This window comes from Microchirus variegatus (assembly GCF_963457635.1).
Source record: "Microchirus variegatus genome assembly, chromosome: 9".
NCBI lineage: Eukaryota > Metazoa > Chordata > Actinopteri > Pleuronectiformes > Soleidae > Microchirus > Microchirus variegatus.
The window spans coordinates 29777947-29906176 of record NC_139810.1 but is presented as its reverse complement, the minus strand read 5'-3'; the positions used below and the strand labels follow the sequence as shown (position 1 = coordinate 29906176).

The 128230-nt window shown below is 39.3% G+C and overlaps 8 protein-coding genes across 9 annotated transcripts in view; 6 read left to right on the top strand and 2 right to left on the bottom strand.

Annotated features, from left to right (window-relative positions):
- The first annotated feature begins 1814 nt into the window (after positions 1-1814).
- Positions 1815-7491, top strand: rnf41 (ring finger protein 41). The gene is made up of 7 exons (XM_083894518.1): positions 1815-1909; positions 2729-2830; positions 4026-4141; positions 4229-4500; positions 4644-4779; positions 5285-5388; positions 6029-7491. The coding sequence occupies exons 3-7, from the start codon at positions 4052-4054 to the stop codon at positions 6381-6383; spliced, it is 957 nt and encodes a 318-aa protein (XP_083750644.1). The 5' UTR covers positions 1815-1909; positions 2729-2830; positions 4026-4051; the 3' UTR covers positions 6384-7491.
- Positions 7492-21199: 13708 nt separating this feature from the next.
- Positions 21200-38466, top strand: dgkaa (diacylglycerol kinase, alpha a; the record flags this gene model as incomplete). Its single annotated transcript, XM_083895761.1, has 23 exons — positions 21200-21275; positions 22215-22291; positions 23732-23861; positions 24051-24125; positions 24248-24297; positions 24387-24461; positions 26144-26260; positions 28858-28975; positions 29897-29985; positions 30114-30233; positions 31393-31491; positions 31789-31875; positions 32767-32840; positions 32919-32993; positions 33169-33254; positions 33344-33433; positions 33518-33678; positions 33766-33830; positions 34601-34691; positions 34812-34998; positions 36490-36607; positions 36759-36819; positions 38181-38466. The coding sequence occupies 23 exons, from the start codon at positions 21200-21202 to the stop codon at positions 38259-38261; spliced, it is 2202 nt and encodes a 733-aa protein (XP_083751887.1). The 3' UTR covers positions 38262-38466.
- A 2382-nt stretch (positions 38467-40848) lies between these two features.
- Positions 40849-54943, top strand: tamalin (trafficking regulator and scaffold protein tamalin; the record flags this gene model as incomplete). Its single annotated transcript, XM_083895393.1, has 8 exons — positions 40849-41061; positions 44569-44621; positions 45070-45124; positions 47981-48083; positions 50954-51047; positions 52258-52324; positions 53050-53116; positions 54187-54943. The coding sequence occupies 8 exons, from the start codon at positions 40849-40851 to the stop codon at positions 54702-54704; spliced, it is 1170 nt and encodes a 389-aa protein (XP_083751519.1). The 3' UTR covers positions 54705-54943.
- Positions 54944-79188: 24245 nt separating this feature from the next.
- Positions 79189-84665, top strand: nr4a1 (nuclear receptor subfamily 4, group A, member 1). Its single transcript, XM_083895210.1, has 7 exons — positions 79189-79237; positions 80829-81597; positions 82163-82292; positions 82379-82542; positions 82630-82832; positions 82947-83125; positions 84073-84665. Exons 2-7 carry the CDS (start codon positions 80839-80841, stop codon positions 84327-84329), a joined length of 1692 nt encoding a protein of 563 aa, XP_083751336.1. The 5' UTR covers positions 79189-79237; positions 80829-80838; the 3' UTR covers positions 84330-84665.
- Positions 84666-96449: 11784 nt separating this feature from the next.
- letmd1 (LETM1 domain containing 1) lies at positions 96450-102849 on the top strand (the record flags this gene model as incomplete). The annotated part of the gene is made up of 9 exons (XM_083894694.1): positions 96450-96571; positions 98146-98300; positions 98488-98603; positions 98916-98998; positions 99140-99326; positions 100439-100540; positions 100641-100793; positions 100904-101000; positions 101880-102849. The coding sequence occupies 9 exons, from the start codon at positions 96450-96452 to the stop codon at positions 101960-101962; spliced, it is 1098 nt and encodes a 365-aa protein (XP_083750820.1). The 3' UTR covers positions 101963-102849.
- Positions 102850-102987: 138 nt separating this feature from the next.
- cd63 (CD63 molecule) lies at positions 102988-114163 on the bottom strand. The gene is made up of 8 exons (XM_083894695.1): positions 114024-114163; positions 112385-112470; positions 106861-107049; positions 106662-106736; positions 106472-106570; positions 106124-106267; positions 105043-105126; positions 102988-103509 (listed from the first exon to the last, which is right to left on the bottom strand). Exons 2-8 carry the CDS (start codon positions 112448-112450, stop codon positions 103444-103446), a joined length of 723 nt encoding a protein of 240 aa, XP_083750821.1. The 5' UTR covers positions 112451-112470; positions 114024-114163; the 3' UTR covers positions 102988-103443.
- A 5353-nt stretch (positions 114164-119516) lies between these two features.
- nemp1 (nuclear envelope integral membrane protein 1) lies at positions 119517-124104 on the top strand (the record flags this gene model as incomplete). Its single annotated transcript, XM_083895570.1, has 9 exons — positions 119517-119748; positions 120662-120783; positions 120906-121122; positions 121210-121282; positions 121362-121455; positions 121544-121658; positions 122055-122280; positions 122525-122701; positions 123942-124104. 9 exons carry the CDS (start codon positions 119517-119519, stop codon positions 124102-124104), a joined length of 1419 nt encoding a protein of 472 aa, XP_083751696.1.
- Positions 124105-126369: 2265 nt separating this feature from the next.
- Positions 126370-128230, bottom strand: part of ormdl2 (ORMDL sphingolipid biosynthesis regulator 2) — a 3344-nt gene continuing 1483 nt past the window's right edge. Inside the window, exons 2-5 of one of the 2 annotated variants that reach the window (XR_014592914.1) lie at positions 128023-128196; positions 126995-127146; positions 126606-126831; positions 126370-126401 (exon numbers count right to left, since the gene is read on the bottom strand). Coding sequence is in view for 1 of the 2 variants with exons in the window: in XM_083894457.1 (XP_083750583.1) it covers positions 126696-126831; positions 126995-127146; positions 128023-128196 (462 nt within the window). In the remaining variant the exon portion in view is untranslated. Of the gene's footprint in view, positions 126832-126994; positions 127147-128022; positions 128197-128230 lie in introns of both variants that reach the window. The other variant, XM_083894457.1, reaches the window with a different exon arrangement.

Below are 128230 nucleotides of genomic sequence, written 5' to 3'. Positions count from 1 at the left end.
TTCTTCTCATTTATAGAGAGCTGGATCCCTTTATTTGTCCACATACTGAACTTTAAAGAGAGCATGACCTGATCAGGGAACTTCAGACCAGTTTGTTTACCAGTACTTCCTGAGTTTCAAAGGGCTACAAAATGGAAAGACGAGTATGTGGATGTGCTGTTCGACCACCGAGGCTGTGGTGTTCTCTGGTCAGGCGATTTATTTTTTAAGAACTGTCTAAGAGAACATTGTTAAATGAAGGTAATTGGACAGTAATGCACTGAGAATGATGAGCCCGTTCTGATTTCAGTACCCACTCTATACATCTGTACTCTCAGTAATCCAGTTTGGGGAAAATGAGCAAAAACTACGTAGATTATCTTGTATTGACGGAGGTTATTTTTCAAAAAAATAAGCACATATCTTACAGAGGATTTGTTTAACGTATGGTGTACTAGTTATTTAGACACTGTGAGGCTAAGATTCTTCGATTGCGATGAATTATGTGGCATATTTTTCTGTTGGAAATAAACTGTAGAATGAATAAAAAAAAAGGGGGAATGCCACTTGGTTTTTGGGGATGCATGTTTCTTTCCCTGGATATTATGTGTAAAACAAATTACCTCAACCTCTATTCTTCTTGTTGTTATTTGATCTCGGAGCAGAAACTTAGTGTACGGCGAACATCTCTCTGTGATCCCAAAGCCATTTCTGTTTCTCCTTTCCTGTGCACAGTTGTTTTTATTGTTTTATAACTTAAAAATAAAAAAGGGTCAGCAAAACACTTTCACATTCGGTCCACTTTTAGTGTGTGGTGAGAGCAGTATAGTTCATTATTTAGGCACACGTAGATTGTTATAGGACCACACTTAGCACACATGCAGTGGTGAAACGTGTGTTAATGCATTTATAAGCACTATATAAAATGCTGCTTTCTCATGCTCATATTAGTCTGGGACAGTGTTTCAAAGTGAAGAAAAACTAAATGGCATTTATTATGGAAAACAGTTGCAGCAGCGATGGCACCTTTACTTTGTTTTCTAACATGCAGTAACCAGTGGCTTCCATTGGCCCTAAACCGGTACTGAAAGTATAAATGAAAGTATAAATTTGAAATAGAACAGAATCCACATTAAAATCTAAAACAGTTCAGCAGTGGTTTGGACTGAAGCATAGTGTATTTAAAGGACAATGCCACCATATGTCCCCTCCACTGTTCAATAATAATAATAACACCATTATTAATGCCATCTTCACTCTGGTGCATCTTGCACCAGAATTGGAATTAGTACGTTTTTGCACACACACACACACACACACACCAATTAGTGATAGTGAATTTGTTTATCTACATTTAACTTCCATTCTTATTACACACGAGTGAGTGGTGGGCAGCACCTTCCCTTCCCGAGGGACAATGGAGGGGATCGGGTGCCTTGCTCAGGGGCACCCCAGCCCTATGGCACCATCCCAGGATTGAGCGAGCGACCTTCAGGTTACAAGTTAAATTCCTTTACTCTTTGCCACCACCAGTGACTTTAATTGCACAGTTATTAGAGGAAAATGCACTTATATACATGCATACTGTTTAATACAAGGGAAATGTGTACATTTTTTCACAACAGGGAAATATTATCCAACATATATGTATGTATTTGTTATTCCTAACAAAATGAGTATGTTCATCCCACCGAATTAAACAAAACATATGTGATTTATGTTAGAACTGACGAACAAACAACGTCATACCTGTGCACGTTCACCAGAAACTCCTTCTTTTTTTACGTTGTGACGTCAGAATATGTCGACGTAGGGACGACGCAAAAGCGTAGGATGTAGCACAGTCCGTGGCTAGCGAGCTGCTAGTAACGGTAGGACGTCCGAAAATATACCGACGCCGTGATTAATATCTGTTTCACTACATGTCTGAGTAAGTATGAGACTCATTGGTGATATTTCATTCTCGCGTGGCTAATTTCAAACTGACACGTCTGTGTTTAATTGACCCAGACTGAGCTATGTCTGGTTAGCTCGGTGGCTAAACATCCAGAGGAAACCAACGGCACCCTGGACGCTAACAGGGCTACCTAGTTAGCAATAGTTAGCCACAATTAATTAATAATGAGCAAGCTGTGTTGACTCAAGCGCTGGGTTATTTATTGCGAGTCAACAGACGTGAGTTTATTACAAACCCAGCGACACATCGGTGATTTTACGTCACTAGCAAAATAAGATGATAAGCATAGCAACAGCTATGGAGAGTTAGCTTGTGTGAAGACACGCTGAGTACGATGTGGAGCATCTGTAAATCTCCCTCAGACCAGAACGTGCTGCTTCTTCTGGAACTAGGTCAGTCTCATGTCAGCTGGAACAACAGAATATTCTATTCCTGTGTCAATATTAGCTGATTTACCGTCTCGTGTCGAGAAGAACGTGTTAAAAACCACAAAATGTTTGGTGCCAAGGACATCGGTCTTTGGGAGAATGGATGTAGGGTTAGATTTGTGAGCCGACATCGTCGTGTCATTACACTGATTGTTAAAATGTTAATGTAATCAAGATAAAACACAGGCGCTTGTTTGTTTTTGTTTTGTTGCACCGTTATAAAGAGTATAGTTTGATCATGAAGTTTTAAAAATCACAGTCCATTCAAACGCGTCTTAAGATGAGCTGCATGCATCCATGTTGTATTTATTCAACATTGCATAATATGATAATGAATAATAATAATAATCATTGTGTTTTGCAGGTTGTGCCTCTTTTTACCCGACAGGTTGTTTTTCACCAGATGTGATGCATCTGCAAGACATCAGCAGCTGAATGGAAGCATTCAAAGCCTTTCATGAGTGAGGTAGGTTCAAAAGAGTGTGTGGGTGTGTGTGTGCGCATGTGTACAACATGAATAAATGAATGAATGAATGAATGAACAGGTATTACATACAGTACAAGTCTGACATGCATCCTTAGAGCTGATCATAAAAAGCATATTCTGAGGTTGTTTTTGGACACAGATTTGGTCAAAATCGTTTCCCTCCATAAAAGCTCCGCCCTCAGGACACATTAGAGACCTCCACAGCTGACACCTGCTGTTGTGTTCCACTACTTTTCCCATATATTATGTCGTCATTTTGTTTTTGTAGCCACCACCAAAGAATGAACTCTAATCATCCTATTATTTTTTTCTGGAATGGCTAAACTCTTATTTCCTGTTACATCAGTGTAAGTAGAGCTTTGATTCCCCTCTTTTTTCCCTCTAGACAGTCAGACTCTCAGTCAATGTTATCGTTTTTATTGTTGTAGAGTAGAAATTGCATCCATGTGTATTTGCATACTGCCTGCAGTTGCGATGTTTTAATGCCAGATGTCAACAGCCATACTTGACACTACTACTCACTTGTGATTAGACGGATGTTAGTAACAAGCAAATGAAGCTTCTGTGAAGCATTGATCCACTTGAGCCAATTGTTTTGAAAATGGGTTCATTACTCGAAGCTTCAGATGGAGTGACCTCTCCTGGCAAAGTGCACGCTTTTAATTACACACACACACACCCACACCTCACACACACACCTCAATGAAGCAGTGTTGGAGAAGATATTTTACTTTTTGACCGTTTGTTCTGAAGCATCTTTGCGTTCTTCACCCTTGGATTTATTGAATATATCTTATGTTCCATTTTACAAATAAAGATGTATTATTGAGGAGAGGGTGATTATGTGGGATTGTTTTTTTTTAAATTGAGCTGGTTTTTCTTTTTGCTCCACGTTTTGAAAACACTCCCTCACAAGCAACAGTGCCAGTGAATCACCCAAATGGACCGCAGACCAGTCAGGTGATTCATTCAGGCAGTGAGGCAGCAGTTGCTGCTTGCCATATCATATATCATGAGATTTTTTTTTCTTCCTCACACCAAAGCAAGCTTTGAAGCGGTGGTTCTGTGTAAATGTAGTTAACCGTTTGAAGCGACGTATCAAAGCTTCAGTGTCACGCTGTCATTGCAGTTCACTTTTATGAGACCCCATTATGCTTGGCTGTGTTTTTATCAGGAGGTTGTGCGTCCGAGTGATGTACTATGGGGTATGACGTTACGAGGTTTCAAGGGGAGGTGGATGAGGACCTGCTGTGCCCCATATGTAGTGGAGTGTTAGAAGAGCCAGTGCAGGTAAGAACCATGACTCATTCTTAAAAAGTGATGTCAGATTTTCAGGTTGTTTTTTTGTTTTTCACGTTTCCCTCTTTTCTTCTCCAGGCTCCACACTGCGAGCATGCCTTCTGCAACGCCTGTATAACACAATGGTTTGCCCAGCAGCAGATTTGTCCCGTTGACCGCACAGTGGTGACGTTAGCGCACCTCCGGCCTGTGCCTCGCATCATGCGCAACATGCTGTCCAAGCTCCAGATCAGCTGTGACAATGCAACCTTTGGCTGTACGGCCACGCTGAGGCTGGACCAGCTGCAGTCACACCTCAAGGACTGTGAGCACAACCCCAAAAGGCCGGTCAACTGTGAGGAGGGTTGCGGGTGAGTGGCTTCCGTTTGGCAGGACGCGTAAAATTCAGAGTAATCGATTATGAATTCCTCATCACAATCAATAAAACATCTGTCAAACAACATCGTGGCCTGTTCTCTGTGAAGTCGTCCGCTCACTTTACCACTTCTTTCAGGCTGGAGATGCCCAAAGACGAACAACCCAACCACAACTGCATCAAACATCTGCGGAGCGTTGTTCAGCAGCAACAGACCAAGATTTCAGATCTGGAGAAAACGGTGGCGGAGCATAAACACCAGTTAGGGGAACAAGTAAGGACACTTGTTCACTGATGTGTCATTAACCAGAACAAGCATCTGTTGGTCAAATAACCCACTACTCACTGTCGTTCAGACGGATACTTCATCATCATTTAACGTCTAAAAAGCAAGCGGAGCAGTTATTTTTCTCATCTGCTGAAGCGACATGGCCTTTATTTTTGGACATTTTTGTGTAACTGTGTCTTTGTGTAAATTTGTGCGTTTGGAATTCTCATAATTGAATGTGGAGCTGATGTTTGAACTGCACTCCATCTGTTCTGCGATCTGTGTCCTCCATGGGTCAGACTGCTCTACTCACACAGACATGATGATTCCCTTCATTAACACATCATCTTTGTCAGAATCTGCACAAGCTAAAGGAACTGTAGCATTTGTTAGAAATCCATTAAGAGTGAAACTACCTGTGACACCATGATAAATATACTTTTTTATTTTTTTCCATGTTCTTGCTCAGTAATATACTCCTGTTTTAACGTCGGTCCTTTTTCTTTTCCAGAAACGAGACATTCAGCTGCTCAAAGCCTACATGAGAGCGATCCGCAGTGCTAACCCCAACCTGCAGAACCTGGAGGAGAGCATCGAGTACAACGAGATTTTAGAGTAAGTGATGCTTTTATTTGTTTTCTCTCACTTGTTATTCCAAGATCAAATTTGTAGTAGTAGAGCAGATTAGCAACTGGAAAGAAGCACCAAAATTTGACTTAATGTACCTCTTGGGTCAAAATGGTGCAATTTCCAACTATGTTTTACATCAGAATTTAATTTCCTCAGCAGATTTCAGTGATTTTAATGTCAAATTATGAGTAAAAATTTAAATGAATCAATCAGAAATCCTTTTTATATCTATTTCTGCCATTTACTAAAATAATGAACAAAATTTTTATTCGCATTACAGATGTGAATGTGAAAAATAAATTGTCTATTTTTGAACATTTGTAGTAAATGTTTTGCTGGAATAATGTTGTGTTTGTATATATTTTCTACATTATTTTAGAAAATAATCAATAGTGTAAATGGCAGAAAAAGGATTTATAATTTAGAATGTTTACCTATCATTTTACACCAAAATTCAGATGTAAAAAAACGGTTTGAAAGTGACATTTTGAAAATGACGTGGCTAATTCCAAAGAATTTTAGTGCGTCTTTGAAAGATTTTCCTGTAAAAAAAAAATGCAATGATCTGCTCTACTGTGGAGACTGCTGCAGCTTTGGTTTTCACCTTTGTGAACGTTCCCATCAGGTGGGTGAACTCCATGCAGCCCGCCCGCGTGACGCGCTGGGGCGGCATGATCTCCACCCCCGACGCCGTGCTCCAGGCCGTCATCAAGCGCTCCCTCATCGACAGCGGCTGCCCTTTGTCCGTCGTCAACGACCTGATAGAAAACGCCCACGAGCGCAACTGGCCGCAGGGGCTGGCGACCCTGGAGGTGCGGCAGATGAACAGGCGTTACTACGAGAACTACGTCGCCAAGCGTATTCCGGGCAAGCAGGCGGTGGTGGTGATGGCCTGTGAGAATCAGCATATGGGGGAGGACATGATCCTGGAGCCAGGTCTGGTCATGATCTTTGCTCACGGCGTGGAGGAGATCTTATAACTGTACGGGCGAAGCTGAGCCGATCCAGAGACAAGTGGGATTGTTTTTGCTCGGCGGAGTTCTGCTGTGACCGAGTAGGTTTCTCCTCGTCTGAATAAATCTGGCTTATTTAAAAAAAACAAATCTAAGAGCTCCTCAGCTTCATACCTATGCCTTAAAGTAAGGACAAATATGTCATAAACCTGACAAAATAGAAACTTAATCTGACTGATATCTAAGATAGAAGGTAAGATGTGATGTTTACAAGGTTTATATTTAGTGCATTATATGATCTGATTGTTCTGCTCCATGTCCTCATGTAATAAGTTGAGCCCCCAATGAAATCAGTTGTATAAATGCTTGTAAATACAAATACTATATTGAAATATAAATGTCATTCTCTTATTCCCTTTACTGTAATTAGGTTTCGTCTGCTTCTGTTACCGTTTGCTTGGACGTCGTCGGCTCTGAAATTTTCTTGTCGCTTATTTTTTTTTAGGTTCCTGTGAATATTTTATAAGACGTTGTGCTTCTCAGTTTAGATTGTCCAAAACCTTCTGTGCCATTCATTTTTATTTATTGTGTTGCCTTTTACACGGACGTGCTTGAAGGTGTTAATCATTTTGATGTGTGGAAATCTGCCTTTTTTGGTGCATTTTGAAGTTCACTGCAAGAAGAAGAAGAAGAAGAATTGATTTTGTGTTTTCATTGTTGCCTCAGTTGTATGTATATACATACGTTCTCTGTATGTTGGGTCCAGTTGAATTGTTAAATTGAAAGTTTAACATTTAGGGTTTTACCTATGTATAATGACTTTTATCTGACAAATCGTAAATCAGGTGATCCTGAATCTTTAGACACTGATGTCATCACTCTTCACACTTAGCATTAATACATTTATTCACTGAGAACCACAGCTTGGAGATTGTAAAAAAGCAAAAAAAAAACTCTTACGGCTTTTGAGAGATTCACTATTAGTCACTTATTGCTGTAATAAGACAAGACTCCAGACGTGCGGTAGAAAAGCTCATTAAAGTGCAGTAAACAGATCCGTATCCGAATTGTGCTCTTCATTCTGATCCCTGTTAATGTTTTTTTTTGTTGTTGTTTTGTTTGTGTGTCTGTTATGTGCCGTGTTGTACAGACAAGGAAGTAATAAAAAAAATGTCACATTTCATCCTGAAAGGTGCAGTTCCCGTCATTGCCACAGCATGTCCTCGGCGATTCATTTCTCTCTAGAGTGACAGCAGCCGATGATGGATTAGCTGATCAAAGACTAATAATTAAATAATTGGTACGTTTTGAGAACCTGGGGGTGAGGGACGGTGAGCAGGACCTTTGGGCTGTGAAAATGCTGTTGAATCATAAAAAACTCTTTGGTAGGAGCCTCTGACTGATCTGACTCTTTTTCACTGTCTAACCCGACACCCACATGATTTCCATGTCTGTTTCCTCGTCTGTAGCCGACTCGCTCCTCATTGTGTGGACTAATCCTTCACCATTGTGGTTCATGGAATGTGAAAATCATGTGCTCAACCAAACGCTGTGGCTCCGCTTTTGTCTGCACACAGTCGTCATATGTGATGTGGTCGGTCGGTATGAGACACAACAACAGTCTCTATGTTGGTCAGACATGTTTAGGAGCAGATTTGAGGTTAATAATGCAGAATGTGTAGCACAGATACTGAAGTACTGGCGTCCGTGGGTGAAGGCTGCGAGAAATAAAGGTGGAAATCCTGCAATAAAAGTGTTGAAAATGTGATTAATACAGAAAATATGAAAGTAAAAACTACACGTGCAATATTTTTTTATATTTCATACATTTACAGTTATGTATGTATTCATGTTCTCATGTTGAAGCTAACTAGCGCTTTTTTTTCCGTAATCGGTTAGTCTGTCGATTATTTTCTCAGTTAATCGTTTGGTCCATAAAATGTCAGAAAATGTTTGTCAAACACGGAAATGACGATGTTCTTGAATGTCTTGTTTTGTCCACAAACCAAAATGATTCCGTTTTAATGATTTCTTTCTTACGTGGAGCAAAGAAACGAAGAAAATATTCACATTTGCGAAGCTAAAACAATCCGAAATCTTGTTTTAATCATGAAAAATCTTCAAACTAGTCAAAATAGTTGACGATTAATTTAGTAATAATCGATTTATCGGTTAATTGATTCAGCTCTACATGTGTGGTGCTTTTATTGGGCTCTTGTTCAGTCCCGACAGTCACAAGACAGCTAGCTACGCTAATGCTAATTGAAAATTTATAAAAATGGCATTGTGCCTAATGAGGTTGCGCAGTGTATGTATTGTGTTAGCTCTGCGCTAATGCTAATCGTTTGGTCGACCACACTTTAAGTCACTATATCTCATTGAAAAATGCATCAAGGTAAACTCAACCTGAATGAACCATCTCTACTGTTTGGTGCAGCTCCACTGTTGTTACGGCCCTGACCAACATCAGTACTGCAGTAACACAACAGGTCAAAAACATATTTGCTGTTTCACAATCATCAACAATATTTGGTCAAGAAATTGTACTTAACGTGATTTGTTCTGAATGTTGTACTTTATGAATTATGCAAACCAGGTTTATTATGAACAGACGTCTCAACCGTTTGGTAGAGGTCTGTATCTGAAATACTGTAGGGTCTAATTAAAAAATATATATATATATATTGATTGTTGTTATTGTTATCGTAAGTGAATAAAAATGCAAATAAATAATATTTCCTTTGCTTTTTTCTTGGTGCGTACCTTAAAGGGTTAAAGCTGCTCTGGGTTCAACATTGTCTGCCTTTATTTTCTCACACTCTGAAACGTAAGAACATGTCCTGGTTCATATGTATGGAAGAAGTAATTAAGCCTTTTAATTCATACATATACCTCATATACCTAATGTCATACATATACCTCATATACCTAATGTCATACATATACCTCATATACCTAATGTCATACATATACCTCATATACCTAATGTCATACATATACCTCATATACCTAATGTCATACATATACCTCTTATTATGCAGTGGGATAAACGTGAGCTGAGGTGATCGTCTCTAATCTGAGTAAAGATGATGGTATAACGTGATGCGTCCTCGTCATATTATAATATTTCTAACCTGTTTTCCATAGAGTTGTTTTTAAACAACATCTATGTTGTTAGACTCATCGTCGCCTGTGTTCATCATCATCCACGTCCTCAGTTCTTCATACACTCTAACGTATACATTTATGATGCAGTAGTTTTGTTTCTAACAGTTTGTAGACGATCAGTCAACATATGTGTTCACTTCTCACTTATATGTTACATAATATAAATGTATAATAATATAATGTCTCTCTGACCACTGTATGAAGGGAGAATGGTTTGTGTCAATGTTTAGTTAGGGTGTGTGTGTGTGTGTGTGTGTGTGTGTGTGTGTGTGTGTGTGTGTGTGTGTGTGTGTGTGTGTGTGTGTGTGTGTGTGTGTGTGTGTGGAGGTGCATAATGGCTGGTGTGGCGGCATCGCAGACTGTAAACACAAATCGACACGGTGGACTGATGTGAAACGCAAAGCCCAGTACACGTACAGCCACCACCACCAGGGGGCGCCTCTATTGGTTGCAAAAATAACAACAATCTTCCTCTCATTTGATTTAAAATGTCCGTAAACATTACCTCAGTCTCTGGATCCAGGACTTCTTCGATGAAACGAGATCCTTATTTTTCTTAAATCGTGTTCCAATATAGAGGAAAATAAACAATAACAAATACTATTATTTTCTTGATTGGTCCATAAAATGTCAGAAAACGTAAAAAACAAATGTTGATCGGAGTCTGTCAAACCTGGAAATGATGATGTTCTTGAGTGTCACGACCCTGTGGCCGTATTTCAGATTAGAAATTAGAAATGACATTAGAAATTAGTGTTCCACTAATCTATAGAGGAATATATATATATATATATATATTATTACTATTTTTTTTTTTAATAAAACATTTTTTGACACCAACCGGCCGAGGCAGATGGCCGGCACATTTATGAGTCTGCACCTTGCGTGTCGAATTATCACGGACCCTGGTATGCTAGCGGTGTCAGGGTCCTGTAGTATCCCACTTCACCATCGGGTGGCGGTACAAGCCTGGACGCAGGGAGCAGGACGCATTCGTACCAAAGAAGAAGAAGACGAGAACGACACTACAGCTCCCTCAGTCGGGCGACTATCCTTAGCCACTACTTCTTCTAGTTGTTGGAATGTTTTTTTTTTTCTGCTTTGTGAGCCCAGGGGCTTATACTCCGCCTACTGGTGGTGGTGGGGGGCGGATATTTGACATGGACGTATATATCAGCGGTTTCTGTGTACACTGCCTTGAGATAGAGAGTGTACAGTTACTACATTCAAATTCAAAATACAGAGGTCTTTTTGGGGATTTTTTTCTGACGTAACTGGCAACCCGTGGTTGCTCGGCAGCTGAGACTCTACTGACTGCACCTTTGAAAAAAAAAAAAAAAAAATTGCAAAGGGCCCCCCCACCCCACAACAACACTAGAAACGGCCCTGAACAGTTCACACAGCTGTGCGTACTTTGAATGAGAGCAACTCTGCAGATAGATGCACGCTGGTGTGTGTGTTTGTGTGTGTGTGTGTGTGTGCGTGCGTGTGTGTGTGTGTGTGTGTGTGTGTGTGTGTGGTTTACAGAGAGGATATTCCTGTGAAGCACCGCCTCATCTCTCTCTCTCTCTCTCTCTCTCTCTCTCTCTCTCTCTCTCTCTCTCTCTCTCTCTCTCTCTCTCTCTCTCTGTGCGCGGACCTCCTGCCTCCATTTAAAGTTAACGGCCACTTCGCCTCGCGCCGGAACGCAGGAGGATTTCTTCTTCTTCTTCTTCTTCTTCTTCTCCGTTTGTTGACGAGTCACGTGAAGAGGTGTCGACACAGAGGTAAACATAAACAACAACAGCAGCATAAAGGTGCAGGTTTGACGCATTGATTGAAGTTTGCAGCTCTTCTTCAGCTGCACAATCATCACAATCATCACAATCATCGCTGATTCTGCTGATTCTGCTGATTCTGCTGCTGATGTCAACAACTGCATTAACGTGTAAGGAGCTGCATGTGTGTGTGTGTGTGTGTGTGTGTGTGTGTGTGTGTGTGTGTGACAGAGTCAGTATTAGAGGAGCTGCAGTCCACGGGGCAGAGGGTGTGTGTGTGTGTGTGTGTGTGTGTGTGTGTGTGTGTGTGTGTGTGTGTGTGTGTGTGTGTGTGTGTGTTGAATCGTAATGCACGGAGCTCTCTTTGCCTTCTTCCTTTTTAATCCTCTAATGTGTGATGGTTGTTAATGTTGTCACTCTGCTGCTGCTTCACAGCTTCAGCTTCTTCTTCTTCTTCTTCTTCTTCTTCTTCTTCTTCTTCTTCTTCTTCTTCTTCTTCTTCTCTGTGTCCATCTGTCACATCAGAACTATGCAGGAGCTCCTAAAATAGTTTGTTGTAAAGGTCTTCACTATATGTTTTACTTCAAGTGACCAACAGATGGTACAACTGTGTGAGTGTCATGTGTTTTCAACATAGACGTTTGTTTTCATTGTTAAATATAATATAATGACTTCACAAAAGAATCAGTGGATTTTGATAATTCTGGGGATAAAATGTCAGATAAATAGAGTCTAACAGTCTTTGCTTAAGTCATTTAATAACATGTGCTGTGTTTTCACAGCTCATAACTATGACATCAATACATATTAAACACATGTTATACTGATATTAAAGGTGCCATATGTAAGATTGTGGCCAAAAACAGTTACTACATTCAAATTCAAAATACTGAGGTCTTTTAGGTTTAGTTTTCTGACATAACTGGCAACCCGTGGTTGCTCGGCAGCTGAGGCTCTACTGACTGCAATGGTTGGTAGACGGCTGTAGGTGGCGCCACATGCCGAAACATGATTTCACAACATAAACATGATTTTCAGTCTGCAAAAGATTTTTTTTAATGCAAATATTTTGTCTGTACTGTTGTTGTTGGTGAGTTCAGTTTGTTATATGAACATTATTCCTGAGTCTCTGTGACATATTAGGAGGATTTGATCATTTATTACATAATGCACCTTTAAATACAATTATATGTAGATCATTTTGAATCAGGGAGAAAAAAAAAGTCCAATATTTGCCAGTATACAGTCCTAGTGCCACGCGGCCATTCCAGGTCCTCACAGTTTATCTTAAATAAGATTTGTGTTTCACTTTAAGAATATTTATCCTAAGTAACGTGTTTTTGTAACATTAGATCACATGTTTCCTCTGAATTGTCTAAATGTGTATGAATTAAATGAAGATAGAGCGTCGTAAATACAATGTGATGTACTTTTACTGTCCTTATGGGGACATTCATTTGTACATAACATTTAATGCCTTCACAAAAACAAAACAAAACACTCTAAATAAACACCATATACACTTTATACACATTGGCCACACCTGATACTCATAATAAATACTTAGATAGATAGTAGAGGATGGTGAACATGTCTCTCATGTGTTTCACGTGATCATTAATTGTTGACTTAACTGTTAATTTGAGGAAAATGATGAGTGTGTGAACAGGAAAAACAAGTCTCGTGTTTATTTTCGGGGTTTGTTTGTTGCTGTTTTTCTGCTCAGCTTCATTTCCAGTGTTGACGCGTCTGCAAGTGTCAAATCATCAATCCTGAGCCTACGGTTAAAGTTCAGTTGTAAACAGACCGTGGACGTTAGCTCCTGCTGTGCGACCGTGATCTATATAACAGTTCACTTCTCCAAATACACAACAGTGGTTGTGTTTTTATTTTGCTGTTAACTTGAGCGATTATGGTTTGAAAGATGTGACGTTTAATGGCTTTAATATCTGACTCTGTCTCTGTGTCTCATATGAGACGTGAAAACACACCATCAACGTCTCTGTTGTTACGACTGCAAGTCTGGGCAAGTTTGAGGTTGTTCTTTTTCTTCTTCTTCTTCTTTTTTTGAACGCAGCATGGTGTGCTACCACACTGCCTACACACACACACACACACAAACACACGCACACACACACACACACACACACACACACACACCCAAAAACCCTATTATATAAGTCACATTCAAGTCTGAACTCTGGGTGAAAGACAGTTCTCAGTTCTACACATTTCAAAGAAATCCATGATTCATACTCTGGGGAATGTCTTTGTCTAAATAATGATGGTTTGTGTTATTCACAGTTATTTACAGTTATTTACCTACTGTAACCGGGACCTTCTCTTCTTTGCATGCCACTCAAATCGTAGAATATTAGCATACAGTGAAGCACGAACCCTTTTTAAAAATAGCCTCAAAAAGGACTTTGTCATGACTTTAGTCATTAAGTTTATCTGCGTAATCTGTAGCGTAAAACAATGTGGACAGTGATGTGAAGCATTGTTTAAAAAAAGATAAGATTTACTGAACTAAGGTGAAGATAAAACCAACAAGAGGGACGTGTGAACAACACAGTGGAACATTTGGTGCTTTTTTTGGGCTCTATTGAAATGATTAGAGTCAACGCCCCCACAAGTCAAGTCATGGTCAGAAAAAAGTCATTGAATCTGGACAAAACTTGGTTAATTTTTCAGGCTTATTCCAAAGTTTCTTGACGACTTTTTGGGAGAATTTTTGACGCAAGAGAAAGTGGCCAAAATTGTGTTAAATGCTACATTTTTCATTTTTCGTGTCTAAGTCGCACATAGTTGTTCCGATTTTAACCAAACTTGGTACACTGGTTACTCTCATGATTCCAAACAAATTTCCCATGTACTTCCATTAGCTCCGCCCACCCAGAAGGCAGCCATTTTGGAAAACCTAAAATGGCTAGTCTATGCATTTGAATAAACTCGTACTAGCATGTTTGAGCTAACTGTGCCAACTCCGTACATATGTTCTAGACAAGTTAATGATTCAAAGTTATGAAAGTATTTTCTCTACGTCAAAAGGCCTCAGCGCTCCGACAAAGTTGACGTTAAAATGGCAGGAAAACGACTTTAAAATTCCACGTTTTGAAAAAGCTTTAACGAAAACAGAACTACATGAAATATCTCACAGTGATCAGATATGAAGAGTTATTAATCTTATTATTTTCCCCGGAAATTAATTGTGTTTTTGAGACCTTTGCTATGATCTAAAACTCCCACGTTTTTTAAGACAATTGGAAGTGGGAGGGGCTCAACTTTATTTATAGAGCGCTTTAGGCAGCTATAGCTGGGACAAAGTGCTTAACAGTACAATAAATAAAACATAACAAATATTGAAATAAAAGCTTTTATTAGGTGATTTTCTTTTTTAATTAAAAAAAAAAGTTTCACGTACATGAACGGAAAAAAGTCAATGACGATTTTGCCATAAGTCCTAGAGGAAGACCGCCATCTTGGACTGAACAGCTATTTTTCTTTTTTTTGCCATTTTCAGCAAACTTGAGCTTTGGTCTGCTTTGAACAGAAACGATGTCACGTTATTCGTATATACTGTAAAACTTTGGCTTTGTCAAGCAATACTATCAGCGTTTGTGTGTATACAGAGGCAGTGCAGGAGCTCAAACTGCTGAATTATGTGTCCGCTTCTTTGGTGTTTTCAGTCAAACTCAAACCTGTTTGCAACAAGTTTGCCATCCGATTTATTAGCATCATGTTGTGTCATCATGTTGTGTGTGTGTGTGTGTGTGTATTTGAACAAACTTGTCAATCGAACAAACGATGTCACATTATTTGTATCTACTGCATCCTTCATACATGTTATACCATAAAGTGAGGCACGAACCCTAAAGTAGCCTCAAATGTCATGACTTTAGTCTTTAGTCGTTCCATTTGTCTGCGTTATCTATATCACAAAACAGTGAAGCATCATTTAAAGGTGCATTATGTAATAAATGATAAAATCCTCCTAATATGTCACAGAGATTCAGGAATAATGTTCATATAACAAACTGAACTCACCAACAACAACAGTACAGACAAAATATTTTGCAGACTGCAAATCATGTTTATGTTTTGAAATCATGTTTTGGCATGTGGCGCCACCTACCGCCGTCTACCAATCATTGCAGTCAGTAGAGTCTCCGCTGCTGAGCAACCATGGGTTGCCAGTTACGTCAGAAAACCAAACCTAAAAGACCTCTGTATTTTGAATTTGAATGTAGTAACTGTTTTTGGCCACATTCTTACATATGGCAAAAAAGATAAGACTTTACTAACGTGAAGATAAATACAAACAAGAGGGTGAAGTCGTGGTTATCATCACGTTACGTCTCCACTGGCTGAAAAAAACAAGAACATTTTCGTCTCTTGTTTTTCACACAAAGTGGGCGAGTTTTCTTCATGTGCTGCTAAGTGACCTCTGAGCAAACAGTTCATTTATAGTAAGGGAGTTTTCCCTGTTCACGCAGTGACTCACAGTAGCATCTGCATGTAGAATGCAATTTAGAGTTTGGCCTCTGGTTTTTGAAGGCCAGTGCTCACGGCGTGGGAGGAGGAGGAGGAGGAGGAGGAGGAGGAGGAGGAGGAGGCGGAGGAGGAGGAGGAGGCGGAGGAGGAGGAGGAGGCGGAGGAGGAGGAGGAGGAGGAGGAGGCGGAGGAGGAGGAGGAGGCGGAGGAGGAGGAGGAGGCGGAGCTGCAGGGGAAGACTCGCCGGCGTGCTCGCTGTGACTGACTGGGCTCCCCCTTCTCTCAGCTGCCCTCTCTCTCTCTCTCTCTCTCTCTCTCTCTCTCTCTCTCTCTCTCTCTCTCTCTCTCTCTCTCTCCTCCTCCCTTGTTACTCACCCATGGCAGTGTTCTGACGGAGAGAGCAGCTGATGGAGGGAAACACTTTCCACAGCGGTTAAACATGTCCGCTCTCCACCCTGTTGTTAACCCTGTGTGCAGTCTACACATCCACTGTCTTCTGTCAAGGGAGTTTGTGTAGTTTCAGGAGGGAGGGGGGGGGGGGAGAGGGGGGGAGGGGGGGAGAGGGGGGGACAACAGAAGTCGTCTACGCAGTGTTTTCCAACCACAAAATGACACGAGTCGAAGGTTTTGCGCTCTGCAAGTGTTGCAAAACAGCAGATTTCCTTGACACGAGGCGTGGGTGTGATGACAGCTTGCACAAACATTAGCCCTCACGGAAAAAGGTCGTCCCCGAGTCTACACTCAAATGATTCTTGTACCATAAAGAGAGCGTTTTATGGCTGTTGACATTTGTACACTGAGGCATTAAGGGCTTCTTCATTAAAAACATGGCATGTGTAAATGCCAACCCAACTAATCCACTTATTCCACAGTGTGTGTGTGTGTGTGTGTGTGTGTGTGTGTGTGTGTGTGTGTGTGTGTGTGTGTGTGTGTGTGTGTGTGTGTGTGTGTGTGTGTGTGTGTGTGTGTTTTTTTTACTTTCTGCAAAGCAGGTGATTTGTTGTCTTGCAGTCGAGCGGTCAGGAGTAAAAGCAGACAGATGGTTAAGTCAGATGTTTGTGGGGGAGAATATAGATCTATATAGATGTTGCTCTCTCAATTTGTTGCTCCTCAAAGAACCACTTTGACGTTGTTGTCCTTTTTTGAAGAATCGTCAGTGAGTCAGAAAGCTTCGGCTTTTGTTCTTTTCCGCTCAAACGTGGCATTTTCTGTGTCGATTACACGCAGCAAGTCAGTACATCACACTGAATGATCGAGCGGTGACTCACACTTACAGCTGCAGTGCGTATAGGGTTTGGTGATTTTTTTGTTGTTGTTGTGGAAAAATCCAGAGGTTTCAGACATTCCAGGTCTATAACGTAATATTCTAGTGCACAGAGAGAGAGTGAAGCCAGTACTTTACTCAAATTTGTCGTTCGTTCTGTGACGATTGCGATGCCAAACACTCTGTGCAGGAGATTATTTCCATATTCTAATATAAGCTAGTATTGAAGTTTAAAAGAGAGCTGCATAGAACGGTGTAGTCTGTGTGGAGATAGCTCTCGCAGTAGCGTAAGTACATTTTTCATCGACTGTCAAACCACTGTCGAGTGAGTTTACACGATCGCTAATTCAGCCTTTCAGCTGCACACGACTTTCTCAGTTACGTTTCCCACGCTGCACACAGGAAGTCGCTTCATTTTCACGTCAAGACCGATGGAGGCGACGTGGAAGCACAGCAGCAGCAGAAGTGTTTGTGGGAGCGAAGGCGAGACAGCTGTGACAGATTTGAGTATGTGTGAAAATGCCACAAATTTCTCTGGGATAATGTCATAAGTGTCTTCTGCTGCTGCTAAAAAAAGAACCCAGACGTTCACAGTGACGGTCATGAAGCATCTTTGCTTTAACCTACAGGCTTCTGCACAAGGTCACGGACAGTTAGTCACACAGTCTGTATTAAGTCTTCAGCCTCAGACATTCCTGAAACCTGCTGAAATATTCATACAGAACGCTCATTTAGAGGATGCCGTTGTTGTTGTTGTTGTTGTTGTTGTTGTTTTTTCCTCAGAAACTCATCTTCCATTACATGATTCCTCTCTTTTTCCACTAAGTGCAGGGAATACCTCGCCCATGTTTTTCCACCAGTGCCGGTTCTAACTCAACGCATGCAAATCATTATCTAATCAGGAAGCAAAGAATCAGATTACTCAGAATCAGATGGTTCCCTTTCAGTTAGAGCCCCCCCCCCCCCCACACACACACACACACACACACACATCAGACATTCAAAATGTGTGTGTTTTATGTGTAAATATAGAGTTTATTTGTGTAGTGTTTGAAGATCGGAGTCGTGAGTGTATTTTTAGAACACACTCTCTTTTAGGCCGTGGTCAGGTGATCAGTGACAGATGGATGTTCGTGAGCGTTGGTTTTTCGTCACTTTGCCGTCGATACAGAGACGCGACCTGAACATCAGCAGAGACACAACTGCTCGGCAACACTGCTGACCTTTTCAGGGAATTAAGTGAGGACAGCGTGAACCTTTCAGACTCTAAAGAGAGTAAATGGATCATAATCACATGTGAGGAGTGGGTGTTTTTCTTTTTTCGAGATCATTTCATTTCTGTGTGTGTTTTTCTTTGTCCTTTGATATTTTTTTGGCTGCACTTAAATGTGTGACGAGACCTGCAGACAACAGTGTGAGCAACACATTTACACTGAGGTTCTTTTCATCCAACAGGGTCGAGAACCGTCTCACTGTCTTTAATCCACTTTAGATTTGTGTTTGCGATGTTGATGATAGAACCAGAGCTTTTTAAAGCCACAGTGTGTAACATTTGGTGATTTTTTTAGGGCCCTATTGAAATGTGTCATTAGAGTTCGAGCACCGAGGTGCATAGAAGTAAATCACGTTTTTCAAGGACTGAACGTATCCCAAAACTCACGGATTTCTGCGATCGCATCAGAACTGGTGCAAATCTGATAGTGGTGACGTGAATGGCCCTCACAAATTGAAAGTGGGAGGGGCTACAAACTGACCCCTAACGTACATAAAAAAAAAAATATTTATCTCATCAAAGTGCGCTAATTTGGTGTTTTCAGTCAAACTCAAACCCGTTTGCAACCATCTGCCTGATTAGCATCATGTTGCTGTTGCCACCGTGTGTCTTGACATGAAACAAATTGCTTCACGTGTGCAGCGTGAGGAATGTTAGCATGCTAGTTACTGAGAAACATAAAGGGACGGTGGCGCTTTTGACAATGATTTGAATCTAATGAACTTTTGAGTGTTCGGACAGATTTAATAGTTGAAATATTTTCCATTTAAACCTTTTTTAAATCTTCAATGACAATCTCATTGTTTTGATTCTGAGTCAGCAGACTTTCTTTAAAGAGCTCTTGTTTGTGACAGACAGTGAGTGGATTGTGACATTTAGACATTTAGTCCATCTACTCTGTCCCATTGTTGTGAACATGATCGCTCAACGATGCCTGGAGGGATTGTTGTCAAGTTTGGTAGAAGTATTCAGTTCAACTCAAGGACACATTGGTTGGATTTTGGTGGCTGAAGGTCAAAGGTCATGGTTATGGTGACATCAGTAAAAACAGATGACATGAAATCTCCGGAACCCCAGCAGGGAATTCTTTCAAATTTGGCACAAATGTTGGCTTACATTTCTTGATTATGATGGCTGATGTTCAAGGTCATGGTCACATCCTTTAAAACCATTTTTGGCCCCATCTTCTTTTTGGAAATTTGGAGTTTCTGCAACTTTCCATCTTTCCGTTCCTGCCATTCATATCCATACGGTGTTTAATAATTTAGCGTCAGGCTGTTTTGTCGTCTTGCTGAACAGAGAAGTGCAAAAGCATATTCATCATATTCACGGCTCCATCAGTGCTTCATGGTAATGTGGGTGAAGTGCAGATTGATGGAGAAAACCTCCACAGCATCGCCTTATTAGACAAAAGCTAATAAGTCGACTGTGATTGATTACACACGTCGACAAGCTGTGCTTTTGTTTTTCTACTGTAAATCAAGCAGAATCACCAAAATGAAGGCTTTTGCTTTTCTAAAATCTTCTAAAAAATATATTGTTTTCTCACTCTCATATACACTACACTCTTATAAATAAAGGTGCTAAGTAGAGCCATATATGGTTATTCTGCTTGTCCTCTGTATGGATTAGAGCTCATCCCAGTGTATTAACCACACTAACAGTATCTGGTAAATGCTTTGCTGACTGTGAAAGGAATGCATTAGCAGAAGTGAGGGGAGAAAAAGTGTGTGCGCTGTTTTTCAGGCCTCTTCGTATATGAGATCATATTTCTGACAAAATGCATCGATTGTCATCTTCCACAGTCCGCTCTATAAATCCTGTATCTGCGAATGCGTGCGTGTTCCTTATCACACTGTTTTACTGGCCCTGTACGTAACAGACACATCAAACATGATGCCAGGATATGTACTTTCTCCCCTCCATTATCTGGCCTCACCTATTTCTTCAATGATTAATGAGCTATGCATTGATATCTTGAGTTCTCTCATCATTAGCGGATATATCCTGTAGCACTTAGAGCTTTCTTTTCAAACCATTGTCTTCTGTGTCTGAACATCAGGTGAAATGCTTCCTATTTTCCCTGTCATGCTTTTTTTTACGTGCAGCACACATTGTGTTTTTTTTTGCTTCTGAAGAACATGCTTTCATAAGGAATTCATGCATTTTACTTTAAACAAAAGCAGCAGCAGCTTCTCATTGCAACAACAAGTTCCCTATCTGTGTCACGTTTAACTTTCATCTTCACTTTTAGCCTCATGTGACATTTATGTCTCTTCCTTTTGTTTGAAGGGGACGTCCCTCGAGGCCACGCTGGTATTTTGGTCTCCCCACAAAATATTTGGCATCTTCATTTAAAGTGTTCATTCTAAACTGAACAAATCTAAACCGTCTCATGTGGGCCACTGGAAAATAAGATTGTGGGTGCAGAGATTCCCCCGAGTCGACGAAACACGGGTTACTTTTAGCCTGACATCTTTTTCTCGACCAGAAATGTCCCAGTTTTAAGCAGCGAGTCTCGTGTTCTGGTGATGAGCGAGTGAGGTGTAAAACGAGTGTGAAGCCGTGTTTCAGAGCAAGATCTGGTTTGAGAAAAGACTGTGGATTAATGAGCCACGGCCTAAGATTTAAAATGATTCATTCGTGTTTCTTTCTGCTAAAGTTTACATGTCGATCGTGAGCTCTCCATGTCTACAAAAAAGTGGGGGAATGTAAAGATGCTATCATATCATCAACAGTTTTTTTTTTTTTTTGCTTGCAGCCACGCTTTTCACGTTTTACAAAGGAAACAAGGCTCCTGTTCAACCACCTTCTCTGTTCTCCACGTCTATGTCTCACTGCGTCTCTTTGCTTGTGTGCACAGACAGACAGTTGGTGCAGAAGCATCATGTCCACCCACACAAACACAGAGGTGAAGGAACTGAGCCCTGTCGACTTCATCCAGCTGCAGCAATACATCGAGTGTGAGTACAGACAAGCAGGCGGGCGAGCAGCTTTCTCAGCACTTAACTCCACACCACCTTCACCACCACCACCCACACACACTCATTTACACTTGCTTATGTTTTTTATATATATATATATATGTATCTTGAAGAGGCGGCAGTCTGTCACTTTCTGTCGTTTTGGAAATAAAGCATTCACATGTTTTATTCTCAAGAAGAATGTATGGTATATTTATTGTGTGCATACAGTTAAAGGACTCATATTATACTCTATTTCTCTAAGTGAACCTAATTCCCTGGTGTCTTAGTGAACATGTCTGTGACATGATTTGGTCAAAATAGCTTTAAGGATGAAGCACCACAGCAGTTCAATCACTCTGACAAAACAGCCCTGTTCAGAACGCTCGCTTTTGAGTGTCTGTCTCTTTAAATGCAAATGAGACACAGGAAACTGCAGCTAACAGCAGTTAGCATTTGGAAAAGCCATCATTTGCCGACTCTAGCCATCATATATAAAATGTATCCACTGGACACGTAAATCCTCCGAGGCTGTAAGTTTGTGTAGAACTCTGTGCTGCACTACTGTGCAGACAACAATAGAACACTTCACAGACTTTTCCGGATACTATTGTCCTCGTCTGCACTCTCGCGATTTTTTTAGGGACAAAGTGGAGCTCAGTGAGACAACAATTCCAGGAATGTCTCATTGTGACGTAGCAATGAGTGCAGAAGTCAACATTGTGTGTTTTATCTCCTGTATTTAGACTGAGGAAAACCACAAAAACAGTCATCTTTTTTCACACTGCCAACTCATAGGGCCTCCAGAGTCCCACTTATAAGTATTAAAATGATTAAAAAGTTGATTTTGCATAATATGTTCCCCTTTAAGTAATAATGTGAAAGGAAATGTGTCCCAGACGTTTGTCCTGTGTGACTCGTTGGTGTCTTTGCCTCCAGACTGCAGCGTGAAGGTGAAAGATGTGCTGAGGGAATTTGATGCAGATGGAAGGTTGGCCCGACACAGACATGGAGAGGTGAGTGTGTTCGCCTGCATCAGCATCACATTCACTCCTCCACAAAACTCAGTCACAGTTTTGTCCACCACCATATTGGAGCAGTTAAAGGGCCACTTCACCCAAGAAAATACACTTTTTTTTTTACTAATTTTCACAGCTAAATGTGTTATTCGATCATCCAGAATGTCTGCGGGGTCTTAAAAAGTATTAAAATATCTTCAAAGAGGAATGAATATGTGTGACATTGTTTTGTGTGTTCAGTTTATTATTTAAGGTAAAATTAAAGGGACAGCTCTAGAAAGAGACTTTTTTTATTTAGATGAAGGAATGCAAAGTTTTGAACCCATATTATTTTTTTATGTGTATATATAAAGTTGATCAAATGTGAAAGAGCTAACAAATATCCCAATGAGTTCTTTTGTATGGTTGTGCTCGGTAGATTTAATTGCAAACTAAAACTGTTTTGTTGCTGATTACAGCTTGAAGTGGCGATAAGGTCTTAATATTTTGATAAGGTCTTGGAAAAGTCGTCAAAATGTATTGATTACTGTCATCAGACAGTAGATCTGAGATACATCTGAGGAAAAAAATTAATAAATTGACTTCAAAGTCACTTCCTTAAAAGAAAATAAAAGCCCCACACTGCCATTCACCCACTTACTGTGTTTCGGTCAAGAGTAAAAAATCTGAAAAAAATCACATTTAAAAAATGAAAAAAATAGTCACATTTAATCTGACTCTGTAACAGAATGTGAAAAATACAGAAGAAAAAAATTGTGAAACCGCCCTTTAATTGAGAAATGAGCACTGGGGCTTATGTGTGTCTCGATTATTAATTACCCTGCGTTGATGAATTGGATTCGAGTGAATCGATCATGTTGATTAACCTGTCGAGAAATATCTTGGGCACATTTCAGAGCTCCTTCACTGAACAGTTCAGTTCACAGTGTTAATCAGTGTCTAACTCATCTGTGCAGACGCAGCAATAACTGACGGATAATTTGGCTGCGTTCAGTTTAATTGGATAATTGTGAGGAAACATTGTTTTTTATAGTGGATAAAAATGCAAATGCTTTCCTGAAGTTAATATCTCGCACAATCTCACTGTGCAGATTAAAGACGCCGCGTCACTGGTTCCTTTCCACCCTCATTCTTTTATTTTCTTGCAATCTGCCTCACAGTCACATTATTTATTACTAGGGCAGCCCTGTGGGCTTATATCAACCACGGAAATAGATTATGTCAACGCGCAATGGGTTCGTGTTTCACTATTATCGAGCCCCCCCCCCCCCCCCCCCCCGGACAGATGGCCCACGAAGTTTGTATCATGTAATATGTGATTGTCCTGCAGCCAAAGACGCCATCGTCCTTCACTTGTTTTCTCCAGAGATGATTTCCCTGAAAAATGCCCACGTTAACGTCCACACACGTCTCTCACATTCATTCTTCATTCACCAGTGCATCAATGAAGAAGGTTTCCGTCTCTTCCTGAAGACGTATTTAGAAGTGGAGGACTTCCCTCTGGATCTCTGCCAGAGACTCTTCCGCTCCTTCCAAAACTCTGAAGCCGCCCAGGAAAACACCACCAGTGAGATTATACACCATTGACAGCACATACTTATCTATTTACACCATGGCCCATTTGGCAAACATTCATTCATTCATTGATTCATTCATTCATTGATTCATTGATTCATCACTGCATGCCCGTGAGACACTGGTGATGCAGATTTGGTGACAGGAGTGTTCACAGCTCTGTGTCTGTTCTCTCCTGTAGAGGAAGTTTTCCTGAAGGATGTTTCCTGTTACTTCTCTCTGCTGGAGGACGGTCAACCCCGAGACAAACTGGAGTGTGAGTCGCTTGTTTCTTTCTTGTGTCCACGTTAATGTGAGCGATGAATCCACGTCCACAACTTCCACTTTCATTTCCCCCTCGCTCTCTCTTTCTCGCTCTCTCTTTCTCTCTCTCTTTAGTTGCTTTCAAGCTCTATGACAGAGACGGCAACGGAGTCCTTGACAGCTCTGTAAGTTGTGTTTTCTCTCATCAAGAAGCTGGAAAATAACATGTCCCATAAAAGTAAATGTGATTTTTATTGTTCCTTTTTTCTATCAGGAAGTGGAGCGGATTATAGCTCAGATGATGCACGCTGCAGATTACCTGGGCTGGGACGTGTCAGAGTTGAGGCCAGTAAGTCCTACGATGCTAAACATCACAGAAACACATGAATACGAGCCTGAACACAGTCACGTTACAGGTCATACACACTCGCTGTTTGCATGAAACGACCTTTATGAAGTTTTGTATATATGGCACCACCTAATCATTTCCATAAATGTGACACACGTTATAAAACATATTATACGGTGTGTGTAAGAATGAGTCACTATGTTTTTTATGACATTAGAAGAAAGTCTTAGTAGAGCTAAAGCCAGAATTTTAAGAGATGTTTTTTAATAATAGACTTTCTCAAAGTTGGACGAACACAGTTGGACCAGAGTCAGATTAGCTGAACCTGAGCGTTCTGTCATTCCACCACAGCTCATGCTCCATGACTTAAACCCCAGATACTAATCAAATAATCTGGTGCACAGAAGTAGCTAGCTTTAAATGCCAAGGTTTTGTCATGAGCTAGCTATCTAGCTCGCCAGGTATCTAGCTAGCCAGGTATCTAGCTAGCCAGGTATCTAGCTAGCCAGTTATTTAGCTAACCACTCTAGCTAGCGATAGATAGATAGATAGATAGATAGATAGATAGATAGATAGATAGATAGATAGATAGATAGATAGATAGATAGATAGATAGATAGATAGATAGATAGATAGATAGATAGATAAAAGCAATAATTTGAATTTAAGGTCTTAAAATGTCTTAAATTCTCCTAAAATCTCATAAAAGGTCTTAAATACAATGTTAAAAGGTCTTAAAAATCTATTACCGTTACTTCTATTTAAAACATGCATAAACTTCTTCTTAACTACAACACGGAACTAAAGTAGGACACCTGTGCTGCCCGGTGAGAATTTATCAAGGCGGGTACACTAGCTAGTGTCGTGGTGTGCATAGCAGCAGAGAAAACTTAATGAAAGCCCACAGCTAAGCTGAATTGCTTGCATAAGATCAACAATTTATGGCTCCAAGTTTCCTCTGTGTATGTTGTACTTTTTGCCAGTATGGATTTGAAAATGGTCTTAAATTGTATTCATTATGGTCTTAAAAAAGTATTTAAAAGTCTTAAATTTGACTTGTTGAAACCTGCAGAGACCCTGTAGATAGCTGGCAAGCTAGCTAGTTATCAATCTAGATAGCTAGCTTATGACAAAACCCTGGCATTTAAAGGGTTAAAATCTTTAAAGATTAATTAGTATTTGTAGAATATGTAATGTAACAACAGTGGCAAACTCAAGTTTAATTTCTATAACTGATAGGACGGTAGGTAGGAAGCCTTTAAACGCTACCCCAGCGTAGCAGAGGCGAACACACATAGTTCAACAAAAATCCATCAGCTTCTGAAGCTCTGATGTTAGACCAACAGACGACTCCTTCACTCATTATACCAACTGTACCAGGGAACTATGTTGTCGGCCTTTAGAAAATAAATGTGATTCTTCTTCTTTCTTTCGCCGAAATGTGACATGAATTCTCTGGCTGGTTTGTGTGTTTGTGGTGCTGCAGAAACGTGACACTGCAAAATAGAGTTCTCCATAAAGCAAGGCCTTTGCTAAAGTACAAATAAAAAAGGATTACACATTTATACAAACACACTTATGCACGTTATGTTCAATTCTTCTAATTGTTACACACTAGACCTTTAATGAATGGATAATACAGGCACTCATGTGACAATAACAAGCAAATATCATTTTATCAGGTATTGAAGGACATGATGAGAGCAATCGACGCAGACAGCAGCGACACGGTGTCTCTGGACGAGTGGGTGGAAGGAGGCATGAACAACATTCCCCTGCTGGTCTTACTGGGTCTAAAGGTGATTTGTCTTTTTTTTTAGTTTGTCGTCCAAAAATCTAAATAATGTGAACATTTTGTATGTCGTCCAAAAATCTAAATAATGTGAACATTTTGTATGTCGTCCAAAAATCTAAATAATGTCAAAGTTTAGTATGTTGTCCAAATTGTAATAAAAAGTCAGAATTTAGTATGTTGTCCAAAAAGTCACAAAAATGTCAGCTTAGTATGATGTCCAAAAAGTAATAAAAAAAAATCTAAATTTAGTGTCGTCCATAAATCTAAATAATATCAAAATTTAGTATATCGTCCAAAAAGTCAAAAAAGTCAAAAATTTAGTATATCGTCCAAAAAGTAAAAAAAGTCAAAAATTTTGTATATCGTCCAAAAAGTTAAAAAAAATCAAAATTTAGTATATCGTCCAAAAAGTAAAAAAAAAAAGATAAAAATGTAGTATGTTCCAAAGTCCAAAAAGTAACAAAAATATCAACCAAATTTAACGTCGCCCAAAAAGTAAAAAAAAAAAATTTAAATCAAAATTTAGTATATCGTCGAAAAATATAAATATTGTTGAAGTTTAGTATGTCGTCCAAAAAGTAAAAATAATTTCAAAATTTAATGTTGTCCAAAAAGCTTTTTTTTTTTTTTTTTTATCAAAATTTCAATATATCGTCCAAAAAGTAAAAAAAAATCAAAGTTGCTTAAGTAGTAGCTTAAGCCTCGGCGAGGATCTGCTGCTGCATTTCATTCCAAAAGCAGGCGTCTGTCTTGTTGCTAAGCTACTTTCACTGTGTCAGGCGTGTCTCTCTCCACTCTCTGCTCTGCCGCCTGTGTGTGTTTGTGCCGACTCAGTGTTACAGGGTGTGGTGATGTCCTCTCTCATTCCAACGAGACCTCTGCACCATAGTGTTTACTCTTCTCAGGCCAACAGTGTTTGACTAAATGAATGAATCACTCATATAAAATGAATCAAATACGGTCAGTTTTGTGTTATAGCTGCTGTTGTCGTCTGTACAAAGCATTTCACTGTTCGACTGCAGCTCACTGTGGCGGTTTTTAAAACCAGGAGCTGGACTCTGTCACTGGGTTTGGCCTCTACAACAATGCCGGGGACTTCCCCTCAACCTATTTGTAGCCACCAATAGACATTTGAAGGCCAGAGTGCACAGATGCAGCCCCTTCTCAGTTGTTGTTTGTAGCCTCACACGGGGCCGCACACTATGCCTCATACACAAAAATGAGGGTGATTCATCGCGTCCATGGGGGGAAACACACAAAAAAAGGCATTACAGTATGTGATCTGGTTGCTGTGCAAACAGAGTGATCTTGTGCTGAGAGATTATATAGTGTTGATTTTTGAATATCCGTGGGGCTGTATACGTGCAGCGTCTACGCGCCGCATAATCAGCAGTATCTTTAAGGCAAGGGTTAGTCATGAGTGGGTGTGTGCAAAAACTGTGAAATACAAGGTTTCATCACAGAGCATCTACGGAAGCATTTTATGGGTTTTGTGAAGTCCAACTTTGGTTTATGTAGAGAACAAGCTGCGGAAAGCACAAAGATCATGGTCATTTGAGGGGATTTAGAATGTTTAAACAAGGTCATACGCTGATGTGAGAGCATGTACAGTTAACTTAGAAATAAAGAGTGTGTCTGTGTCTATACGTCCACAAAGAGCAGAGAGGCAGTCGCTTACATGTTACTAACTCTGCAGTATATCCTTGTAATAATATTACTTTAACCAGTGAGGTTGAGTAACAATGTTACAAAGTGCTTTTTGACCCTGAGAGGCTATCTTATCATGACAGAAGCAATATGGAGGAACAGTAAAAGCAGATTTATTGCAGCATTGCAGTTCAAGTAAAGTGCATTTAAAGTTCCAAAAGAAACTTGCCGCACATCATTAAATTAAAGTAACATAGTAATATCAACTACCAAGGGAATAAGTAAAGTCATATTATTGCTCTTACTGAGTAACTTGGTCAAAACTGTTCATACAGTACACTCTTAGAAATAAAAGTGCTAAGTAGAAACATATAGGAGAACCTTTTAAAACCCTTTATTCAGGAAAGGGTTTTTAAAGGTGACATAGAGTGGTCCTGTTGCACATATATGTTAGTTATGGAGGTCTACTTACATACATTAACTTGTTTTTATGCCCAAAAACCTCCTAGTTGCTGTAAACGAGCCGATAGAAATCTCTCCTTACTGACGCTGTCCTCAGCCACGGTGTTTCAGACTGAAATCTCACACCCAGAAGACAGAGTGAGTTGTGATTGGCCAGCCAGCGTAGAGCCTTCCCAACTGTCTTGTGATTGGCCAATACCGGAAGTGACATAATCAGCACACCAGCTCTCAGAAGCGCAGCTCCCCCCTCTGGAGCAGTGGATGCACTGCTACTCATTATCAAAACATTGTTTTAACAGTGTTTAAAAATAGCTTCTTCAAAAAAGACTGCAGATTGGGTCGGGTCAATTGCTTCAAGTCGGGAATTTGCACACAACAATAAAAGACAACTGTTTAATATTTAAAAAACAACTAACAGTAGAAATGGGTTTCCACATCATATCTTAACACACGTCTTCTCTCTCGTCGCCATGTTTGACGCTCAACAAGCAGATGACGCAGAAGGACGGGCAGCATCTCTGGAGGATGAAACACTTCAACAAGCCCGTTTACTGCAACGTGTGTCAGAGTTTACTGCTGGGTCTGAGGAAGCAAGGGCTGTGCTGCACCTGTGAGTATGTGATCTCACCAGAGGAGGGCGCCACTGGTGTCCAAACTGAGAAATATTATACATATATATATATATTATATGTACAGGACTGTGCAGAAGTCTTAGGCCACCATTATATTTGTTGTTTTAGCAATGCTCTAACGACAATAGAGGATTTATTTAACTTTACTGGAACACATCCAGAAAATGTTTGCAGTTTTTTGTAAAAAAAATAATTATAAAAAAAATTCAGAAAAATTCAGAAAAAGAAAAAAAGGGCCACATCAGCATCATGGTTACCCTCAAAGGGCCAGATGTTACTGTCATACAGAATAAATGTAATTAAATGTAACCAAATATAATGTAAAATAGAGGTAACTACTCCGTAAAATATTGCTAAGTAACTTTCTGTATTTATTACTTATTCAATCTATCTATCTAACTAGCTAGCTAGCTAGCTTGAGCGGTTGGGTAAATAACTGGCTAGCTAGATAGCTAGCTCATGAAAAGTCCTGGCATTTAAAGGGTTAAAATATTTTTAAATTAATTAGTATTTGTAGAATATATAATGTAATGTATAATATTGTTTATAAAAACATATTTTATTGTACTCAGTGGTACGAGTGTGTCCTACTATTTAATTTAAAGTAATATCTGCTGTAAAAAAAAAAAAAAAAACTCTATTACGCCAGGTTTATTCAAAACATGTTTATGTAATACATACACGTGTGCATGAGTTAAACTCACTGACAGCTCGCTTATAAAAAGAGCAGCTTTAAGTCGCACGTCATTCCAAATGCTAATGATCACAGAATTTGACAGACAGAAAAAACAACAGAGCTGGTGGTGAGTGAAACCTTTGCACAGTACAGTATATATATATATGTATATATATATAACATCATATCTGGATCATGTGACTGTGTGTGGCTTGTGTTACAGGCTGCAAATACACAGTCCACGGACGCTGTGCTAACAAGAACCCGGCCCCTTGCACCAGAACGTATGTGAAGTCAAAGAAAGAAACAGGGGTATGCCAACGTCGCCATGACAACGTTTACACTGACAGTCTAAATTAGAACTCTTTTCATACGAACATGGTCATCTGTGGATTTTTTTTTTTTTAATTTTTTTTTTAAACATTCATCCCACATTTCAGGTTCCAGCTCACGAATGGGTGAGTGGGAATTGTGACTCCAGGAAGTGTGAAAAATGCCAGAAGAAGATCAAGAGCTACCAAGGCTTAACGGGCAAACACTGCGTGTGGTGCCACACCATGGTGAGGACACTGTTCTATTCAGGAGTTATAATGTACTGTGCACTTCCTGGTTCTTTTGTTATGTACACAGGAAACCCTTGTTCATGCTGCTGCAGCCTGTTCCTTCAAGCTCTAACACGTTGTACGTTCAGAGATGATCTTCTGCATACCTTAGGTGTAATGAATATCTGTCATTAACAGATGTTGTTTTGTCTCCTGTCCTTCTGCAGAAATATATATGTTGATAATATTGTTTATATATACATATATATATATATATGTATATATATTACAGTGTGATAGATGATTTTACGTCACGTTATTTGTATTTCAATGAGGTCGGTTATGGTGGAAAGAAACAGGATAATTAGGAGAAAGTAGAGGGAAGAATAAACTACATCATAGTTATACACTCTTAGAAATAAGGGTTTCCAAAAGGGTTCTTCTACAAGGGCTGAGGTTCTACCTGGAACCATTTGATCCAGAGAACCCTTTAAAAAAAAATTTCAGACAAAATCAGACTGCAAATCATGTTTATGTTTTGAAATCATGTTTTGACATGTGGCGCCACCTACCGCCGTCTACCAATCATTGCAGTCAGTAGAGTCTCAGCTGCCGAGCAACCACGGGTTGCCAGTTACGTCAGAAAACGAAACCTAAAAGACCTCTGTATTTTGAATTTCAATGTAGTAACTGTTTTTGGCCACATTCTTACGTATGGCACCTTTAAAGCAACAAATACACTAAACTCAGCATATGTGCAGATTTTTTCATAGTTTATCCTCAGCCTGGTGATCTGAGCAAATAGGTCATCACATAAAGTCTTGTCGGACAAATAATTAAACAAGAAATAAGTAGAAATAAAAACATCCTTTATATAAAGGTTCTACCTGGATCCAAAAAGGGTTCTCCTATGAGGACAAGCCGAAGAACCTTATATGGTGCATGCATGTGGTCGGCATCAGCAGGGCTGATATAGTTTCTTAAAAGTAGCATCATCAGTCCTGCTGATAAAAGCTGATGTTGTTGATTCTTCCCTCTACTTTCTCCGAAACCATCCTGTTTCTTTCCACCGTAACCGACTGACATAATTGAAATGCAAACAGCGTGATGTAAAAGACAAATATAGATCCGTCCACGATGTTTATGTAACTCCACTGTCGCTGTTTGTGTTTCCCAGCGTCATGATGAATGCGCCGACCAGGAGCCATCAGAGTGTTTCTGTGGGCCGCTCAGAGACCATATCCTGCCTCCGTGGGCCATATATCCTATTATAAAGGTACAGAATCATCCTCGGGCGTAACTCAAGCACACACACACACACACACACACACACACACACGCACACATCACAAAACAATGTGCGTTACGCCAACGATGCTCAGAAACATAACATCAGCCCACGGCTGCTTCACGCTGTTTGTAAACTGGTCTCACCTGCTCAACACTTTGACAGTTATACAGTGTTGAGTTTTCTTTGTTGTTGTTGTTGTTGTTCTTGGAGAATAAGAAAGGTGACTACGGCCGATGTTGTTTATTTATTTACTCCATACCTTTTTGTTTTCCTCGCCTGAAGGAAAGACCGAACAATGTGAAGAACGTCTGCTCGAGTTCAACAGATGACAGTGAGCTGAACACGACTCCTGATGGACAAGTGCTCCAGGTATTAATCTGTACATGCAAATGGGATTTTATCTACAGACGCCATGATTTAAAGCAACAAATACACTAAACTCAGTATATGTGCTGAATTGTTCATAGTTTATCTTCAGCCTGAGTGATTTGAGCAAATAGGTCATCACATAAAGTCTCGTCGGACAAATAACTAAACAAGAAATAAGTAGAAATAAAAGCAACACTTAATTGTAGGGACGGTTGTGCGCATTTTATGCCCTTTTCATTCTTCGTCTTTCATCATTTTGGTTGTTTTTTTGTGCCATTGAAACCCATTCAAGAGAATCTAACTTCCATTAAAGCATCATACCAATAATATTAATAAAGTATCTATCTATCTATCTATCTATCTATCTATCTATCTATCTATCTATCTATCTATCTATCTATCTATCTATCTATCTATCTATCTATCTATCTATCTATCTATCTATCTATCTATCTATCTATCTATCTATCTATCTATCTATCTGTCTGTCTGTCTGTCTGTCTGTCTGTCTATCTATCTATCTATCTATCTATCTATCTATCTATCTATCTATCTATCTATCTTAGAGGGTTAAAATATTTTTAAATGAATTAGTATTTGTAGAATATATAATATAATGTTTAATATTGTTTATAGCTTGCTTTTAAAAAGCATATTTTATTGTGCTCGGTGGTACGAGCGCGACTAAGATTAGAACCGTCCTACATGAGCAGACAATAACAAACGTTGAACAGAGACACATTTCACAAATGTGAGGTAATATATTCAAAGTGTCGATATTATATTATATTTCATAGTTATATTTCAATGGAAAGAAAAGGAAAAGGTTGTTTTATCATTATTTAGCTTCGTTTACCTGTTACATCATGTGTTTCACGTGTCCTTCAACAGATCAGTGCTGTGCCGCACACACATCCTCTCCTCGTCTTTGTGAACCCAAAAAGTGGAGGCAAGCAGGGAGAACGGTGAGTCCAGGAAAAGAACATTCATGGAAAAGTACGCGTCTAATACACACACATGATTTATTTTATTCTGTATTTCAGAGTCCTGCGTAAATTCCAGTATTTACTGAATCCACGGCAGGTGTACAACCTTTCAAACGGTGGACCTGGACCTGGGTGAGTAATCCATGCAGATTATATATACACTGATAAAGGTTATTTTCAGGGTGTGTTGTCTTCTCCAGTAAAGAGATTTATGTGATTAGGGGCTTCCTGGTTAAATAAGGGTTTTTATAAATAACCTAAAACATGTCAGCCTTGTATCATATGCAGTTCTTATTTTTCCTTTCAGACTGAGTTTCTTCAGAAATCTGCAGGATTTCAGGATCTTGGTGTGCGGGGGTGACGGCACAGTCGGCTGGATTCTGGACGCAATAGGTGAGATTACTGAGTCAAGCTTGATTAAACGCAAACCTTGTGCAAACCTTTTCTGATGCATTTTTGTTGCTTTTCTCAACAACAAACAGACAAAGCCAATCTGCTGATTCGTCCGCCTGTCGCTGTGCTTCCTCTCGGCACAGGAAATGACCTCGCACGATGTCTGCGATGGGGAGGAGGTGGGAAAGTGTTCGAGTTTAAATAATGATGCATACGCTGATGTGTGAGTGAGTGTTTTTCACGCGTCGTTTCTGGACCGGCAGGATACGACGGCGAGGATTTGACCCGTATTCTTCGGGACATCGAGGGCAGCTCTCAGCTGCTGATGGACCGCTGGAGTGTGCAGGTCATCACGGATGAGAATGAGGAGAAAGGTGATCCGGTGCCGTATGAAATCATCAACAACTACTTCTCTATTGGAGTTGTGAGTATCAGAACAACATCAAACAAAAAAGGGGAAGTGTTTTTTCTAGTTCTGTGTTTGGAAAATTGCCTTGTGTTGTGTTGACAGGATGCGTCCATCGCTCATCGCTTTCACACAATGAGGGAGAGACATCCACAGAAATTTAACAGCAGGTATGTATTTAAAGGACACTCTCTTAAGAGTGTCTGTCTCTTTAAATGCAAATGAGACACAGGAAACTACGTCAGCGTCACTGAGGCAGTTAGCATTTGGAAAAGCCGACTCTACCCGGCACATTGCCGTCATATATAAAATGTATCCACTAGAGGCTCTGAGGCTGGAAGTTTGTGTAGAACTCTGTGCTGCACTGTGCAAGTCGAAGTCAACATCACATGTGTTATCTCCTGTATTAGACTGAGGCAGAAACATGAGTCATCTTTTCTCTAAAATGGTTAAAAAGTTGATTTTGCATAATATGTTCCCTTTAAGTCCAGTGGAAATATTTTGAGTTTCTTGGGCCTGAATTTGTTCTTTGCATCACCTGTTAGTAGAACTCTCAGATTCTACTCTATTCTACTCCTTTATTCCCACTGTATTTCCCCTACAAAACTTCACATAATGCTATAACTTTATAGAATTTCCCTGTTTTTATTGTTGTTGTTGTCTCCTAAACCAACTTCAGCTATTATTTTAAACTTTTAACGACCCAAGATGCAATATTTGAGCATCCTTAGAACATTTCAAGCATTGCACTTATGCTTATGAATTTTATTTTTCAGTTTTCAGTTTCCCTGCTGCTCACAGTGACTGTTATTTAAAAGCAGATAAAGGATGAATGCAGGCAGCAGGTGTTTGTGGCAGCAGATGTTATTACCTGACTCCTCCTCCTCCTGAAATGTGGTGTTTGCAGAATGTAAAATATTTTACTTCTTTATGAGTGCAGGATGAAGAACAAGCTGTGGTATTTTGAATTTGCCACTTCAGAAACAATCTCTGCCTCCTGCAAGAAGCTGAATGAAAGTCTGACAATCGAGGTGAGGACGCAGCAGCAGTCGATCCAGAGTTTTAACTGTGTTTATCTGTGTGTGTGTGTGTGTGTGTGTGTGTGTGTGTGTGTGTGTACTGATGCTTCTGTTGGCTGCTCCTTCCCTCAGTGCTGCAGTACTCCACTGGACCTCAGCAGCCTTTCTCTGGAAGGGGTCGCTGTACTCAACATTCCCAGCATGCACGGCGGCTCCAACCTCTGGGGTGAAACCAAGAGAGGGGACACGAAGGGGGCGGCGAGTCAGGAAGAGCCCGAGGTGATCATCGACCCAGAAATCCTGAAAGTGACCTCACAAGGTAAAGTGCAGTCGTGCAGATTCATCTTAACGCTGCCGTCTTTCACCTCAATGTTTTAGTTTTATCACTCTATACTCAGTTAACTGGATTATTGGTATTTTATTAGCCAAAATAAAGGTGAACAAATAAATTCTGCTGTTGCTCCATGTCTGCTGCTGCCAATCTCATGAAAACTGTTCAACAATCAATCACTGCAGCTTTAAACCTGTCACACACAAGAGGATTTTCAAATTGGACTTGATTTTAAAAACGTGGGAAACCACGGGCACAAAAAACTTTGTCATTTTCAATGTTTTCATCCTGAGAAACGCGAGACCACACACTTGCCGTTTAATCAAACGATTTTAGGGAGGAGATTCCAGGGATTTGGGATCTCACAGAAACCTGCGAGATTTAACGTGACTTCAGAATACAGGCACCGTCAGTTAATAGCTGTTGTGTGCGCAAGACGGAGATGGTTATTGTTATTGTATTCTGTCACACATTAAACATTAAAAATGGCGTCTTACTCCCTCACACTACAGAATAATTTGGTCAGATAATCTGTTCAAATCCAAGTGTGGGACAGGTTTTACTCTCTGAAGGGAGAAGGTAATGCCACATAACCATTTAAAAGTCTATAGTGTAGAATCAGTGACATCTAGTGGTGAGACTGTAGATTGCAACAACTGGAGGATTCCTCCACTCATCACTCTTTTACCCCCAAGTGAACTATGGTGGTCCATGAATACCAGAAAGTGTGAGTTGTCTTAACTGGAAGGTTTTGTGTTCAATTCCTGTTTCTGATAGTTTATATGTGTCCTTGAGCAAAGAAGAAAACTATAACATAAAGCAGTTCATCAAGACTAGAAAATCTCTATTTAAATACAGACCATAATATCATCTCTTCTTGATTTTATTTTGTAGTAACAAGTAATAAAGATAGTTTGAGGAAATGTAGTGGAGTAAAAATAAATAATTAACAAAGTAAAGTACAGATATGTGAATTTTGTATTTAAGTACATTAAAACACATTTGTACTTTGTTCCCCATGTATTCACGTGGCAGACACAGAGCTCCATTATCATTATTTTTGGCTCCATTATCATTATTTTTGGCTCCATTATCATTATTTTTGGCTCCATTTGATTGATACAGGGTCAATATTAGCTCTACTTTTATGTCTGTTTTTAGTCTTTTAACAAACAATCACCAGTGTGTCTCTGTCTTTATCTGCTGTTTGATTCAGAGCAGGTAAACTGGCTGTTTTTGTGGAAGCAACATTTACATACAAGTGTCCCACTGTTGTTGTGAGAATGTTGGTCACTACTCTGTATTTTTCACTTGATTCTAGGGCTGAATCAAAATTGTAATACGACCTACTGCCATTTTCAAAAATCACACAGGAATCATTTAAAATGTATTTTTTTCTAAAAAGCTTCAGCTCTACTTGATTCTCACTGTGACTCAGAACAACCACGACGTCTCTGAACTGAAATGTGTTCTTGTCAGATCTCAGTGACCGTCGTCTAGAAGTGGTCGGCCTTGAAGGAGCCATGGAGATGGGACAGATTTACACAGGTCTCAAGAGCGCGGTGAGACTCGCCAAGACGTCACAGATCACCATCAGGTGAGACGTGTTCAGACTCAAGTCTGTGATAACGGCTGACCCTCAGCTCGGTCGTTACAGGACAATAATGTGTGTGCTGCTGCATCTTCTATTGATATTTTAATGAAATGTGCGAGTCATTGATTTTGTTTACCTCTTGTAAATCCCTCAGGACAAAGAAAGCATTACCAATGCAGATAGATGGAGAGCCGTGGATGCAGCCTCCCTGCACGGTAAATAACAACACCTTACATTGTGTAAATAAACACAATCCAGTCTGACAAGTTTAGGTCCATTTTTAGGAAGAAAAAAGTTGTGATACTGGAAATGTGTCCTATCATCGTGTTGTTAAGACAAAGAAAATTAGATTAGGGAACACATAGTCACCATTAACTAGGTGCTTACTGACATATATAATTAGCATACTAGCCCTTTATTGGTAAATATTAAGCACATATTAACACCTTATGTCAGAAAAATCTTAATTAATGACGTAATAGAGGTAGAATAAGGTTTTAATGCGTGCTTAATGATTACTCATAAAGGGCTAGTATGTAACTTAGCAAGCACCTAGTTAATGGTGGATATGTGCTCCCTAATCTTGGTATTTTACATCATACATTTTATTTCATCGTTTATCATTATACTGATAACTGCAAACCTGTAAACATCAATCAATTCATCTTTATTTATTATATAAAGATGAACCCTAACCCTAACCCATAGCATTTTTGCTAGTTTGCAGCTCCTGTCTCTGGCTGAGCTTTTCATATAGAAAAAAAAGAGTATTATGTAAAGTAAAAATGACAATAATATAAGACAGTTTAGATCATTTTTTAATTTGTCTCATCTAACTAATAAAATGTAAACATATACACATTCATACACTTCATAACAGTCTGACCGATTACAAGTGACTACAATGTTGTTGTTTTTCAGGCACTTCTTGACCTTGACATACAGATATTCTAATAATATTAATATTAATAATTCCCTTATTTGTATAGGAATAACAAAGTGCTTTTACATTACATAACAATACATACACACATATAAATGGTATAAATAAAGCAAATGTTAAATTGCTATACAAAGAAAGAGAAATTAAATAAAACGATAAAAAGACATATTTTGACACAATGTCAAACAGTTTTTCTTTCTCCATATTCTTTTTGTTTTTGTTCTATAAATTCAAATATATACAGTTAATAGTGTTAGCATTCTTGGACCCGGGGTCACGACCCCGTTGGAATAGGTCCTTTCTGCATGGACTTTTGCATGTTCTCCCCGTGTTTATGTCATGCAGATTTGGGAATTAGGCAAATTAGACACTCTAACTTGACTGCAGGTGTTAATGTGAGAGTGAATGGTCCTGTGTTGGACTGGCGATGTGTCCAGACCGTACCCTAACCCACCATACACCACACCACACCACCCCACACCACGTGGTAGAAGATTAATGAAAATGTCCGTATCTGCAAAAATAAACACTTAACCGCTGACGCCGACCGGACATTAAACATTACAAAACATTTAATGACATCTTGATTTGATAATGACCTGCACCACGTTGTCTTTCATATTTCCTCTTCAGATTCACATCACCCACAAGAATCAAGCCTGCATGTTGATGGCCCCTCAGGCCAAAGCCACTGGTTTCTTCAACTACAAGTAAAACAAACTGACTCTGACTGACCGACTACGTGCTCGTGTTCATTGTAAATAAATTTAAAAAAAGGACCGACTCTTTTATAAAAGTGTCATTTTGAATGTGGATGTTGTCAAATAATCACAAAGGTCGCTGCTGCATCTCTGTAACTTATAAACAAAAGCATGTCACTGTGTAGGATTTACAAACCCGTGTGGTGAGACCAAATTTACCCAAGTGTTTTTATTATTAACAATAATAATAATGATAATGATAATGCTTGACACTGTCGCCGCTTCCGTCTCGAGGCTTTAACAGTCGGTGGAAAAGCTGTTCTGTCAGGAACTTTAAAAACAGGGTTAAAAGTCAAGTAAAGTGAATGTCAAGCTCAAAGAGGAGAGAGTTCAGCTTCACGTGCCTTTTTACAGTCTCTTTAGGTAGAAGATTCACAGAGTTCTGTGAACGCATGCACTTTGGGCTTAAGTCCATCTAATATTGTTGTGTTTTTTTATTTAGTTTTTCTTTGCTGTGGCTGTAAAGATGCTGTGATGCTGAGATACGACTGTGTACAGTATGTTTCTGTCCACTGAAGGATTTAGACCAGATTATCATTTCAGATTGTGGCTGAAGTCATTTGAACTTTTATTATGTGTGTGTGTGTGTGTGTGTGTCATTACATTTTCACGAGATACTTGAAAGTGATACAGGAACAGTTTCGTCTGTGTATGTGTGTGTGGTAGTGTATATGTGTATGTGTGTGTGTGTGTGTGAGAGAGAGAGCTTTTGTGAGGACCAGTTTATTATTTTTAAAGATTTTACAGAGTGAGGACTTTTTGTCAGCACAATTTCAAAAGGGCTGTTTGAGGGTTAAGACGTGGTTTTGGATTTAAACTGAGAAATTGTGCGTGTGTGTGTTAACACATTCACTTCTAACTTATAAATTGTGGTCATTTTCATTTCCATAACATATTAAATCCTTATTTAAATGCTTCACCAATCATATCATTTCAGTATATGGAGAGTTTCTGAATGTAATATGAAATAACACTGTATAAAGATTTTAATAAACTATTTGAGCTCCAGACTTCCTGTTAACGCATTCATTTACCTTCACTACTGGTAGGTGTTTGTGTTATGCCACAAGGGGGCGCCAGCCACCTACTTTTTAGTCCCTGAGGTCCAGATGTTTGCAACATGTTGATGTTGTTATTGTCTTCACTGTCTGTCTCTCAGACTTTTATTAGTCACTGTACAACTATATCTAGATCTTGTTTTTCTTTCTGTGTAATAATTTTATAATTTAAACTTCAAGTTCATGGTTGATCTTCCAGTAACACATGCTGAGATCAAGAATCATTTCACTCGATCGCACACGTTAGCAAGGTTTGCCAACAGCTGCTGGTCAGAGTAACTGTTTGCATATGGAGTAAGTCACTGGGTTTAAGTGCTCGGGATCATTAGTGCAACACTGACTTCAGTGAGGACACGTCACCACGTCTTTCAAGACATCTTTCACAATTTAACAAAGCACACAGATCTGTGTTGTCATGTCAAAAATATTGAGTTTACAGAAAAGAAGAAAAGAGGATCTTAAATTGTAATTGTTTGATACATGATGTGTGTGTGTGTGTGTGTGTGTGTGTTTATCAGACAATGTTATACAGCCATCATCATCATCATCATTCTGCTAAATAAATCCATCAAACTTAGTACTGTACTTAGTTGTATGCTTACTAACCCGTACATACAATAAGTTCCTATCTTATCCTGTAGCAGTAGCAGTATATTATTAGGGTTCGAGCACGACTGTGCAAGAACCCTATTGTAATCGGAAGAGTTATTATTATAATTACTTTTATTATTATTATTATTATTATAATTATGGCAGTAATTCATAATAAAATGTAATAATACGTATTTAAAATATGTACTTTTTGACTAGGGCTGTTTGTGTGTGAAATAGTTCATCTGTTTATTCACTACTCTGTGTTTATAAAAACAACTCTTTAAATAAACTTGTAAATATGTCCTGAATGGGATACTTGAGAAAAGTGTCTTACCAAAAAATACTTTTTATAACATTACATTTACAACATTTTCTGATAAAGCTCTATATAAATACAGACCATAATACCAACTCTTCTTCTTCTGGTTTTATTTGGTAGTAACGAGTAACAAAGATAGTTTGAGGAAATATAGTGGAGTAAGTAAAAGTAAGATAATCTAGAAAGCTAGAAATATAAATAACAAAGTAAAGTACAGATACGTGAATGTTGTACTTGAGTAAAGTAACAAAGTATTTGTACTTTGTTACATTACAACACTGAGTTAAAAAAAAAAAAGTCTCTATTCTTGAAACAAAATTTCCTCTTTTTTTTGCTCCATCGACGACGCATAGAAATAACCCGAGGTGCACCTGAACGCAGCACGGAGGATGCGCTTCCGAGGCCCCGCCCCCAGGTTTATTCACAAGAAACAGTGTCGCGTTGTGTGAAAGTGTTTCTTCTCTGAGTCTCAGCTGCTGCTGTTGCTGCTGCTGTTGCTGTGGAGGGAAAACAGCGCCGTTTATCAACTCTGATCCACACAAACTTCTCACATTTACACTCAGCTCAGAATGACTTTCAGGAGGCTGAAGAAAGTCAACTCCAGCGGTCCAGACCCTGGAGCCGCCGCCGCCGCCACAGTCTCAGCATCTCGGGACAACGACGTTTATTTCCCCTCGTCAAAGTCAGACAACAGTAACAGTAACAACACAAACTCCTCTGAGGTTTATAACTACAGGACTCTGGCGTATTCTGGAGGAACTCTGCCCAGGAACTACAAGAAGGTAAATAACAGTCAATTATAACGTGCGATGTGTGTCTTATTCGGTTAAATTTACCTAAACAACAGGTCGGTGTTTTCACGAGCGTGTCCTCGTTCACTGGGTCATGATGATGAGAAAACAAACAAACAAACAAACAAACAAATGCTTCAATTTAAACTTTAAAAGTAGTGTTTTTGACCTGTTAAATGTCACGTTTATCAGTTTAAAAGACATGTATTGTAACCATAACAGTGTCTTATTCACAATATTTAGGGCTGGACGATTTTAGGTAATTCACGATATTCATAGATTCCTGTGAATAAAGTGTATAGCTCAAGATAATAATTCATCTAAAAATGACACTTTGGCTTTAACAAATATAAAAAGCCTCTCCTTCATTGCGATTTCGTTAAAAGTTGTTCATCCCTAATTTACATCATACCCTGTTCCACCCAGTCTCACATCCTCATTTATGCTTTTTGGACTAAAGATGGTTTATAATTAAAGGGACCAGCTCAGCATAAATATTTTTTATAAAATGAATGAATATATTCACATAAATAGCAACTTTAGGATTGTTAGACCATGTAGGTGACAACTTTAAGAATAGAACGTGATTTTAGATCATCATATATTTATATTATAACACCTTTAGATACCAGGATGCACAGTGCTTTATATCATAAAGAATGACATAAATAACATTCAAACTGTTAGTAAACTGTCCAATGCAAAAACAAAATGTGCATTTTTAAAATGTTTTAATTCAGTCAGATGAGCTCAGGTTGTTCCAGACAGAAAAGGACCAGATTGAATAATCCCAGTCCCTCATAGTTTGACCTCAGCCTGGATTGAGTGATGGTCATTGGGTCAGATTTTGAAGGTTTTTAGCCTTGTTAGTTGAAAACGTTGGTCATCTGTTGAGAAGTGTTTCATGGTTCATGTGCAGAGTGTGTGAGATGTTTCCCTCACATGTCAGGTCACTGACCTCTGCTCTGACAGTAGCAAGTGTGGACCACACATCACTGAACCTGCTCGTTTTCAGGCCTTCATACGTGAACGCTTTCCTCAAAACAAATTGAATCAGCATATGAAAGGAAAAAGGAGCCAATACAATATTCAGTATTGGTTAAAGTCACTGTATTAAAGGTGCATTATGTAATAAATGATAAAATCCTCCTAATATGTCACAGAGACTCAGGAATAATGTTCATATAACAAACTGAAGTCACCAACAACAACAGTACAGACAAAATATTTGCATTAAAAAATATATTTTGCAGACTGCAAATCATGTTTATGTTTTGAAACCATGTTTTGACATGTGGCGCCACCTACTGCCGTCTAACAATCATTGCAGTCAGTAGAGTCTCAGCTGCCGAGCAACCACGGGTTGCCAGTTACGTCAGAAAACGAAACCTAAAAGACCTCAGTATTTTGAATTTGAATGTAGTAACTGTTTTTGGCCACATTCTTACATATGGCACCTTTTAAATATAATTAAATGAAAAATGTACAAAATCCAAAATATCATAATATCATAATAAGATCCATCACAGATGTCACGTGAGCAGAATGAGAGGCAGGAATACAGTGATCATCAGTGGATAATTCAAGGCTGTGATATTGATTATAATAACAAAAAGTGGTCAATGATTTGAATCACATGCTTATTTTGTCAAATTTTAACCACAACCGACATTTTAACTGTGTTAAATCTGGATGAGTTAAGTCACAGCTGAATAAATCAGTGGCAGGTCTTCCAGTCTGCTCCTCATATGTTCAGGATCGACACCAGCTTTATTCCATGTTACATAACCCTGGCTGCTGAGAGTGTGTTCTGAGGGCTCATGGGTAAATTGACATAATTTCCTCTTCTTTTCTTTTTTGCTGCCTCGTAAAATCTAAGACTCTCTTATTTTCTTGGAACTTTGTTGGTGAAAGTTTACATGCGAGTTTTAAAGGGTGAGAGACACGTGACTGTGTGAACTGTCAAGAGAAGCACAGTTAGCTGCAGGCTAATGAACTAACTCTGCTAATGAAGCTGGAATAAGGAGCTACAACAGCACATTGTCCACACACACACACACACACACACAGGGATGGAGATCCTACTGGAGCAACCCCCCACTGGACTTTGTGGTTATGTGGGAATAAATGCACCCATTGAGAGCGGCACAGTGCAATTTCTGTAAGTGTTGGGGCATAAAGAAAAGCAACATTTTACTGCGGCACAAAGCCGCCCTTTCACCAGAGCAGCGTTTGAAAACGATTGGGTTGAGAACAGAAGTGTATTGATGATTGTAAGTGATTTAGTGAGGCTTTCAGGACAGATACCTTCCTTATTTACACAGTCAGGTATAGAGCTGAGTCCTGACCTGATGTTGACTTGGGCTTTTCGCTCAATGCCGTTATTGTGGCTGAAGCTGTGAGGCCAGACGGCAAAAACAACACACACACACACACACACACACAAGCAAGTTAAAGCTGCAGAAACAAAAGACTGAACAGGATTACAGTTACTGTGTTACTGAGTTCTGAGTTTAAAACTCAGAATTCTGGCTAAAGTTTAAAAACTCAGAATTCAATACTGAGAATAAAGTCAGCATTCAAAGTCATCAAAGTCAGATTTCTGACTTTGATGACTTTAAAGTCAGTAAAGTTAGAATTCTGACTAATATAATTCAAAGTCCTCAATGTCAGAATTTGTTGAAACTTTAAAGTCAGTAAAGTCAGAATTCTCAGAACAAGGTCAATACCGAGAATAAAGTCAGTAAACTCAGATTTCAAAGTCATCAAAGTCAGAATTCTGACTAAAGAATTGAGTTTTAAAGTCAGAAATTCTTAAAGTCAGAAATTCTGAGTTTAAAGTCATAATACTGAGAATAAAGCCTGAATTCAAAATCATCAGAGTCAGAATTCAGAGTATTCTAGTCATAAAAATAATTCTGAGTTTTTAGTCTGAACATCAGTATTTGTTTCCTTTGTGACATTAATACTCTTCACTAGACTGTTGTTTTATCTCCAGGACGTTAAAATAATCATCTATTCAGAGAATCTGCTCACATGTCCTGCTATTATGGAATTTTAAAATAAATCTATCTTTACTTTGCCAGTGTGAGAAACAGAAAGCACACACACACACACACACACACACACACACACACACACACACACACACACACACACACACACACACACACACACACACACACACACACACACACACACACACATGCCTGAGGGCAGCTGAGGTGGTTTTTGTAGTAGAGCTAAATTTAGTCGCTTCAAGGTTCTTCTCCCTACGCTGTGACGGAGTGAAGTAAACAAACTACAGACGTGTATTTCTAGTTTCTCCCGTCAGTGAAAAAAAAACATAAACACACACACATGTGTGTGTGGCACTGATGTGTACAGTAGGTGTGTCCAGGAAATGTTTTTGGGGGTTTACCCTCGTGAGTAATGGTGCGTTTACCTACCGCAGGTGTTTTTGACACTCGCTCCACTTTTGTTTTCCTTTCATGGCAGAGTGGCGACGTACAGAAGTGGAAACCTCTGACACAAGCACCGGAACCACAGAGGTAAACTCTCTCGTAGTGAATCAAAGGCCCTCATTCAAACTGCGATATTTCACGTTATGTATGATCCTCTTTGAGGTTTTGTCATGAATTTTAATGCATTATGTGACGTCCAAATACAGCAGCACACAGAGGAAGTCCTGTCCAGAATGCCTTCTGTCATTTAGATGAGGGCCTTGGTGCATGGGTCAGGCACCCAGAGTCACATAGGAAGGAATTATTGCTTTCTTCAATATTCATTATGGATATTATGGACAAAAACACTGATTAATCATGATCAAAACATTTTACGTTTCAGTTCCAGACATTGTTTTTAAGACAAATCTCATAGCTCATATCAACTTTAACTATTCCAGGAGCGGATTTGAGGATATAAAATAAAAAACCTGCAGGGTGTACGTCAATAAAAACATTTCATAAACAAGAGAAACTCTTTTTTTCTTTTTTCCAGGAAGGTGGTGGTTTTGGAGAAGAAGGACGAGGAGACATTTGGCTTTGAGATACAGGTAAGAAGATTAGCATGAAGAAATTGGAGGGAAGGGAAAGGGTCTGAACCTTGTGCCGTGCCGTGCCGTGCCGTGCCGTGCCGTGCCGTGCCGTGCCGTGCCGTGCCGTGCCGTGCCGTGCCGTGCCGTGCTGTGCCGTATACAGGGGTTGTTGCTAGAAACACACACACAGAGAAACCTACATATATCCTTTTCAAAATGTTATGACTCAAAGTTTACTTAGTTTGGCGGCAGCGAGACATCGTCATCCTTTATGTGACAAATACACACAAAAGACAACACACTGGATAAATACTGTGACGTCTCATAGAAGCATGTAGCAAGGACGGTAAAGTGCATCGTCATTAACGGGAATAGAAATACAGATATAAAGCATTTTGATGGATTTAAAATGCTGTATCAGTAGAACCTCTTCTATGTTAGCAGGGTCGTCCTAGCACGGCTGATTTGAAGTGGCGTGATGTTGTCTTTTTATACACGACGCAAGCTAGTAACAAGTAATGCAGTTGTTTTCGGTGTAACTGAGTTGTTAAGTTCTTTCTGCGTGATCGGAGAACAGACTGTCTGACACGGTCACTGAAGTGAAACTAAACTAAAATGCGGCAGAACAGGCTGTGATTGGGGCTCGCGGTCGCCGGCTTTCAGCAGTGCTGTCGCTAAATACACTATGGGAATTTAGAAATGTCCTTGCTAAATGTCAGAGATTAACGCATGTTTTCAGGATTTTTCAAGTATTTGTGACCTGCGTCAGACTCTTCCAGTGATGACACACTCTGTCTATGTTGACATCGTGTTTTACTATCAGCTCAGCTAGCTTGGAACCACAAACAGTAGCAGGTATTATCGCTAACTGAGCGAAAACAAGCAAAGTCGAGCCGCGTCGAACCAAAGTCGCTCTAGAACTGAATAATAGTGGAGCGGTATCTGTGTTTTCACTCCTGTGCCGCGTGAAGTACATGACTCAACAACATATATATAAAACATAATATTAGTCGTTTTAATGCAGAAATGTTGCATAGTATATCTTTAACAGTAATCCCCTCCTGACCATTTAAACAGGATTTCACAGATCGACTATCGCCGTCGTCGGAGGAAACTTAAGTGACTGAAGGATGATCATCTTTGTAAATCTCATAATCTGAGCATTTGCTCGCTCCAGGTTGAAAGGTCACGCATCATTCATTGTGGATATTGGTCCCATGACTTGAGCGAGGCGATGTGTATTTTTAAGCCTGTGTGGTTTTTCCCACACGCTTACACACACACACACACACACACACACACACACACACACACACACACACACACACACACACACACACACACACATGTAATACCTGCTTCACTCTGAAGCTTCACACATTTGACCTCAGTATCGCTCTGTGATCTCGGCCCGAGGCGTCGCTCGCTGTCACACGGGCCTCGTTCTAGAAATAGTTTCAAAGTTGGCGATGAAGCGTTTGGATGTGGATGTTGCACGGCTTTTGTATAACACTGTATTGTTGGGAGGAAAATATATCGTTCTATTTATGGTTCTCTCGGAGGCTCCCACCCTTCCTGTGACTTCCTGTGGCCAGGAGGAGGAAGTAGGATCATGACGGCCAGTTTGACGATGAGTTTGGAGTCGTGCGTTTCCTTCTCTCTCTTTGTGTCTGTGATGTTTAAACAGGAAATGTAAATGTGATATTTGCGTTTCAGTGAGATTTGCATGTTTATCTTTGAGGCTGCAGACACTGACACAGCAGCAGCAGCAGAAACACAGACACACTCACACATGGGCAGATGTGAATCATTGCAAATTTCCATAAGACAAATTGATGTTGTGATAGCAGCACGTGTCCAGTGTCATTGGGAAAGTGTTTGCTGAGAGTCGTGCTTCCTTCAGCAAATGACGAGTGGTGGTTGAGACAAGAGGAAGTTTGTCAGTGACGCTCTGAAAACAGGGAAGATCACACACACGAATGTGGAAGTGACACATGCTGTTTCTACAGCGACGGCGTGTTGTGGCGTCACTGTGGTTGAGGAGAGAATCGGATTGTTTACGACGCGTTTTATCAACCAAATCATTATTCAGTGAATTAAGAAACTGATCAGATTATAATCTTTGTTCATGTTTAGCGTGTGTATACGATAATAATCTGGAAAGTAACAAGTCAGTTTTAGCTAAAGATGCACTAAACTGTAGGGATGTGAATCTTTGGGTGGCTCACGATTCGATTCGATTCCAATTCTTAGGGTCACGATTCGATTAAAAATCGATTCTCGATTCAAACGATTCTCGATTCAAAAATGTATACAATGCGTAGTGTGTTAAGGCAAATTAGGGCATCAAAACAATACAGTTTGTATAATATAATGTGATAATGTGATCACACAAAGGCAAACTTAAGACAAAAGTTAACATTTATTCATTCAAAACAAATAAAAACTTACTGTACAAAAAAATAACTTGTTTAAATAAAAAATTAGGCTAGCGAGCCGGTTTGCAGCTGATTTCAGTTTCACGCTTAATTTTTTTTTTTTTATTGAATCAGACGAGATAAACAAACCTCTTGCATGGGCTGCGTCTCGCCATCTTCCCTGATACGATCTGGTTTCCTGCGTTTGCTCAGTTCCGTGGTTTTCTTCAGTGTTTCAGCGGAACAGACGTTTCAAAACGGCTGACATCAGTCGACGTTTTGCAAGATTGTTCCTAATCGTCAAAGAGCTGAGGCAAGAAAGAAAGAAAGAAAGAAAGAAAGAAAGAAAGAAAGAAAGAAAGAAAGAAAGAAAGAAAGAAAGAAAGAAAGAAAGAAAGAAAGAAAGAAAGAAAAGGAAGTGTTTCATTCATTGTGTGTTTGTCTCTCACTCTTGCAGACGTATGGGCTTCACCATCAGGACCAGAACTCAGTGGAGATGTGTACGTTTGTGTGTAAAGTGCATGGAGACAGTCCAGCTCTGCAAGCAGGACTTAAAGTTGGTGAGTTTGGGTGAATTCCAATTCCTTTCTTAACCCTCAATCTCAAAAATGTTCTCCCTCTAGTCCAAGTTCTGTCCTGATTCTCAGATAAATTAAGTTGAGGTCAAGTTTAAGGTCTGTATCGCCCTCAATATTGAGATTTTACGAGACCACCCTTGGGAGCAAGGGCTACCCAGAATGCATTGCGTGTTTTCACATAACAAAGACGGCGCCGAAAGCGGCGAAACGACTACACTACAAATGAAGTATTTTCTTTGTTAATAGAGATATAAAAATGATCTTAGTTTAGGCCCATATTATGGATTACTGACGTCATTGTTGCGTAACATTTATTTTTATTTGACCGTCTTTTGTCAATAGTCGGCCGGTGTGGTTTACTTTTCAATAAGTCGTGGTGTGTGGTAACTGTCAGCTGAATATTTGTATGAGTATCATCTTATAACTAACTGACAACCTAATAACTTGACTGACAAACGGATCAGAATAAATAATCCTGACGTAAATGTGTTCTTCTTCTTCTTCTTCTTTTTTGGAGTTGACAGACTGGACACAGCTTTGGCGTTATTCTGCCCCCTACAGTCTGAAGACGTATCTGCATTTAAGGGGTGTCCCATTTCTAAGTGACAAAATAACCCTCAACACTTGGTTTTGAGGCCAGTTAAGATTAAGGGTTGAGCTTGAGGGTTAAGATAGGAATTGGAACTTTGTGTTTCTTCCTTCTTTTTTAAATTTGAAATAACACTTGAAATAGACATGAGGGGAAGTGAGCGTGACTGGTGGTTTTAGTGCATCTCTTTTTCTATTTGTGTGTGTGTGTGTGTGTGTGTGTGTGTGTGTGTGTGTGTGTGTGTGTGTGTGTGTGTGTGTGTGTGTGTGTGCCAGCTGACACTTACACACCAAAAGTCAACATTGCCCATGAGTTTCAGGTGACTTTTTTTTTAGGGAAGTGCAAACATGAGCGTGCGTCTGCTCATTATATAGTCGACAAACAACTTAGTGAGCGACTGGTTTAGGCTAACACACACACACACACACACACACACTCGCCGGCCTCACACTAGTGTCACATGTGGAGGGAAGCAAAGACAAACACTTTTATTTGTTTATTTAGTCTCTTTTTTTTTTTTAAAGGTCCAGTATGTGAAATGTTATTTACAATCAAACAGTCTTTTAGGTTTTGTTTTCTGACGTAACTGTCAACCCGTGGTTGCTCGGTAGCTGAGACTCTACTGACTGCAATGATTGGTAGATGGCGGTAGGTGGCGCCACATGCCAAAACATGATTTCAAGACATAAACATGATTTGCAGTCTGCAAAATATATTTTTTAATGCAAATATTTTGTCTGTACTGTTGTTGTTGGTGAGTTCAGTTTGTTATATGAACATTATTCCTGAGTCTCTGTGACATATTAGGAGGATTTTATGGACAGTTGATTTAGATTAATTACATAATGCACCTTTAAGAGACTCATTTTAACAATCGGGAGTCACGTAAACATGACGTCACGGTCAGTCGTCATGGAAACGCGGCATGCGTTAACGTGCGTTAACATGCCCAGCACTAATTTTTACTAATTGTGATTATTTTTGACTGAAATTGCGATTGCGATATAATTTGTGATTTCAAAGGGAAATTCTAATTCTTGTATAATTATTCTTATTTTCATTTGTGCAGATCTGTGCAAAAAGATGGGATAAATGGGATGAAAAGATGTTTTCTTCAGTCTTCAAATCACGTGTATAAATCAGAATAAAAAGTAATTTGACACATTTTAGCTTTAAGAAATATTGCCGTATCGTTGAGCCCGAGTTTTTAGAATAGCTCAGAATGGACAAACTAAACAGTTTAAAGAACTATTTTGTTCTCCAACACACTTGGAAAGGAAGTGTGAGGTGAGAGATATTCAGCTGCATAATTCATCTTCCCCTTGTAAATCAAGCTTAACTCAAGTCCAGTTGCCTACATCTTAATCCTAAAGATGACTCTGTCCAGAATGACTGAGAACCTTTACAGACCTGTTCAGACTCAGTCACAAGCTCTCAGACACATGTGCATCAGAAAGAAAGAAAGAAAGAAAGAAAGAAAGAAAGAAAGAAAGAAAGAAAGAAAGAAAGAAAGAAAGAGTGTGGGGGGGGGTGAAAAAACAAAAACATTGATCTTCCTCCTCTGTCCATCCCGCGTATGTCACCTCAGTTTCACTTCCTACATTCCTGACATGCTCGCTCTATTGTTGCGTGGTTTTCTTGCCGCGGACACAATGACTTCATCGCGTTTGGGTTTTTCAAAGAGGGCAAAATAGGCTTTTGTGTTCAAACCTCACAAAGGCTGCTGTCACGCACCAGAGTCTCTGCTGCGTCTGATCAACGAGTAAAAACTCCACGCTTCACTCGGTGAACAAAACACTGTCGCTTTGAATTAAAATGAGATCAGATTGGTTTCCATGTTGTCACATCTGAGGGTTTGATGATTGACCTCGTTTTACAGGACAGTAAATCCAACATTCCTTGTGTTTTTGATCGCTTTCAGTCACATATTGTTTGTTTGTTTTCTAATTATAGATACTACTAATTATAAATAACAGCACTACTGTATTGCGTTAACATGTTGAAATGATCACATGAGATGATTGCAGTGCAGCGATGAGTCCTCGTGCCACGACTGCATCGCGGTCGTCCACATTTGTGTCGCACATGTTGTTTCGCCTGAGATTCATTTAGAGTCAAACGAGCCTCTGTCGTAACTGAAGCCGCAGAATACTGAAGTGCATCCTGACCAGGCGGCTGCTGGTTAACACACATGTTCTGCTTTTTAGATATATATATATATATATATATATAAGTGTGTGTGTGTGTGTGTTCGTTTGTGCAGGAGACACCATCGCAAGTGTGAACGAGACCTTTGTGGAGGGATTCCGGCACAAAGAGATTGTTCAGCTCATCAGGGCCAGTGGCAACACAATCAGGTACACGGATGGAACCAGAGCAACAACATCTGACAAAGATACTACTGTTCAAAAGTTTGGGGTCACCATTTTTTTTGTGTTTTCCATTAAAAGTCACTTTTATTCATCAAAAGAGTTGCAAAATGAAGAGAAAATATAGTCAAGACATTGACAAGATTAGAAATAATGATTTTTATTCAAAATAATTGTTTTGCCCTTTAGTCAAATAACCAGCAAAACTGTTTTCAGCTGTGCTAACATCATTGCACAAGGGTTTTCTAATCATCAATAGTCTTCTAACAAGATTAGCAAACACAATGTACCATTAGAACACTGAAATGTGCCTCTATACACCTATGTACATATTACATTAAAAACCAGACGTTTGCAGCTAGAATAGTCGTTTACCACATTAACAATGTATTGAGTGTGTTTTTGATTCATTTAATGTTATATTCATTGAAAAAAAAGTGATTATCCTTCAGAAATACGGACGTTTCTAAGTGACCCCAAACTTTTGAACGTTTGGAAGTGCAGCTCTTTTAATTAAAACACAACAGTAGTGAAGGGAGATGAAATGGCCATTCAGTGTGTGATGAAATTAAAATGACAAGAGAGAGATCAGAGTCTATTCATATCATCATATTTGTTTTTGAAATCTCTGGATATACAAGCTCCAACAATTTGAATACCATAATTAAGCGAACACATATTTTACAGACTTTTCGTGGATGGATGAAAATGAAATGGCTTGACAACAGGATTTCAAAACAAGTCATTTTTAGGAATATCTTAGGAATCACTTTGCCGAGTAGATGTTTAATTTGAAGCACGATCTCCTCAGCGCTCTCGTTGTCCTGCTTGTTAAATAAAAAAGATGAAAAGGACAGTTGGCGATGGCTCTCGTCTCCGAGAGCTTTGATAACTGCTGCAAGAGAAGTGAGGTGAACCACATCAGAGCGACGTCGTCGTGTTATACTGACAAACTCCAGAGTGTATAAAGTGTAAGAGTGAAAACAAGCTCAATAACTCCACTTCTGCAACTTCACCGCCAGTTTTTACGATTCAACGGATTTACAGTCTGAGTGAAAACGGCCTCCTTCCCATTTGAACACTTTAATGAAAAAAGACTTTCATATGGACCAGATCAGCCGTTCCTCTGCTTGTAGTTTTTTATACAACACGTGCTTTACATTAACTCACATGTGTCGCTTCTGTTTGTCTCGTGAAGGCTGGAGACGCTTTACAGTGACTCCATCAGGAAAGCGGAGCTAGAAGCTCGGCTGCAGTTTCTCAAGGTGAGTTTGTTGTTGTTGTTTGTTTTAAGTTTCACTGTTTTTCACCGTTTGTCGGCAGCAGCCAGTCAGGCTGGTTCTGCACACACACACACACACACACACACTCACATTAGTTATGTTAACATGCCAGATATAGACACCACCCCCCCCTCCTCCCCTCCCTCTCCACCTGTCTCCTCAGCAGCAGTAGCACCTGTTCATCAGCAGCTTCACTTGTCGCTGAACACATTCTTCACTCGTGGCTGTTAAAAAAGCTTTTTTCCTCGGGCCGTGATTGCAGCAGCTGTCTCGCTCTAATCTGCTGTAACGCAGCTGCTCCACGAGACGCTAATCCAACATTTTAAAGATTAACCTGCTGCTGCATTACAGGCGACAAGCATTAGACGTTGGAAAGTGATGTCCTCGCTTAATTTGATATTCCCGAGGATATCTGCTGGCTCGTGTCTCCTTCCTGTTATTGTGAGAATGAACAGTTTTTCCTGTTCCTCACTTCCTGTCATTTGATATCTGAGTAAATTACACCTGCAGCAAAGAGCAAATCCCCTAAGTCACTGTTTTGCATGAGCTGAAAACTGCCGACAGCTGTTTTCACTGAACATGAACCCTTGCTTTACCTTTGTCACGGCTGCTGTTCTTAATTAGTCGTTGTTCTCGTTAAACCTGTTGAACGTTGTGTGTCTGTGTTTTTTTGTTTTAAAAAACGCGTGGGTTTTTTTCTTTTGCAGCAAACTCTTCATGAGAAATGGGACGAGTATCGGTCGCTGGTGGTGCAAGAGCAGAGGCTTGTTCACGGTGAGTAATGAAAACAACACAGTAGAATTAATACAAAAACTATTAAAATGATCTCAGTAGTTTCTACTTTAACAGGGAGGCATTTATCCTTTTATCTGTCCATATTTATCTGTCTTTAAATTCAAATTAGGTCAAATGAGATGAAAAAATACCTGCCAGCTCTTCTTACATTTACATAAATACAAATTGTTAATCCAATCCAAGCCAACTTTATTTATAACTTTATTTAGCACTTTAAAAACAACAACAACAGCTGAAACAATACAAACGTGTGACTTAATAGACCAAAGAACAAACAATAAAATAATAAAATACTGTAGAAAATATAAGAACAACACAAATAAACAGGTCATACAATAAAACTATAAAACAACGTCTCATTCTGGGTCAAAAGCCAAAGAGTAAAAATGTTTTTTAAGATGAGTTTTAAAAGTGGACAATGTTGTTATTCTGACTTTAACAGAACGTTTGAAATAGACGTAAACATGTTGGTGCAGTGTTTACACTAACGTTCAAAAGTTTGGGGTCACCTACACAATTTTTTGTGTTTTCCATTAAAAGTCACACTTTTATTCATCAAAAGAGTTGCAAAATGAATAGAAAATATAGTCAAGACATTGACAAGATTAGAAATAATGATTTTTATTCAAAATAACACTTTTGCACAAGTGTTTTCTAATCATCAATAGTCTTCTAACACCATTAGCAAACACAATGTACCAGTAGGACACTGGAAATGTGCCTCTATACACCTATGTACATATTACATTAAAAACCAGACGTTTGCAGCTAGAATAGTCGTTTACCACATTAACAATGTATAGAGTGTATTTCTGATTCATTTAATGTTATATTCATTGAAAAAAAAGTGCTTTTCCTTCAAAAATAAGGAAGTGACCCCAAACTTATGAACACTAGGGTGCATTCAGTCAGACTCCGGGTCATAAAAGAAGAAGCTGGTACACAGAAGAAAAAGAAAAACATATCACCACCTAGAGGTCCAATTAAATGGTGTTACACAGCTGTACTCGGACTTGATTACTGATACAAACTGCCCTTCTGTCCTTCAGGTATCGTGATCAGTGATGCTGCAGAGTACGAGTCCCTGGAGTCGGCAGGTGTGTACGGCAGCCTGGGAACGCCGAGCCCCGCCGCTCAGAGAGCGCTCCGCGGCACCGGCAGCACCAGCAGCAGCGCCAGCTTCCTCAGCACGGCCACCGAGGACGACCCGCTCTATCAGACCTGCCTGTATCAGGCCGACGGCAGCGTGGACTCGGACGGCGGCGGCAGCGGGAGCAGCGTGGGTAAAAAGAAAGAGCACCTGCAGCTGCCGCCGAGGCTGCAGCGTCTGCGGCCGACCAGCGAGCTCTTCGCCATGGCCAAGACGCAGCTGACGCGCAGCGCCAGCACACGCAGCTACATGAGAGGGTCCGCGTCGCAGTCGCAGTCGTTGCCTGCCTCGGGCGAGAAGCAGGGCGGGTTCAACTCGCTGCAGAGGAAACCCAAACAGAAGAGCTTCCGCAGGCGACTCCTCAAATTCATCCCGGGACTGAACCGACCCCTGGAGGAGGAGGAGAGCAAACTGTGATGAGAACTCTCAGCACAAACTGAACCAAAGAAAAGACTTAACCTTAAAGAGACTGAGACCAAAGTGTTAAAACAAAAGCACTGCAGTTCTTCTTCGTGTTAGAATAGGTAGACGACGTTCTGTAGCTTCACCTTGTTTCACGGCTGTACATACGTTTTCGTTTTTCATTTCTCGTTTAAGTTATTTATTTATTTTTGTTTGGTTTATGTACAGAATTAAGCATTTTTACTGCATGCACGACCCCCTTTTTTGACAGCTCAATAAATGTGCTGTTGTAAACTTCCCCTTGTGCAAAGTCTGATATCTACATCACACCATCGCTCAGATGGATCTTCTTTTTGTTTTTGTTTTTTTATCCCCGTCTGAATCTCAGGGACCTAAAATTAAAACAATGAATCATTACAGTGTTGAACTCGCATGGGAAACTGTCGACAGGCCACAAATAATGTGTCTGTGGGAACCTCAGCTCCTGAACTTAAATTAGCACTCAGACCTCGAGTGAACACACACTTGTTTTGTTACTTCCTCAGAGCAGAGATTAGACCTCGTCTATGTGGTAACGGTTAAAATTAGTAAAACCTTGACAATTAACAATTTTTCTTCTCCTATCCTGAGAATGTTATCACCCAGGTTGCGGTTTCACGTGGTTTGTGGGTTTTTTGGGGGTGAGCGGTTGCCCAGAATGGAGGCCGTTGTGTGGACTCTGACACAGTTTATTGTTGGCAGGATGGTGAGGAATGTGCAGAGAAAGGCATGACCCAGGATTCCAAACACAACCCGCTTTCTTTCAGCTCCTGCGGACGAATGCTGATTCCTCCTCTTCCACGCTGCCATATTCCCATGGCGGCCTCAGTTGTCCAAGAGCTTGCTGGCTGTGTGTGTGTGTGTGTGTGTGTGTGTGTGTGTTGGGCGGGGGTTGCTCAGAGTCTTTTCATTCCTGGCTCCTCGCTGACCCATGAGGTCATGGTGGTCACTTTCTCCGCCGTTGATCCCTTTTGTCCTCTGCCACTCTTTCACAGATGCGCCGAGAGTGTTGATTATGGTGAGTGATGGTATGTGGCCATGTGGTTAAGCCCTCTTCTTCTTCTTCTTCTTCTTCTTCTTCTTCTTCTTCTTCTACATGTCCCTTTTTTTTTTACTATTGTGAGAAAAGAAGCAGCCAAAGAAACAGGAGCTGAAGAAGCAGGAGGAGGAGGAGGAGGAGGAGGAGGAGGAGGAGGAGGGGTTGTGGATTGGCGAGGACGCTGACATAAGGGATTGTTATGCGAGCTCGCTAATGCTTGGAACGTGGGTTTAGCTCGAATGGGCTGAATGTGTAACGAGGGGATAATTAGTGGAGATGATGGTACTAAAGAACAATGTGTGAAGGGGCCATTTAGCCGAGACAGTGGCCCAACAAGGAGGGCACAGTTAGCAGTTAGTGCACAGTGATTAACCCTGCTGGAGGTCAGGATAGGGGGTTGACTGGTCAATAACATGGCAGTGAATGTTTGCGTCTCATCCTGCCGCTAAAATACCACAGTGGATTCAAACGCACACAAAGATCCACCTCTGTTTCTCCGAGACTTAATCATCTCGCAATAAAACAAGCATCATTTTGTGCACTTGTGTCATAAAAAGTAGCTTAAAAGTCTGCTTCATTCCTCTTAAAGTAGACATATTATACCCTACAAGGTAACCTAGTTCCCTGGTGTCCTAATGAACATGTCTGTGACATGCTTTGGTCAATATAACTTAAGGATGAAGCACCATAGCAGTTAAATCTCCCAGAATGCTCGGTTTTGAGTGCCTGTCTCTTTAAATGCAAATAAGACACAGGAAACTACTTCAGCGTCACTGAGGCTAACGGCAGCTAACAGCAGTTAGCATTTGGAAAAGCCATCATTTGACAACTCTAGCCGGCACATTGCCGTCATATATAAAATGTAAATCCTCTGAGGCTGGAAGTTTGTGTAGAACTCTGTGCTGCACTGTGCAGCCAACAATAGAACACTTTGCAGACTTCCGCTTTTCAGGATACTATTGTCCTCGTCTGCACTCTCGCGTTTTTTAGGGACAAAGCGGAGACAACAATTCCAGGAATGTCTCATTGTGACGTAGCAATGAGTGCAGAAGTCAACGAGGACCACAAAAACATGAGTGAGTCGTCTTTTTTCACACTCTGGGACTCATAGGGCCTCCAGAGTCCCAAATATACGAATTTAAATGATTACAATGATGCAAAATCTATATATTCATATGTCCCATTTAAAGGTGCATTATGTGTCACAGAGACTCAGGAATAATGTTCATATAACAAACTGAACTCACCAACAACAACAGTACAGACAAAATATTTGCATTAAAATAAATATTTTGCAGACTGTAAATCATGTTTATGTTTTGAAATCATGTTTTGGCATGTGGCGCCACCTACCGCCGTCTACCAATCATTGCAGTCAGTAGAGTCTCAGCTGCCAAGCAACCACGGGTTGCCAGTTACTTCAGAAAACTAAACCTAAAAGACCTCAGTATTTTGAATTTGAATGTAGAAACTGTTTTTGGCCACATTCTTACATATGGCACCTTTAATAATGCACATACATGCATCATTGTGTTTAATATCATCACCATGAACAGTAAAACAGTCCTCTGTTCAAGCAGTGAGACGTAAAGGAACATTTGTCAGGTGCTTCTGACGTCTAGAAGAACGACATTTGAGGAAGAGAAAGTCTTCACCCCGACACACAGACCATAGATCGACAATATATTTGTGTCTTTGGCGTTGAGGGGGGGATAATGTAGAAAAATCTCAAGTTACTCAAAACCTACTCAATGATCCATTCATACACTCAATTTGCGACACAGTTACGTTCAAGATGTCTACGTGAGTTTGCAGTTACCTTTTGCCCAGAGGACACAATGATGCCTTTATGTTCAGTACAGGGTGTGAGGCGGTGAAAGAGGCAACACAATAAATACACTACTGTTCAAAAGTTTGGGTTCAATTAGAAATGTCCTTATTTTTGAAGGAAAAGAATTTATTTTTAAAATTAATATAACATTTAATAACATCAGAAACACACTCTATACATTGTTAATGTGGTAAACGACTATTCTAGCTGCAAACGTCTGGTTTTTAATGTAATATGTACATAGGTGTATAGAGGCACATTTACACTGTTCTAATGGTACATTGTGTTTGCTAATCATGTTAGAAGACTATTGATGATTAGAAAACCCTTGTACAATGATGTTAGCACAACTGAAAACAGTTTTGCTGGTTCTTTGACCCAGTGTTTCTCAACCCTGGTCCTCAGAGAACACTCCCTGCCATGTTTTAGATGTTGCCCTGTTTTTTCAAATAATTTAATGTTTCAACTTTTGTTTTAAAAAAAATAAAAAAATAAATCTAAATTTAAATTTTAACTTTTAACTTTTGTCATTTAATTTAAAAAAGAAGTTATATTTCAATTTTTAAAAAAGAAAAAATGTTCAATTTTTTTTTTTTTAATGAATGTCTTAACTTTTGTCATTTTTAAAAAAATGTTACATTTCAATTTTTTTCTCCCAAAAATGAATGTTTCAACTTTTGACAATAAAAAAAAATTTAATGTTTCAACTTTTATTGCTTCGTTGAATGTTGTTCAAAAATGTAACATTTCATCTGAATCCGGTGTCTTTGGCAACATCTAAAACATGGCTGAGGACAAGGGTTAGGAAACACTGCTTTGACCAAAGGGCAAAATGTTTTCTCTTCATTTTGCAACTCTTTAGATGAATAAAAGTGTGAATTTTAATGGAAAACTTGGAAAACTTGTGTAGGTGACCCCAAACTATTGAGCGTACAAATAATCTTCACAGAGAACAGTGTCATTTGTTTTAATCTCTGAGTTTTGCAGTGTCTGGACACAGCTGGAGTAAGAAGTGACTGTTTTTCTTCTTTTACAGCCTGTCTGAGATGACTTATGATCACTGAAAAGAGGAAGCCGAGGGTCTTTGTAGGACACAGTTGAGTCTTTGTGGTGAAACTCCACTCAGACCAGAATGATATTTCTTAAGTGTGACGCTGTGTCGTGACGTCTGGTGTCTGGTCAAGCAGCACACGATCGCTGCAGATCTTGCTTTAATTGTTCAGTACTAAAATAAAAATAAAAATTAAACACACATCTTTTTATCCTCACGCAGGAAATGAACCCGTTTGAAGCAAACACACGGGGGAAATTTGGCGTCATAAAGAAGAGTATGTGGCTGCATGTCTGTAGATAAAGGGATAGGAGGTGGGGCTGTCGCGGGGGGGGGGGGGGGGGGGGCACAGGATGTGGGTGACACATGTGCCACAAACCCACCATAAACATAACACCCTATACAAATGAGTGCAGGGTTTAAAATAATAACCACATCATACTCAGTGTGATCGTCTCCATGGAGGACGAGCAGAGGAAGTGAGATCTGATCACACACACACACACACACACACACACACACACACATGGACATGAGGAAGAGTTCAGTGTTAAAGGTCAATGTGATGAAATACATCGTCCTTCACTTCTGCTGAAGAGTCCGCAACTTCTGCTACTGCTCACGTGGCCAAGAAAAGAGGAAGGCGAGGCTGAGTGAATCAGCATCAACTGCAAACAACAACAACAACAACAACAACAACAACAACAACAACAACAACAACAACAATTGCATCTGACTGGTGGAATAAATGCAAAGTGATGGATGATTTTCAGACATTCATACATTTGGTTTCATAGCAGCAGCAGCAGCAGCATCAGCAGCAGCAGCAGCAGCAGCAGCAGGGAGCTGATACATTGTCTCTCTGCAGCTTTAACTGCCTTTTTTACAGAGCTCATCATTTCCACCTGACAGCTTGTTAATATACACTCTTAGAAATAAGGGTTCCAAAAGGGTTCTTCTACAAGGGCTGAGGTTCTACCTGGAACCATTTGCTTCTGAAAAAAACCCTTTCCTGAATAAAGGGTTTTTCAAGGGTTCTTGGTAACACTAATGGTTCCAGTAAGAACCATTTTGATCCAGAGAACCCTTTAAAACCCCTTTCCTGAATAAAGGGTTTTAAAAGGGTTCCAGGTGGAACCTTTATAAAAAAAAAGGTTCTAACTGAAGCCAAAAAGGGTTCTCCTATGAGGACAAGCTTTTATGGTTCAATTTAGCACTTTTGTTTCTAAGAGTGAAGTTTAGTACAAATATTTGAATTGTGGTCAGGTTTAAGGTGTGGACATTAAGTGGTTGAGATAAAGTCCTATAATGTGTGCGTGAGCAAATGATTGGTTATTGATTAAAGGAATCACACACACACACACACACACACACACACACACACACACACACACACACACACACACACACACACACACACACACACACACACACACACACACACACACACACACACACACACGTCACCTTTTATTCTTTTGTTCTTTCAATGGTCTTAAAAACACATTTTGCGTCAGGGTGATGATGATCATCTACACCTGGTGACCTGATGTCCAGGTGTAGATGATTCCAAATCAGTCTCACCTGAGGAAGGAAGATCTGCATCAGATTGAACCGTTGTGTCCTCTGATATTAGAGTGTGAGGTCTCTCTCTCTCTCTCTCTCTCTCTCTCTCTCTCTCTCTCTCTCTCTCTCTCTCTCTCTCTCTCTCTCTCTCTCTCTCTCTCTGCCTCCACTCCTTTGGCTGTGAATAATCACATGAATGGAATCTTTATTGCTCTAAAGGGGGAATTTGTCTTGCACTGAGAGAGAGTGTATGAAAATAGTAAAAGGTTTTCTTTTTCCAGCAGTTACTCAGAGGTGAAAAGACCAGTCACCTCCAGAAGATGAGTGAGGACCTTCACAGACATTGAAAAGGTTAAGGTTTTCCTCCTGGTTCAGGCTTTTCTGTGTAGTTTTTCTACATATTCTCCAGTTTCCTCACTGGTTATCATTCCTTCATTTGTCTTTTAACAAGGAAACATGGAAGTCACAGGCTCTGATTAATGGATTTCTCGTCCACAAAGTACAAACTGAACTGGGCAAGAAAGCATTTAGGTTTTCGGCTCCTAATACATGGAACAAATCACAGTCTGAACTTCAACTTCAAGCCTTTGTCAGACAAATCGTTGCAGCAAGTTGTCTTTGTTTGTAGTTTTTAATGTAGTCGTGCTGCTGTCCTCTTGACCAGGACTTCCTAAATACTAAATATTTAGGAAGTCCTGTACTTGTTCCCTGACTTTTAGAGTATACATTTAGAACAAACTGGACAGATTGGGTCTGTTGTGATCTTGTGAGCTGTATCGAATGTTCACTGCTCTGTCATGACCGAAATATTGCATATATACCAGGTATCTTGCTCACCGCTTTGATTGTGCCCATGTATGTGTCAAAAATGGTGCGTTCCATTTACGAAACTTTGGTTGACTTCACTTTCTAAAGCTTTCAAAAAGTGCAATTTTAAAGTAGTTTTCCTGCTATTTCAACGTCAAATTTGTCGGAGTGCTGAGGCCACGCCTTTTGACGTAGAGAAAATCCTTCACTTGTGTGAAACATATGGACCGAGTTTGACACGGCTAGCTCAAACGTGCTAGGACAAATTTGTTCAAATGCCATTTTAGTTTTTTCCAAAAAGGCTGACTTCGGGTTGAGCGGAGCTAATGGAAGTACATTGAATACTTGTTTGGAATCATGAGAGCAACAACTGTACCAAGTTTGGTTATAATCGGAACAACTATGTGCGACTTAGACACGATAGAAAAAAATCTAAAATTTAGCATTTAACGCAATTTTGACCACTTTATATTGCGTCAAAAATTTGACAAAAAATCCTGAAGAACTTTTGGAGTAAGCCTGACAAACGCACCAAATTTCGTCCCGATCCGCCAACTTTTTTTTTTTTGACCACGACCTGACTTCTGGGGGCGCTATATAGCCCTGGGGCTGGGAACGTGTTTGTGCCCTATGCCATTATCGTGTGTTTCATCGACCTGACCTCTGTGCCAAATTTCAAGGGTTTTTATGCACGTTAACAGCCTTAAAAATGAGTACAATGTCAGAGAAAAATAATCATCTCAACAGGAACAATAAGTTCTCGCACTTCGTGCTCGGGAAACTGGATCTGGATCCTGAGAGCAACAGACGACAGGAAGGAAAAACACAAACTAGGGTTAATGACGTTTAATAACGTCACATTCATATCTAGAGTGTGAGTGTGAGTGTGAGTGTGAGTGTGTGTGTGAGTGTGAGTGTGAGTGTGAGTGTGAGTGTGTGTGTGTGTGAGTGCACCACAGGATTTCCCCACAGCACTCTAGTTTTATAGAAGCTTAACTAAGAAACAAAAGCAAAACTTATCTCGGGCTAGCTGTTAGCAATACCAGCCATAACAACATTCTACAAACAAGTTGTTTGCACATGCACAGAAACAAAACTGGTTGTGTACGACGGATTTAACGTGAAACAAATAAGCCTGAGGTGCAATTAAAGTAGTAACAGAGTGTTTTATCTTTAATCGCAGCCATCTTAGAAAACTAACGCCCACTTTACGTTACGCTTTTCGCGACAGCGGGAAACTCGTGTAAAGAGAATTCCCGATGTCTTCGAATTTTCTCCCGACAACTCAGTGGGAGTCCCCAACAACACAGCAGGAGTCCCCGACAACTTCAAAGTGCGTATAAAGAGAACGCGTCGGGCTCGCGACAGCGGGAGGTCAGGGTTTAGGCGATTAGCATATAGCGCTCGCTAATTAGCATATACCGCGGGACTTTTGTTCCAAAAAAAAGCTGTACGTGGAACACCTCCCAAACCAAATGCCTGATCAGTATCTGGTCGGAGGACGAGATCCAGAAGAAGCTGGAGTCATCCAGGAACAAGATGGCCGACGTAAAAATGCAACAGTGGATGCGGGAGGCCGACTACGATCGTACAGTCGAGCGAGTAAAGAGGAAAGTTGTAAGCGCTGTGGGTGTCCTGACAGATTTCATGTAAAGTGTGTCTTAGAAAACTAAATCTGCTCTGTGACTTTACTCTGGATTTCCAACTCCAGAAATTCTAACACACTGTAAAAAAAGGAAAAAGTTGAGAAAACTCAAAATTTCAAGGCAACTTACTGCAAAGATTATCAGATTATCAGAGTTTACAGCCCAACAAAAGATCTTAGAGTTTTTAAAAAGTTCCATCAACTAATATTATTTTGTTGGACAAACTAAGTTAGAGTTGTGCCAAGTCAAAAGTCAAAATTCAATATGTATTTTTAAATTTTTTTAATTACATAATAATTTAAATTATCTGAACAAGATAAATTAGCCAAACTGTTTGAAAACATACTTTTGAGTTGGCACAACTCTAACTTACAAATTTGTCCAACAAAATAATATTAGTTGATGGAATTTTTTTTAAAACTCAAAAGTTGCCTTGAAATGTTGAGTTTTCTCAACTTTTTCTTTTTACAGTGCAGATCATCATCACATTATACATAAGTTTAGTTTCCTAAAGTGTTGCTGTTGGTGCTTCAGCTGCAGCTGAGCTGAGTTTCTAATCACCAGGACTCGTCTTGCTGCTCCACACCTGAACCTCATGTCTCTGATCAGCAGAAGGGTTTAAATCCCAGGCGTCTCTTTGCTCTCTGGCACAAAGTCGTCCTGTTGAGCGAGATCTCAGAGCAGTTTTTGTTTGCGTTGCTTCACTTTAAATGGGGTTTATTGTGTGTATTTGGGGTCTGAGAGTGTGTGAACGTGACAAACACAGTTACATCCGTCCCTCTGTTGTTGAATGACTCTTTGTTTCTGATGTGACTGTAACGTCTCCACTCACTCATCACTTCATCTGAACTCCTGTGACCTTTAGCTCGTAAAAGCTTTGGACTTCAGAGAAACTGTGTTTTATCAACACCTTTGGTGAATAATCACCATGAGATTATTTTTCAAGAAATGAAACATAGTTGACTGCTGGTTTTGCATATTTGAGTCTTAAGGCTGATAATCAATCAGTCTGACTGTTGTTTTTCTTCAATAATGAATCATTTACCAGCTTCTTAAATGTGAGTTTTCTGGTTTCTTTGCTTCAAATGACAAAGAAATCGTTAAAAACTGAACAACACAAACAAAACTGTTCATAATCTTTGAGTCTTTGTCGTTTGGCCTCTTATGCAAAGTGAGAACAAATATTAAATACAGATGTGCGTCACTTCTGAGTTACTTCAGTTATGGAGGAAACTCAGTGATGAAATGGAATTGTGTAAAACTCTTTTGGGTTCAAAACAAGTTTGAAATGTAGAATAATTACAGCTTACAATGCAAACTAAGTCTAGTACTGCAATTGTAGTATGAGGCAAAAAGTTTTTTTTGTGTTACATGATCTGTCTTTATGTTTACTTATATGAATATAACCTAAATAAAGATAATCATTCACTATTTTGCCATGGTATAAAACGTGCTCCTTTTTAAAGGTTTAGACCAGGGTTCACCAACCTTTTTGAGTCAGAGAGCTACCTTAAGGGTAAAAAATAATATGGAGGGCTACTATATAATATTTTTTTGTTTGTTTACCATTTAAATGATTAATATTATGCATTAAACTGCATACACATTCATTCCAGTGCTTACTCCTAACGATTACCAGTTTTTATAAACAATATCAAAGATATTTTACTGAGCGATCATATGGATACATGCAAGTGAGGTGAAGTGAAGTTAGCCCGCGGGCACCGTATTGGCTGCCCGCGGGCTACCAGGGGTCACCAACGTGAGAAAAGTCAACAAATACGCTGTAAAATCCACCAAACAGGTTTGATAAAGATCAGCGTGTTTGTTTTTACTGGTAACGGATGGTGAAGCCGTTTGCTCTATAAATGTGCTCAGTTACCGCAGCAACACTTCCTTCATCGTGTCTTGTAATTTCTCCAGTTACAAAGACATCTGAGCAGTTCACCCCTGACACACACACACACACACACACACACACACACACACACACACACACACACACACACACACACTACATTACACTATATCTATGTAGTTTCCCCTTTAAAAGTTGTAACTGAATATGCTTTAATTTCCCTTTGTTGCTCATGTGTCAGACGACCATGACCACTTTTAGCTTTAATACCAACACTGGAAACACAGCAGCTGTGTGAAGCTTATCACAAAATACATGTCGTAGTAGTTCTGTGTAGTATTACTTAATATTTTAAGTAAATCTTAAGGATATGTGCAATATAATCGGGTATATGTGAGACGGCTTCCCTCAGGATGTGTGTGTGATCGTTTTTATGTCTTTGTGAGGTCCAAATGAACATATAAACATATCTTTGTGGGGACATTTTGTCCGGGCCATGACTTTTAAAGGACTGTTTCAGGAAATGAGCCATTTGTCCTGATGCACTTTGACAGTGAACTGACTTTCTTCTCAAAAACGAAAAGTATCTCGGAATGACTTGAAATTTACCATCATAACAGTCTTCATCGCCCTGAACAAGGATCTGTTGAAAATATTTGCAAATCTCTTAAGGAATTTTTTCAATGAATTTTTGAAATACAGAAAATGATTAATTTGCTCTCATGCATTTTGACAGTGAGCTGACTTTCTTCTCGAAAACGAAGAACGATCTCAATGATGTGTCCTTATTGAGATATAAAAACAAGTGTGTGTGTGTGTGTGTGTGTGTGTGTGTGTGTCAGAGAGACACAATGAAAGTGTCAGACTATCAGCAGGTGGTTCCTTATCTGACTTCTGATGTTCTCAAACATCATAAAACCATCATGTGAAAGAGGAACTCGTTTAATAACTGAATATTCACCCTGAGGCCTCCCTCTACACACACACACACACACAACTTGTTTTTATATCTTAATGAGGACACTAGGCCCTTACCCTAACCTTAACCCTTATACAAACCTGAACACAATTCTAACCCTGTAAGAAACTCCATATTAAGTTGCGGGACCGAGACAAAATGTCCCCACAAAGACAGGTTTCTGTGTGTTTTTTGGGACCTCACAAAGACAGAAGTACAAGTACAAGCAGACCAGTAATTGTCAATAGTAACCGATTTTAACAAAGTGATAATAATCTAGCAAAGATTAGCGAGATTAGTGTTTAAGGTACAAAAATTTAACATTTTAAATGTTTTTTTTTGACCAAAATTTTGCAGAAAAGGATCATTCAGGTTATTCTTCACACATTTCAGACACGTGTGTGTGTGTGTGCATGTGTGTGTGCATGTGTGTGTGTGTGTGAGTCAGAGAAAGTCCTTGAACACAATGACAGGAAACGTCTTGGTGTAATCACACTGTGGCCACACTTTGATATAAACCTTTCTGATGAACTGTTTCAGTGACATATTTCGGGTTCATTTTACCAAAGTAAAGTCATAAAACTGTGTGTTTTGTGTGGTGTTTGTGTTGCGGTGACCCCACTCACACACACACACACACCCACATCCACGACGTACTGTATCCTCCTGGGCTGAAAAGAAGAAACTGGCAACAGCAAACGTCTTCCTGTCTCCAGTGACAGGAAGTGGCGAGGATCGGCCTGTTCTAACTGAACTTAGGTTTGTGAGCCAAGTGAACGTTACAGGCGGATAAGAGCGTGTTGTCAGGGAAAATGGAATCAACACGGTCGTCCTGAGAGCTCAGGCTGTGCAGCAGGAGTGACCGGACTTCAGGAATGCTGTCGGCTCTGTCCAAGAGGAGAGAGGATGTTGACTCACCAGCATTTTTCTTTTCTTTCTTTTTCAAAGCGTCAGCTCCAGGAAAACCCAGAGGATGGAGCACAGTGATACTGTACTTGTGTTCCCAGAAAACGTTGTGATTACAGTTATCTGTGACGCTTCGTACTCGCTGAGGTTGATCAGGCTCCACATCGATGACGATGACCTTCAGAGGAAAACCTGAAGCTGATTAAAGGTTTTCATCTGAATTGACTCGGTTTCGGTCTTAATAATAAAAACATGATCGACTTTGATATCGTACAAAATGACGCAACAACCTCATGATTTATGAAATAATCGAACATTTCAGGGATTGTTTTGTTTGTTTTATGAAGTGTGTTTGAATGAGGCACTGACTCATCGTCAACAATGACTTTCCCTGTTTTTATCACTGTTTTTAAGGCTCACTTAACCTTTAGAACACTGAGCATTTCAGCTGCTTTTTTCCATTACTAAGAAAGTGTAATATAGAGTCACAATGTATAGGCAATCTGATGAAAAAAAATCTTTAATTTTCATCAACTACTACTAACACCTGAGCAAAAAGTACTCAAAACCTTTAAAATCGAATTGTATTTGCGAAATTTGGAGGTACGTCGCAGTTCAAAGTTCACTTTAAAGAAAAGACAAAGGTTCTGTTTGTGTGACTTCTGCACAGTTATCACTACTTTATATAACTACTAAAAAGGCAATCATAACTTTGACTCAACAACACATATTCAGAGTTTAAAAGCCTGAGTATGTGACCTATAAACACACACACACACACACACACACACACACACCCAGGATGTCCATATAAGGAGTTGTGTGTTATTCCCACAGCTATTTACCATGGAGTGCACCTGCGGCACAGATTTGTACCACATGAGCACTAACAGTTTTCCTGGACAGCCTTTACTGGAATACATGTATAAACTGTTCACTCCACCAAAATCCATAGAGGAAACCATTGTTTTACTCTTACTGAGACATCAGAGGATCTGCTGCCTTGTTTGTTTAGGTTGTGTCACTTAGAAATCAGAGCAAGGAATTTCAAAAACTGAAGCCACAAAATTAAATCTATGGACTTTGGTATAAGGATTAAGAAACTTCCGTCAGCAGGCAGAAAAAGGCACGTTACTTATTCTCAAGATATAGTCGACTTGAGCAGGTGTTTATTTTATTGCATGAGTCTTAGTTTTAAGTGGAAAAAACAGTTTTGGCTGCAAAGTCAGTGTTAATATGTCAACAGTCTTGTACAACTTGAATAAAAGTATGTTACCAGAAAATGACTTTGGTAGAAGTGGAAGTCACTTTTTTATAATATTACTTAAGTAAAAGTTTTAAAGTATTTGACATTTACTGTAATTAAGTATCAAAAGTCATTTTCTGATATAAATTGTACTTAAGTATTAGAAGTAAAAGTATTAAAAAGAGGAGTAAGGATTGAGCAATGGTCGCTCAGTGGTAGAAGGTTGAGGGTTAAATTCCTGGCTCTGCAAGTCTATATGTGTGTCCTTGAGCAAAGACACTTAACCCCTCGTGTTGTGTTGGAGCGTGTGAATGAATGTGAAAGATGTGTGAATGGATGAAAACTGTAGTTGTAAAGCAGTTCATCAAGACTAGAAAAGCTCTATATAAATACAGACCATAATATCAACTCTTCTTCTTCTTATGATTTTATTTGGTAGTAACGAGTAACAAAGATAGTTTGAGGAAATGTAGTGGAGTAAAAGCAAAAGTTGGTATATAAAGTAAAAGTACACATATGTGAATCCCCCCCGCCCACACACACACACACACACACACACACACACACACACACACACACTTTCACACTGTGTGTGTGGCGTCACTGATGCTTATGAAACGACTCTATGATCAACGTCACTTTACGAGTAAATCCAGTCATTTGAGAGTGAGGGTAATTCTGGAGTCAATGCTAATCTTCAGACTTCACTGTGTGGACGACACTGTGGTCACTAACATAATCTCAGTGTTTATTAAAAACTATTATCTGTTTCAGTTGATTGACAGCTGTGGTCACAGCAGCTGACTTTTCTTTTCCACTTTCTTCAGTCACAGTTTAAAACTGACAGACATTTTTACTCTAGTTGAAGAGAGTGAGAGAGAAATGTTCTTGTTGAGGAGAAGATTTCACTTTCACATCAATAAGATCATCGTAAACCCCCCACACACACACACACACACACACATGCTTTAAGAAGTGGCTCGTGACCTTGAACAGGTCCAGGAAAGTTTGAGACAATCACTCTGTTTCATCCACAAACTGTATCTGGAAAAACAAGAGGAAATTCATTGAAGAGAGAGAGAGAAAAGGTTTGAGCAGAAACTAGGGGGTGAATTAAAGTCAGCCAAGAGTCAGTGTGTGTGTGTGTGTGTGTGTGTGTGAGTCAGTGATGGCGACTGTCCCAGTCCTGGTTCTGGACAGGAATCAAAACAAAAACACTCCGTCGTAGACTGTGTTTACCGGCCGCACATGTAGGACTGAGAGGAGACGCTGGTTAAAGGGAATTCCTGGAGGTGTTCAGCGCTGATTCTTGGTTTTTCTGGTTTCACCGGCTGTGTTGTGTTGTGTTGTGTTGTGTTGTGTTGTGTTGTGTTGTGTTGTGCTGTGAGGCCTCGCGTCATGTTTCCTGAGTGTTTTCCTGTCAGGAACCTGGACAGAAACATTCTTATTCTCCTCCTCATCTCTGCTCAGAGAAAGCAGTGATGACAACAAACCACAACAACAACATCTAAAGAAACTAGAGCAGGAGGAGTAAATATAACAAGACCTTTGACCTTGTTGTATTCTGATTGTTTTCTCTGTGACTACATTCTTGGAAATAAGGGCTTCTGAGGGTTCTTGGTAACACTAATGGTTCCAGTAAGAACCATTTTGATCCAGAGAACCCTTTAAAACCCCTCTCCTGAATAAAGGGTTTTAAAAGGGTTCTTGGTGGAACCCTCCAAAAGGGTTCCAGGTGGAAACTTCATGAAAGGTTCTACCTGGAACCAAAAAGGGTTCTCCTATGAGGAAAAGCTGAAGAACCTTATATGGTTCTACTTAGCACTTTTATTTACTAAGAGTGTACAGTTTTAATCCATGTAGAACCATGGGACTTGCAGCAGCTGCTGAATATGTGCTTACAGTACGTTAGTGAATGTTAAATAGAGTAATGTCATGATTGTCAGAAGCAGAGACGACAGGAAACTAGTTTTTCCAACACACTCTATACTCATGGTATGGAAGGAAATAAAATACCTTGGACATTTCCTCACTGAGGGTCCACACATGGTCGGTGTAGTGGTTTGCGCTCTTGCCTTTGCAGAAAGAGTTTGTTTCTGTGTGGAGTTTCCATGTTCTCCTCGTGCGTGCGGGCTTTTCTCCAGGTTCTCCAGCTTCCTCCCACAGTCTAATAACATGCAGATTTGGGGATTAGGTGAATTGGGGTGAATTCCAATTCCTTTCTTAATCCTCAATCTCAAAAATGTTCTCCCTCTAGTGCAAGTTCTGTCCCGATTCTCAGAAAAATTAAGTTGAGGGTCAAGTTTAAGGGCTGTATCTCCCTCAATATTGAGATTTTCCGAGACCACCCTTGGGAGCAACCTTTTTATAAAGGTTCTACCTGGAGCCAAAAAGGGTTCTCCTGAGGACAAGCCGAAGAACTTTATATGGTTCTACTTAGCACTTTTATTGTGTGGTAAGAAGATTACTACCTAAACAGAAAAGCACAAAATCTTTTCTACTCTATGAAGGCCACGCACAGTAGTTTCCCTGATGCATTCAAGGACAGAAGGTGCGAATGCTCTGTTCCAATTCAATCCAATCCAACTTTATTTGGAAAGCACTTCAAAACAACTACAGTGAACCAAAGTGTTGTATAGAAGAATGCATAAATAAAAGACACAATAAATAGAAGGCATGACAGCTCACAAGAGGCGATAAGATGCATATTTACAACAACTTTAATACATTCTAAGACATAAAAACCACAATAAAATCAGATCAAATGAAATAAAGCAAAAAAACCAAGTTAAACGGTGTCAAAAAGCCACTATTTATACTGTCACTATTATACGTCAACAAAATAAGGATTTCCACGTCTATGTTGACGCTGAGCTTCATCTCTGATGTCAATAATTCTGCCAAAAACTGTATTTCTTCAATCGTCCTTGTTTGACATAAGTGTTTGAGGCCAAAAGAGAAATAACAATATTTTATGTAAATAGAAGAAAAGAAATGTTGAAGCAGAAGGTTTGTGTGTCTGTCTGTGACCTCAGTGTCTGTGGTCCAACATCTGTGCTCATGTGTCTGTGGGTCGTGTGGACGAGGCAGGAATGTGAGAGTGGGAACATTTCAATGGGAGACGTTCTTCTCACGAGGCGACAGAAAAGAGGACAGAGCTCATTATTCTGAGGATGATGTGAATACTGTGACGTCAACTGTGACGACAACGTTTGTTGTAGAATATCTCATGTCGTCTGTGAGACTTTAACACATGAATATATTCAGACGTTCTCTGTTTAAATCATCTGCTTCAGCTGTTTACATTTTTTTTAATTCCTTTTTGAGAAACTGACGCTGAGAACACTTATTTCATTTGTTTGGTGGGTTTCATTTAAAATGTTGATGTTATACTGTTGTATGTTGATAATAAATAAAGTTTGGTTGTTGTTACATCCTCATTTGTTGTTGTTTTTTACCCCATAAACTATCAGCCAAGTTTTCAGCCTTGGATGACGTTTTTATTTATTTATATATATAAAAAAATGAAAGTTGATAAGATGAGGTTTATGTTGGGATGCTGCCCTCTAGTGGTGAATCAGCTCATTTCATGTGTGTGAATACACTCACGGTTGAAAATCAGATGAAATGAGACATGAAATAGTGTTGTTTTTTTGCATTTTTTATTTTTTTATATAGAGATTAAGATGTTTAATTCTCATCAATATTGACTTAAAATATGAGAAAATATCATGTATTAGTATTATTCTTGCATTGGAAATTGCAAATCGACTGCTGCTTCAGTCAAGAAGACAAAACTAGGGATGGGAATCAGTATAGGTCTGATATCAGTCAATATCACTGGGTCTGATATTTGTGAAAATGTCATTGAAAATCAGCAAAACCATTTTAGTGTCTCGGGCTAATATCAGTATCGGTAGATATTCAACTTTGTGGTATCTGTATCTGTATCAGACACACAAAAAGCCTACGTTTAGTTGCATTCATGACGTGTTTACACCATGGTTTCCAAACTTTCTCTCCTCTTTAGGACGTTCTGGCGTAAACACTGGTCCTTGTCGGGTCTCCATGGCGACTACTGGTCCATGGAGACCAAAACCTGGTCCTAAGTAGAGGATAAGTCAGAACCTTATCTGTGAGGAACTGGTGAAGTCATCTGTCAATTTACAACCTTGTTTAGTAAAAACATTGTGATTATACAGTTTTCCTTTCTACATTTTGTCATCATTGTCATATGGACATGTTAACTATTTCATGAGATTATTTCCACAATTTTGTTTTTATTCACATACACGACCGTTCAAAAGTTTGGGGTCACTTAGAAATGTCCTTATTTTTTAAGGAAAAGCACTTTTTTTCAATGAATATAACATTAAATGAATCATAAATACACTCTATACATTGTTAATGTGGTAAACGACTATAGCTGCAAATGTCTGGTTTTTAATGTAGGTCAAGTTTTGATAGGTGTATAGAGGCACATTTACACTGTTCTAATGGTACATTGTGTTTGCTAATGGTGTTAGAAGACTATTGATGATTAGAAAACCCTTGAAAACCCTTGTGCAATGATGTTAGCACAGCTGAAAACAGTTTTGCTGGTTCTTTGACGAAAACGGCAAAATGATTATTTTGAATAAAAATCATTATTTCTAATCTTGTCAATGTCTTGACTATATTTTCTATTCATTTTGAAACTCTTTTGATGAATAAAAGTCTGACTTTTAATGGAAAACACAAAAAAATAGTATGAGTGACCCCAAACTTTGAACGGTAGTGTACATATATGCATATTTATTAACATTGATTTAATATCAGTTTATCTTCCTTTTTTTTCATCCCAGTCTTCTATGAATAATAACATCAATCTTTCACTACCTACTGGGCAGAATGTGTGAATATCCTGCTCTCGTGTTTCACCACCAGATGGAGCAATGACGAGTATGTGACACTTCCTCCCACTTGGTGCAGACTCAGCAGCAGTTGAGAGCTGTGGGTTGAGCACAGACATAATGGATAAGGTGTCAGTCGACTGGCAGTGAAGTCTGTGCTCGTACTTCCACACAGAGCGCATTGACTCTGCTGCAACAAAATTTATGTCACCCGAATATAAGATGAGAGATATATATGTATCTGTGGTGATCTGTGTGATGTGCTTTCCATTTGAGATGGAACAGTGGAACCTGATAAGGACGTGGGCGACTCGAGCCTGGTGGAGGAATGTGATGGAGGAGTGATGGGAAGTTTTCTCAGTTGAAAAAGGGAAATGTCACAATATTCAAGGTCACGTTTTCACACGAGGTTTTTTTTTCCACAAATATGTCAGTTTCATTGTCTGCAAAGTCGATTCTGTTCCCTGCTGTCGTTTGTGTTGACAAACGACATGTGGTGCATCTCCTCCTCCTTTTGTTATATATATGTTATGTATTATATATCAATAAATGTGTGTTTATGTGTTTTATTATTTATTATATGGGGGGATATTACCAGAATTTCCACGCTTCTTATCACAAAAAACTTAGAAAAGATGGGAAATGAGTGTGTGGTAGTAGCAAGACACACACTATACATGTTAAATTAAATTAAATTAAATTAAATTAAATTAAATTAAATTAAAGGTGCATTATGTAATAAATGATAAAATCCTCCTAATATGTCACAGAGACTCTGTGAACTAATATAGATTAACACTATTTTTTTACGTTCATCTTCAGAAAAAAATGAAAATAAAGTGTGAAAAATGAGGAGGAAATATGTTCCTGTGTAGACGCCTCAGGTTCATATTCATTCTTGGCATGAACGGCATAATCTTGCCCTCAGCAGATCGGTTTGATCGTCGCCAATGGCAACCGCACCAGCATTGATGGAAGGGGAAAACCCCTTCATACATGGGAAGTCAGATATATAAATATAAATATAGATAAATATGTATGTTTGAATATTAAACAGGAGGGTGATGATTGTTGTGGTTCTTTCACTTTTGCAGTCACAGGATCTCACATCCTCACATCTGTTCAGAGTGACACTGAGTGAGCGATGATGCTTGTCGTCACCAGACCATAATAAGCTCAATGGTGGTTTGCTGTTTGAGTTACTTTGAGTTACATCTCAGGGATCAGTATATGTATGTATGTCCTGCATGTAATCGGCCATATTCCCTTTGTTTAAAGACTTATAAGTTTGTCTTAACTTTATATTAATTTTATTTTACATGATGCACTCAAGTCATTTATTTATGTTTATCACTGGTTTATTTTATACTTGGGGAAATGTCATCACAGTAAATAACTTTTTCTTATCTTATTTTCTATTTTACACAACAATTTTGTTCTAATTTATTCTACTGTGTTCTATGTGTGTGTACTCTGGCATGTGAATCATGTCTAATCTAATCTAATCTCTGTTTTGAGCTCTTACATCAGATAGAAGCTCGTCCAGGTACCTTTTAAATCTACCTGTCAGTAATCATATTAGTTTTGATTTATTCAGATTGTGACGTTTGCTATACTTTCATTGTCTCCAGATGATGAACTGTGACTTTGACGATGCCCAGACTTTCCCTCATGGGTCAAAATACCAGACCATAGACTTATATTTTTTAAATTATTGATTTAATGTTATTAGTCCCATGATATGGAGAAAAGAAATAGAACAGCACCTCAAAAATACTAATAGATCTAAACCAAAGCTGTACTTTCAAAGTACTACTGCGGTGAATTAATCAAATACTAAGATCAAGAAAAGAAAGCGACGAATGATTGAATGATTATGCACGAAAAAAACCCACGGATTTCCCCACGGCCACACACACACGCACACACACACACACACACACACACACGCGCACACACACACATATATGACCTCAGCTCGTGTTGCACATGAACAATTTCCACCTTGCGTTCCCCATAAAACCCATCAAGTGACAACATGAAGAATCCAGTGGCACAAAGGCATGTTTGAACCTGATCACCTTGATCTGGATGTTCTGCTGAGAGACGCTGATATTCTGGGTGCAACATATGAGCTACAGTACGTGTGTGTGTGTGTGTGTGTGTGTGTGTGTGTGTGTGTGTGTGTGTGTGTGTGTGAGACACAGATGTATCTGCAGAGCCTAAAACAGACTGACTCGACTCCTATCATGTTCAGACGGAGGAGAGGTGAGTTATGGATGCGTTAGGTTAGAAATGGCAGGTTCTCCTTCTATCTGACTGTTTCTGTACATGAGTTTGTCTTAAAGGTGCAATAAGCAGGATGTTTTGGACCTGCTGATTAATCCTCAGCATACACTCTTAACCGTATAAGGTTCTTCGGCTTGTTAAAACCCTTCATTCAGGAAAGGGGTTTTAAAGGGTTCTCTGGATCAAAATGGTTCTTACTGGAACCATTAGTGTTACCAAGAACCCTTGAAAAAATCTTTCTTCAGGAAAGGGTTTTTCAGAAGCAAATGGTTCCAGGTAGAACCTCAGCCCTTGTAGAAGAACCCTTTTGGAACCCTTATTTCTAAGAGTGTAGATGAAGTGATACGAGAGAAAGAACAACACAGACAGGAAACAGGACGCTGTGATTGGATGTTCCACCATCACTCCTTAAGACAAGTTCAGACTTTACAAACAGATACAGAAAACCTTTTGATAGTAATTGGTCACGATCGGTCAGATTCTGCTTCACAAAAGCATTTTATCTGAGTCATGTTTGAGCTTATTTCATCTTTTTGGAAGAACAATATTTGTTACACAGTTGGAGAATGATGTCTTTGACATAATCGGTAGATATTCGAGTTTGTTATATCGGTAACGGACACAAAAAAGTGGTATAGTCTCATCCCTACATTCTTACCAAAAGGGTTCTTCTCCAAGGGCTGAGGTTCTACCTGTAACCATTTGTTTTTCAAGGGTTCTTGGTAACACTGATGGTTCCAGTAAGAACCATTTTGATCCAGAGAACCCTTTAAAACCCCTTTCCTGAATGAAGGGTTTTAAAAGGGTTCTTGGTAACATTAAGGTTCCACCTGGAACCAAAAAGGGTTCTCCTATGAGGACAAGCCGAAGAACCTTATATGGTTCTACTTTTACACTTTTACCTTTATGAGTGTAGTTTCATCCACTGACCATTCAGGCAAGATCAATTGTCAGATAAAGAGCAGGAGGAAATATGAGAGAACGCAACTCATAAAAAAAAAGAAGAAGAAGAAGAAAGAGAGAAAAGAAAGAATAAAAACGGGTTCCAAACCCAGATAAATGTGGAGATCCACACCAACGAGGACACGTGATGTAAAATCTATGACAAAATCAATAATGTGGATATGAAATAAACCAGTGTGGTGATTCCTAAAAGAGGAATAAGTCTGTTTTTAGAGGAGAATCGTGATGAGAAAACATTTGTGTGAAAGTCTCAGGATATTGGAGGACATTCAACCAGCAACCACGAGTCACCAAGTTCATATTGTCCAGGTAATGTCTTCCCTCCCACGTACTGAAGACATTACATTAGTGGCTCTGTGTGTCTCTGTTTGTGTTTCCACACTTGCACTTGCCAATATGACCAACAGAGGCCAGCAGAGGCTTTTGGCTTGTTGATGCTGGATTTGCTGTCACTGTGACCAAAAACAGCCACAATGACAGCAGATGACTTCTGATCATCACACTTTGTCACTGACAGATATTAGACTATTATTAAGTTACATCTGCTCAGTAAACAAACACAGAGGTGCAGAGTTTGATGACCCATCAAAGTTTAGCTTGTATCTGCATGAGTCTTTACTCTACATGTCTCTGGTCTGGTTGGATCATTCATCCAGTCAGAAAACACAGTAAAACACAGTTGTAATTACCATGACCTAGAAACACTTTAATGCTCAAACACACTTTCCTCTCCTCGCCTTCACTGAGATCAGAGATTATGTGAATGCATGCACGTCTCACAGACTTGTGATATAGTTATCAACAATCTCAGTGTTTGTGTGTTTGTGTGTTTGTGTGTTTGTCGTCTCGGGCCGATGTGGAATTGTCTGCATGTTGTGGCAGGACGTGTGATAAATGTGCCCTTTTTGTAGGCATTCATACAGGACATGCTCCCCCACACGTACGCTGTTGTGTACGGTATAATCACATGTGCCAGAGGGGCCACACCACCACCATCACCACCACCACCACCTCCACCACCTGTCGCTCCTCTGAAGAGCTATTTTCGTGTCGCTGATATACAGAAATACTCCTGTTCTTTTGGGGTTATCATTAATGTTAATTTGAAAATAGTGGCGTAATAATGGTGTGTTCCGCCAGTTTATTTGCATACTGTAAACTCTGTGTACGTTTGGTTATTTGGTCACTTGCATCACACACTGCCGCCCATCCAATAAGAACTCGTGGAACTTTGACACACGGGTTGTCAACAGAGTTACTTGCGTACACAGCGGGATGAAGCTATGGGTCCCAAACATGACCAAACTTAAGAAGTTTACTTTACTACCCCTCTCAAAAACGTCTCAACCCCAAGGATCTGAAAAACAAGGATCTGAAGTAAAAAAAAAAAAGTTAGACTGCTGAAAATTAAAAGTCCGATTTTAGTCAGACTAAAACAAATGTTTTTGTTTTTCTGAATGTCATGTAAACACGTTAGTCCGACTAAAATTGAGCTAGTCTTAGTCAGACTAACATACCTGGATAATGTATGTTGATAATGTGATTACTCCTGCATGTATACGCTTAGTCGGACTGGAGTCGGACGAAATTTCCTCCCCGCTACTTTGACCCGGAAGTAGAAGGAGACGATGTATAAACTGCGATACTGTTACCAGAAATCATATGTCTTTGGCGTCTTTCTTTGGACAACACAGAAACCACAAGAGCCAAGAACGCGATGAACTTGTACAGCAGGTACGAAACGTACAGAACCACAACACGATCCGTCTCACCGTCCACTGTTTGTTTTTCTGTGACGTAAAAGTCAATAGGAAACTGATTCAAATAAATCGATTTTCTCCTCCACAAGTTTTCCGGTTGTCTTAGTCTTAGTCTGACTACGGCCTCGGTTCGATTTAAACTGTGCATGTTGACGTATTGGTGTGGAAAAGCAAAACAGGGAGCTTTATACACGTTGTCGGTGTATATGTATATTTATATTTATATTTATTTTGTTTTGGTTTTTTGGACTTTATTGCCTTTATTTGCAAAATATCAGACATTGTCACAATCTTGAGCTGAGGCTACAATGGTCTGATCCTACTGAACTAACACAAAGAGAGAACACAACATACCACTACCAAAAGCCATAATAAAGACAATTCAATGAATAAATAAGAAGCAAAATGTGAACCAGTACACAGACACTCTTTATGGTCTGCTCAATAAAAGGGCACACCAAAATGTGGACTTATGTCACTTGTCAATATGCCACAGATGTCACAGATCCTGAGGGAGCGTAACACAACTGAATGTGCATCATTCCACGATCAACAACCTGGTGACGTCCATGCGTCGCCGGTGTATCGCTCTGCGTGAGACTAATGGTGAACACACACGTTACTGAAGTTTGTGAAGTTGGATCATCGACCCCCATCGTGTTCTTCCTGTCGTTTCTCCAGGACTTTTTTTTTTAAATTGATCCTAACGCTCGCAAATTAAAGCCGCTTTATTGATAAAGTCGTACTGTTATTTTTGGACAGTTACTCTGTTTTGTCACGTAACAATAACCACACGTTTTCCTTTGTGCATTCATTTTTTTGTTGAGTGTAGATAAAATAGATGAATAATTTAAACAAATAACAAGTGTAAAAGTGTACATTTAAAGAAGTGTACAATATTTTTCATTTTCTCTCCAAAGAAAAGAGATTATCGTCATCTTTTCTATATGAAGCAGACAGAGGTGGAAAAAGTACTAAACTATTGTATTCAAGCAAAAGTACCAATACTTTGATGAAATATTACTCAAGTAGAAGTAAAAAGTAGTTCATTTGAAATGTACTTTAAGTAAAAGTTACTTATTATATCTATAATCTATTTTTACTCAGTAATGGATATGATTTATAAAGTGGCTAAGTACAATACTTGAGTCAATACGTACTCAAGAAAAATACAAAATACACAAAAAAGTATTCAATACAGTAACTTGAGTAAATGTATTTCGTTACTTTCCACCTCTGGAGCAGACCACGTGCAGCAGTGTTGTGATGTTCTCACTGAAATAGAATAAGCTTCATCATGTTCCTGTGTTTAAAACATCACTAACAGAGACATGTTTGTGCTTCATTTCATTGTAAAAAGTTTTATTTGACTTAATTTGCGTGTGTGTGTGTGTGTGTGTGTGTGTGTGTGTGTGTGTGTGTGTGTGTGTGTGTGTCCGCGGTTCTCTCTCGCGCGTCAACGGAATCCCGGAGTGCGTCACACGCTGCGATTGTTCTCTCGAAGCCGCGCCGTGATTGGCCGGAGGTTGGAAACATACCCCGCCCACCGCACAAGCCTTGTATGGAAACCACTGTGTGACGTCACGGGCAGCACCAGAGCGTCAGTATTAAAAGCGCAGCGTCGTGAGCGCTGAAGGCGCCGCTTGTCAGACGGTCTGTGAAGCGCAGACGGTTCAGACACTTGCACAAAGAAAGAGGTAAGAACTATTTCACACACTTTGTAAGAAGAGACGACACCTGCTCGTTTAAAGGACTTCATGTTCTCACAGAGTTATTTATAAACGCGTGTCTGTGTCTCTGATGATTGTGCTGCAAAGTTACAACTTCTGTGTCACAGCAAACTAAGTTTTATTACATCTATGTTGTGATTTGATATTGATTCTCATGAAGGAAAACGCTTTTACATTAATGCAAAGTTTAATGGACATTATTTAAGAGGCACTTGTGGTTCTTCATGAATCAATATCAGTATTCAGACTGAGCAGGTTCGTCCATTCACCATGATATTGATATATATGATATTTTAATAACACCATCATATTCTGTTGCTTGGTGGTGACTGTGAAGACTCAGATGTTCACAGATCTGAAAGAGGAAATAAGTGAAAACTAGTTTTACTGGATTTATTATTGAACTTCTCCTCAGTGATCTTCTCCACCTACAGCTGGTTCTTTTGTATTGTGATCATGTTCAGTGTGATCCTGTCTTTGCTCCTTCATCACTGTAGCTCTACATTATTGTCGTGGCTGAGACAAGTGTTTTCTAGTGTAACACATGCTTCTTGTCACAGTGTTGGCATTGTGCCCTACATATGACAGGAAGAGTAAAGCGGGGTTTGAACCTGCAGCTGACACTGACGACTGTGACCAGAGGCGATTCTAGAGTCTGTAGGGGCCCTAAGCAAACATTCCCAGGGGGCCCTTCTTTCCAACCAGTGTTCATCATCATTATGTTATAAATAATCTAACGCCAACGAAAAATGTATGAGTTCAAAATATTTTTTTTTTACGAAATGAATGAAATAACATGGAAAAACCTTGTAATTAAAAAGTATGTGAAAATATAAATGTAAAGAACAATAAAGTACTGTAAATAGCTTTTAAAAAACAAATATAAACTGAGTAATAAAGATATGCATTACACTGTAAATAATCCTCTTCATTTTCCAACTTGCAGAACGATAACTTCACACAGGTTAAAGTGAGGTGGGGCCTCTTTAGGGAGGTTTACTACTGACATGTCATTGTTGTTTAAGGGGGACGGGGAGGCGGCTGGTGACTGCACATATCAGTAAAAACCTGCTTGGGGCCCCTATCAGCTCGGGGGCCCCAAGCAGTTGCCCGCCTTGCCTGTTCACAAACTGCACCCCTGACTGTGACCACGGAGAGCGGAGAAAACCTTCTGGTTTTCCCGTGAAATGAAAACATGCCAATTCTCTGAAAAGCGATGGGGGCGTAAAACTCATAAATGCTAACTTATGCTAGCTAATTTATGCTAACCTGATTTACCTTGAAATTAAACTTTTTAAAATGTCTCTTTGTCAGTTGTACGTTGGAATTTGCTCCAACTAACGCACACGGGTCAGCTGACATGACAAGGGCTTTAAGAGGAGTCGAACATTATCAGCTCATGTCATCTCTAAGCTTGGACGACCATAAAGACACGGTTGTTCATTTTCATTCCACAAAAGGTTAATTGGCCGCGACGGGAGGTTTTAAAAGTAAAGATCAGGAAAAACAAGCTTGGTTCAAACATTGTCTCTCTCTTGTCTTTTTTTTTTTTTTCCAGTCCTGCAGTCATGACTTGCATCCACCCACAGCATGGACCTCAGCCCTATGAGAACAGCCTCGGCAGCTCTGAGCTTCAAAGCGCAGACTTTATCTCTCGGTTAGCTGTGGATAAGAGCAGCCCACGGGACCACCTCTCTGCTCCGGCCCTCCCCAGCATTAGCTCTCTGGTAGACGCTCAGACAGGCAACTGCGATGCATATTCGTGTCAATTCACTGCAGCCCCTGCCCACATGCCGCCTTCAGCAGGCCAGGAGACTGCCTTCAAACTGGATGACCTCCAGGTTTACAGCTGCTACCCTGGGACATTCACACTGAGTTACCCGGATGAGCTCGTGTCCCCCTGCGGATCAGATTATTTTGGCAGCCCCACATCAGCCTCTGCGCCCTCAACTCCTGGGTTCCAGAGTCACCCTGCGTCCACATGGGACTTATACTCACCGAGTCCGGGATACTGGGCAGCAGAGGAGACCTCGGTGCCGCACACACCCTCCTTCTTCACGTTTGGCTCGGGGTCTCTGGAGGATTTGGGTCAAACGCATTTACGAGACCAGGACCCTTTCACTTTGACCCACGCTCACCCCGGCGCGCTCGCCTTCCCTGCCTTGTCGATGGAGCAAGGATGTGACCTTGAAGACAATGATGGAAGCCTATCGCCAAAGTTAAAAAGTCCAAGTGGGAGCGAGGGCTGCTGCGCGGTGTGCGGAGACAACGCCTCCTGTCAGCACTACGGGGTTCGCACCTGTGAGGGATGCAAAGGGTTTTTCAAGGTAATTCAATTTGACCTTTTAGCCAAACAGCGGTGTTTCAACCTGCATGGGACTAGAGATTATGCTGAATCATGAACCATGAAGCACATCTGTACTTGGGATTCAACAAATAAAGCAAACACAATGTGGAAAGGCAGAGAAAATCAAGACAAGAAGACATTTTGAATACATTTTTCATGTCAAAACTGCGGGTTAAGGTTAAGTAATACAAGGCTTAAGGTTAGCTAAACCTAACCCTAGTTTAGGGGTCCTCGAGTCTAGAGTTGCTACTAAGGACCATTTTCTTGTCAGAATGTCAGAATGAAGGTTCTCAAATGTCTTGATTGTCTGTAAACCAACGGATTCATTTTTAAAGATATATGGGGCAACGAAAACAGAAAATATTCACATTTAAGAAGCTGAACAATCAGAACTTGACACGAACTGATAAATCGATTATTGAAATAGTTCACGATTAATTTAGTCATCAATTATTTGATTCATCGTTGTACTCAGGTCCCCTTTTTTCTTGGGTTTCCCTGAAACATCAATTTCAAACAATCAAAAATTCTTCTTTATTTTACAGCGCACAGTGCAAAAGAATTCCAAGTATGTTTGCCTGGCCAATAAGGACTGTCCTGTGGACAAGAGGAGGCGGAATCGATGCCAATTCTGCCGTTTTCAGAAGTGTCTCATAGTAGGAATGGTCAGGGAAGGTGAGTTCACGACACACGGCCGGAGCTGTCAGTGTTAGAGTTACTGTGATGAAAGGAAATGAACAACGATTGTATGATTGTTCCAGTTGTGAGAACAGACAGTCTGAAGGGACGAAGAGGTCGACTGCCCTCGAAGCCTAAAGTCGTCCAGGATGTGACGACGATCCCGTCTCCCGTGAGCATGATCGCCTCCCTTGTGAGGGCGCACATCGACTCAAACCCGGACATTGGGAAACTTGATTATTCCAAGGTGGGAAGAAGAGACAAGAGAACGTTCATTTATGCTCTTCGCTTGGGTGAGAGCGGCGCTCTGAACTCTTCCTGCTTTCATTTTCAGTACGACGAGAAGGAAGTCAATCCCAACCAGAAAGAGGATGCGAGCGACATCAAGCAGTTTTACGACCTCCTCACGTCCTCCATGGACGTCATCGGGAAGTGGGCGAAGAGCGTCCCGGGATTCTCCGAGTTCTGCTCAGAAGACCAGGACCTTCTGCTGGAGTCTGCCTTTGTTGAACTCTTCAGCCTCCGTCTTGCATATCGGCAAGTGCAGCTCTTAAGTTATCCATCGGGCTAACCCTTACTGCAACACGTACCCAACGTATTTATTATGCATTAATAGTGTGATAAATAAACAATTGTTCTTGTTTTCCAAAGGTCCAATCCTGAAACGGACAAACTCATCTTCTGCAACGGCTCCGTGCTGCACAAAAAGCAGTGTGTCCGAGGCTTCGGGGACTGGATCGACTCCATCTTGGAGTTCTCTCAAAGCCTGCATCGCATGAAGCTTGACGTTTCCTCCTTTTCATGTCTCACAGCCCTGGTCATCATCACCGGTGAGCGCTTCATTCAAACCTGGCTTCGAAACGCTTATCTTCCACACTGCAGCAGCAGCAGCAGCAGCAGCAGCAGCAGCAGCAGCAGCAGCAGCAGCAGCAGCAATGGGCAAATGGGGAGTTAGAGTTCGTAGGAAGCGTGAGAATGTGTGTAACCCCATGTGTGACTGGTGCTGTAATGCAGTTACACAATGCAGGATTGACAAGACAGGTGTTTAAAAAAAGAAAACCATGACTGCACGTACAGGGCAGAGTGGATGTCAAACTCTATATCACAGTCGACTAAACATAACCGCAGAACTGCAGCCTCGGGATTACTGCAGCATAGCTGAGTTAGCGCCGCTGACATCTTGACTGTAGCAGTGAAACATTCTACTTAATATAGTTTTTGTTTTGTATGAAGATGTTCCAGGTAAACCTGACAGTGATTTTACGATGTTCAGTGTCGTTAATAATGCGTAGACAAGTCGACGTAAACACTGCGATAATCTGAGGTAGTGCTTTGTTTCCAATGCCTGTCCATACTAGAGCTGAAACGATTAATCCATTACTAAATTAATCGTCAACTATTTTGATAATCGATTAAGCGAGAAAATAATCGATTACAGAAATAATCGTTAGTTGCAGACCTTTAAACAACATACAATTACATAAATAGGTTTCACTGTTTATAATCTGTCTGTATTCCCCATAGACTGTATATCAAATGAACATAGTCTTCTGGTTGCTTAATAAACTCCGATTTGAGGTGGTTTTCACCTCAGTCAGGCTTTTATTGGATGATACCAGCTGTCAATCACTAATTGATAAAAATAACTATCATGTTCTGCTGTTGAAGAAGTGAAAACGTGCATTTAAGACCATTAACCCCTTTGGGAAAGTGTGAAATGTCTATGGCATTAAGCATGACGTCTCATACTCAACATGACTCTTGTGTTTCTCTGCAGACCGACATGGTCTCAAGGAACCAAAACGTGTGGAGGATCTGCAGAACCAGTTCATCACCTGCCTCAAAGATCACGTATCCGGCTGCGGCTCCGACTCCTTGCGGCCCAATTATTTGTCCAGACTTCTCGGGAAGCTGCCCGAGCTCAGGACTCTGTGCACACAAGGCCTGCAGCGAATCTTCTACCTGAAGCTGGAAGACCTCGTTCCCCCGCCGCCTATTGTGGACAAAATCTTCATGGATACGCTTCCATTTTGAGCGAGAGACGGTCACTTTGACCACCGTGATGTAAATTCTGCTTCGAGCGCCAAAGAGAACACGACCGATCGCTCGTACTTGAAGCTGTATGAAGTGAAACTGTGAGAGGGCTGAGGAGAATAATCCCGAGGGATTACGCTGGAAAATGGCTATGTCTGAATTATAAAGCGGGTGAGGAGGGGAGGCATCCACGCTAATGCTCTCACAGACAATGACACAGGCCACCTCATGGACCAAAAGGCGACGGTTTACATACAACACACACAGTGTCGTGAATGGAGACGGATTGAATGTGAATTATATCTGCACCTTCATTATAAAGATGTGGAGTTTTGATTTGTTTTTTTCTCTTCCTTTTTTTTGTGATTTGCACGACTGTAAATTACACACGAAATAACATGACAAAGCATAACTGTGATTGATGGAAGCTGAGCACATGTTTCTCAGATCTTCATCATCCGATCTCCACATTGGTTTCTATTTGGTGATTTTTAAAAGAAAGTAGGTCAAACCTACAGATTATTAAGCGTCATCATTCATGTATCATGAAGAGAAAATGAGCAGCTAACTGATAACTGTGCATCATCCAGTACAGTCGTACACAGTGAACCTGTTATATATTAACCACACAGGTGTTATTTTCAACAGGACTGTATTCTACAGTTTGTGAAAGTGTTTTTCATAATAACAAGTTATATTTTCTGCAGCTTAACATTAATTAAAAATGGGAAACTGCATATTTCATTAGCTTTGGTCATCTTTGCTTTACTGTGAGGTTCTAGAGGACTTTTACACATGTATTTACTGAGTAAAAACAATGGCTTAACTATATACATATGCTTTTTTTAAATGAATATATATTCTTTTGGAAGTGTGTTTGGATAAGATGATGACACATTATTGTCACTAACTTTGTCGAGCAAGCTTCTGTTGCTCACTCGCACAGAAAAACTGATTTTAGCCATTTAATTAAGCCAAGTAAAGTCTAAGTCTGTTTAAAGGTGCATTATGTAATAAATGATAAAATCCTCCTAATATGTCACAGAGACTCAGGAATAATGTTCATATAACAAACTGAACTCACCAACAACAACAGTACAGACAAAATATTTGCATTAAAAAAAGAAATTTGCAGACTGCAAATCATGTTTTTGGCATGTGGCGCCACCTACCGCCGTCTACCAGTCATTGCAGTCAGTAGAGTCTCAGCTGCCGAGCAACCACGGGTTGCCAGTTACGTCAGATAACGAAACCTAAAAGACCTCAGTATTTTGAATTAGAATGTAGTAACTGTTTTTGGCCACATTCTTACATATGTCTCATTATTCAACAGCTTTGTCTGACAGGAAACTAGACGTACAAATGCCACAAAATAGCCCATTTGAACTTCTGATGGAGGCAGCAGTGGATCAACTGTAAGCTGTGATGTGAAATCACTGATTTACTCTCAGGACTTTGGTGCGAGAAGTGAGTTGTTTTAGAAAGCGACACAGACTTGAGTTTCTGTGTGGAAGAGGCGAATTCTTAGACCTATGCAGGTCTAGATTTTATTCGGTGAGCCTTAAGCTGTTTAAGACTTGCTCGGCAAAGTCAATGCCTCATACAACCATACTACAAGTGGTTGAATAGAAGCTTGTGTCGGTGTAATGTGTAATATTCATCCATATGTACAGTCTACTGTCCTCAGCCGTGTACCCATGCTGAATATCCTGCTGGTGCGAGCAGTTGGTGAGCTCGTAACCTCGTCTTCTGGCAAAAGATCAGAAGATGCTTCTCAAAAATGTCCCTCCCAGTTATGTGCTGGTCTTGTTTTAGAAGCCGGCAGGATTCCCAGTCCGTTCTCAAGTGACCCGGTCCACTTCATCATTGTATAATGTCACATATCACAGATATATACATGAGTGTGTAAAGTCCTCTCCTGCTCCTTATGTAAATGCTATAGAAACACGACACCGCAAGTGTTTACACACGGCGGCGATTGATCGTGACGGCGATCACAGTTATAGATTTCTCACTTATTGTTGTTCGCTCGTGGTGACGGTGGTGACGGTGGTGGTGGTGGTGACGGTGGTGGTGGTGGTGGTGGGGCTTTCCCCTGGGATCTTATACAGAAAACGCAAACTCAGCAGGAGCAGATAAATCATTCAAGCAAGAGCCATTTTGTCACTGAGATTGAAATTTAAATGCAATGCATCCAATAAAGACATCATGGAGACATGGTGAATAGCTGATGTGTAAATATTATTAAATGAAAACCACTGAACACTGTGTTCAGTTCTCTTCATTCAACAGGGATTACTGAACACATACATTTCCAATTGCCAGCACACTGTAATACACACTGTGGTGTAGTGGTTCTATTAATATGCCTCAATGTCACTGAGATGCTGGTGAAGGTTGACAGTGGTCCAGGTTCTGGAGTTCATCACTCCAGAACCTTCAGAGGAGCCTTTTGGAACAAGAGATTTTGGTCCCTGAGGTGAATGACTATAGATTTAATGACTTTAATGAAGGTGAGGTGACAAATTAAAGAGAGATCAGATCAGATCAGTATAGTGTCCTGTGTCTGTGTCTGTGTCTGTGTCTGTGTTGGTAAATACAGACACAGACAAAGTCAGTGTCCTGCAAGGTCCAAAATCCTAAATATAATGTGAGATTTCCTGCATTATCACTGTGGGTCTATGTAGGCATGGACTTTTGTTAAGTGGCTGAAGATCACATGTACTGTGAGTACAGTATAGTCTGTACTGTGAGTACAGTATAGTCTGTACTGTGAGTACAGTATAGTCTGTACTGTGAGTACAGTATAGTCTGTACTGCAGGACTATATAAAGGTTTGGGCTCACTTAGAAATGTCCTTATTTTTGAAGGACACCATTACTTTTAAATGAATATAACATTAAATGATCAGAAATACACTCTTAGAAATAGAAGTGCTAAGTAGAACCATATAAGGTTCTTTGGCTTGTCCTCACAGGAGAACCCTTATTGGCTCCAGGTAGAACCCTTTTGGAGGGTTCCACCTGAAACCCTTTTAAAACCATTTATTCAGGAAAGGGGTTTTCACAGGTGTTCTGGATCAAAATGGTTCTTACTGGAACCATTAGTGTTACCAAGAACCCTTGAAAAAAAACTTTTTCAGAAGCAAATGGTTCCAGGTAGAACCTCAGCCCTTGTTAACCCTCTTGGAACCCTTATTTCTAAGAGTGTACAATATATACATTGTTAATGTGGTAAACGACTATTCTAGCTGCAAACATCTGGTTTTTAATGTAATATGTACATAGGTGTATAGAGGCACATTTACACTGTTCTAATGGTACATTGTGTTTGCTCATGGTGTTAGAAGACTATTGATGATTAGAAAACCCTTGAAAACCCTTGTGATGATGTTAGCACAGCTGAAAACAGTTTTGCTGGTTCTTTGACAAAGGCAAAATTATTATTTTGAATAAAAATCTTTATTTTATAATCTTGTCAATGTCTTGACAGGATTATAATTTCAATTCATTTTGCAACTCTTTTGATGAATGAAAGTGTGACTTTTAATGGAAAACATGGAAAAAATTGTATAGGTGACCCCAAACTTATATAATAAAAGAATTTGTACCTGTCCTTCGTACACCCCAAAGTGCGTGAAACCACAAAGTCTTAAAAATAAGGTAAACATGTATCATTGAATGTGTCATTTACGACCCACAAACATCTCACAGTGCCTTTAGCGGAATATAAAAAAAAACTAGAAAACAGAAGACGATCAATGCTATCAAACCTGTCAGACGACTGAAGGAATGTATAGGAATCTTTGAGCGACAGTGAAAAGTGTTTCTTGAGTTTTTTCTCAATGTTTCTGGTGGAACCACACACTTTGAAGTTGGCTTTGGGCTAAACCAACTGTCTACAAGTGTTAATCCATGTTGAATATAAGGCTTTAGTGTCAATATGTTCTCCTGGTGAATTAAAGGCTAAAGTAGAATGTGGAGAATATGATAAAAGATGACGGGTTTGACTGAATGATCAAACGTGTATTGATCTTGATAATAATGTGTGGTCTTGCTCACACACACACACACACACACACTGACCACATCCTGCTCTGACATTCTCCGTCACCTGAGGAAGATCTTGCTCTTTCTCTGTGTCGTTTCCTTGTTTCAGAGTGAGACACAAGCGTCTCACTCTGAAACCCTGTTAACCTGCGTCTCTCTCACACGTCTAAATACAGATGTCTCTGTAGAGCCACTGTTTCCCTAATGAAACACTATCTTTGTGACTGAAGCCCTTGATATCCGTGACCCATCGGTGAACCCTCTTTCAAAAGACATTTGAATCTCAGACCAGAAGTGGAATTAGCTGGTCCTGCTCAGCAATGCAGCCAAAGTATGTTTGGTTGTTAATTACTTGAGTGTGTGACGGTGCTGGTGAGAGGATCTGGATTCACTAAACTGACATCTCTGCGCGTTTATTCAGATTTTCTCTTTGATTTGTCGCCGTCCACATCTGAGACAGAACTTTCCATGGTGTCCTCTGGCCTCTGCTCAGTGTCATCTGGGACAGAGTCCAGCTCCTCCTGCGATGTAAGTGTTTAGTTCAAAACATGGATGGATGAATCTGAGGTAGCAACAGGCCGGTGCCATATTTCTCTCCAGTTACAGATTCTGAGATTCTTCCCCGATGTTGTAATGAAACATAATATTTGGGTTTGACTTGACAGCCGTTCAAATGTTGGACTTATGCGGCAAGAGCAGTCGGATAAAGTCACTATCACTCCGATCACAGATCTCGGGCTATGTGAGGGATCTCGTACTGATGGTGCAGATAAAAAAGGAAAACCCACCCTGTTCTAAAGAATTCAGCCTCAGTGGAAACTGGGGAAATCGAAGGCACCGTGTTTGTCCAGTGTGAAAATGCCAGCGATTATAGACGACCACACGCTTCTTCCTGTGAGAGATGCAGGATTAGAGAGCGGCTAAAGAGTCCAAACTGTGCAGGACCGGCCCATGTCTTTGAGAATATGAGAATGTCACAGCACAGAATCAACAATTATAAAACAAGACCGACAGAGGGGCCTTGCTTTCGCCCGGCAGGTGACAAGCCTGCAGCACATGACTCAACCTTGTTTGCAGGATGTCTGATGTGAACAGTTACATAAGAGTCACGTCTCAGTAAGACCAGCAGTGACACAGTAAGTCTTTTCCTGTGTCCCAAATGCACCAGAATCTTAAGATTGCTTCGTGAAAACATAACCTAATCAGCTTATCTTATTTTATGAAAGAGATTTTTTTAAGTTTATATTAAAGGGGACATATTATACCTTATTTCTCCAAGTGAACCTAGTCCCCTTTTGTCCTAATGAACATGTCTGTGACATGATTTGGTCAAAATACCATAAGGATGAAGCACCACAGCAGTTCAATCACCCTGCTAAAACGCCCTCTTTAGTAGTATCTCTTTAGGCCCACCTTAAATAAAAAGTAAAACGAAATTTAAAGGTGCATTATGTAATAAATCATAAAATCCTCCTAATATGTCACAGAGACTCAGGAATAATGTTCATATAACAAACTGAACTCACCAACAACAACAGTACAGACAAAATATTCATATTAAATGAAAATCCTTTGCAGACTGCAAATCATGTTTATGTTTTGAAATCATGTTTTTGACATGTGGCGCCACCTACCGCCGTCTACCAATCATTGCAGTCAGTAGAGTCTCAGCTGCCGAGCAACCACGGGTTGCCAGTTATGTCATAAAACCAAACCTAAAAGACCTCTGTATTTTGAATTTGAATGTAGTAACTGTTTTTGTCCACATTCTTACATATGGCACCTTTAAGGGACAGGAAATGACATCAGCCACAGAGGCTACTGGGAGCTAAAAGCAGTTAGCATTTGGAAAAGTGATCATTTGCAGGCTCTAGCAGTCACATTGTCGTCATAATATAACATGTATCCACCGGACAGATAAATCCTCTGAGGCTGGAAATTTGTGTAGAACTCTGTGCTGCACTGTGGAGCCAAGAATAGAACTTCAGTGGTTGTTAATTGAAGTTTTTCATGTAAAAAAATGATGAACATTCTTGTTTATCAATCTGAATATCAGGAGCAGTTTTATCTCACTGGCTGATTTTCTCTCTTCACAGCTTTAGACACAGTCAGGTCTGAGCATTTGGTCGAGTTTGTCTTCACTATACACAGCAAGAGCATCTTGTGCATCACAGAAGAGACGACAGTCCCTGGAAAGATCCTCCACGGGTCCAGCATGGATGTTAAACTGTTCATGTACGTACTCTGTCCCAAGAACTCGTATCTTATCCTCACACACAATGACAGCAGCGCAGAGCCAATAATAGCCGTGACTAAAATAGATCGTCATCACATGAAATCAAGAATACCACTTAGATAAGACAGAGTGGTGGCAGGATGCCCTCAGCACAGGGATTATCATGCTGCTCACTTTGAACTCACTCCTGCTTTATATACTTTATACCCGGAAACATTTCCATATCAACAATGATGTTGTAGATCAATTTGATTTGATCAAAATAATTTAAAAAAAAATGATTCCATGTCAAAAAGCTCTCTATAGGAAGAAGCAGAGTGAAAGATGAAGTCAGTGAGCTTATTGTTGCTCCTGTCAAATAAAAAATGGATTGTGCTGCCTACTAGTGGTCATGCAATGGCATGATCAAATTGTTTTCTTCTGGAAAGAGAGGATCATTCTAAAATGATTTATTTTTTCAATGGGTTTCGATGCAACTACTCACTCACTCTCTTCTCTATTATTTCTTTATTTGCAGTATTGCAGATTTCGTTTCTCCAGAATATTGCGTGCATTATTTTTGAATTCCATCAAACTGATTACAATTATTTAATTAATATACGTGTCAACTTTCATCGCTTTGATTTTGTGAATAATATCAAACCCTTCACATTCTCAGTGTAACACAGAAATTACAATTTGGTTCCACGGGACAAATCTGAAGTACAGCACAACAACCTAAACCGCTGACCAAAGCAACACAAGGATTGCGTAGTGTGATCGTCACCCTTTTCCATACAAATGTGCCATTATGTATTTAATAAGAAGGGTTAAGGTTACAAGACAATTTAGTGAAACGTAACCAAATACACCTGCTTAATGTCTTTATGAGCCAACTATGCTGGAGAATTTTCATTTTCTCTTGCTTTCCAGGGGCAAATATTGCCCTGTGCTCACAGCTCATGTGTTTATGTACGCTGGCTGTGAAAGTTTTCCCCATTGGGACGACACAAGACAAACTTAATCCTTGGTCACTTGACTCCACAACGCGGTGTCTTACCCACGATTATCGCCCTTCGCTTAGGACCTCGTAAATGTATTTTGGACAACTGTCCATTCCTATTTGCAGTGTTACAGACAAACTCCTCCCATTGTCAAGAAAGTGCACGTTTACAAGATGATTCACTACATCAACCCAACAAACAACCTTTAATAACAGACAAATACAAAACAGGTAAAAAAGGTGAACAAGTAACACATCCATCCATCCATTATCTACAGCTTTATCCTCCACCAGAGGGTCACGGGGATGCTGTGCCTACAGCATCAGCTGACATTGGGCGATAGGCGGGTTACATGCTGGACAGTTCGCCAGTCCATTTGTTTAAAAAAAAAAAAAAAAAGGCATGCAAATTAAAAACATCCTAAGAACATTTTTTTATTATTATTTTAAAAGAACTACTGTGATAAGGAACAAACTAATTAAACTTCTGCATCCAGTCACGGCCATGGGAGAGTGTTTGGGGCTCTAAAACCAAGGTTGTCTGTTGGCCTCGTCTCCTGTCTGCAGAGAAAACGAGAAAGAAAAAAAAAGATTTAAACGGAGCAAAGAAACTGCACAAGTGAGTGTTGAGAAGTGAAACAGAGTCATGGAATCAATTACTTGTGCTCTGGGGTTTCTCCCCACACAAATGCAGCCGCATTATCGTCCACCTCTGCACAAGGAAAAACACAGTTAGTTTAACAGGCAGTTTAAAGAATATCCGTGTTCGTCTGGACAAATGCACAGGTATAACGCAAACAATTACTTTGAATATTTTACACATGACGTTTAAGCTAAAGGTTTTTCTATTTAAAAAGTGTTCCGTCTTCTGCTCATGACATTTAAAGCCACAGTTCAGCGGTTTCACCTTCCAGGATAAATACAGTATTCACATTATTGCTGCAATATGCGTATATGAGTTTTGTCATATGTGAATGGGAAATTCTGAAGAATGTCTGGACCCAATTGTGTGACCAGTGTCACGTCTAAAAACAACCATTTGTTCAATACCAACAGCTGTTAATCACACCTATATCCCAGTCCTCCGACATGTCCGGGTTTACCCAGGTGCTGACGGGAACGTGCCATTTAATTCCTCCATCTGCACCTATAAAAAAAAGAAGCAGAAATCAAATGAGTAACTGTATAAAACACACACAAAAAAACCTGACTGAATAAGTAGTACATGGGCAAATAAGTGAGAAATCGCACCATCCTCGGGGTGAACAATGACTCTGTCCTCGCAGGTCTCTGTGTGGTGCGCAAGCTCATGTTTGGGCACCAGGTGGCGAGCGTTGAAAGGGCAGGTTTTCAGTTGTCGAGCCAGTTCTGGATGATTCTGAAATGAAGTGGAGGAAATACTTTCACGATAGTGTAGATAGAATCTGACTTCCTCTGTGCATCAAGCACTTTAAATAAAGCTTCCATCATATTTACATTCTCATATTGTACCACTGCTGTGTCAAATCAAAACACATTCACCAGTCATTTAAAGGCTGTCTTTCTGTAGCTGTGGTTCCCTTCCTGCCATACTTCTCATACTACACTGTCTTTGCTCCTGTTCACAGTAATATAAACATCTTTGGTTAGGAGGACATTGTCATTTGACATTTAAATATGTAATGTAACTACTTGGCCATAACCAACATTGTTTACAGCGAGACAGATGATTCACTCACCTTTTTGCACTTGATGAGGTGGTACGGAAAGCGACAAGACCTGATGTGATGGTTCTTGTCGTATGGACACTGTATAAGCCTCTCCGGGTCGTGGTTTCCTTTATGGTCTTTAAAAAAACAGAAGCAGGAGCAAATTACACCCTATTATTAACATTTCCTCAAAGAAAGCTTGTGAAAATGTGCAGGGGCGCAGCTTGTGAACAGGCAAGGCAGGCAACTGCTTGGGGCCCCGAGCTGATAGGGGGCCCCCCCAATACTCGGAGCCCGAGGGCTGTTTTTACTGAAATGTGCAGTGACCAGCCACTTCCCAGTGACCCTTAAACAACAATGGGCGATATGCAATGAGATGTCAGTAGTAAACCTCCCTAAAGAGGCCCCACCTCACTTTAACCTGTGTGAAGTTATCGTTCTGCAAGTTAGAAAATGAAGAGGATTATTTACAGTGTAATGCATATCTTTATTACTCAGTTTATATATGTTTTTTTTCAGTTATTTACAGAATTGTATTGTTCTATATAGTTATATTGTTTTATAATGTGGGTTCTTTACAGTGTAATGTATTTTTTTAACTAAGTTTATATATTTAAAAAAAAAAAAAAGAAGCTATTTACAGTATTTTATTGTTCTTTACATTTATATTTTCACATACTTTTTAATTACAAGGTTTTTCCATGTTATTTCATTCATTTTGAAAAAAAAAATATATATTTTGAACTCATACATTTTTCATTGGTGTCAGATTATTTATAACATAATGGTGATGAACACTGGTTGGAAGGAAGGGCCCCCTGGGAATGTTTGCTTAGGGCCCCTACAGACTCTAGAATCGCCTCTGAAAATGTGACCAGTGTGTTAGTGTTACCGTGTTCTTCAGCCAGCTCTGTTCTCCCCAGAGAAACAATCCCGCAGGCGCCAATGGAGCTTCCATAACTATGAGCCGCCATCTTTTCACCTGCATTTTCAATCACGTGTAATCAAAGTTAGAATCAAAGTGTTTCAAAGACAAACAACTGCTGAACCAAGAACCCGTTACTCAAGTTTAAAGGCAGCTATATGTTATATTTGAAGTTGCTACGCTTTGTTAAAAGTGAAATATACATTTTTTGATTTTTGATTTTTTTTAAACACACACACACACACACGCGATTGACCAGACCCCGCTCGTGGTCCGGTCAATCGTGTCGTTAGCCAAAACTTGGCAATAACTTATTGCCAATAAGTATGTACATGTACAACAAATACAACAACTTTATCTCGAAAACTAAACCGAGGTGACGTCTATAAAAGACACAACATTTAACATACCTGAAGTTTCGCAGTTGGTCGTTTTTTAAAAGTAACGTTTCTTTACCCGTTTGTTGAACGACGGTGGTCGGATCAGTTATGCTGTGACACCGCCCCGCGGGTCCTTTAAGTTTGTTGTAAACACGTGACTTCCTGTCATCATCAGCCGCATGGGGTTGCATCATCCATTGTTTGGATTAAGAACTACGCGAAATAACGTGAACGTTGACAACAAAATGAAGGAATATTCAACTGCGACACTTTATATTTGTTAAGAATTCAGGGCCTGTATTACTAATTATCATTATTATCAATTTCATAATTAAAAATCTGGCGATTATCTTCTCGATAAACCGAGTATTCCTTTGGTCCATATCAGAAAATATTGATTTGTGCTAACCAAACCTTGAACTGGTCACAAACAGTTTTAATGACTTTTTTTTTTGTCAAATGGAGCAAAGAAACCAGAACATATTCACATTTAAGAAGTTGCAAAATCAGAAACCTGTTGTAACTGAGTGCTGCTCTAAATCAGGAGAAAATTAAATATCAACATTCACCTTTTTCTAGTGTTGTTGTTCTTCTTCTATGGCGTTTAACAGCAGCTTGCATCCATGATGTTGCATTACTGCCATCTGCTGGAAAACTCTGAAACTACCCAGTCCACAATATAATATACAGCAGGGGTCTCAAACTCAATGCTATGCTATCTATTGAGGTCGTGGGTCATGTTTTCATTATCACATGATATTAAGTGGGGGGCCGCATGTAATCGATTGGGGGGACTGCATGTGGCCCCCGGGCTGCCAGTTTGAGACCCCTGATGTACAGCAACTGTTTCTTCTCATCTATCAATCCCATGTTCAACAACTGAGATTGGGAGAATATGAAATCAAATTTCAAGGTGTATTGTTTAGTTTTGTTTCGTAAGAAAATCCTAGAGACCTAATTTAAGTTGAAAAAGAAGATAATAGGGATAGGACCGATCGGATTAGCATGCGCTTCATCCTACTTCCTACTTTTGGTTTGTTGTATTGTTATTTTTGCGTGGGGCGTGGCTTGTGAACAGGCAAGGCAGGCAACTGCTTGGGGCCCCGAGCTGATAGGGGGCCCCCAAAATTCTGAGCCTGAGGGCTGTTTTTACTGAAATGCATCAGTGACCAGCTGCATCCCCGTTCCCCTTAAACAACAATGGGCGATTTGCAATGAGATCTCAGTAGAAACCTCCCTAAAGAGGCCCCACCTCACTTTAACCTGTGTGAAGTTATCGTTCTGCAAGTTGGAAAATGAAGAGGATTATTTACAGTGTAATGCATATCTTTATTACTCAGTTTATATATGTTTTTTTTCAGTTATTTACAGATTTGTATTGTTCTATATACTTATATTGTTTTATAATGTGGGTTCTTTACAGTGTAATGTATTTTTTTTACTAAGTTTATATATATATATATATATATATATATATATATATATATATATATATATATATATAAAAAGCTATTTACAGTTTTTTATTGTTCTTTACAATTATATATTTCACAGACTTTTTAATTACAAGGTTTTTCCATGTTATTTCATTCATTTTGGAAAAAAAATAAAAAATTGAACATTTTTCGTTGGTGTCAGATTATTTATATCATAATGGTGATGAACACTGGTTGGAAGGAAGGGCCCCCTGGGAATGTTTGCTTAGGGCCCCTACAGACTCTAGAATCGCCTCTGGGTTTTTGTATGACGTTCGAACTATTAATTCATAGCTGTCTATTACGTCATTACGGTACGGTTTCTCCTTTGTTGTGTCCACCATATGAGGGTCATTACGGTAAGTCGGCGGGGCTTCAGACCAACATGGCGCTGTCCTGTTCTAGCCTGTGTAGCCGCCTCTCTTTGGTCCGACTGTTTGTTCTGAGGACAAACAGGACAACAACAACAACTGGACTGTATTCTTCGTACGTGTCCTGTCAGTCCAGGTAATGTCTTAACTCTTTAAAGGTTCACCTTCCGCGAGGTGTCACTCACTTTTATTCACGTACTACCTGACACCGCGCTAAGCTAGCTGCCTGTCAAGATAGTGGCGTGTTTAGCAAGAAATATCTAGAACGTGTGTGACGAACGGTTTTAATGTAATCACTAGTCAGGATATTTACTATCGATATATGTAACTGTATTATTGTCAGTCTAAACCACAGTGTCAGATATCTGCAGGTCACTTTTTAATAGTGTCACAGATAAGATTTGTCATTTACTGGTCGTCACTTTTGTCATTCCCCCAAACTGAGTTGCAGATACGTCATTATCACGTCACACTTCAAGCAAAGAAACCAAGAAAATGTTCACATTTAAGAAGCTAAAACAATCACAAATCTTGTTTTAATCATGAAAAAAAGCTTCAAACCGATTATCGATTATCAAAATAGTTGGCGATTCATTTAGTAATCGATTAATCGTAATGATGACGTTGTGCAGGAGATATCTGATACTGGAATCAACTGAATTGTAGATATCTATAATGACAAACCCCACACACGAATGGCAAAAGTGCTCATTCTGACGTAAACATGATAATGTGTGTGTCTGTGTGTTTGTATACATTCAAATAATTGTATTTGTATCGTGCCAAACCAAGGCAGAAACCTTTACAATATTATAGAGAGAAGAGAAAACTAATAATTCACACGATGAGCAAACACAAGGCATCAGTGGAGAGAGAAGAAACTGTGCGGCCATCTTTACATTCATTATATTGAATGCTCAGACTGTAAACCTCTGACCTTTGCATGCTCTACCTTGACTCACGTCATAAATCTGCCCATTAATGTTGCCAAGGAACCATGACCATGGGTGATGATATTTCAAAGGGTTTTAAGGTCAACTTTATTTAGATCTGTGGAGGACACCGTTACACTCTTACACCTTTCAATGTACAGCTTGTCGGGAATTGTTATTATTAGCAGAATGATATTTAACTGACACAGTGCACTAACAGGTCAGAGAAACCCTGAGAACATAACCCTCAATCCACATTGAAACAAACCTGGTCTCCCTCACAAGGTTTACATTTGTTTTTTTGTTGTTGTTTTTTTAACCCATATCAGTTCTTTTTCAATATCTATTAACGTAGTAATGTATTCCTTGTGCCATAATCTACATTCCCAGAAAAATCCTGACAATGCTGACAAAAACATAGCGTCCTTGGCAAAGGTAGTTCATTCCTGATGTGTGTCTTCTTCTTATGATGATCTAAGCCCATGGTTCTCAAACTGTGGTGCGCACACAAGCTTCCTCTGGTGCAAATACTCTTCTACTGTATATACCAGGGTATGTGATCGGAGTGAAGCTGAGGAATTCTGACCGGGGTGTGTGTGTGTGTGTGATCTTATTGGGAATAAATCTGCCTCCTGTGAAAAGTCGATAGCTGTCTTTGCTCGGGTTATTTACACCACTGTATTTTAACTTTGGTTCACAGGCCGTACTTGGTATAAAAAGGTTGGATAACCACTGATAAGCTGATCACCTTACCGTTTTTTTTTTTTTACATGTCCAGGTTGCCTCTGTGTAGACTCTACTCCTCGACCAAAGCCAGGCGAGGAATTGTTCGATATGTCGCCTCCAGGCTCCAGTGGGCAAACAGCAAATATGAAGTATTCCTCAAAAGGAGATTTCCCCGTTTTTATCAGATCTACCATACATTTGTGGAAGGTGAACTGAGATGATTATTTGCAATATACCCAAACAAAATGTCTATATTGTGCCTTTTTAATATGACTGTCAAACTGTCTTTGTTTAATCTGATTGCATGTTTTTTTCTGACAAATTAAAAGTGAGCCAATTTCAGTCAATATTCTCTCGTATCATAAACATTGTTGTTACAATTGAATCATTCCAGGATTCAGGTTATTGTTCCGAGATGCCAAAGAAGTGAACAGGATAAGAATGAAGATGTTCTCTCATGGAGTGCCGGTCCAGGATTTACCCTACAGAGAGATGGAGAAACTCAGACAGGTGCTTATCTTTACCTGACAATCTAACACACTGTGCTGGAGTTATTTCCCTCCAACTATCATGTTTATTTGTTTTCCAAATGCAAAAATGCCATACGTCAATATTCTGCTTTGCTTTATCGCAATATTTTTCTCAATATCCTTGTTTTGCACTGAAGATTGAATGAAAAATTACATTTGTGCAAAACAGTATGTTAAAAACAGACTTAAAATGACACAAAGGGAAGCTTTATTTTCTCTTGAGCTGAACATAAAAATAGACATCGGATGCAAGTTGATCTGCAGGTTAAATTTTTTGATATTTGTTCCCCAGTTTCGCAGGGACATGATGAAAGCCGTCCCACTGGTGTTGATATCAATCCCTCCCTTTGCCAACTACCTGGTTTTTGTCTTGATGTGAGTTGCTTTTTTAAAATGTATTTCTGTTTATTATAACACAATAGTAGCCTTTTCAAACTGTATATGCTAGTACGGTGTTTTGAATGATGCTTCCTGTCTTGCTCTTGCTGATATCACCCCTTTGTGTCTCTCTGCCAGGTACTTTTTCCCCCGCCAGGTCCTGGTACCTCACTTCTGGACGCCCAGTCAGCAGTTGGAGTTTCGGGCAGTGTACAATTCCCTCAGGGCCCAGCATCACTGGCCAGTGCTCAAAGAGCTGGAGCACACGAGCCACCGAGTCAAAGACAGTCGGCTACAGAGTGGCCTCAAAGACCTCTGCAATAAAGTGAGTGAATGTACCAGGAGGGACAGACACACAGCTGTACATTCTTTAATCTACTGTTTTTAAATCAGTCACTTCACTTTATTTAAGTCCATTTCAACGTCAAAGTGAATTAAATAGATAATTAAAATACACACACAACCACAGAGACATATTTTATGCCATATATTATGTATAAACATCCTGAACAGAAGACTGAAGAAAATGGTTTACTCCTTACAGTCACAGTAATTCTGTCACATGTTGTCGGCTTAATATTTTCTTCTTTCAAAAGTTTGGGGTCACCTGTACAATTTCTTTGTTTTTTCCATTAAAAGTCAGACTTTTATTCATCAAAAGAGTTGCAAAATGAATAGAAAATATAGTCAAGACATTGACAAAATTAGAAATTATGATTGAGTGTATTTCTGTACATTCATATATTATATATTATATTATATTAAAAAAAAGAGCTTCTCCTTCAAAAATGAGGACATTTCTAAGTGACCCCAAACTTTTGAATGGTAGTTTATATCCTGTATAAAGAGCGGAGAGATGTTTTTAAAAAGAACATGGATTTGTACTTGGTTGACTTTCAATTACACACTAATAGACGGACAGACATGATTTAATACAATTTATTTTGTATAGCACCAACTTCAGAAAATCAAGAAATCACACAATAATCAAGCATTCAGCAAGAGGAGGAGGGGGGGGGGGTAACAGGAAGAACCTGTCAGAGCTGTACTCAGGGTGGTCAGCCATCTGTCTACTTCAGTTTGGGAAAGAGGAAAAAACATGAGGGAGTGACGAGGAACAGTCGTGTCACTGTTGTGTCTGATCCTCGTCTGACGTGTTGTTACAGTTATTAAGTAAATGTTCATGTGCAGATTTAAAGGTCAGTCGATCCATTAACTGTTACGTGGTTAGTAGTCAGTCTCTGAACTGACTCTTTATCTGCGGTTACGTACGAGTATTCATCATTTTGAGGTAATTCTATTTTAAGCGAGTGATTTCTGCTACGTTACATTTGTGCTCACGTGAAGCTGAGAACACAGTGGTTTAAATATAACAGGTCTTTGTTTCTATTTAAAACGTACACACTGCGGCTTTAAGAGACAACCTTTCATTGTCAGGTGCAAAGTGGAGTGAACCCGACAGTGTCTGAAATCCTGGCTGTCCGAGGCCTGTTTTCTGGACCTCCTCTGGGCTTAAAGCGGCTGAACGTGGATCACATGGTCGGTGAAATCACTCGGCTCCTCTTTTACATCCTGCACAAACTGCTCCGGTGTGTGTTGAACCTGAACACCTCTCGTCTGTGTCTTCCTTGTCAATCAGAGGCACATCAGCCCCCTGCTCTTCCTGTCACCGCGCTTCCCGGGTTCCCTGATGGGCCGGCGGCTGAACAACCACGCCCTGGAGCTGCTGCAGCTGGACCGCGCCCTCAGCAGGCTGGGCCCTCACCAGCTCAGCGACGCCGAGCTCAGACAGGTTGGTCTTTCGCTCTGCGTCTGCGTTAACACATGGTTGATATGATGAACTTGTGTTTATTCCTCTGTTAACGGAACATTTCAGAACACATTATTTTTAACTCCCTGTAGGCTTGTTATTTGCGAGGGCTCAATTCTGATCATCTGAGTGTGAACCAGTGTCTGGAGTGGTTATCGCGGTGGCTCCAGCTGTCCTCTTCCTTAAAAGGTATTTTTCAGTTTCAGAGCAGAGATATTACATGGCATGATAATACATAATGAAATGAAATATTATTTTGTCATTTAACAATGGCTTTGGGAGACATACACAACCGTTCAGAAGTTTGGGGTCACTTAGAAATGTCCTTATTTTTGAAGGAAAAACACTTTTTTCCAATGAATATAACATTCAATGATCAGAATCAGAAATACACTATGATTATTCTAGCTGCAAACGTCTGTTTTTTAATGTAATATGTACATAGGTGTATAGAGGCCCATTTCCAGTGTTCTAATGGTACATTGTGTTTGCTAATCATGTTAAAAGGCTATTGATGATTAGAAAACCCTTGTGTAATGATGTTAGCACAGCTGAAAACAGCAAAGTTTGAAGGGCAAAATTATTACTTTGAATAAAAATCATTATTTCTAATCTTGTCAATGTCAATGACTATATTTTCTATTCATTTTGCAACTCTTGATGAATAAAAGTGTGACTTTTAAAGGAAAACTCAACAAAAATTGTATAGGTGACCCCAAACTTTTCAACGGTAGTGTAACAGTCTGATCATTTTTCTTTCTGACAGTCAGTCCTAATTGTGTTTGACCAGATGAGAGACAGGATATTGATTAAGTTGAGAAAATACTTTTCATCATTGAAACATGATGAGTTTGAATTTCTTCATAACAGTGTTGATGCTGCAGAGTAAACTCTACCACAAAATATTTCGCTAACTTTTAGTTTTAATAAATGAGAAAGAATTTTCCTGACAGCTTCATTCAAGCAGTCTCAAGCAATGTTTTATCAAAGCTTGTTAGAGCTACAGACGTGCTCAAAAAGGACTATTACTCTCACTAATGTTGCTTTTGTTCTTGTATTTTTCTGCAGACTCTGAGTTGTCGCTGCTTTTACACAGCATTGTATTTCTCTCAGCCAACTACCCCCATGGTGTCACCAGCAGGCCCCACTGACAGGAAGCCGGTAGCAATCTGCTTTTTTGTTTTGTTTTCTGCTGACATTTTCATTTGTGTATCGAGTAATTTTTGGGTTTGAAAACCTCATCCTCAAAAAATATATCTACTCTGAGCTCTGAACATCTTTGCACATCTGAAATGATAAATACAATTTAATAAGCACATTACACATAACTTAAATGAGATATGGGATCATATTTTATGAGAACAATCTGTAATTTGGCCTAAATATTTTTTCTGTTTTGTGTTGAACTGATTGTGATATATTGTTTTTTTTTTCTCATTGCCGTTGTCACTTAAATGTGCAGCCTTATCATCTGTTTACCTCTGAGCTAACATCAGATATTGCTATATCAAAGTTCACCAAAGCTTTTTAGTCTTTTGTAGTCAATACCTTTGCGAGAGCGAAGATACAATTGTTGCCACACATTCCATTCATAACAATCCATTTAAAAGACCTTACACACGAGCGCGTTCACAAAAGACCTGCACTGGATTTGCTCATACCTCACTTTGTGCTCGGCTCAGTTAAGTGCTGGTCGTTGATGAAATTAAAGATTACCCAGACAAGTCTTGAATTAAGGAACTAATTGTGTTTTAAAGTGGTCAAAATGAGCAGATCATATTTAGCGTCCGACTATCATCCTCTTAAGCCTTCGTGTGTGATGCAACAGGTTGTAAAAACTGTCTAAAAAAGCTTTGATGGCACTTTATTGTTTACTTGATGTTTTCTTGACATTCACTTATATGCTGGTAAATCCACACTGGACTGGAGCGCACTCCATTCAAGCATTTTGTCTACCTGACAGTACAAAGAGGAACTGCACATCCCTCGTGCTGCTTGTGTGGTCTTGTAAAGTGTGCAATGGGAAGTGTCATTTGCTTCATGTTCCTTTTGCAAGGACCGGCTCATCTGCAATGTTCAGTCAAAAGTTATCGTGATTTGCAATTATTTTATATATTACGTGTTCAAGTTTTGAATGTCGCGTTGAAGTGCCAATATTACATTGTTAAGAAGTGTGTCTGAAATAAATACCTACACGGTGCATTTATTGTTAGTTTTCACATTTACAGCAATTTTTCAGCAACCTAATTTAAAGAGTCTTTAATAGAAATAGAAACAGCAGCCTGGAACCAGCAAAAATAAAAAAATTAACTTGATGCCAAATAGGGTCAGAGTGTGTTAACGGAACAAGCACAGAAACGATGTTAGAAATCCTCCAAACCAACATGAATATACAGTCGTCTAAGCGGACGCGTATCCTCTCTAACATTTTGCATTCCTACATATACACAGTATCGAAGCCCAGAGAACGTAAGCCTATGAAAATATAAACCAAACATTGATAACAAGGGGAAATAAATTGTTCTGTGTGTTATGTGAGATGAACATATTATTTTTTAAAGTTTCTAAATGAAGCTAGCTCCCAAGAATCATGACCTGAACAGCGAGCTAATACCCCGGTGTGAAGCTTGGATCACATGACTTCGTAGCCACTGCGAATGCCCCTCATCAACAAGCAGGCGAATATAACACCAAGTATCTGGAAAGAAAAAAAAACACAGAAAGAGGAATTTAGACTTAACTTCACCACTTTTAAATCCATTTAAATAATTACAACACTCATTTGGAGCGCTTTTAGCTTTGTCTAAACGTCTCTTATATACGTTAATATCGGGTGATTTGGACCCTGTGTTAAGTCTTATCCAGCACATGCCACAGGTCTCTGTGACCTCTGTGGAATATGCCCAAAAAACCTGGTCGTTCAGTATATTTAGGTCACATAACATTGTTGAAACTCGACCTGACCAACTGAAGCAAGGCCAAGAAACCCCAGATCATACGTGATCTGGGGTTTCTTGGCCAGACAGTGTTTAAACTATTTTGTAAATAGTCCATAATTCAACTGAATTTTAAGTATTTAGTATAAAATTACTACATAATATAGTTTTCCCACACTGAGAATACTTTGATGGTGAGCACATCTTTACACGGTAAGTGGTTAACAGCAGAAAAACATGGCTGAATGGGGATTGTATTCTGCTCTAAATTAATCATGGGAATGTTTTGGCCATAACATGCAAACCATTCAAACCATTCAAAAGTATCTTTAATTCCCTTTTAAAAGCCAGGTGTGGCTGCACCGTGGTGTGCTGTGGGCTTTAGGGGAGTTTTGTCAGTTGCGTTCGTCTTCTTCAAGATAACAGCATACCAACAAACCCTAACCCAAACCTGACTACACCTCATTTGAAGTTCACCACGCCCATGCGTGAACAGATTGGAGCGAGTGCATTTGTTATTTAAACAACATGGGCGTTGGTTTGGAAATAAACAACAGCGTAAGCGGCTGAGAATTGCATCACACTGGCGTTAAGTTTGTTAAGTTTGGGCTGAAAGTGTAAAAATGTACAACATGAAAACGTTAAAGGTGTAAAGAATGTTTTATATTACGACATAAAATGACCACTATGTGTCAGCAGAGATTAAAGAAACTCATTCGAAATACTGGCTTCACTGATGACAGGCGTGCTGCCAGTAAATCCAAGACATTTTAATTAAAGAGGACACATTTTGGTCTGGTGTGCCTCTCGCCACCAACCACCTTATAACGTAGGTAGTAGGAGTTAAGTTTAACACACAGGATGTCAATAGAGTGAGCAGAGACCAGGTAACGACTGATAGCATCTGAAATGTTGAACAATAGTTGACCTTAAAGCTTTGCTACCTTATTCTAAATTGTCTTGACCAAAGCAAAAGAAAAATAATGGTCTGCAGTGGATATGTACAGTAAAACACAGATGACTGACAGCAGACTGCGAAGAGACAAGCCCATACTTTTCTTGCAGACATGGACGCAACGTGGGGAACTTCAGCAAAGGTGAGCTAAAGTTCTAGCTAAAGTTCTCGCTCTCCTTCTCACGTATATTACATTTTATAGTACGTTTTTGTCACCTTGTTGTCTCTGAGTATCATGTGATGACTCTCTGCTGCTGCTCTAAGCAGACAAACATTCACCATCAGATGATTTCTGGTGTGTTTCTAATGCAACATGGTCTTGTTTACTGATGTTACATACCTGCAGGACGGCGATAACAAGCGCTGCAATTATCACCCACAGGATGTTTTTCTCCAGGATTCCCTCAACTGCATCGTGACAACCCTGCATGGAAGAAAGAAGACGGAGAGAAACTTTGAATTATGGTAAATACGTTTGTTTTGATGGAAAAACTTAATTGAGAATAATTTTTACTTCAGTGATCCAACATCACCGGGTGAGGGGTGAGAAATGATGTTTATGTGTGGAATGGGCTTTGAATGGAAAAGAAACATTGTTCATTTGCTCTTTTTTTGCACAACCTCGTATTTTACACTCAAGCCCGATCGATATAAACACAGATGATGCATAAGCTGATAATGTGTAACTGAGTATACTGGGGTGTATCTGTCAATAAGTAATAATAAACTGCATTTCAAAACCTTTAAGAAAGAGTGTAAACAACTATTACATAGTTCCATCAGTGAGCGCTGACACATTCATATCCCTAGGGATACTCAAAATCATTGTGTGTTTATGTGAAAAACAAATAAAAACACACTCAACTGTCAGAACTGCGATTACAGAAGTTTTATTTCCCTCTGCTGCTGCTGCCTCCCATTAAAATGACTCTGTTGTTGAAAGTGTGTGGTTTGTGGTGTAAAAACCATCACAAGAATGATCCCATTATTCATTTAACTTCATCATTTTTTAAGCAAATCTTCACCAAAACAGATTCACATGCAGAGAAATGAGAGAACGTTGCCTCGAGACCTTGTCGAGATAAAGACACTTTACTGTGTCCTGCTGCTCTGTGGACAATTACTTGCACTGTGTCCACTATAAAACCTTATCTTGGTTGCTACTGGCAAAACTGTGAGATGGTAATTATTGACCGACTTCTTTATTAAAGGACAGCGTATTTGGCTACGCCGTAAACAGAACACATTAGCTCCTGCAGTTCCTGCTCTGTTGTATTCCAGCTGTTGTTTGAGGAGTGTTTGCTGTGTAACCACAGGTGTTACACAGAATCTACAGGGAGTCAAATCATGAGGATTATAAATATGACCTATCACGTGGTGAGCGGCTTCCCAAGAAGCATTAGTCACGAGCAGCGACTCACCTGCTGGTGCACTTTGGCCGCATCCGTCATGGTCCCGATGCCACAGTTGGTGGAGATGGTCACACAGCACGAGTCAGGCACCGATTTCCCGTCAGGCCTGAAGTCTCTCCAGTCAGAAGAACTGTTTACGCCACAGCATTTCAACTGAAAGTGCAAACGAGTCGAGTGATAAACATTAAATACGGACACACCAATGTAGCAAGCAATGTACAGTCCACTGATTTAACCGATGCTGTGATAATATAATTCCATGTCGGCAGCGCCGCAACCAGCAGGATGCAGCCATGTTAGGTGAAGGTGTTGTCGGGCTAAGTAAACAGTGAGTGAGAGAGTTTACAATGGACTCACATCCTTCTGCAGTCCGTCCACAGTGTCTCTGAATTTGGTTGAACTGCTGTTGTAATTGGAAATCATTTCAGTGAGGCTGTCTTGGACGACGCCAGAGAGCTGAAGAGTGGACACAAAAAAGGGCAGTTAAACCTCAACATCTGCACAGTTTTATGAGACGCACAAAAACACATTTAGTCTACACGCTAACCTTGTTTCTGAAAACGTATCCAGCGATGGCTGCAGCGATCTCCACAATGATGATCAGTCCGAGAAGGACGGCGAACTACACAGAGGAGAGAAATGAAAAACACTGATCACTCATAATCGTACAAGTCAAAATGTGGTTTATTCACCTTTATTCTAATATTTGTTTTATGTCGACACAGGTGCTGAGCTGTGTGAATTACCGTTGTGACCATGCAGTAGTTCTCCTTCCACGCTCCGCAGCAGCCAAAGAAGGCAATGAAGAAAATCACCACTCCGATGACGATGATCAGTATGGGTCCTCCTGAGGCTGTGGCGTCATTCATCATGATGGTGTTGTGCAGAGCCACCTGGGCCAGGATGCCCACCACAATTAATGCGAGGCCACATAACTGCATAGAGGTAAAGAGGATAACATTAGGGTTAGGGTGGTATTTTTTTGGATGATTTCTGCCAATTACACATACAGTATGTATTCATAATGTTTATCTGTGGTCTGAGTCAGTGTATTGAGGTGAAGGTGCCATAATGTTGACCAACATCATCTAAGTGTTTACTATACTACGTGTTCCAAAAATGGATATATATACTAGGGCTGTCAAAAGATTAAAAATGTTAATCAGATTAATCACAGGGTAGCTGTGGATTAATCACGATTAATTACCATTCGTAAATATGCCAGAAAAATTCAAATTTTCTCTTTATATTGTTGTAAGAACGGAGAGATACATAAAGTATGTGAAAATATAAATGTAAAGAACAATAAAATACTGTAAATAACTTATACAAACTTAGTAATACAGCAGGAAATTCCTCATCGGCACCTTTGAAGCACTGCTTCTACTAGTTAGCGTTAGCGTCAACTAGCATTCTGACGCAATATGGTTTAAATTCCTTTCATTTAAATTTCCAAAGACAAACATACATTCAAATGTTTGTTTTTCCTGTGTTGATGAAGTCTCTAGGTTTTTTTTTGTTATTTTTAACTGTCAACTTAAGTGAGTGACAGCTACGTCAGCGTTGCTTTATCTCACATGCGGGAAATCAGTCAGTTGTAGAGCTCACACATTTTAATATAGATGATATGTTCAGATTTTCATGAGTAAAATATTTGGTATGTTAAAGCTGCAGTGAGAAACCTTTGTCATATCGATTACTTGAAACTATGGAAGGTTATTAATATGCCATGTCCTTCGGGTCAAGCAATACTACAGGACCTGACTGAGAGAGTATTGGTGTGTATACAGCAGCAGCACACAGGCCAGCAGTCACAAGAAGCATTTATTCCATCAGTCATTGAGGTTTCTGAGCAGTAGAATTAACTTTTGCAACATGTTGTGGACACTTCTTTGTGTTTGCAGTCTGGTTGCAGCCGTCTCACTTGACTAGCACAATGTTGACATAAATGGATGACTTCCTGTGTGCAGCGTGGGTATGCCGCCAGGCAACTCCAGCTCTAAACGCTGCTATACTGAGATACACAGAGAGTTGTGTGGAGCTGATCGGTTTAGTCAGCATTGTGTGAAAATGAAATAGACATTTAAAAGTTGCGCGTTATTCCTTTAAGGAGAATTTTTTTGAACTATTTAATCAAGATGAGCTTTTCAAACTTGTTTAAAAGTCAACACTTCCCTTGCCTTAATACAAAACTCCACCCTCAAACCAAATGAGTATGCACTAATGCTAAACAGATGGAAGGAAGTTGCAACAGCTTGTGAATGTGGCTGTGAAATGATCAGATGACAAAGTGTGATGTGTCGCTGTTCTGGGTTCAGTAACGAGAGCAGTTTACTCCATCTGTTGATAACAGTTTGCACTTTATTGCCTTTGCCAAGGAGGTTATGTTTTCATCTGTAAGTTTGTCCTTCTGTTAGCGACTTAGCAGCTTCCTAGCTACAGTTTCTGACAGTTCAATTTACTGTGATGAATCAAGTATGTTACCATCACATTTTGGTAAGAGTCAACCAACTGATGATGATATAGAGGATCAGACACTCCAAACTACAGATTAGGCAGCAATTTAAAATTTAGAGTTTAGATCTAACAAGTTCAGACGTGTATCATCAGGAGGAGTTTTGTCATGTTAATGTAAGATGGTAATAGCTGTAAAGGTCTAGACTTAGACCTGACTTTATTGATCCCTTGGGATGAATCCCTCAGGGAAATTAGGTTAGATTGGATTAGATAAGATCTAGAAAATATTCTGGATCTAGAGTCCAAATGTAATAAATGCCAGTGTTTAATCCTTGGCACAAATCTGCGCTCCTGTTCAGACTGCGATCCATCAAATGGAAAATAGTAAGTCAGTAGACATAAGATTAGAGAGGAACATAATCACAAGAGCGATCAATCAATTTTATCAGTGCCAGACTTTTCCTGGTTCCAACTTCAAGTGGAAAGATTTTCTTTTCTTTTCTTTTCCCTTTCTTTTGTATACAAATGACAAATCTTCACGTATTACAGAAAAACTGTGATTCAGTTTTTATAGGACATCTTCGTTTAAAGGAGATTAAACGACGCAAAATGTAGATTTAGTAAACATATAAACATGACTTATGATTAATGACAGTATTAATCATGTAACCATGATAACCACTATACTGTGATTGAATCGTATCTTGACAGTTTCAAGCCCTCAAGTCAAACACTGCACAACTAAAAGAGAGTGAATGAGAAAATAATAGATGAAGATGAAGCAGAACATCACAGGGTAATATTCATAATCATTACAAAGTCATTACACTAGTAATTATTTTAATAAAATAGAAATCTGACTTCTTTGTTCCTCTATGACAGTAAAACAAAACATTAAACAGAACATTTACACTATTTTATGGAATGAACCATTATAAAATATTACAGACGCATCAGTCGCTAATGATCATTTATTGCAACCGTATACGGGAGATAATAGTTGTTTTGGAGGTTGAACTGATTTAGTCAAATCAGAAGTGACATAATTAACAAGTCAGTCATTCAAAGAAAATTAGCCTTCAAGCAAAAATACACACAAAAGTGTATATCATTCTGAATAATTGGTTCAATGAATTTCAACGTGTTTTGAATTTTTCACAATGTTAAAACCTATATATACACCACATATAGTGTATCAGATTGAAAACCAATACATAATGACCTCTATTTAATCAATATTTCAAGACGTCATCCTGAACTTGAGCAGTTGGTTTGTCAAATCAATTTGACGACACCACATTTGGCCTTACTATTTGACAGACTGTAGTGGGCATTAAATGGCATTAAATATTTCAGTGTCAAGTTCTTCCATATAAATGTCCTGTTAATCTACTAATCCCATGTTTTGTGTCATCGAGGCTAAAGAATAATCACATTTTGTGCCTAATAATGTAATCTGCAATTCAGACTGATATTGAGAAGAAGAAAACTCTTCTTCTCAAGACAGTTGTTCTCAGGAGTTCAACTGTATAATAGTATAACTGTTCTCTCCAGTGGCTTCTGATATTATAAAGTTGTTGGTTAGAAATTACAATAAGCCAGAGGAACAACAGCTAACAGCTAAACTGGTTTTACCGCTCTTTGAGATCAAATACTTTGTGTTAATTGTTGAAGTAAAGAGTTGTTGTAGCACTAAAAACACACATTGACACAGCGAGTCAGACGAAGTCCATGTCATATGAAACAATATCAGCCCCATGTTTAATGTTATCCATGCTAAGCTCTGCCACTAAAGGCCAGTCCTTGCTGGCAACACCAATGTCAATATTTAAGATTGAGTCACATGGTTAATGATGGCTAACGTCAAACATAAAAGAGTGAACGCAAATGGTAAACAGAGCAAAGGACGTACTCTTATCTAACAACAGAATACAATAGAATAGAATTGTTTTGTATACTATGTAGAGCTGAAATGTTATTTGAATAATCCAAAATAATAATAGGTAAAGGTTTAGAAAAAATGTACAATTAAACATTTGTTATTATTCAAAAATGAACTAAATTCAGATGGGTGGACAATTCTTGTCTTGAGAAAGATGTCAATATATATATTTTTGTATATTTATTTTATGCACTAATCGAAATGGGAGATTAATCACTGAGATAACATACATTCAACACGAGGCATTTAAGTAAAATAAGTAGAATATACACATGTATTAAATACTTAGGAACATAATGTAGTCATTTTTAACACACCACCTCCAGGCCATAATTTTAAGGGTTGCTTTTTTTTTTGTCATTTCCCGTTTACATCCACACTATTATGTAAATGGCTGTGAACAAGAATAAGGTGAAACGTTTGTCTTCATCAGAAGCACACAACATAGTGTGTGTGCACACAAACAAACACACGCGTTTAGATCAACTGACTGTTTTTGTAGTTGTGGTACGGTAAATAATATATGGGGCAACATGCAAACACAGGATAAACAGAAGGTGATGACCATTAGATAACAAACAAGGGGGGGGGGGGTCAATGTTGATACTTTGCCGTAGGGGTGGGATAAAATATCCATTTGGTGATATATCGTCTTCCTTCCTCGTGCAATAGGATAATCAATACGTCAGGGAAAATATTGATATATTAATGAATAAAATGAAGGCTCTCTAAAGTAACACTCCCTGCCTACTTAGGTGGAAGTTACCTGGACCAAAGAAGAGGGAATTTACAGCGGAATAATGGTGGGAAAAGTTTGATTAAGAAATGCCCTCATCCACGTTCAATACATGTTGAGAATAAATAGATAAACTTAGACAGATATCGTGATGCCTTGCAATATATTAATTATCACAGAATGGTGATAGTATTGGTATCGTGGACCATGTATTGAGTATTGCATCTTTTCAGAAGGTGATTTCCACCCCTTTCTTTGCGGTGTTTGGGTTTAGCAAGAAAACGCTATCTATCAAAGTTAAAAACCAAAGTGCCCGTAGGAGGAAAAATCCGTAAACATTCACACGGACTGTGTGTGTGGAGAGAGAAGTCTGTGTGTGTGTGTGTGTGTGTGTGTGTGTGTGTGTGTGTGTGTGTGTGTGTGTGTGTGTGTGTGTGTGAGTGAGAGCGTGTTTAGTCACACCTCAAAGATTTAGCCACACTCTAGAGCCCTGGATTATAAAAATAAATGGAGTTCAAGTAAAGTGTTGAAATGTGTGAAAAATAATGAATAGTTGTGAAAATGTCCTCTGTAAAGAGAGAATACAGCTTTGTCATACTGGAATGTGTGAGATTATGTTTTACACCTTTTACACACAGTAAATGACACTACAGTATATCAGTTATGGGTGAGAGTCACATGATTCTGTTACACATTGAAATGTGGTCATAAGATTCACATTCCATCACCGTCCTCTCTGGCGCTACAGCCCTCAAACAAACCGTGACGAGACTGCAAACAAATTAAAACCAGGAAATAGGAAGTTTCAACCAGGATATGACCCACAATGAGCCAATATACTACTTTTAGGGATGAGGGAAATTCTGCGTATGTGCGCTCATCAGCACATGATACATGTATACGCACATGCTTAGTCATGAGGCAAACTGAAACAAGAGATGTCTCACATTTATTCTAATCAGACAAACATCATTGTTGTTGTTTTTTTTGCATTTTTCCCACCAAAAGCTCCCCCTCCCTCCCTCCCTCCCTCCCTACTGACTAACACTGAGGAGAGTGTATGTTTTGTCCGCCACTAACTCTGTTCCCCTTTTTCAGGATAAACACATCACATATGCGATTGACAGTCACTCACCCAGAAAAGGAAGTTGAAGACGAAAAGCAGGTACTTGACACATTTCATTCCCCCATCGACACCCATGGCTGATGAGGAGTAGTTTCCTGAAGGGGGAGGGAAAAAAAAGAGAAAAACTTGAGTTATAGTTTATCAACTTTTCCAAGACAGAGCAACATTACATCAGCTGTAATATGAGCAGTGGTGGAAGATCTGAGTCATTTGACTGTTGGAGTGTGGGACTGATACACACTTGAAGCTATAAAAGGAACTTTGACGAGGACAGGGTGAACTTACCATGTATTTACTATTACGTGTATAAATAAAAACAGTTGGGTTAATTGGACAATATACAATATTATATTCCCATTTTGAACCAACTGTGACTGGGGAAAATCATTCATTTGTCGAGCTCGTCCACAGCATCTTTTCATTCATTCCAGGACATTGCGATTTATAATAACCGTGTCCGAGTTTCTTGTTTATCACTGTACAAAGTTCACAAAGTAACATGTTTGGTAACATAACGTTTTAAATAACATTATTAGAGCTGCAACTAACGATTATTTTCGTAATCGATTAATCAGTTGATTATTTTCTCGGTTAATCGATTGGTCCATAAAATGTAAGAAAAATGTTTTTTTTTTTTTTAAAAACGTGTTTGTCAAACCTGGAAATGATGATGTTCTTGAATGTTTTGTTTTGTTCACAAACCAAAATAATTCAGTTTTAACGATTTCTTTGTTTATGTGGAGCAAAGAAACGAAGAAAATATTCACAATGAAGAAGCTAAAACAATCAGAAATCTTGTTTTAATCATGAAAAAAGCTTCAAACTGATTATCAAAATAGTTGGCGATTCATTTAGTAATCGATTAATAATCGATTAATCGTTTCAGCTCAAAACATTAACATGTATTAGTAACTGTTTTTGGTAACTTAAGTAGAACTTTATGTAATGCTACATGTGTTTTTGAAAGCACACAAACTTACAAATATCTGTATTTGTGCACGTTTTAAGGTATTGTTGTTCCCTTTTACATTTAAAAATAAACATATAGTACAAGTGTCACAATAACATCGTCATGATCGCGATCAAACCGCGGCTCTGCCATTGTTTGACGAACGACGACACATTTATACATATTTAACACATGCTCAGAATAATCAAAGCTCAGCTTTTCTATTTACAATAAGCGGTTTCTGAGGTTTTTAGGGAAAAAAAAGTGCAGCATCTTATACTTCAAATCAATAGAACAAAGAAAAGTCTGGTTGTTAAAGCGATCGCATGGTCCGTGAAGGTGTCACTGTTTAAGTGGTGCTCTCTCTCTCTCTCTCTCTCTCTCTCTCCAGACCGTTAATCACCACCGAGTTAGCGACAATAGCCGCTTTGTCACACACACACACACACAGGGAAAATTACATTAACATGATTTGATTTGTGAGCGTTTTCTCAACTGTGTTATTGTTAAATAAACACGGAGAGATGAGCTTCTTCTTCTTCTTCTTCTGTGCGACTGCTTTGTTTGTTGAAGAAGAAGAAGAAGAAGAAGAAGTGCGTAGTTCGTCAGGAGTGAACCATTCCGCCCGAAAAACGGTCAAGAAAGAGCCACTATATCACACAAAAAAATGATTAAAACTAAGCCGTTTTGAAGACTTACCTTTGAGTCGTCTGTTAAATCACGGACACGGAGCAAAGACGACGATGGTTTGATGTTTTTCGGTCTATAAGTGGATCAGTTAATGGTTCCTCCCTTTGCTTCCACCTCCTTCAACTTCTCACTTATTGACCATAACTTTTTTCCCCTGTTGCCTTCACGGTCTCCTCGTTCATCTGAAACACGCCCACTGCCTCTGTTTGCAGGAAGTCAACGCTGTTGTGTCAGTTTGTGCCATTTTTTAATGATACTTTTCATTTATTCGATAGTTTTGACATATAATTAAGCACATAAACAACAAAAGAGGGGGTTTCTCATTCCACTCTGTAGAAATAACACCATAGCACTTTTTTGTGACCAATACCGATATCAAAAACTTGAGTATCGACCGATACCAATATTCAGTCTTGCATAAAATAAAAACTTGAGTAAAAGTACAAGTATCTTTACCAGGAAATGACTTTGGTACAAGTTGAAGTCACTTTTTATAACATTACTTAAGTAGTTGCAGTAGTATATGGTATGGTAGCTCAGTGGTAGGGCAAGTTGTCTTTCAACTGGAAGGTTGAAGGTTCAATTCCTGGCCTTGCTATGTGTCTGAAAGTGAATGAATGTGTAAATGGTAAAACTGAATTTTAAAGCAACTCAAGAGTAGAAAAGCTACATATAAATGCAAACCATTAGCAACTCTTCTCCTGATTCTATTTGGTAGTAACAAACAGAACACAATTTATTTAGGAAAATGTAGCGGAGTAAAAGTAAAAGTTGCTAGAAATATATAAAGAAGAAATATAAATAACACATGTAAAGTACAGATACGTGAATGTTGTATTTACATAACAACACTGTCGATATAAGTCTGATACAGTCGTTTTACACCATTAATGAATTAACATTACATTTGTGTGGAGTCATTTCTCCAACTGTGTAACAAATATTGAAAAAGTATTTTAGAAATAGTCTTTTTTTAAATATGTAATATTCATATATTACATATTTAAAAAGACAATACAAATACAAATAAGACTGATACTGATATTCATCCATTCATGCTTTTGTAGTTCTGTGTTCTTGGTGAAACATGCTTATGAAGCACAACCATGCTTTTATTACAATTAACCTTTAACAGAAAGTAGGCACACAACTATTAAACTACATCAAGTTAAATAATGTTTTCTGTTTTTAAAGACCAGAACATTTGAGAACCCCCGTGGTGTCGTACGCACAGAGAGCATGATCAGCAGTGACCACACAATTTTTCCCAACGCTGTGAATCATATTATCAACAGTAAATGTTATAAAACAGCAGTGGATTCTTATATTTGGTGACGGTAAAGTCAACACTGTAAACACTAACCAGGATCTGATCTGACTGAAAAGACATTAATCAAATCAGGACCGAAGGCTGAGCCAACGCAAACAGTAGCACGACAGATGGAACACTAGTTAAAAACAGGAATTATTATTAATACACATTAACTGCAAACCTCTCCGAACAGCGGATTACACAACAGCCCAAGAGTGTGTGTGTAATACATGAATCACACACACACTCTCCACCTCTCAATGGTTTCTCAATAGTTCCTTGAAATGCTCTTGCGTCTACATGTCTATGGTTCACATGTAAAGACGCCGTGTCCTGTTTCCTCTTAGTAACATCCTTATGCTCTGCTACATCACAGCCTCCTTGAGCAACATTTTCACAGAAGTCACATTTACGACCACGAAGACTGTCTGCGTCCAGATGCAGGAACCACATTGAGATGTTGTGTGTTGACACTGTGCTTGTGAACTATCATAGTCCAGAATAAGCTCCACGAGCGTCTCCGTGCACCAAAGTGCTTTATGATCGCTGTGTGTCCGACTGCACAAAGTGAACTTGTTGCTCAAATGTCTGGTTGTGTGGTGAAAGTCACAAGTTGATGTGAACGCGATGGAGGAATTTAGTCTCGAAAGGTCGCGGTTTTGTCGTATAACATTTTGTTCCAAAAGTTGATCATAACACCCTTTGTTTTGGTCGGTTTGTTCGTCAGAACTACAAACTCTGCTGTACAATGTCATTGCATAATAATGTACTTTATTTCTTTATAGCCCTTTCCAACAACTCACAGGTTTACAAAATAAAAGCATTCCAGACCCTTACGTGGTATACAAATAAATTCACGAAACATGAACCAAAGTATGACGATACCAATTAAAAATACTTACTTACTTATACTTAAAATGTATTTATTTAACCTTTATTTAACCATATAAAAGTCCCATTGAGATCAAGATCTCTTTCACAAGGGTGACCTGGCCAAGAAAGGCAGCAGCACACGTCATAGTTAATAAAAAACAGGGAGATAACGGCTACAAGACAAACACTGAAATATAAAAGTGGAAGTAAATAGAGAAATAAAGTGCAGGAGTTATGGTTGCAATGGATTCCTGTTGTCGGTCTTTAAAGATAGAGTGGAACGCTCACAGTGAAATAGTTCAGTTTGGAGGGTTTTCCAAGCAAAGGGGGCAGAGAAACTGAAAACATCTTTTTTCATTGGAACATAAGGTATATAATGGCTTTTATTCTCTAAAGAAAAATGCATAAATAAGCAAGAACCTATAGCCAAGAAGAGCCTTATAAACCAGAGTCATCTAGTGTGTGTGTGAGTGTCTTACAGTCAGATGGCATGGAAGCTTTAGTATATAGTTTGCAGTGGTTAGTGAGGCAGCTGTTAGAAACGCACACATACACAACATGGTCAGAAAGTAGCTGATAACATGAGAAACATGACTTTATAACTGACTCATACAAAAAACACACATTAACAGGTTGTAATGGGTCAAATTGACCAAATGTAAACAGAAAGAAACACTCTTAAGGGTAAGGGTTTCCCAAAAGGGTTCTTCTACAAGGGTCTTGTGTCTTGTGGTCTTGGTAACACTCATGGTTCCAGTAAGAACCATTTTGATCCAGAGAACCTTTTAAAACCCTTTCCTGAATAAAGGGTTTTAAAAGGATTCTTATGAAAGGGTTCTCCTACGAGGACAAGCTGAAGAACCTTACATGGTTCTACTTAGCACTTTTATTTCTAAGAGTGTAGAGTGAGGAGTAAGAATGTTCTTAACCGTTATGTAAAATTGTTTAATCGGTAAATATACAGTACAATATGAAAAAAAGACAAATAGATCAACTGCAACAAATACTTTGAACATAAGTTACGTACACTGTGGATTCTATATGAATACTTTCGTGTTTTTGGCTTCTTAGACGTCCTGAATTAAGCTACATTTAAATTGTTAATGCGATAGTGTTTGCCATCTATCTTGACTTCTCAAACCAAAAAAGTTGGGCAGATGTGACGATAACACTAACAATGGAGCGTGTAATGTCTCAAGTCGTATATAGCCTCTACACAAATATTTATACAGACCGTGTGTGTGTGTGTGTGTGTGTGTCCTTGTGTAAATACTGTCAATGACGCTTTGCCTTTTCAGCAAAGCAAACAAAGCTACAAACGACAGTTATTTTTAGGGGCATGTTCTGTTTTAACGGGGGAAGTGAGAAAATGTTGGGTGATAAACATATTGCTTAACATTCATTTTTCTAATCATGTCTTTTTCTTGCTTTTAAACGCACACCACAGCACAAAGCGACTGCTAATCCTTTACTTACCTTCAGGAATCGCCGTGTCTCATCGTATTTGCTTACTCCGCCAATGTCAAACTGCAGGTGATCCTATACTGACAGCAAGGGATTGGTATGGGAGTTTTCTTTAGGGCAGCTCTCAATCACAAAAACACCTTTATTACAAACAACTTAAAAGACAACACGTTATCGATTGATATGAACAAATACAGGATATTTTAATTTAAAAAAGAAAAAAAGAAAAAAAAAGTCTATTTATTCTGCTTTATTCCTGGTTGTCGGATGTCCGTTTCTAAAATCCTGTGTAAATGTCAAAAGTAGAAAACAAACATAAGAGGATAGTCAACACTGTACATGCTGTGCCGTGTTACCACCTTATTTCACATCCTCCAGCAGGAACACAAGAGAAAAGAGCATGAAATACAGACAGTGTGGTTCAGTACAGTGACTTTACACAGCAGCCATTTTATCAGGGGGAAAAACTCTGGTGTTACTGATGACATTAGTGATGGTGAACCAGCATGAAACTTAGTCATTGTTCACTTGATGATTACATCTGAGCTTCTTCTCCTTCTGTGACCTGACAACATGGCTGCTTGCAAAAGGGCTTCATTCTCTCAGTATACACAAAACCTTTTTTAATTTTGCTAAAAAACCCATGACCTACGCTATTTAGGTAAATAAAGCAATTATGTAAATATATATATGTGTGTGTGTATTTTTTTATTAACGAGAATGTATTTGGGTTTGTATGGATACAGTGGAGGAAAACAGAATAGGTAAAAATATGTAATCTTATACAGAATATAGAATAAAGTTATATTGAAAAAAGGTCATACTATTATGCATTAACAGTTCTTATATTACAAGAATAAAGTCTTAATATTACCAGAAAAAGTCACAATATTTGATGAAAAAGTTGTAATATTATGAGAATAAAGTCATAATATTAAAGTCATAATATTACCAGAAAATTGTATTAATATTCTAAGAATAAAGTTGTATTATTAAAAAGTCATAACACGGGAAAATAATTAATATTACGAGAATGAAGTCTTACTGTTAAAAAGTCATAATATTACGAGAAAGAGTAATAATATTATGAGAAAAATGTCATAACATCTCAAGAATAAATTTTATGAGATTTCTTATCATTATTTCACTACATTTATATTATTATTATAATTAATATTAAAGAGCAACAGGACGCAGATGTCAGCAGTGAGAGACTTTCTTTTCTTCCACTTTCATCAGAGATTTCCTCCACAAAAGAGATGATGTTCTCCCAGTCTGAGTGATTCTTTCTCTGAAACACACTCAGTTTATTGCACAATCTTGCACAAAAATCCTGATTTTTGTAATTAATTTATTAAATTCAGTGATCTCTCTCTCTCTCTCTGTGTGTGTGTGTGTGTGTGTGTGTGTGTGTGTGTGTGTGTGTGTGTGTGTGTGTGTGTGTGTGTGTGTGTGTGTGTGTGTGTGTGTGTGTGTGTGTGTGTGTGTGTGTGTGTGTGTGTGTGTGTGTGTGTGTGTGTCCTTAACCCTCTTTCATAAATTTGTGACTGTTAATCAAACAAAACAGCAATTTGAGTGAACATTTGTGGGCAATCCTCACTTTATTCTTTTTACAGAACAAATAATTGTTTATTAAAGGAATGATTGCCAAAAATAATTACAATAGTTATTGTCATTTTGCTTTAAAGTAGTTCTTTGATGAAATAATACTACTGTGCAGTCTGACACAGTAAAACATTGAAGCAAACTGAGAAAACTTTAAATATTTAAACATTTACTTAAGTTACTTAATCCTAAAAAGTTTAACAAGTTTGAACGTGTAGATTAATAGTTAAAACAAATGTTTTGATCCAATGCATCACCCGTTATGGCGACGTCTAATCTTGCGTTGTGATTGGCTCGATCGGCTGTCACTCAAACCGGAGAGCAGGAAGGGGCGGTCCGTGACGTCACAGGAGGGAGATGGTGTCCACATCATGGCGGGATGCATGAATATGACAAACGGTTGGCTCTTTACCGGTGTTAAATCACTGCTTTTCCTCGCACTGTTCCTCTGGTTACCGCAAAAATCACTCCAGGACGCGGGTAAGAAGCCGCGTGACGCTGCAATAACAGAGAATTGTATCTGTAGGATACGTATTTTCGTAGGTTTCGTTACAGAGGCTAACTCGTGTTAGCTTTTGCTGGATTGTTTTGAAACTAAACTTTATTTAAACGTGTAATGCAAACAGACTGGTCACGTTTCACAGTTGTCAGTTGTTTGAATTAAAGTTATTATACTTTCGGGCATTTCATATCCTGATAGAGTTTCTCTCTCTGTGTCTGGACGAGACTTTTTATGTTATTCATTCACTAACTGCGGTCATTAACCACCATCACAACCACCTCAAGCACACCGGCTTACATTATGTATTATTTACCTTTAACTACTCTACACACTAACTGAGAATATACTGTGTGTATATGTATGTATTTTACCGACTAATGTACAGTTCAGCACAGGTACAGGGTTAGGGTGTCTTCTACAAATCTCGCGATATGATAGCATTAATTAGCCAACACAGATCTGCAGAACCACAGCACACACACACACACACATACACACACACATTCTGTCGACACCATTCAATCAACGAGGCTAGTTTAAACTACACAACCCACTTTTCTTTAAATGCAAACACAATTGCAGGACAAACTGCACCCTTTAAAATGATCACGCGGGTGATTCGTTTGTATGAAAACAAGGTTGCCAGACCTGTTTACGATTTACAAAAGGGATCAATGTGCATGAAGCTGAGTACCAAACATGTTTGGTTTAATCTTATCATTAGATCAAAATGAAAGAACAATAATATGAAACATTGCTTTATCTTTTGATTTACCTGACCTCGTAGTAGTAATTACATTCCATTTCAGATGATAGCATCAAATGATAGCAGCAAAGAAAGTGATGTTATCTTAGTGTAACGGCATGCATATCTGTGAATATCAAACCTAGGAAACAAAAGTCCAGTGATTGATCTGCAGGATGGAAAGGAGTATGTTCTGTCAGGGTCCAACCGCTTCTGTTACAAAAACGACATTGTGCCAAACTGGAAGCAAACATGGACGAGAATTCAGGTAAAATACTTGAATAGTGTCTGGCCAGTGTGAGCTCTCTTGTGTTTGTTATTGTTAATAACAAAACCTCAACTAACTGCTGTCTATTCGGGCAGTTAATTCAAGTGAAAATGTGCTGGCAGGTCAAAGTGTGGAGCTTGAACGTGTTCAAGGTGATAATAGTGGAAGGTGAGGAGGAGCTGCAGGAACTGGAGCGCTTCAGTGTTTGGGGCTGGTTTCGCAGCTTGTTGCACGAGCGGCACAATGAAACCACGTTTAACATCAACCTTTTCAGCCAGAGGACGTGCTTCAGGATTGATCCCAGTGCAAACAGCCAGTACACGATCAAGTCCATTCGCAGTGAGTTGGAAGACACTTTTAATTTCTGATCAATGACAGATATTTCATCGCTAAAATACCAATGTATGTTCTTTTTTGTCCTTGCAGAGTTTGATGTCTATCTGTTTTTGGTTTTCCTCTCTGGGGCAATGTTGCTGGTCTTTGCAGACTCACTCAGCAGGTAGTTTGTAATTAACACTGAATACTTATTAATGGTCATTAATAGTTTCATTAACTCCTTTCATCTCCGTTCCATGAAGGAGTCAGCTTTTCTTCTACTCTGCTGGTATGAGCACAGGCATGATCGCCTCGCTCATCATTGTCGTCTTCATCTTGGCACGTTTTTTACCAAAGGTAGCGTATTTCATCATCCTCAAATATCTGATGATACAAGTTAAATAAGTTGTGTTTTTTCAACAGTCTGTGTCTGTTGCTTCCACAGAAAAGCCCCTTTTATGTGTTAATTGCTGGCGGCTGGTCATTCTCTCTATACGCCATCCAGCTCGTTTGCCGGAACCTCAAAGTAATTCTGCAAGAACACTGGAACTTGGCATTAGGTACGGACTCTAACAATAACTAACAAAGTGAAATTATATGGTTAAAACTGTAGGTATTTTAAGATGCATGTAACATTTTCTATATTTCTCACCTCTATCATTTTAGGGTTTGTTGTAAATATAGTGGTATAACTAATCATTATTGATTCATGTGACAATTCTAGCAATTCCTCTGTTGTCAAATTCTGCAGTTCAGAGTTAGTTCAGCTCTGTTTTCAATGTGCATGCTTAATTCTGTTTACATTATTATTATTTTTTTGCTTTACTATGAGTCTAGAGATCTGACACCGTTTGTGATTTATTTAAATTCAGCATGCATGCTCAACACGGCACTGATAAGTCTTCTTTAACACTTTCATGTTGACATATCTATATGTGTATCCTTATTTCTGTCAGGTTATGTTGTAGTGGTGGGATTCGTCAGTTTCGCCGTGTGCTATCGCTACGGTCCTCTGGTGGACGAGAAGAACATTAACATCTTGTCGTGGACTCTGCAGCTGTTCGGCCTCCTCCTCATTTACCTAGGAATTCAAATTTGGCAAGTTGCCCTCGCGATCATGTTGGCAGCTGTGCTGTCCAAAAATCTGGAGTATCCAGTTTCTTTGGCTGGCACTATATGGCGGTGAGTGTTCTTTTAAAAGCTGACAGGAGGTGGCGTACAAACACTGTGCTCAAGCTGAAAATCACTCAGCACTAAAAGCCTTTTACACTTTCTCATTAACATTTGAAAAATAATCTCTGCTATATTTCATGTGCAAATTGTTCTGAAATATTATCTATTTACAGATTAACAGTTTTATTTGCCTTTTATTTACCTTCTGTTGTCATATTCAGCCTGTATAATGGGTTTCTTTTACTGAATGCAGGAAAATGAGACGGATCGTTCACTGGAAGCCGCAGCCGCGTCGTCTGTTGACTGAGGAGGAATATCAGAGGCAGGCAGAGGAAGAGACTCGACGCTCACTGGAAGAGCTCAGGAAGTTTTGTAACAGCCCGGAGTTCAGTCCATGGAAAGCAGTGTCGAGGCTTCAGTCCCCAAAAAGGTGCCATTTGTATGTTTTTTTTCCCTCCATTTAGTTTTATTCTATTGTATTTGAGTTATTAAAACACTTAACAGCAAGGGCATCATTGGAATGTTGACAGCGTGCTTGATTACTTTCACATGGTGCAACAGCGGCAAATGTGAATAAATATCCAAAAAGTGATGCCTGGTTTGTTAATTTGGACACCAACAACAAAAGAGGAGAGGTCACAGCTTAATGGGATAAACTATCACTATTGATTAGTAGATTGTTGATGTGGTGACTCCTGCTGTCCACTGGGTCTGATCAGATTAGTGTAATCTGTCTCTGTGAATAGAAACTACTGGTATAAATGAACAGATAATCTTTCATTCTCAGTGATTGGCGCATGTTTTGTGCTGCATTACATTAATATGAGTCTGTCCAAATGACTGTAATAAGATGCTGGAAATATGCATATACATCAGCCTCATGGTGGTGCTAGAGGGAAAGTCATGGTGAGGATGGTTCAGGCTCAAACTCTAAAGTTATATTCAGGCGAGTGACGCTCAATAACAGGCACGTGTGTGTATATTTTAAAGTAATAGCAGATGTTATACACTGAAATGTTGGTGTTATGATCTGTGGTTGCTTCAGTTGGTCAGGTCCTGTTTCAGCCCTAAAAAAATGAGGTCAGCTGACTATGAATATGAAACAACTAAGTTTTTCCAGGCATAGTCCAAGATGACAGTGCTAGGATTCATCAAGTACATTTCTGCATCAAAATATCCACACATTTTTGGATACAGATGTTATATGAGGTGTATGTATATATATATATATATATATATATATATATATATATATATATATATATATATATATATATATATATTTGGAGTACAATAGTTTTATGAACCAAAAATGTTTCCAACACATTTAAATCCATAAAAATCTGTATTTAAATTAAAGATGACATGTGTAATCATTTCAGTCTACTTGGACCTGCTGCTGTGTTTTATGCAGGATATGCCTTTTAAAAATGGCCATTAATAATCAACTTTACGTGAGCGAGAGAGACCCCTAGTGACTTAAATTGCACACTGTGAGTTGAGCACAGTGATCCAACTCCATCATGTATACAAGGTCATGGCAAGAAAACACTGCAAATGTGGATTAAAATAAATGTTTTAGTGAATGCATGTCATAAGTGTGTACTATCATGCAGTGTATATATCTGTATACAAAGATGGTGTTGCTGATGTGTCACTGTAATCCACAGGTTTGCTGATTTTGTTGAAGGATCTCTTCACTTGATGCCAAATGAGGTGTCCGTCCATGCACAGGAATACGGCTTCGGTGGATCCTTTTTTGAGGACGAATTCTTTGACACTGACGACGAAGAAGACGAAGACGATTTGAAGCCTCTGAAGAAGCTGGAGTGATTGAGAGAGAGAGTACGGTGTTTTGGACACAACACAGGAACTATACTCAGTGCCTTTCAGAAAGGCGGACAGGTAACTGCTCTCCTCGGCTTCTGTGCGAACAGTCCAGGCAGACCTCAAGTGACTGACTGTGTTAAGTTTTAAAAACACAAACCTTGGATTGTCGCACTCTGCCATGGCTTTGAAAAAAAAATACAACTACCAAAAACTCAGTGACAGGCCCCGAGCAGATCTGTGTGATCATAATCATCAACCTAGAAAATAATAATGTACATAATTTACACTAACGCCACATCGCTCCCGTTTTAAAGGACAGAGGCTTAGGTAAAGTTTGAGTTTATGAACTCGATGATTGAAGCTTTTGACTTGTGTTGTCTTTAATCATAGATTAGAAAGTTTTATTTAAAACCACAGTGGCTGTCATTAACATGTATGTGTGGTATGTTTTCAGTCCTCTGAGCTGCAGTGTGATGACACTGGTGGTTGTTATTTCAGCTTAATTATTCAGGGATAAAAGTTTGTATCATGTTTTTTTTCAATTCATTTTAATGGAAATCAATCAGCAGAGTTTCTCACACTTTTTTGAATAAAAATGTATATTTGAGCTCTGATATGCAGTTCTTTGGGTCGTGGTACCGTTGGTCTACTTTGAAAGCAAAACCTGATTTTGCTTTTAGCCATTACTGGAAATGATTTCAATTGCCGTATGTTTGACTGACAACTTTTGTTACCCCTTCTTTAAGAACATAATGCTTTGGTACAGCTTTAACTACACAATATCCCTCAACAACTGTGCACAATAATAAGCTCATCATTCTGAGGGGCTACTTTGATTCTACTGAATTTATGTACTTTCGATTTTTCAAAAACATTCTGTACATTTTGTACTTGTCCCTTATAGCCCATGACTGCAAGTATTTTTACTGGGGCAAGATTTTGTCGCTGTATATTTGTTTAATTTACGAAAATATTTAATATTTCTGGTCGACCATACTACACACGTGTATGGCTGCAACCTACCTACTTCCATTTTTGTGTTTTAAAAATCTATAGCGTAATCTAAATGCATATATTTGCACATTATGTAGATATATTTTCGCTTTTCCCAGTCTGTGTCAAAAAATTTCATTAAATACAATATTGGTGAACCTTTGGAACTTCCCATTCAAACAGCTAAACTTGAAATCTCCAGGTCTCAAAGGTGATAACATTTTTGGTTTTCCCTTGGTTATCTAGAATCCCTATTTTACTTTGAAATCCCCTGGTCCTGCAAATGGGTCTTTGAAAGAAAGTTGTTTTTTTTAAATCACTAAGAAGTGAAAAAAAAACAAAAAAAAAAAAGTCTCCCACCTGAAGGAAATAAGAAAGTTCTGACCTTTTCTCATATCTGCACATTGCCTAGGACAAATATCAATACTGTCACCATCACCTTACTAAAGTGGAACAGGGAAAAGACTGCAGTGGAAGAACGGCTTTTGATAAGTGAGTGTTATCTTAAATCAGACCGTTTTCAGTTTACAACGTTCATCCTTTCCCTCCCACTGAGTTTCAGTGAGCCATATCTGATCCCTCGGGGGACATTATGACATTTAGTTCAGTTGCCCTCTGAATTCCACCTGTGGCCTTTGTACATAGCTGTGTGTGAGCTCGCAGTGTATGAAGGCAGGGAACACCCCATCGACACTATTGCAAATTATTGCACTCAGTTACATATTTACAACAGCTGATCCAGCTCACACTATTTGCATGTGTTTCCCGGGGCTCAGGTTTGCATAATTCAGCAGTATTATAACATTCACATGCCGCTGCAATTCCTGCTTCCCTAAAATATGCGTCACGAACAGGGAAACCTCAACGTAAACACAACTGCGCTGCATGAGGAAGTGTGTGTGTGGGGGGGGAATCCCTTACACATATGAGCATATCGACTGCCACCCTGGTCATGGTCGCATCATGTAAAATGTCTGGAGTTCCCCACAGCTTGCAAATGGGCCCACGACTGATCAATGGATTCTGTAAACCTCTGCAAAGAAAAAAATAAATATTCCAACTTGACCATGTGGAATAAAAAATGATGGAACCACATATGCATTTGGTGTGGTGTAGCTGCTTATCCCAAAACAATGTACTATTGTATATGTGTGTATATATGGCTATCTATGTACATATACATACACATATGTATATATATATATACATATATGTGTGAATATGCATGCATGCTGCATGCAAACACTTCATAGTAAACCAAGGAAAGAAACAAAACAATGGGACACGGCTGTATTGTAACAGAAAGGCTACATACGTGACAGAGGAATGTATAAACATGACAAATTCAAATTTGAAAGCAGTGACGTTCAAGTGAAGTCCAGCAAAGTGTCAGAAAGATCATAGGAGAAGGAAAAAAAAGAAGTTACTTTCAGGCTGCAAGAGGCAGCACAAGCTGCAACTTCAATATATTAACACAGTCTGTACAGTTTAGACAAATGAATTCTCCTCACCTCAAACTCTAAACACAACAGTTCAGGAGAACAAAAAAAAAACACAACAGAAACATTTAAGTCCAGTGTTGGTTAAAATCCAGTGTTCAGTCAGTATTTGTTGATCCCAAATATCCTCACTCCATGGAACTGGGGCAACTTTGGAAGTAGAACGCTAAGGAGGGAGCCTGTGTTGATCAGGAAATGTGTGGGATCATATTTTGTGTAGAAGCTTGCAAGAATATACCTGCAGAGAGAGAGAGAGGAGAATAGTGTCAATGTAGCAACGGAACATCGGGTTCAATGCACAATGTTTTACCATCCGTCTGTTTCAGCTGTTTCATTACTCGCACATTTAAAGGCAGAGTTTGACAATTTTTCTCTCCAGTTCCACAGTTTCATCGACTTACAGGACAATTGGCGAGATGGTGAGAAATTTGCGCGAAGACGTAAACTGCACGCCGTAGTCCATCTGTTCCCAGTGTGTGAGCAGGCGTGCTTTCCCTTGGTCTGGAGTCTCGAAGGGAGTTCCCTTCACTGTGTGTAGAAACAGGTACATCACCTGCAGGGTAGAGACCACACCTCAGAAACACATTCATCACAAAGACAGACAGATCTTTTACTTATTTTTATTTTTCAGCTAATCCAGTATATATTCAAACTGATAAATAGACATTGAGGAGATAAGAATCTCAGATTCACAAGGTCCATATTTGATTCATTTACATATGTCAGTTTCTGTACTAATCTGAGGTACGTTGAAAAACATTAGTAGTAACAAACTGAAGTAGTAACGAGGATGCACTTTTCATTTTGTAAGACTACACAACGCTTAAACCTTAGAAACCTGTTTCAGTTACAGCCAAGAAGCACATCAGACAGTTTGAAGTAACAACCAAGTTGTCCAGCATCATCCATGTGATCTTTACTGAAGACATCAGTGATGTTATGTTGCTTTTTGGTGACAATGATGAAGGACAAACCTAACACCTACATTATTAGGTGAAGTATTTCCAGTTCTTCTCTACAGATGGCAACGCAATAAACAAATATGCCGTCTCGTCTGTTAGACGTTTATAAGAAGGACAGTGGGGCTTTTTAATGTTTGGTAACAGTGTTTGATTAACTACTGGCAACGCAGGTGTGGCTGTGGGTGGAAATTTGCAATTGAAAATTTCAATTGTGGATATATGGGCTGATCATTTATGTTTCCTTAACCTCAGATGACATTTCGTAGTCATTCTATGACTTAATATAACACATATCGTACATATAGCCCCTTTAAAGGTGATGGCATACTGTTATACTACCCTACAGTTTCAGAAAATGAACTTTGATACAAGGGTCCTGAGAGAGGATGTCAGATTCACACACACAAAAAAACATTAACTACCTGTGACAGTGTAATCACATGATTTTTTTGTGTGTGTTTACTGACCAGGTTGTGGATGACATTGGTGAGGGTCCAGACAAGCGGCACAGTAAAGAAAGGTATGCTGAGCAGGATGACATGTAACACCACAGTCAGGAGCAGGTAGGTGAGCCAGATACCCCTGCTGTTCATCACCCGCGTGTTGGGGTTCACTTCACTGTGAGCTACACCCACATTCATCTTGAATTAAAGGAAAGAAAATAATATATTAGAG

Coding starts and splice junctions, on each gene's coding strand:
- rnf41 (XM_083894518.1), top strand. CDS start 4,052: ATGGGGTATGACGTTACGAGGTTTCAAGGGGAGGTGGATGAGGACCTG. Junction 4,142..4,228: donor TGTTAGAAGAGCCAGTGCAG/GTAAGAACCATG, acceptor TTTCTTCTCCAG/GCTCCACACTGCGAGCATGC. Junction 4,501..4,643: donor AACTGTGAGGAGGGTTGCGG/GTGAGTGGCTTC, acceptor CACTTCTTTCAG/GCTGGAGATGCCCAAAGACG.
- nr4a1 (XM_083895210.1), top strand. CDS start 80,839: ATGACTTGCATCCACCCACAGCATGGACCTCAGCCCTATGAGAACAGC. Junction 81,598..82,162: donor GATGCAAAGGGTTTTTCAAG/GTAATTCAATTT, acceptor TTTATTTTACAG/CGCACAGTGCAAAAGAATTC. Junction 82,293..82,378: donor AGTAGGAATGGTCAGGGAAG/GTGAGTTCACGA, acceptor TGATTGTTCCAG/TTGTGAGAACAGACAGTCTG.
- cd63 (XM_083894695.1), bottom strand. CDS start 112,450: ATGGGTGTCGATGGGGGAATGAAATGTGTCAAGTACCTGCTTTTCGTC. Junction 107,050..112,384: donor TCTTCAACTTCCTTTTCTGG/GTGAGTGACTGT, acceptor ACCTCTATGCAG/TTATGTGGCCTCGCATTAAT. Junction 106,737..106,860: donor ACTACTGCATGGTCACAACG/GTAATTCACACA, acceptor TCCTCTGTGTAG/TTCGCCGTCCTTCTCGGACT.